Genomic DNA, 110,916 nt, shown 5'->3' with positions numbered 1-110,916 from the left:
TGACTGTAACTCTGTTATCAGTCCCATAAGCAGACCCTATCTACAAAACGTGCTGTTAGCTTCAGAACGTACTGTTATTTTAGCTGAAAGGAAAATTGCTGAAAGAAAGTTTGATTCTGTCTAAAGGTTACACAGAGCAAGCCCTTTAGGCCCTACTTTGAGGCTTACTTTTACTAAACCATCTGGTATCGCTCTCACCCCTCAGGAACCGAGTGATCACTCTGCTCCTTCACTTAATGATTGTGACAGCCAAAGGACTGTCCTGTAAATCTCTGAGGCTTGCGACAAAATACCCCCCTTACAGCCAGGCCTGTATTTCTGCAGCTAAATATTTTGGCAGCCTCTACACTGATGCTTCAACGTCTTTTTGCTTTAAGGCACAAAAGTTTACACAACATGGAATTCATTTGCCTGTACAGTTTGAGCAGTACGTATGAGCAGTTACTTTCCAAAGCACGGTGCTTAGGAAACTGAAAACACGATCTACATTAGACCATTTCATAGGCTCAGGGTGCCGAAACCTTTGCAGCTGCATCTCTGACTACCAGCACTAGGTGTCAGGCAGTTAGCCTGGCTTTTCTGACGAGAACCACCAGATTTTGCCAAAGGAATGACGTGTTGTCGTGCATTTCTGCATAATCAAATGTCACCCCTGTGTAATGGGGCCGTTTGGGCTCCAGCATCTGCTGTTCTGCCTTGGTTGTGGTCTCACAGCAGAAATAGTGCTCTGGGATGTACAGTAATCTGGTGTGGCAATCAGATTATTTTTATACTTTTAAGAACAAGTTTCACTGGTGAGATCAGCACCGTGCTGTTAATCTTGCCCATCTTGCAGGCACTGTAGCACACGCAGGCATCTGTACCACGCGGACGTGTCGGCAGTAAGCAAGCTCCTCCTGTGGTCTTTTCAGCCACTCGTACATTGCAAAATGAGCTCTGCTCTTTACCTCTCACCTTTATAATTGCTCACCTAAACAGGGCGTTGCTGGCCACAGATCACAGCCAGTTACTAGCTTTTTCCAGTTGCGTCCAAGTAGCATACCAGAAAATCAGAAAACGCCTTTTTTAAATTATGTTTTTAATTAGCACCGGTGGTGTGAAGCGCAAAAGGAGCCTGTGTTTGTCTGACAGGCCGTAATTACAGAACAAAACCTATATGAAGTACCCTGATGGGAACTGGAAGGGTAGTGCATTCTGACGAGTATGATTTATTTTCAAGATATTAGTTTCACACGAGAAATCAAAGGAGGAGGGAGAAGCTGTGGAAGAATTGAAAACATATTTGAAACCGTGGTTCCAGCGCATGGTTTGGGGAACCCTTGGTTCAAGTCGTGCCAATAAGCACTATTGTTTTCTCAGAAACAAGAAGCAGCCTGCTGGGGAAAGCCAGGATTAGGAGAAGCAAGAATTCACCGGGCTGCAGACTGCTCTCAAATCGTATTGCAGCTTCTGGCAGGAAGGCGACCGGAAGAAATGGTAGCCTGGATGTACAGATCCAGCCAGGGACCAGATTTCCATGTGGAGACAAATGGGGGTATTTACACAAATAAGACTGTGAAATACAAACAGCAATTTTGTGGGCAAGTAAGAACGCCCCGGGCTCAAAACGAGGAAGGTTCAAGCCAACCTCTGGAGATGGCTTTCTGCTTTTGCCAAAAAAATCTGCAGACCAGGAGAAATTGTCCTAGGAAGAAACAGCTGGGCCAAGGGACAGAATGTGCCTAGTAAGAGACGTAGCATGTACTGAGTGCCCAAAGAAAGCAGCACAAGAAAAAAGGCACCACAAAATGTTCATTTTTCTCTGCAAATTGTTTGCGAGCTGCATCCTGTGACCGGGGTATAACATTTAACACAAATGGGCCATCTGCCTTGAGCTAAAACGTGTTGCCAAAAGAGTTTGGTATTGAAAAGAACAGGAGCCTCTGCAAATAGAAATGAAAATAGACACAAAGAGGAAGCATAAATAAAGGAAATAAGAGATTTACCAAAATGAAAATAAAAATACAGAAATAGCAAAGGGGAAAAAAAGAATCTCAGCAGATAATAGCCCAAGGCCCCCAGCCTGTATTCCGTGTGCCATTGGAAGGAGACTGAGGTAACGATACGCCAGGCGAGGTGGGAGCTGCATGTCACCAACCCCAGAGCAGCCAGAGCGGTCAGACTGTCTCCTGCCTTCCAGACCTTTCCCATCACAAACCTGGCCTCAGGGTTTCTCCTCTGGTTTCTCCTCTCCCTGTTTCTTCCTCCCCCTCCACGTACCAGCCTCTTCACAGAATCACAGAATCAATGAGGTTGGAAGAGCCCTCTGGGCTCATCGAGTCCAACCATTGCCCTGACACCACCATGGCAACTAGACCAGGGCACTAAGTGTCATGTCCAGGCTTTTCTTAAACCCCTCCAGAGATGGTGACTCCACCACCTCCCTGGGCAGCCCCTTCCAATGGCTAATGACCAATGTCTTCCTCACATCAAGCTGTGGTCAAATGAATTGCAACAAACCCTGTTGAGCTGGAGGCTCGTTTACACCAGCGCTGAGCGGAAACCAACTTACTGTAAGAAATGACCCAAATTAGGGGATTTTAGAGAGCTGCTTAAAGCCTCTTTACCTGCCCGTGTGTTCTCATTGTTTATTTTTTTCCTCCTCTTTTGTAGAAGCTGCTCCTGCTTCCTTGCCCCGTGTTAGTGGGGCAATTATACGGCGTTATCCCGATGTGAGGGGCTGTTTCCACCCCGCAGCCCACAAAGCCCAAAGGCCTTTTTGTTTTATTCCCCAAAATCGCAAAGCCAGCAGCAACGGGGAACGTAGGCAGATGGAAGGGCAAAGGCTGACCACAAATGACAGGCTCGCATCAACAGCCAGCCTGGAAAGACAGAGGGACGAATGCCTGTCCCCCGCTCTCCTCCTACTCCCTGAGTGACGTTGGGTACGTGGGGAATGTGCTTAAAATCTGGAGGAAAAGGGACGCTGCTGGAGCCGCGCGGAAGGCGCTGGCTCTTGGGCACCGCTGAAGATGCTCAGGCTTCTTGCAGCAGCTGTAGTACATTTTCCTTCTCCCCTTTAAGCCGGGCCTCTGGCGACACGTGCCCTTCCTTAACCGCTGATGGCTTCAAGATGTGAGGAGCTGGTCTGGAGCGAAGGAGGCGGCGAGGGGGGAAATTCAATCTCTGTCACCAGGGCTTGAGAATCTGCGGTGAATAAGGAGCTTTGCAAGTCAAAGCAGTCTGGGAATGATTTGTTCTTTTTTCACCGAACTTAAGACATTTTTTCTTCCCAATTGGAAAAGATTTCCAAGTGGGTTTTGTATGGTTCTCTAACAGCCTGAGAAGTGCACTGCTCTTCCCAGCTCTCGTTATAAATTATACACACAGAGAAACGAGTAGCTTCGACACCGAGCCATCTTCTTGCCCCATCTCTGTTCCCATGGTGCACCAACGCTTACCTGGTGCCAATCGAGCAAAATCTACATCTCTTCTCCCAACTTCAAGGCTTTGGGAAAACTATAGGGGGCTGCCAGGAAAAAAAAGTTACACTTGTGTCATGGTTTCAGCGAATTTTATGTGCAGAGAGCAGAGTGGTTGCAGCAGAGAGATACGCCGAGTCACGTCAAGTCGGACTGGCTGCTGGTTCCCCAAATCCCAGTCCCCTCCCGTTTGCGGTGGGGGAAACGCTGATGGCCTCCACACGGCTTGGTCTCCAACCTCCTCAGGCACGGCCAGCGTTTGGGACAGGTTCTGAATACCCAGCAGCTCCCTCGTTGCCTTCGCGTGCCATCAGGAGACGCGTTCTGGTTTACACCTCACATTAAACGGCTCGTGTCGCACGCTGGGTCTTCTTTCTGTCCTCTTTGTGGCTTGGTTTTGTCTGTGTCCCCTCTTGCCCTGCTGTTCTGGCCCAGGCGGTCGAGGCGTGCTGCTTCTAGCACACCGTGCCCTCCCACCCGTGGACAACGGCAAGACAAGCCCTTCTCCCGAGCACCAGGGATCGCCCGCAGCATCCTACCGGGGCCAAGCCCGGGCATCCTTGCGCCGTGCCAGGGCTTGCGGGGCAGGAGACAAGCCCTGGGGCAGCACACCGAGCCCACCGTGGTCCCATCCCCATCCCCGTCCCCGCCCCACACGGGGCCCGGCGGGCGGGAGGCGGGCCGGTGCCGAGCCGTGCCGTGCCGTGCCGGGGCGGGGCGGCAGCGCGCTGGCGGCGCCCAGGCGCGGCGGAGCGGAGCCGGTGCCGGTGGCCACGGGCGATGGGCGGCGGGCGGTGGGCGCTGCTCTGGGCGCTGCTGGCGGCCCTGCGCCCGCCCCGCGGAGGGGCCGGTGAGTCCGGGGGGAGCCGGGGGGTGCCGGAGGGCGGCAGGGTCTGGGGGGGCTGGTTGCAGCAGCGGGGAGCGGGTCGTGCTGTCCCGGGACAGCTCGGGCTCCGCAGCGCGATGTGCCTCTGCCCGCCGGGGACATCGCGACAGGCAGGGACCGGAGCCGGCGGCACATCGGCGGGGCTGGGATTTAACCCGAGAGCCGTGAGCCGGCTGCGTGTCGGTGCTGGGAAGGATCACCGGGAAACGCTGCGGCTTGTGGCACAGGGACAGGGTTTGTGGCACAGGGACAGGGTTTGTGGCACAGGGATATGGTTTGTGGCACAGGGACATGGTTCGTGGCACAGGGACACCGTTCGTAGCACAGGGATATGGTTTGTGGCACAGGGACGGGGTTTGTGGCACAGGGACACGGTTTGTGGCACCGGGACACCGTTCATGGCACAGGGGCAGGGTTTGTGGCACAGGGACAGGGTTTGTGGCACAGGGATATGGTTTGTGGCACAGGGACGGGGTTTGTGGCACAGGGACACGGTTTGTGGCACCGGGACACCGTTCATGGCACAGGGACAGGGTTTATGGCACAGGGACACTGTTTGTGGCACAGGGACACAGTTCGTGGCACAGGGACACGGTTTGTGGCACAGGGACAGGGTTCATGGCACTGGGACACGGTTTGTGGCACAGGGACACAGTTCGTGGCACAGGGACACGGTTTGTGGCACAGGGACAGGGTTCATGGCACTGGGACACGGTTTGTGGCACAGGGACAGGGTTCATGGCACGGGGACACCGTTTGTGGCACAGGGATGTGCTCTGCGGTGCTGTCAGTCTGCTGCTTTTCAGCTCCGCGTGCTTAGTTACCTGCACAAAGAAATGCAGCGAGGCAGCAGTCATTTTTGGATGTAAAGCGTGGTGCCACGAGGGCTGCCCGAGGTCTGGCCGCAGGCTGTGAGGTGCCAGGGTTTGCAGCCCCTGCCCAGGGGTGCTGGGGGGTCTCGGAGCCGGTGGGGCTCTGGCGGGGAGAGCAGAAATGTGTTTGCTTTGGGCAGGGAGGAGTTAAAAGTCTTAACGTGGGAACTACAGCGAGGGGAACGCGCTGTGGCTCTCACCAGGAGCCCTGGGCTTTAGTTTTGCTGCCGTCCCAGGTGTTTCCAGGGTGCTTGCAAGTGGATTTATTTCCACGCCAGCTTTTCCCTCGGGCCAAGCTGCGGTTGAGCGAGGGGACCCGCTCCAGCGTGGCAGGCACCCACGCCGGCTTTCAGCTCCTCGGCTCCAGCGTGGGCTTTTAGAGCCAGCCTAAGGCAGTGGCTCTGGACACAGGGGTGTCCTGGCACATGGGAAATGCCGTGAAGATATCCCGAAGAGCTGGGGGTGGAAGGGGTACCCAGGGGCAGCGCGAGAGGGGAGAAATTCCTGTTGTCACATGAGTCAGAAAGGAAAGTATTTAATCCTGGGCCAGCAAACACCTCTCTCTGGTTAATGAGTACAGCAAACGAGGCTAAGATCACCTTGGGTCTTTGCCTTTGAGCTTGAAGCAGCCCAGTGAGCAGAAATCACCCGTGCCAAGGGCCAGCGCTGCAGGCACGCGTCCGTGTCCGCCGCAGCCGGGGGTCCGTGCTGGGGGAGCTGCTCCAGCCAGAGCTCCAAACCTTTGAAATGGAGCATGAAAACAGCAGTTTGAGGTTGGCTTGTGCCAGGCAGCGAGCGGCTCCAGCCTGGGTAACCCCGGGGGAAGAGCAGGGGAGGGAAGGGGATTTGGGGTGGCTCGCTTGTTTGCGTCGGGCAAATCTTTTTGGAGCTGCCTGGCTGTTTAAGAGCTGCTGACCCGTGAGAGTGGGCTGCTTTTGCAGCAGTCACATGGGCTTTGTTTGTGTTGGGGCGGTGGTAAAGCTTAGGAAGCCGGCTGGAAAAGCTTAGGGTCTTTTTTTTTTTAATTTCCTAAAAGGGATACCCATTGTTTTGTGTGAGAGCCTTGCGCTTTCCCCTGCGCCACCAGAACTTAAAATCCCTCCTCAAATATCTGCCTAGAAGTAGCATTTCTCGAGGGTTAAAAATAGGGAGCAACTCAGCAAAGGAGTATATCCAGCCTCAAAATTAGGTTGTGTTTCTTGGCTCTCGGGAAAGCACGCCAGGCTCATGCTCCCTTGCTCACAACAGTGATGACGTAGCTTTAAAAACTTGTCGTTTGAGGGCTAAGACCTGCCTCAAAACACTCAGCTGAGCTCCGGGGTAAATAAAAAGGTTGTGCTTTCTACCTGTGGTATTACCTTTTAAATTGTGAATAGGGCTTTGTGTGTTTTTGTTTTTGAAAGAGGCAAATTAATTTCGCTGAAATTCCTGCCTGGCACGATGCCTTTGCTTGCTGGAGGCAGCAGGGGGGATTTACCACCCTGCTTGGGATTGCTGTGACAGCCTCAGGAAGCTCGGAAAGGGTCTAGCAAAAGCAGCTTGTGGTGTATTCTCTAGATCTCCTCAAAATATACATTTTTTTGGGGGGGGAATTGCTTTACATGGAGCTGCGCTTCGCCTTGCTCGTGTCTGGGGTGGGAGGTGCTGGGAGGGAGGGGGAAAACGCTGTTACAGGGTTGGGGGTGAGGTGATTTGAAGCCCTCCGAAGGAGCTGGTGAACAGCCTTCCCTTGGGAAAACATCTGGGAAGAGACCCCAGAGAGCAACGCCAAACAGGAGCCGGCTCCTCCACGCTGGCTGGAGGCATTTCTGTGTCCGCCTGCGGCTGTTTTCCCCAGAAAAGCAGCTCGGGGGAGGCACTTTGCTCAGCTGAAGCGTTTGTGGTTGACTCAGAGAGCATCTCCCTCTTTGGGAGCAGCTCACCCTGCCCCGGGACGGTGGCAGAGTCACCAGCAAGGAGCCTAGAACCAGAGAAATCCCCGCCGGGGACTCTTTGCTCTGCCCCAGCTGAACGTGCTGGAGATGAGGCCCCCGAAAGGGGTTTACTGGAGTAAAGTCCCAAATTCCTCCTGCCCAGGGATCCTTTTATATGCTGGTCCCGGGGGTGCGATGCAGCAGAAATAGCTCCTGCCTCTCCCCTGCCAAAGAGAAGCAGCCGAGCACTTTCTTCAGCCTGGGCTGCTCCGGTTTGTTTTAAAACCATTTATTTTTTGGAGGTTGTACATGTTCAGTCTTGGGGCAGCTCCCTGCTCCACGTCTCCTCCCCAGGGCTCTTACAAGAGGTCTCAGAGATTTTGGAGCATCTGTAGATGAACTGCCTGTAACTCTTGATGGAGGTGGTGGGGCTTTGCAGGGGTTTGGAAGGGGGCACTCGCCGGCTGGTGGTAGCAAACCCAAGGTCTTCTCTCGCAGGTGCTGCTGACCAAAATGGAGAGCCAAGGCCATACCTCTTGGCCGAGTCCCACCACCCCGAGCGAAGCGTGGCCACCGTTGGTCACTGGCCTCCCCGGACCACCAAGCAGCCCCAGGAGGAGCCCCCAGCCAGCCCTCTAGGACAGATTAAGTTTAACCCCACGGTGCGACACATCGTGATTAACGAGCACAGGGACGTCACGTTTAATTGCTCCATCAAAGTGCCTCAGCAGCTGCTGCGGCCGGACACCCCGGGCATTTCCCTGTGGAAGGACGGGAGGGAGCTGCACGTGCTGGACCGCATTGCCACCAGCCACTTCGAGATCTCCGACGAGGAGGAGGTGGCGATGACCTCCACCTTCAGGTACCCGGTGCCATCCTGCCTGGAGGGGTGCCCTGAGCGTTGGCTCCCAAGGAGAGGTGGGAGGCCAGATGGCTACCAGGGGCTTGGGACTGGGATGATGACGGGCAGATGCTCCCTAGCCCGCAAAGCCTGGCTTTGCAAACCCAGCGTCTGCTCGGTGTGTGCTGTGGGGTGGTTGGTGCTGATTGAACCCCCCCACCCCAGGCTGGCCGTGTCCTCCTGCGGGAGCAAAGCCCTGACGTGGTCCCTCTTCTCTCTGGCAGCATCCTCGCCGCCCAGCGCTCGGACAACGGCTCCTACATCTGCAAACTCAACATCTCCGGCGCGGAGGTGGTGTCGGAGCCGATCTCGGTGCAGCTGGAAGGTGAGCTGGAGGAGGGCATGGCAGAGGTGTGGGGCGTTGTGCCCTGGCTGAGTGACAGCCCTGGGGACTGTGAGATGGGACCTGAGAGCTGTCCTCCAGAAACGGGGAGTCCTGCATGGGAAGGGGCTTCTTGCCAGAGCTGGGCATAGCCCCTGGCAGGACAGTTTGGGGATGTGTTGCTGAGCTCCCTGAAGCTCTTGCTTCTCTGCTTCTGTCCATGCAGGGCTCCCACACTTCATTCGTCAGCCCGAGAAGCTGAACGTCACCAAGAACAGCCCCTTCAACCTCACGTGCCAAGCCGTGGGCCCGCCGGAGCCCGTGGAGATCTACTGGTTTCGCAACAACGTCCAAGTCAACGAGAAGCCCCACATCTCCCCGTCAGTCCTGACCGTGCCAGGTGAGCCATGCAGCATCTCACCATGGCCAGCTGGGACACCTCTGCGTGGCTCCCGGGAAGGGCAGGGTGGAGAGGTGTCTTGGGCCATCTCCCATTGGCCTCGCGCCTCCTGTTAGGCAGGGGCCGTGTTCCTGTGCACTGTCCCAAGGCCGTGGCGTTTCCCAGGAGGTCTGGCATAAAATATGGCCATCAAATTGTATATGGTGGGACGTGGGGCTCCAGCTTTGCAAAAGAGGTACCACAGTGGTACCAGTGGCCTACAGGAGAGCTGGAGAGGGGCTTTTTACGAGGGCAAGTAGTGACAGGACGATGGGGAACGGTTTTAAACTGAAAGAGGGGAGATTGAGATGAGATATTAGGAAGAAATTCTTTGCTGTGAGGGTGGTGAGACCCTGGCCCAGGTTGCCCAGAGAAGCTGTGGCTGCCCCCTCCCTGGCAGTGTTCAAGGCCAGGTTGGATGGGGCTTGGAGCAACCTGGTCTGGTGGAAGGTGTCCCTGCCCATGGCAGGGGGTTGGAACTGGATGGGCTTTAAGGTCCCTTCCAACCCAAACCAGTCTGTGATCTATGATTCTATGAGTACACCGCTGCTCTCACGGGCTGCTTTACTGGTGGTCCTCTCTTAACGTCTGTGGAAGACCTTGGCTTGGCCCCTGTGGCTTGTCTCCATGCCGGCCTGATGGAGCACAGGGGGAGAAGTCCTTCATGTCACATAAAACCCATCACGGTTTTGCTGCAGAGGCAGAACAGAGGAGGGATTTCTTGATTTGCTCGTGAGGAGAAGGCCGCTGGCTCCTCAGCAGCCAGGCTCTGACTGTCCCGTCTCAGCGTCCAAAGGCAGGCTCTAAAAGGCAGCGAAAGCCGGAAAAAGTGACTCATTCCTCTCGGATGCTTTTGTGTCCGGCTGGCACACGCTGGGGCGGGTCATTGGAGCAGTCCCCTCCCGGGCACCGTGACCAGGGCGAGTGCTCCAGCAGCCGCCCGCGCTCGGGTATTTCCAGTGGCCCCCAAAAGCCGTCGTTCCCCGTTATCAGCTGGGAGGTTTGAGCAATCTTGGGAAAGCAATAAGTCATCTGATGGAAGCCGTGGTGGTGGGGGGCTCTTCTGCTTTCTGCCTTTCCCTTTTCGGAGGCAGAACCAGCGCTTCCCCCAGGAGGTTGTGCAACAGCAGCGGCGCACGAAAGGAAGACGCAAGGGTTTTCTGGGAGCAGCGGGTGGAGAATTGGTGGGATTTGGGTGTTCTGTGCAGGTGGGGTGAACAGCTCCTTGCTTTTCCCCGTGCAGGTCTCAATGAATCGGCGCTGTTCAGCTGCGAGGCTCACAACAGCAAAGGGCTGACCGCCTCCAACCCGGGGCAGGTCAACGTCAAAGGTAAGCAGCAACGTGGCGCTTGCTTTACCTGTTGACTACGTGTGTCCAAGCAGGAGATGTCCTGGTCTCCACCCTCCCCAGCAGTCGTTCTACATAGAATCAATGAGGTTGGAAGAGCCCTCTGGGCTCATCGAGTCCAACCATTGCCCTGACACCACCATGGCAACTAGACCAGGGCACTAAGTGCCATGTCCAGGCTTTTCTTCAACCCCTCCAGAGATGGTGACTCCACCACCTCCCTGGGCAGCCCCTTCCAATGGCTAATGACCCTTGCTGAGAAGAAATGCTTCCTAATGGCCAACCTGAACCTCCCCTGGCCAAGCCTGAGGCTGTGTCCTCTTGTCCTATCGCTGGTTGCCTGGGAGAAGAGGCCAACTCCCACTGCGCTACAACCTCCCTTCAGGTAGTTGTAGACTGCTCTAAGGTCACCTCTGAGCCTCCTCTACATGAGCTGAAGGAGATGTTTTCAGGACTCCCATGCTTATTTTTCCTCGTTTTAAACCTATACTTAAAATCAAGCGGGATGCACGTAGTAGCCCGGTCACGCAGTGCGGTTCTGTCATCCCAGTATCGCTGCTGTGGGAGGAAGCACCAGAAAGCCCATTTGAAAGCAGAACCGTCAGCCCCGGAGGAGGTTTCGGAAGGGCTGTATCACTCTTTTCCTTCCTTCACAACCAGGGCAGCACTCATGATTTTCCATAGGAAATGGTGGAAATTCTCCACATTCCTGACGGGGCCGCTCCAGCGATGGGAGGAAGGTGTTCCCCAAAATACCTCATGGCCTCTACGCAGCCCAGAGAGCTCACAACTATAGAACGTATTCAGAGTAGTCCTGAGCACCAGGAGCTGCCTGGGGGAAGCCAGACGTGCCCTCTTTGTGCTCAGGCCTCCAGCTGACCGCCCTTGGCTTCTCCCCGCAGGAATACCGTCCGCACCCACCAGCCTGCGTGTCCTCAACAGGACGGCCCACGGGATCGTGATATCCTGGGTGCCGGGCTTTGACGCCTTCTCTGCCTTGACCAGCTGCAGCGTCCAGGTAAGCATCTGCAATCCCAACTCACGTGGGTGCTCCGAGGGAGGTGGAAATGGGTGTTGTCTGGCGTGAACCGCACGGATTCGACCAGACCGTTGGTTTGGGCAACTGAGGTGGTTCCTGTCCGAACCGAGGTGGACAGGAGGCTTGGAAGGAGCTGCAGGAGGCTAGCTTGGGGTCTCTGCTCACAAAGAGTGACTTTGAGGAGGGGATTCTGCCCCTCTGCTCTCATGAGACCCCCCCTGCAGTGCTGCGTCCAGCTCTGGGGCCCCAACATCAGAAGGACACGGAGCTGTTGGAGCGAGTCCAGAGGAGGCCACGGAGATGCTCAGAGGGCTGGAGCCCCTCTGCTCTGGAGACAGGCTGAGAGAGCTGGGGCTGTTCAGCCTGGAGAAGAGAAGGCTCCGGGGAGACCTTCTAGCACCTTCCAGTGCCTGAAGGGGCTACAGGAAAGCTGGAGAGGGACTTTTTACAAGGGCATGGAGTGACAGGACGAGGGGGAACGGTTTTAAACTGAAAGAGGGGAGATTGAGATGAGATCTGAGGAAGAAATTCTTTACTGTGAGGGTGGTGAGACCCTGGCCCAGGTTGCCCAGAGCAGCTGTGGCTGCCCCCTCCCTGGCAATGTTCAAGGGCAGGTTGGATGGGGCTTGGAGCAACCTGGTCTGGTGGAAGGTGTCCCTGCCCATGGCAGGGGGTTGGAACTAGATTGTCTTTAAGGTCCCTTCCAACCCAAACCAGTCTGTGATTCTGTGATTTGCTCTGCCTGCTGCCAGCGGGGATAGTCGGTGGAAGAGGCCCTGCAGAGGCTGATGCAGGGAGTGTGAAGCAGGCTTTTGTCCTGGGAGCGGGGTGGTTGAGTGGGGGGGCAGAAACAAGGGGCAATGGGAATTGCCCACCTGGAAGGTGGAGTTGCCCACATGGAAGAGCCCAGACGGGCTCGTGCCCGTGCAGCGTGCGGGAGCAAGCTGTGACAATCAACATTGTTCCACACCTTTGTACTACAAAACATCCCTTAGAACTTTCACCAGGGGAGGTTCAGGTTGGACATTAGGAAGCATTTCTTCTCAGCAAGGGTCATTAGCCATTGGAAGGGGCTGCCCAGGGAGGTGGTGGAGTCCCCATCTCTGGAGGGGTTTAAGAAAAGCCTGGACATGGCACTTGGTGCCCTGGTCTAGTTGCCATGGTGGTGTCAGGGCAATGGTTGGACTCGATGAGCCCAGAGGGCTCTTCCAACCTCATTGACTCTGGATAATGCGTGGAGAGAGGCGATGTTTGAAGCCAGGTAAAAGTGAAAGGAGCTACAGGGAGGAAAGGTCCTAATATTAGCAGCACATCCGCTGCTGCCGTCCAGCTGGAGCTCGGGAAGCGGGGTGGAGAGCCAAGGAATTTCCTATGACTTAACGTTCACGGTCTGTCACTAGGAAATAGCCTTTCGGATTGGAAAACAAGACAGGATCTCTGGCAAAAACACAGCTGTGACTCAGCCTTTTTGCTCCTGTCCCCTTTGATAATCCCCTCGCTGGGGGAGCCTGGCCCACCGATGAAGTGACTCATTTCTGAGCGTGCCAGTGCTTAACAGGGAAGCTGGTGCTGTCACACCTGCCGAGGTCAACCTCTTTATGTATTTTTTTTAAAAAATACATTAACGTGGTGGACTCTCTCCAGAAGACAAGCTGAGGATCGAGACAGCTGAGCTGGGCTCGATGCTCAGGAGAACAGCCGGTCCCAGTGGTGCTTTCAGCGGTGCCTTGCGTGTTCCTCTGATCACTGCTCACCTCCCTCAAAGCATCTAGTGACGCTTGGGGACCTTCTCAGCTCACTAGGCTGAAGGCTCTGCTTTTTCCTTTTGGCTGGAAAATACTGCTGGTGGTGATGCTGAGACCATCCAGAGCATCCTGGGCTACCCAGCGGGGTACTCTTGTTGCTTAAGCAGGAGGGCAGGTCTCCTGCCACCCCAAAACCACGCGTGGAGGCTTTTGAGAGGACTGCGTGACTTTCTGCTCGTGGTTCACACTGAAACACGTCCTGTGGGTTGTCTTCTGAGTTAACTGCGACGCTTGCACTGGCGTCCCTTCTTGCTCTTCCCTGTTTCCTCCCACTGTCCCGGCCCAGGCCACTCTCGTGGTCCTTCCCACGGTCCTTCCCGTGCCGGCATTGGGACAGGAGGCAGGGCGAGAGGCAGGCGCTGGGTCCTGTTTACAGAATCAATGACGTTGGAAGAGCCCTCTGGGATCATCGAGTCCAACCATTGCCCTGACACCACCATGGCAACTAGACCAGGGCACTAAGTGCCATGTCCAGGCTTTTCTTAAACCCCTCTAGAGATGGTGACTCCACCACCTCCCTGGGCAGCCCCTTCCAATGGCTAATGACCCTTGCTGAGAAGAAATGCTTCCTAATGTCCAACCTGAACCTCCCCTGGCCAAGCTTGAGGCTATGTCCTGTTTACAGATGTCCCATTCCTGCTGCACGTCTCGCCTGGCAGGTTGTCACCGACTAACCCCTGTTTGTGACCCTGATCTTTCCGTTCAGGTCAAGGAAGCCGTTCCACGAAGCAACGTCTCGCTCCTGCTCTTCAACACCTCGGTGCCTCCCCACGTGTATCACATCCAGCGCCTGGAGCCCATGGCGGACTACAGCATCCACGTCTCCTGTGGGAACGAGGTGGGCCGGTCGCCGTTCAGCGCCTGGGTGACGGCCAGCACCACCGAGGGAGGTAGGAAAGAAGTGGTGAAGGGTTTCCCTGCCTCGCTTTGTGCAGGGCTCTCTGGATGAGCGGGTCCAGAGTCGTGGTTGCTTACGGGGCAGGACATCTCGACTCTGTTGATTGGGGAAGGAACTTTACCCACGGGTGGTCACCTGCTGGAGATATGAAGGGCTGTAGGAAATACCGTGTGCTTTCTGAGCTACACCTCACTTCACCACATCCCTGCACCCATCCACCCAGCTCCCCTCACCTTCCCTCTCTTTGATTCCTGCAGCTCCAACCACCCCACCACTGAACGTCACGGTGTCCTTCAATGAATCCAGCTCCTCCTTGGAGGTCCGATGGGTGAAGCCGCCCCTGGGGAGGATCCACGGGGAGCTGCAGGGCTATCACATCTGGTACAGGTGGCAGAGCTCCAAGGGGCTGGTAAGTCACCGGGGAAATGGGGAAGAAGGGCTAAAGCCTAGGAAAAATCTCAGCAGGCGTCAAGTAGGGACGTCCACTTTGGTCTTGGTGCTTCCACATATTCTTTCTGAGCTTATTTGTCTGCTGTCTTGTGCCTCCATCTGGGATTTTTTAATACAAGTGGTCTCTTGCGTGTTTACGTAAGTCATGGTGATGCCCTAAGTCATTAGTATTGGGAAGAAGCAGTTCTGCTTGAAGGAGACAAGTAGTTTGCTACCACGGCTCCTGTTCTCTAACGTAGAAGTGAGATGCTCTTCCCGGTGTTGACACTCTTTGGTATGGCCGTTGGGGTGGCAGCCAAGGTTTGGCAGCACCTCTTGGCGCTTTCAGCAGTGGGGTCAGTCGTGAGGTGCTTGGGAGGTTCAGGTTGGACATTCAACCTCGCCAGGGGAGGTTCAGGTTGGACATTAGGAAGAATTCTTTTCAGAAAGGGTCATTAGCCATTGGAAGGGGCTGCCCAGGGAGGTGGTGGAGTCACCATCTCTGGAGGGGTTTAAGAAAAGCCTGGCCATGGCACTTAGTGCCCTGGTCTAGTTGCCATGGTGGTGTCAGGGCAATGGTTGGACTCGATGATCCCTGAGGGCTCTTCCAACCTGGTTGATTCTGTGATTCTGTGGGAGAGTTTGCTCCCTGGGTTGTGAGTCGTTCCCTACTCAGACGGGATTTACTCCGTGCATTAACTCACCCACAAGCCCATGGCACAGAGTTTTGTAGCTCGAGGAACATTTTGGGGCTGGGGGGCCTGTCCGTGAGTGTATGAAGTCATCTGGCACAACCTTGCTCGCCTTTCGCAGGATTTGGGAAGTAGCCTTCAGGAATTTGCTGGGGTGAGGTTGCCCTGACCTCTCGGGTGCTCCTGGGTGAAAGAGCACCCTGTCCAGGCTGTGCCAGCGGTCGGGAGCCTCTGGCTGATGGCGCAGATGTGTCCAGCTGTGGTTTGGTCCTTCCTCTGTCCCGGGCTGAGAGCACAGAGAGGCACTGATGGCCTGAACTCGGTGTGGAAAAAGTGACTCACCCCTTATTTTTTGTAGGATGCTGCATTTTCTGTTCTCCTTTTGCGCCTCTGCGTGTGTAGACCCAGACCGAGTGAGGTCAGGGAACGATCGTAGGGTCTTGTGACCATCATGGAAAAAAAAATGCTGACACATTTGTCGTCCCTCGAGCAGAAAGCAAAAACCAGGGCTTGCCCTTTAAGCCCTGGCAGACTCTTGGTGGGTGTTTTTTGGTGTTTTTTATAAATCTCCCCAGTGAAAGCGGCTCAAGCCTGCGCCGTCACCATGGGCTGGTGTGGTGCCAGGTTCTCACCCCGAGGGTCTCCTGGGCCGACAGACAGATGGGCTGAGGGACAACCTGCCTGCTGTTGAGTGAAGCTTTATTTCTCAGAAATAAAGTCACTTTTGGCCCTGGATGGGTTAAATATGAAATATCCCCAAATAACCCCCGACACAGGCGGGGAGCTCCTGGATTCCCGTGTCAGCAGGGCCACCTGCAGGCCTCTGCTTCTCCATGACCAGCTTAAAAACCACTTTAAAAAACTTCCCAAAAGTTGGTTTATTTTATTCTTAAGCCAGCAGTTCTTGTTTGAGCCAAGGCTGCCGGAGCTGGGACGTGGAGAAATTCCTCAAGTACCACAAAACTCATAAAAACCCATCAACTTTGGCAGTTCTGCCCCGCCAGAGCGGCTGCCTGCTTTGACCCACCAGATGTTTTGGACACCGCTGGGCAGCTGTTTTGCAGCTGGGGTCACCAGAGAGCAGCAGCAGCAGCGCTTCCTCAGCTGAAGAAGACCAGGAGATGGCAGGGAATTTGCAGGGAAAGACTCACTTGTGTTTTTACCCAGGAAAAGGAGTCTGTGCCATGGGGCACGCTGTCTTCTGCTGTGCTACCCACCAAGGAAACGTGCCCTTAAAACTGGAAATATTATTATCTTGACACAAAACCACAGTCAGCAAATACCTGCCCTGAGATCTGCTGGCTGTGGCAGGGCACTTGAACCATCAGGTTCGAGCGCTGCGGGTGGACAAGAGGACACAGCCTCAAGCTTGGCCAGGGGAGGGTCAGGTTGGACATTAGGAAGCATTTCTTCTCAGCAAGGGTCATTAGCCATTGGAAGGGGCTGCCCAGGGAGGTGGTGGAGTCACCATCTCTGGAGGGGTTTAAGACAAGACTGGACATGGCACTTAGTGCCCTGGTCTAGTTGCCATGGTGGTGTCAGGGCAATGGTTGGACTCGATCCCAGAGGGCTCTTCCAACCTGATTGACTCTGTGATTCCATGACATAAACCTCCCCAGGTTTCCCTCATGCTGTAGGGACGTGCTGCTGTCTCCCCCAGCTCAGGCTTTTCTCCCTCCCTCTTTCCAGCAGAACGGCTCTGCCGATGCCCAGCACAACGCCAGCGTGGCCGTCCTGCCCGTGCTGGCCACCAACGCCACCTGCTCCGTCCGCGTGGCCGCCGTCACCAAGGGGGGAGCGGGGCCTTTCAGCAGCCCCGTGGAGGTCTTCATCCCCGGCAGTGGTAAGGAGATGCCCGTCCCTGCCCGTGTGGTGTGGGTGCAGGGGGGGTGATGGGGAAGCACTTAGTGCCCTGGTCTAGTTGCCACGGTGGTGTGAGGGCAATGGTTGGACTCGATGATCCCTGAGGGCTCTTCCAACCTCATTGACTCTGGGATTCTGGGTTGGGTTGCAGCCCCTGGGAAATCCTCCCCCAGCCCCGGGTGCTGCAGGCTCACTCTTTCACCCTCTCCATCAATATCTCCTTAGGGTTAATAACCTCGTCCCCCTCTTCGACCCCAGCCGCGGGGAACGCGGACTCCTTCGTCGTAGCCCTGGGCTTCATCTGCGGGACAGTTGCCGTTGGGCTGATCCTCTGCTTGTCCGCCGTCATCCAGAGAAGATGCGTCGAGATGAAATACGGGTGAGGAGAAGGGAAGGGAGCGTGCCGGGCAGGCAGGGTGGGTGGCCAGCGGGGAGAAGGCTCCTGCCACCGGTTCTGGCGTCACACCCACAAATGGCGTTTTTTTATGCCCGGGGTGAGGGACCGAGTGTATTTTTAGTGCAGCGACGGTGCTTCCCCTCCCTCCCTTAGCTCAGCACTTCACCTTCCGCTCGCTATTCCTATTTTGAAAGGGAAGTCAACTTGTGCAACTCGCTGTGGGAGGGTGGCCTGGGCGTTTTGACACGGAGGTGAGAGAGCAGAGACGTATAATGTCCTGTGGCCTGGAGAAACCCCTCCTGCCTCGTCCCACGCCACAGCTGTCCTGGTCCGGTGGCTGAGCGTGGACTGCAGAAGGGGTGTTTTACTGGTGGGGACAAAGGGCTGTTTGCTGCTGCAAGAAGCCAACGCTACTCACTCACCCTGGTGACTTTCCAAGTGGCATTCAGCTGTCCTGCGCTGCTGGTGGTGTTAAGCAGTCGTGGTGCTAGAAGCTTTCCTCACAAGCGCCATCACTTGGGTGTCCACTGCCTGAACTGGAGATGTGATATAACTAACTCCTTGGGAAGAGCATCCTAACTAACTCCTTTGGGAGAACATCCTAACTCCTTGGGAAGAGCATCCTAACTCCTTGGAAGAGCATCCTAACTAACTCCTTGAAAGAGCATCCTAAGTAACTCCTTGGAAGAGCATCCTAAGTAACTCCTTTGGAAGAGCATCCTAACTCCTTGGGAAGAGCATCCTAACTAACTCCTTGGAAGAGCATCCTAACTAACTCCTTTGGAAGAGCATCCTAACTCCTTTGGCAAAGCATCCTAACTCCTTTGGAAGCGCATCCTAACTAACTCCTTGGGAAGAGCATCCTAACTAACTCCTTTGGAAGAGCATCATTTCACTAAGGGAGTTCATTGAGCTGATGAAGGAATCCCACCTACTCTGATCTCCCATGGCATCACCCCCATCCCAGTCTGGAAACTGGTAGGGTGTAAGGATCCCTTTCCTAACTGGTGTAGCACTGTCTCTCTTTCCCTGGGAGCTCTGGGGCATCCGCTGTGGTTTTGTTTCCTGGAGCTGGACCCCGCTGCACAGCATCCCCCAGCAGCATGCTCAGTACCACCGTTTTGGGGCCATGGCGTGAAGCTCCCTTTGGTTTCTTTTTGCCTGAAGGGTGGTGGTTGCACGTGCTAACAGAGAGCATTGACACTTTTCTTCTCAGCAAGGGTCATTAGCCATTGGAAGGGGCTGCCCAGGGAGGTGGTGGAGTCACCATCTCTGGAGGGGTTTAAGAAAAGCCTGGCCATGGCACTTAGTGCCCTGGTCTAGTTGCCATGGTGGTGTCAGGGCAATGGTTGGACTCGATGGTCCCAGAGGGCTCTTCCAACCTCATTGATTCTGTGATTCTGTGATTCTGTGACACGCTGGAGCTGTGCATCAGGCAAGAGCAGAGATTGCTGTAGGAGGTGGTAGATCTGGGCACCCTATTCCTGCCGGTACCGGCTGCTCTCTGATGAGGAAATGAGTATCCCATTTCTTCCCAAAACCCCTCTGTGACTCACGCCCCGACGGATCAGCCTTGTTTATCCCGGGGCTGTTCTGCTGGGACGTTGTGAGCCGTGGCACCGGTCCAGTTAAGAGGGAAATGAAAAAGATGAGGGTGAACGTGCGTTTCCTCCTTCCCTCCCCGTCCCCCGGGAGGAGCAGCCACACGTGGCCCCGCAGCATCTGTTTCTGTCCCACCAGGAACGCTTTCAGCAGGAGTGACTCGGAGCTGGTGGTGAACTACACAGCCAAGAAGTCCTACTGCCGGAGAGCAGTGGAACTCACACGTAAGTGTTGTGTTTTTTATCCCTCTGCAAGGAGGTTGGTGGGGATGTCGCAGCAGGTTGGAGGTGACCTGAGCTCCAGCAGGTTGGAGGTGACCTGAGTTCCCGTTCCCCTCTCCCACAGTGGGCAGCCTGGGCGTCAGCAGCGAGCTCCAGCAGAAGCTGCAGGACGTTGTCGTGGACAGAAGCGCCCTCAGCTTGGGGAAGGTCCTGGGAGAGGGTGAGTGCTGGGGCTGGAGAGCTGGGGATGGACACCTGGGGCTGCCACTGTTACCTACATCATCCCCCAGCTCCAGGCCCAGGGGATGTGGGGGAGATGGTGGGTCAGGATGACCAAGTGCCAGGACCCCTGGGTTCACATCCTCCTCCTGCCACTGATGAGCCACAAGCCTCCCCCGTAACCTTTTGGGGGTGAGGTCTCCATCTCAGAGCATTTGAGATCTTCGAGGACGTTGTGGTGTCCTGAAAGGTGGTGCCTTGGGCTGTGGATAAAGCGCTTGCTTCTCTCCCATGGTGCAGGGGAGTTCGGGTCAGTGGTGGAGGGGCGTCTCAGCCAGCCTGACGGCACCCCGCAGAAGGTGGCTGTGAAGACCATGAAGCGTAAGTCACGCAGAACTTGGCGTTGTTTCTCCTGGGCAGCTCCTGCTGCCCATCTCAGGATGGGCTCTTTGCAGCCTGGCACCCTTCTGTGGGGGTGCTGGCCTCGTGGCCACCGCTCCTGGTGCCAGCCAAGGATGGCAGAGACATCCCAGGGTCCCTTTCCCTGACCCACGCGGGAGATGGCAGCAGTGATGTGGGATGTTAAAGCTCTCGGGGTTTTAAACCTCCTCCTTTTTCTCTGCTTCCCAGTGGACAACTTTTCCCAACGGGAGATAGAAGAGTTCCTGAGCGAAGCAGCGTGCATGAAGGACTTTGACCATCCCAATGTCATCAAGCTCCTAGGTATGGGCTGTCCCTGCCCACCCTCCAGATGGGGTTTGGGCTGGGGACCTGAACTGGAGAGCGCTCGGGTCCCACACAGGTGTCTGCGGGGGGTGCGTGGCGCCTTTGCCCCCAGGGCTGTGCAACCTGTCCGTGTTTTCCAGGCGTGTGCCTCGAGCTGAGCTCCCAGCAGGTCCCCAAGCCCATGGTGATTCTCCCGTTCATGAAGTACGGTGACCTGCACAGCTTCCTGCTCCGCTCGCGGCTGGAGATGGCCCCCCAGGTACGGAGCGCAGGGAGGAGCGAGGTGGGACCGTGCCTCTTCTGGGGACAAACCTGCCTTTGTTTTTTGAGAACATAAGAGCACTCGGTTGTAGTCCTGCTGCCTGCCTTTGTCAGGTGGCAGCAGTGGGATCCAGCTCCACAAAAGCCTGTGGGATTCTTGCCTTGCCTTCTCCAGGCTGGACAAGCCCAGTTATCTCAGCTTCTCCTTGTACACCATCTCCTCCAGCCCCGTCTTAGTGGTCTCCTCTGGGCTTGCTCCAACATGTCTTCCTCCTACTGAGGAGCCCCCAATGGGACACAGCATGTAGACTTCATTAAGGGGAAGAATGGTTTCCCTTGACCTGTCTGAGGGCATTAGCCCGACGGGGATGAGAGAGGCCACGGCGGCTGCTGGTGTGGGCTCCTGGTGCTCTCCAAGGCTGGTGAGACCACTGGGATGTCAGTCGCCAGCCCAGGACAGAGGAGCCTTTCAGGTCAAACCAAATGTGCTTCTCACAGGGCTTGCGCTGTCTAACCCACGCCTTCCCTTCCCAGTTTGTGCCCCTGCAGACGCTGGTGAAGTTCATGGTCGATATCGCCCTGGGGATGGAGTATCTGAGCAGCCGGCACTTTCTCCACAGGGATTTGGCGGCCCGGAACTGCATGTGAGTTTGTTTTCCTCTGCTTCATCCCGGGTGGGCGAACACCAGTGGAAACCCTGTGGTTTCACAGCACAACTTGGCTTCCTTCAATAAAACCTCGCTGGGTCTTGAGAGACGCGGGAGAGGAGCTCAGCCTCAGGCTTCTGTGTCCAGTTGTGGGCCTCGCACTTCAAGAAAGATGTTGAGGTGTTGGAGCGAGTCCAGAGGAGGGCGACCAAGCTGGTGAAGGGTCTGGAGGGTCTGACCTATGAGGAACGGCTGAGGGAGCTGGGGGTGTTTAGCCTGGAGAAGAGGAGGCTCAGAGGTGACCTTAGTGCAGTCTACAACTACCTGAAGGGAGGTTGTAGCGGGGTGGGAGTCGGCCTCTTCTCCCGGGCAACCAGCGACAGGACAAGAGGACACAGCCTCAAGCTTGGCCAGGGGAGGGTCAGGTTGGACATGAGGAAGGATTTCTTCTCAGCAAGGGTCATTAGGGATTGGAAGGGGCTGCCCAGGGAGGTGGTGGAGTCACCATCTCTGGAGGGGTTTGAGAAAAGCCTGGACATGGCACTTAGTGCCCTGGTCTAGTTGCCATGGTGGTGTCAGGGCAATGGTTGGACTTGATGATCCCAGAGGGCTCTTCCAACCTGATGGAGTCTGTGATCCTCGGCACGTCGAGCTTTTCCATCTCATTACCCCCATGTCCCCCTGCCAGGCTGCGGGACGACATGACGGTGTGCGTGGCGGACTTCGGGTTGTCGAAGAAGATTTACAGCGGCGACTACTATCGCCAGGGCCGGATAGCCAAAATGCCCGTGAAGTGGATTGCCATCGAGTCCCTGGCCGACCGCGTCTACACCACCAAGAGCGACGTGGTAGGTCCAGCGTGGCCGGGCGGCGAGGGCTGGGGACCCCCCGATCCCTGGGGACCCATCCTGGCGTTGGGTGGTTGCCATCGCTGTGCTTTGTGGTGGTTGTTCTTGTACCCTGGAGGAGCGGGAGGCTGTTGGCCGTGGGACACGCTGCTTCTTCTGTGCCACTGCTCGTTGTTTCCAGTCTTGGGGGGGGCAGGACCGCAGCGACACTCCTGGCATTGTGCGAGGGCCCAGCAGCGCTGGGCAGTGACCTTTCCCCGTGAAAAGCCTCATTCATTCCCCCTGGAAGCCTCCTCCCAGCGTGCCTTCCCTTTGTCCTCGCAGTGGGCGTTCGGTGTGACCATGTGGGAGATCGCCACCCGCGGGATGACGCCCTACCCGGGGGTGCAGAACCACGAGATCTACGAGTACCTCTTCCATGGGCAGCGCCTCAAGAAGCCCGAGGACTGCTTGGACGAGCTGTGAGTATCGTCACACCGTTCCCACAGAACCACAGAATGGTTAAGGGTGGGAAGGGACCTCTGGAGATCATCCAGCCCAACCTCCTGCCCAAGCAGGGTCACCCAGAGCACGTTGCGCAGGGTCGTGTCCAGGCAGGTTTTGAATATCTCCAGAGAAGGAGAAGGAGGAGGAGACTTCCCACCCTTCCTGGGCATCCTGTGCCAGGGCTCTGCCACCCTCACAGCAAAGAAGTTCCTCCTCGTATTCAGATGGAACTTCCCATGTTTCAGCTTGTGCCCGTTGCCCCTTGTCCTGTCACTGGGCACCACTGAGAAGAGTCTGGCCCCATCCCCTTGACACCCACCCCTGAGGTATTTGTAAGTGTCACCTTGCGCCTCACCGCCTCCACTGAGGGCAGGGGACAGGAGCAGTGCCCTCTGCAGTTCTGGTGAGGAATGAGGCTTTTTAGTGTTTTATTTAATAAGTTTTTTTTTTATTAAGATAGTTTTGACCAGAAGGTCTTGGCTGGTGACGCTCTGCTCTGCCCCACAAAGCTCCCTCTAGTTACTCAGGGCCCTTCAGCGCCTAAAAACTATGAACCTGGAAAGTGAAAATGCAGAATCCCACAATCAATGAGGTTGGAAGAGCCCTCTGGGCTCATCGAGTCCAACCATTGCCCTGACACCACCATGGCAACTAGACCAGGGCACTAAGTGCCATGTCCAGGCTTTTCTTAAACCCCTCCAGAGATGGTGACTCCACCACCTCCCTGGGCAGCCCCTTCCAGTATCTAATGACCCTTGCTGAGAAGAAATGCTTCCTGAAGTCAAAGCTGAGCAGCTCTGCAGGGGTTTTTCTCCTGAGTTCTCTCCCTGAGTTTCTCCAGCGATAACCACGCTCCTCTCCCGATTCCCAGGTACGAAATAATGTCTGCGTGCTGGAGAGCCGACCCCGCCGCCCGCCCCACCTTCTCGCAGCTCAAAGCCCACCTGGAGAAGCTGCTGGAAAACCTACCGGCCGTCAGGGGATGCGGAGACATCATCTACATCAACACCAGCGTGCCCGAGGAGAGCCCGGACTCCACGCAGGACTCGGGCTTCCCCCAAGCGGACTCTGATTTGGAGCCCGGGGACGTGTCCGAGCCCTGCTCCCCCACAGCGCAGGTGGCTGTGGATGTCCACCACGGCCAGCCATGGGGCACGAGGTACGTCCTGGAGCAGCTCCAGGAGCCCTACGTCCCGCTACTGCCCGAGGGGACGGCGTGGAGCCAGGCCAGCACCTTGCCCGCCGGCGGCTCGCTCGTGCCGGGGCCGCCGTGCGCTGAGAGCTGCGTGGAGGACTGCGAAGTGCTGCTGTGAACGGGGTGTGAACAGACCCCTCTCCTCCAGGACAGAGAGGGGGTATTTTAATAAACAGCCGCCTGTTTTATTGCTCCCTGCACGGGTTTCACACCGGAGCTGTGAAACCCAGGAGCTCTTGCCCGGGCTGAAGTCACAGGGGGTTGTAATTAAACGCTGTAACGATTTTTTCTGTATGGGGAGGCTTTGGGATTTGAGCTCCCCACGGCTCAGAGGGAAGGGGCAGCCCCTGACCCCCCCGGGATGGCTGGGATGGACGACGTGGAGGTGTAGGGGTTGGCTTCTCTCCATCCAGGCTGCGCCAGCACCCTACAAGGGTACAGCCCAGCCTCACGTGGCTTTTTTTTCCCCTTTTTCACCATTTCTTGTGGTTTTTGTGATGGTCTGGGCCGCTGCTGCACAGCCCACTGGGGGATTTCACGCTGCGACACATCCCCGTCAAAAATCGGGAGCGGGGCCCAGCCAGGACCAGCGGGGGCTGTGAAATCCCCTGCTCCCAGACAGCGGGTTTCTGTCTGTCCAGGCTGTGCACAAGAAAACCATCACTCCTGTTGCAATGACGGGGAAAACAGGGGTCTGTGAGGGGGTCCTGGGAGGGACGGAGCCACCCTGCCATGGCCTGGCCCTTCCCACCTGCCCCTTCTCCCTTTAGGGGCATTTCTGCTCCTTCCATAGTGGGGACGGCTCAACACCAACTGGCCACCCCGCTGTGCCGGGCAGATGGTGCAGGGACCCTACGCACCGCCCAGCCACCTCTTCTGGGGGGCTGCCAGGGATGGGGAGAGGGTGCTGGGGATGGGAAGGGGTGCAGGGGCTGGGGAGGGGGTGTAAGGGCTGAGGAAGGGGGTGTAGGGGCTGGGGAGAGGGTGCTGGGGCTGGGAAGGGGTGTAGGGGCTGGGGAGGGGGTGTAGGGGCTGGGAAGGGGTATAGGGGCTGAGGAGGGGGTGTAGGGGTTGGGGAAGGGGGTGCAGGGGCTGAGGAGGGGGTGTAGGGGCTGGGGAGAGGGTGCTGGGGCTGGGAAGGGGTGCAGGGGCTGGGGAGGGTGTGTAGGGGCTGGGGAGAGGGTGCTGGGGCTGGGAAGGGGCGTAGGGGCTGGGGAGGGGGTGTAAGGGCTGAGGAAGGGGGTGTAGGGGCTGGGGAGAGGGTGCTGGGGCTGGGAAGGGGGTGTAGGGGCTGGGGAGGGGGTGTAGGGGCTGGGAAAGGGGCTGGGAAGGGGAGTAGGGGCTCAGGAGGGTGTGTAGGGGCTGGGAAGGGGGTGTAGGGGATCGGGAGAGGGTGCTGGGGCTGGGAAGGGGTGTAGGGGCTGGGGAAGGGGGTGCAGGGGCTGGGGAGAGGGTGTAGGGGCTGGGGAGAGGGTGCTGGGGCTGGGAAGGGGTGTAGGGACTGGGGAGTGGGTGTAGGGGCTGGGGTGGGGGTGCAGGGGCTGTGGAGGGGGTGTAGGGGCTGGGGAGAGGGTGCTGGGGCTGGGAAGGGGTGTAGGGGCTGAGGAAGGGCGTATAGGGGCTAGGGAGAGGGTGCTGGGGCTGGGAAGGGGGTGTAGGGGTTGAGGAAGGGGGTGCAGGAGCTGGGGAAGGAATGCTGGGGCTGGGAAGGGGTGTAGGGGCTGGGAAGGGGTGTAGGGGATGGAGAGGGGATGTAGGGGATGGAGAGGGGATGTAGGGGATGGAGAGGGGATGTAGGGGCTGGGGAGAGGGTGCTGGGGCTGGGAAGGGGTGTAGGGGATGGGAAGGGGGTGTAGGGGCTGGGGAAGGGGGTGTAGGGGCTGGGGAAGGGGGTGCAGGGGCTGGGGAGGGGGTGTAGGGGCTGGGGAGAGGGTGTAGGGGCTGAGGAAGGGGGTGCAGGAGCTGGGGAAGAGATGCTGGGGCTGGGAAGGGGGTGTAGGGGCTGGGGAGGGGATGTAGGGGCTGGGGAGGGGGTGCTGGGGTTGGGAAGGGATGCTGGGTCTGGGAAGGGGTGTAGGGGCTGGGGAGGGGGTGTAGGGGCTGAGGAAGGGGGTGCAGGGGCTGGGGAAGAGATGCTGGGGCTGGGAAGGGGTGTAGGGGCTGGGGAGGGGGTGTAGGGGTTGGGGAAGGGGGTGTAGGGGCTGAGGAAGGGGGTGCAGGAGCTGGGGAAGGGATGCTGGGGCTGGGAAGGGGTGCAGGGGCTGAGGAAGGGGGTGCAGGGCCTGGGGAAGGGGGTCCCGTCCCGGCTGGAGCTGCGGGCTGGCGGTGGGCTCCTGCACGGCGCTGGCTTGTCCCGGCAGTGGCAGAAACAGCTTTTCTGCGAAAAAAAATAACCCCAAAGTGCTGCGGGGGAGCGCGGTGCGGGGGTGCTGAGCTCGGGGAGCGCGGTGCGGGGGTGCTGAGCGTTCTCTCGGCGGGGGCTGTGCGGGGCGGGGGGTACCCGGCTCCCCGGGGCGGGGAAGATGAAGGCGGGGGGGGCCCGGACGCCTCGTCCCGCTCCACGGGGGAGCGTGGCCGGCGTGGGAGGGCGAGCTGGGCCGGGGCCGGGGCGGGGAGGGGCGGCTGCCGGGAGCCGTCGCTCGGCGGAGCAGAGCCGTGCCGCCGCCGGACCATGCCGGGGGCTCCGGGCCGCCCCCCGCTCCCGCTGCTGCCGCGGCTCCTGCTCCTGCTGCTGCTGCTCCCGGTGGCACCGGCGGCCCAGGTGAGCACGGGGAGGGGACCGGGGGGACCCTCCGGGGGGTGCGGGGGGGAAGGTGTCCTCTCCCCGTTCCTCCCCGCCCGGTGCCGGGGTGCCCGACAGCGCGGACAGCCCGGCTGTGCCGGCCGCGCTCCTGCCCTGGCAAACAGGTGGGCAAAGCCGGGGGGAGGCTTAAACCGGGCTTAAACCGGGCTTAAACCGGGCTCGGTTCCTTCTGGGCTCTTTTTTCCTTTCGTACCCCACACCTGAAGCCACCACGGAGGGTGAAGAACCCTCCCGGTTTCGAGAGCGGGGGTTCGCCACGGTTCAGCATCCCGCCGGGCGCTCGCGCTGGCCCTTGGAGTTAAAACCAGCCCTAACAAAGAGCTGGTTATTAAAGCGAGACACACGCCAGGCATCGGTTTGCTTTTGCCTCTCGGCGTGGGGCACCCCAGAGCTGTGGGCACAGAGGGGCTCATCCCACGACCCCGCAGACCCGCGCCAGGGAGGCAGAGGACGGCGCGTCGCTCGGGCTGGCTTTGCGTGTGTGAACCCTCCGGTGCGACCTGGAAAGGGGAATAACATCCCCCCTGTGCGGCGGGGCTGGGGGGAACACCAATCCCTCGGGGACGGGTGGCACGGTGCCCCCAGCCCCGCTCCCCGCAGCTCCTTTGCCCCAGCTTCACGCCTCTGTGAATCCCCGCTCTCTAAAACCACCCTGGCTTTGCTCAGCTCTTGCTCTTTTTCTTCGATTTGGGGTAAATTCCTCAGGAAAACCATAATAACGGTGCCCGTCTCCTGCGAGTCAGTCGCTCGGCAGCGATGGGTCCGCAGGCGGGAGCCCCGCCAGCGCTCCTGGCCCCGGCAGCGCTCACAAGACAGCTGTTTTCCTCTGCTTTTGTAATGTGGCAGCGGGACGGGGCTCCGGCCTCGGCGGGATGAACCCTGGGTGATGGCATCTCTCCCAGGGCTAACAGAGATTACAGCCCTGCTCGGAGCGCTGCGTGACCCGGGTAGACGCGGGAGAGCGCGCCTGAGCTAAGGGCTTCTTGCACAGGCTAAAAAACCTCCTGCATCGGGGTCAGCAGGGGGAAAAAATATAAAATCGGGTGTCTCGGGGCCTTTGGTGCCGCAGAGCTCCCGCACGAGCGTCCCAGTTGGGTGCCAACTGGCGTGGCAGCGTGGGGAGCGGAGCGATGTCCCCTCGCTGAGCGGCCGCCCCGGCCCCGCAGAGCTGCCTCGGCAGGCAGCAGCTCCTGGCCGCCATCCGGCAGATGCAGCAGCTGCTGAAGGGGCAGGAGACGCGCTTCGCCGAGGGCCTGCGCCTGATGAAGAGCCGGCTGAGCGCCCTGCACGCCTCCCTGGTCAAGGCCAGCCCGGAGCCGCCGGCTGGTGAGTCCTCCCTGGGTGCCACCGGTTGCTTTTATGGCCTGGGAGGACACTGGGGTGGGCAGGTCACAGAATCACAGAATCCCAGAATCAATGAGGTGGGAAGAGCCCTCTGGGCTCATCGAGTCCAACCATTGCCCTGACACCACCATGGCAACTAGACCAGGGCACTCAGTGCCATGGCCAGGCTTTTCTTAAACCCCTCCAGAGATGGTGACTCCACCACCTCCCTGGGCAGCCCCTTCCAATGGCTAATGACCCTTGCTGAGAAGAAATGCTTCCTCATGTCCAACCTGACCCTCCCCTGGCCAAGCTTGAGGCTGTGTCCTCTTGTCCTAGCGCTGGTTGCCTGGGAGAAGAGGCCGACTCCCACCCAGCTACAACCTCCCTTCAGGTAGTTGTAGACTGCACTAAGGTCACCTCTGAGCCTCCTCTTCTCCAGGCTAAACAACCCCAGCTCCCTCAGCCGTTCCTCGTAGGTCAGACCCTCCAGACCCTTCCCCAGCTTGGTCGCCCTCCTCTGCACTCACTCCAACACCTCCACATCTTTCTCGCAGCCTCCTGCCCTGCCCTACAAGCCCCCGCGGACGGGAGGAAGTTTGGCACCAAGTATTTGGTGGAGCACGAGGTTCACTTCACCTGCGACCCGGGCTTCCAGCTCCTGGGCTCCAGCACGAGGACGTGCCAGGCCAACGGCAGCTGGACGGGGCAGGAGCCCCGCTGTGCAGGTACCGCTCCGTGCCCGTGTCTGCCCGTGGGTGTCCTTTGCAAGAGCGGGGTGCAGTGTGGGTTTACTGGGGTGCACCAGATGGGGAGGGATGGTGGCTGTCCCCGGGATGTGTTCCCCAAACACCCCGAAACAAGATGTGGCCGCTTCCTTCTGCAGAGATCAGCGAGTGCTCGAGCAGCCCGTGCCAGAACGGCGGGACGTGCCTGGAGGGGCTGAACCAGTACAAGTGCCTCTGCCCCCAGCAGTGGACTGGGGCCACCTGCCAGTACCAGGCGCAGACGGGTGGGTGACCCCATCACCAGGGTGGGTAACCCCATCACCAGGGTGGGTGACCCCTCGCCACGGTGGGTGACCCCTCACCGTGGTGGGTGACCCCATCACCACAGTGGGTGACCCCTCGCCACGGTGGGTGACCCCTCACCGCGGTGGGTGACCCCATCACCACGGTGGGTGACCCATCACCACGGTGGGTGACCCCTCGCCACGGTGGGTGACCCCTCGCCGCGGTGGGTGACCCCTCACCATGGTGGGTGACCCCTCGCCACGGTGGGTGACCCGCCACCCTCCAGGCATATTTCAGCACCCCACCTCATCTCAAACCCCCTCCCATGGCCTGCTCCCCCCACAGCTCCCCCAGCCTGGAGCGTCACGGATGACCCGGCGTTCAGCCGCCAGCCCCGCTGCGCCCAGATCGACCGCACCCAGCACTGCAGCTGCGAGCCCGGCTTCCACATGAGCGGCACGGCGGCCAACGGGCTCTGCCAGGGTGAGCCGCGCCAGCAGGGTGGGCAGCGGGGTGGGCGGCGGGGGCTCGGCCGTGCACCCGCTCCCCTCGTCTCTCCGCAGACCTCAACGAGTGTGAGGTGTACAAGCGGGAGGGGGGTCCCCGGCTCTGCGCCCACGCCTGCGTCAACCTCCCCGGCTCCTACCGCTGCGCCTGCCCCGACGGGTACGTCCTCCTGGGCGACGGCAAGAGCTGCGAAGGTGAGCGGGGAGCTGCAGACCGCTTTTGCCCAACTTGCACAATCGCTTTTTTAATTTTTTTCCCCTTTTTTTCCTCCTTGTTTGCGAGCATTTGTGCCCAGGTGGCCAAGCTTCACCAGGGGAGGGTCAGGTTGGACATTAGGAAGCATTTCTTCTCAGCAAGGGTCATTAGACACTGGAAGGGGCTACCCAGGGAGGTGGTGGAGTCACCATCTCTGGAGGGGTTTAAGAAAAGCCTGGACATGGCACTGAGTGCCCTGGTCTAGTTGCCGTGGTGGTGTCAGGGCAACGGTTGGACTCGATGAGCCCAGAGGGCTCTTCCAACCTCATTGAGTCTGGGATTCTGTTTGGTAGCACCCTGTGAAGGTCCAGGCAAATATCTGCACTCCCAGCTCCTGATTGTGTTGCCGGGGGTCTCATGCTGGTGTTCAGTAAATAAAAACTGATGGTGTTTTCAAACAGTTCAGCAGAAAATCAGGGCAATCAGCTGCCCTCCTGCCGTTAACCCCCGCTGCCCCCCCCTGTTTTTGCAGACATCGACGAGTGTGCCCTGGCCCAGGACAACTGCACGAGGGGCACCGCCTGCATCAACACGGGGGGCGGCTTCCAGTGCGTCAGCCCCCAGTGCCCCCCGCCTGCCGGCAACGTCACCTACGTCAGGACGTCACCCTTGTGAGTGCGGGGGGGTGCGAGACCTGCCCCACCTTTGGGTGCTGGGTCCCAAAACCACGTGGACCCCATGCCACCGAGGTGGGGGGGGACACGGACCACGCATCCCTGGGGCTCCCTGAAAACCTCGCCGTTGCCTTTGCAGCCAGTGCGAGCGCAACCCCTGCCCGATGGAGAGCCGGTCGTGCCACCAAGCCCCCAAAACCATCTCCTTCCACTACCTTCCCCTGCCGTCCAACCTGCTGACGCCCACCCCGCTCTTCCGCATGGCCACGGCGGCGGCGCCCGGCCGGCCGGGACCCGACAGCCTCCGCTTCGGCATCGTGGGGGGCAACAACCGCGGCCACTTCGTGATGCAGCGCTCGGACCGGCACACCGGCGAGCTCATCCTGGTGCAGAGCCTCAAGGGGCCCCAGACCATCCAGGTGGACGTGGACATGTCCGAGTACCTGGACCGCGTCTTCCAGGCCAAGCACGTCTCCAAAATCACCGTCTTCGTCTCCGCCTACGAGTTTTAGGGGAGGCAGCAGCCCCGGGGGGCGGCGACGGTCCCTGCTCGGCATCCTCCACCCCGATGCGCTCGCCCCGGAGCGCGGGGAGCTCCGGGGGACACCCCATGCCACAGCCCCTCTGCAGCCAACCACCCTCCCCTCCGCGTTCAGGTTCTTCTGCCCAGGCGGCTTTTACACCCACCTACGTGGTGAGGGGGGGGAAAAAAAGGTGCAAAAGAAACGAGGTGCGGGAGCAGAGGCTCCGGAGGACGGCGTCCCGCACCGTGCATGCATGTTTCTCCGTTACGCTGGTTTTAGTGCAATTAAACGATGCTATAGCCTCCGAGCAGGCGCCGAGCACGGGACCCCATGTGTGTGCAGCCAGGGGGGGTGACGCTGACCCCGGAGCCGTCTGCGGGGGCTCAAGGGCCGTTTAAATTTAAAAATTTTTTATCTTTCTGCCTTTAGCTGCACCCGCTAAAATCCTTCCCACTCCTTGCCCCAAGGAAAGAGGCTTCCCAACAAGAGCAATGGGTGCTGCATCCTTTGGGGGATTGAGCTCACGGAGGTTTTTGGGGTATGGATTTTCTGCAGGAGCTTGGGATGGGGCAGGACCTCTCCCCGCAAGAACAAGGAGGGACATTCAGTGCCTGCTGCCAGCACGGCCCGGGCACGGCGGATGGAGGATGTTTGGGTTGGCGGAGGCTCCGGGGCAGGGAAATGCATCCCAGGGCTGTGCTGGGGGGAGGGAAAAGGAAAACCCAACAGTGCCCGAGTGCTTGGAAAAAAAAAAAAAATTAAAATAAAATGCTTTTCTGAAAGTGTAGCTGCTTTCAAAAGCGGGTGGGGAAGGGGGAAGAAAAACCCACGGAGAAAATTTGGTCCGTGGGACCGCTCCGCCGCGCGCCTGCATCCCAGGATGCCCCCGAGCAGCCGGCGAGGAGGTTTTCCTCAGAGCTCCCCCGGACCCCGGCCAATTCGTGTTTCATCCAGGAAAAGGGAGCAGTGATCCCCCTGAACCCAGCCCGGCGTGTGTTTTAAATTAGCGCCTCAGATAAGAGAGAAGCGCCGCGGAGGCGGCTGGCTGCGTCCTCGTACGCCACCGACAATCACCCCTGGAAAGGAGCCGAGCTGAAACGAGGAGGAATATTTTATTTAATTCATACGACCCGAACTGACAACATTTTCCCAGTTCCCCAGGCCAGGGTGAACTGGTTTCCCCTCTCCGTGCCCGTCTTCCCAGCCGCTTCTCGCCCGCCTCGAGGGCCAGCGCGGAGCCGGGGAGCTCGGCTGTCTCTCCCAGCATGGCCTGGCTGCAGCTCTCCCTTTCAGGCCCAGAAACGTTTAAGGTCGGCTCGCTGGCGCCTGGACTGGGCTGCAAACCTCTGGCCAGCGTCTGAGCTGACTAAAGGAGATTTTTTTTCCTGCTCCAGCATCTCACAGACTTCCCCAGCCTGGAATGTGCAGAGACGGGCTCGTCTGGCCCCGGTAAACACAACTTCTCGTTGGGATAATAATATTTTGGAGCCCCCAAAATAGCTGGGGTGCCTCTGCTGCCCTTGGGCAGGCTGAAGGCAGGGCACAGCTGGCTCCAGATGTGCTCTGCATGCCCCGAGCCCCAAAGCTGAGGAGGTGACCCCCATTTCCTCCTCCTGCTCATCATCCTCCTTCCAAAACACGTTCGAGATACACCCCTGCAAACACAAGAATGACAATTATCTCTTTAACACACAAGAGAAGGTCACGTTTTTTTCAACTGCAGGTTAAAAACCTGAATTTGATGCCCTAGCCAGCGTCCCACACCTGGTGCGTGGCACATCCACCAGCGTTGCCATGTCTCCTCCCACCCCACAAACACACACACGCACCCCAAAACATTTATTAATCCCATTACAGGCTTTAAGGAAGAGTTGAACCGTGACATTTTTATTTGTTGCAGTCACTAGGTACGTTGCTACGCTCTCCACACCGTACCCCAGATCCCAGGACACCACGCTGCACGCATGCTGATGGGACTAATTAGCCTTCATTAGCCCTAATGGCCCTCACCAGCCCCACCTGAGGCCACCACCCACACCCCTGGAGCCCTATTTCAGTCGCTGAGCTGCAGCAGGGCTGGTCTCCAGTTTGGGTTGGTTTCTTGAGCTTGTGTGATGACCTGGACCCTTGGTTGGACATGGCTGGGATCTCCTGCCTTGCTCAGGTACTACCACGGAGAGGTGGCTCTTCTCTCATGGGTGTGAGGCCAGGAGAAAAACACCACTCCAAAATGGGAACTGATGTGGGTGTTCTCTTTTTTCTTTTTAATTTTATGTTTTGCTAGGCTTGCTGGCACTGGAAAAAGAGAGTCATGTGTCCTGAAAAGCCCTGCAAGCCAGGGAGGCTTAGCCTGTAAAGGAAAATAAGTTGATGTAACTTACTTGGGATTCTTCCAGAAAGTTTTGTCAAAGTCCCTCAACAGACAATGTTAGAAGAAATATCGTTAAAGGGGTTGGAGAACAACAAACAAGCTTCTCCTGAGGGACTAGGAATGGCTGAGAGTCAGCAGAACCAGGGCAGGAGTGAGAGGCCAGCTCTCAGCATGTGGAGGTCTAGCAGGTGGGAGATCTCCAGCCTGGTGCCAGGGTGGTTGTAAACCCACACATAAAGTTTGTTGAGCTTTGAGCAACCTGGTCTGGTGGAAGGTGTCCCTGCCTGTGGCAGGGGGTTGGAACTAGATGGCCTTTAAGGTCCCTTCCAACCCAAACCATTCTGTGATTCTAAGTTTATGGAAGAAATGATGAGCAACGAGGTGACAACACTTGCAGCTGATGCTATTTGTTTGAGTTGGACAAGACTGTCCTGAGGTGAAGGTACTTTTTAATAAAAAATAGTGGGTGATGCTAACAAAGGCCTGTCTTCCCTTAATCCCTTATACTTTTGTACAGATTAAGGTTATTGCCTCCTAACCTCCTAAATGCTGTTTTTTATCACACCCTGACCAATCAAGTAGCACCTTTATTACCTATTTTGACTGACGTTCAGGTTTTCTAGGCCCCTCGTTTTAAATGCTTCCCAGTCTGAGGAAGCGTGCAGTGATGTCTTTACCTTGTGAGGAGGACAGGTTTTTGCAACCACACTGGGGAGGGAAACACTTTGTTTTAATTAGAAATGTCAATCCAAAAATGTCAAACCAAGCTGTGCGGTCACCACAGTGGAGGGGAAGGGATGGCATCCAGAGGGACCTGGACAGGCTTGGGAGGTGGGCCTGTGTGAACTGCATAGAGTTCAACAACGCCAAGGGTGAGGTCCTGCATGGTTGGGGCCATCCCAAGTGGAGAATGGATGAGAGCAGCCCTGAGGAGAAGGACTTGGGGGTGATGAGAAGCTCAACAAGACCCGGCAACGTGTGCTGGCAGCCCAGAAAGCCAACGTGTCCTGGGCTGCATCCCCAGCAGCGTGGCCAGCAGGGTGAGGGAGGGGATTCTGCCCCTCTATTCTGCTCTCGTGGAGCTGGGCTGTGTCCAGCTCTGGGGCCCCAACACAAGAAGGACACGGAGCTGTTGGAGCGAGTCCAGAGGAGGCCACGGAGATGCTCAGAGGGCTGGAGCCCCTCTGCTCTGGAGACAGGCTGAGAGAGCTGGGGCTGTTCAGCCTGGAGAAGAGAAGGCTCCGGGGAGACCTTCTAGCACCTTCCAGTACCTGAAGGGGCTACAGGAAAGCGGGAGAGGGGCTTTTTACAAGTGCATGGAGTGACAGGATGAGGGGGAACGGTTTTAAACTGGAAGAGGGGAGATTGAGATGAGATATTAGGAAGAAATTCTTTGCTGTGAGGGTGGTGAGACCGTGGCCCAGGTTGCCCAGAGCAGCTGTGGCTGCCCCCTCCCTGGCAGTGTTCAAGGCCAGGTTGGATGGGGCTGGGAGCAACCTGGTCTGGTGGAAGGTGTCCCTGCCCGTGGCGGAGGGTTGGAACTAGATGATCTTTAAGGTCCCTCCCAACCCAAACCAGTCTGTGGTTCTGCGAGCTCAGAGCTAATCGATCCCCGGGGGGGCCCAGGGCGCGTAGGCGGCCCGGCCCCGGCGCTCGGCTCTCGCGAGGCGGCGCGAGGCGGAAGCGCCCTGACGGGCCCCGGCCGCCATCACCGGCCGCCATCACGGGCGGCGCGCCGCGCACGTGACGCCAGCCCGCACGCGGCGGGGCCCCGCCCCTTCGCCCCCCGCCGGCACGCGCGCGCGCGCGCGCACACGTCGCCGGCGCGGGGCGGCGGGGGAGGAGGGCGGGGCCCCGCCGCGCTCGCGTGACGTCACGGCGGCGTGACGGGCGGCGCGTCCGCCGCCAATGAGCGGCCTGGCCGGCGCGGTGACGCGGGGCGGAGGCAGCCAACGGCGCGGCGCGGTGGGCGGGGCGGCGGGGGAGGAGGAGGAGGAGGAGCGTGATCGCGATCGCGGGCGGCGGCGGCGGCGGCCAGCGCGAGGCGACGCCATCGCGGCCCCGGCGGGCGCGGAAGACGCTGTGGTGGTGGTGGCGGCGGCGCGGTGCTGGGCCGCGGCCGCGGAGCGAGCTGGGGGCGAGCGCCGGGGGTCGCTGCTGCTGCCGCCGCTGCCGCCCTTCTCCTCCTCCTCCTCCTCCGCCGCTGCCGCCGCCGCCATTTTGTGAGAGTGCCTCGAGCGGGCGCCATGTTTGTAAGGAAGAAATAGGGCAGCCATCTCCGGCCACCAGCACCTCCCTTCCCCCGTGTGTGTGTCCTCTCGTTCTCCTGTGCCCCGGGCCTGCTCCTCCGAGCCGCCGCCGCTGCTGCCTCCTCCTCCTCCTGCCCGCGCGGGGCGGCCGGGCTCAGCCTGTGCAGCCTCGCCCTGCACTGAGTGCCCGTTAGTGTCTCACTAGGTAACCGTGAGTGAAACCTTCATCATCTCTCCTCACTGAGGGACCCGACCCTCCTCCTCACCGAGCCGCCCCCAGAGCGGCTGTGCGCGCCGCCGCCGCCGCCACCTCCTCTTCCTCCCTCCGCACCACGGGCAGCGGCAGTGTCCTGCCTTCCTCCACCTCCCTCCTCCTCACCACACCACAGCCAGCACAATGGCCTTTGAAAGCCTGTTCTCCAAACCCCCAAACCCAGTTCTTGACCCAAACATGCCCGACTCTGACAGGCAACATGCAGGGGACGAAAGGTCGAGTAACATTCTTCTCTCTCCGCTTCTCATAATGGTGATACTAGTGGGGTGATGATGATGCTGATAATGATGATGATGATGCTGCTGTGTGTTAATGTGCCTCGGGGGTTAACGATGTTTTTGTGGGGGCAGGTCACCTTCAGGCTGGAAGGAGCGGGGTGAGGACTGGGGTGGTGGTGGGGGAATGCAAGGAGGGGAGGGGGGGGTGTCACTGAATTAGAAGTGCATTATTAGCAGGGTTTTATTTTTTGCAATGCATGCGTTTTACATCTTCCTTTATTTATTCTGGCTGGGAAGGGGGACTGTTTTCCATTTCTTTCCATAAATTGCACTTTCCAGCGGGTGTCTGTTGAATGTCACCATTGTTCTTTTTCTCCCTTGCCCTGGTGCTGCTAGTCAGGTAGGAAAGGGTGCTTTGAGTTGTTTTTTTTTTTTGCTGGTTGTTTTTGCTCATACAAGAATCTCTCACTAGATCCATTTTTAACGTCATTTTCTTGCCAGATTCCACCTTACACGTTTAACTGGATCTTTTTTTATGCAGATTAAGGTCTGACTGACGTTATCTTTGCCACCTCTCAGTCCCCATGCGCAGAAAACCAGAGTCCTGTTCCTGGTGAAAGGACCTCTGTTCCTCCCTCCCTTTCTCTCCTGCAGCTGCTGGAAATTCAAATCCTTTCTCCAGGCAGCCCTGGCCTTCCTAACTAGTTCCAAAAATACTATGCCAGGGTGACAGCAACCAGTCCTTCCGTTTAAATCTACTCAGAGCGTTTGTGACACAACTGCAGGAGTTAAAAATGCTGGTTTATGACAGCCTGTCCTCCCCACACAGCTCCACAACTGTGCTTGGTACTTGCTTCAGAGGACTGAAAAACAGTGAAAAAAAAAAAAGAAGGCTTGTGAGTGAATGGAACTGTTTGCTCACTGGATGAAGAGTAACTAATTCTTTGTTACAAATTGGGAAGTGGAGGGCCAACGAGCTGGCTGACTGGTCCCAAAATGGTACTGGGGTTTAGCGACAGGTTCAGGGCAGACCCCAGCGCTGCTGAGTCTTATTTTCACCTTCCTGCTTTTAATTGTGAAATAGTGTAAGTTGTGTCAAAAAGAGTGCTGTGTAAAAAGCAAGCGAGTAATCCAGTGGGATTGCTGAAGACAGGGCATAACTACTTACTAAAACTGTGCAGCAGGAGCAGGCAAAGTGTTTTAGAGTTCCTGGAGTTAGTGAGTCTGTGACTTGTTACTGTTTTGGGGATTGAAAATGCTTTGTGTGTTAAAGTCCTCCTTGAGGACAAGCCCAAGTTACTCACTGTTGTGCTGGAAGCATGGTTTTTCTGACTTGGAGTTACTCATGCGATGTTGACGAGTGAGAGTTCCTCTAACCAGCTGTTCTCACCAGTACGCCTGTTGTTACACTGGTAAATTATGAAATAGAATAAGTATTACCTCATAGTCTAATATACTTTTAATCCAGGTTAATTTATAAACATTGCTTTGTATCATTTTAATTTCAGAAGAGCAGGCAATTCTAACAATAAACACATTTACCTGTTCAATAATACTTGTTGTAAACAAGGCTTTTATAAAACTTCTGCTCCCCTCTGATCTGAGACGTGTGTAGTGAAGTGTACTCTTAACACACCCAGAGCACTGTTAAAAAAAAAGCCCCAACTATAAGTCTTTGTGTTATATTAGGTGTGCAGATGTAATCCTGTCAAAAAGTAATATTTTAACTTTCTGCAGTTTAGATTTCCCCGCCAGCGGGTGGCTGGGAAGGCCGACAGAGAAGCAGGGTCTCTCCCGTCCCCAGAAAACATGGCTGGCTCGCAGGAGGAGGGGCAGCACGGCTTTAACTGGGAAGGATTTTAGTGCTCACTTGGTTTTGTCCAGTATCCCTCATCGTCAGCTGAAAAGCCAGTTCCAAGTTCTATAGGAAAGACGCAAGTACCTGATACACTCGTGTGCTGGGTTACCTTGGGTTGGAGGCAGACTAGTAATACTAGTTTGGTAGAATTAACATGTCTAGTTTCAATATTATTTATTTTGCAATCCATTTTTTCCCTGCGTTGGTGGCTTGGTTACTGTAGGTACAGCCCAGAATAGGAAGCTGCTAAAATCATTTAACAGATCGATTTGTGCAGTATAAATTAAGAGCATTTCTGTTAACATTTAGCTTGGTTTTGAACTGATCTGTATAATTACAAGGGAGTTGGTTAGTGGTTTTGAGCAGTAGAAAATAGGGAAAACCTTGTCTGTCCACACTTTGAATATCCTAAAATGGGAGATTGTTTTAATCCAGAGCCTTTGTTTTCTTCGTTTATTGATGGGGCACCTGATTAAGGGAGGAAGGCTCCTCATTCTTTAAATATTTTTAATTAACTCATTGTGGAGACATTCTCTGACAAAGTATTTGAGACTTTCTGTACATACAGATAACGGGTGTCTTTTTCAGGTTGTCCCTGGAAGGTGAGGTTTTGTTCAGGATTGCTGGTTACGTAGGTGATCTTTGACTCTTGTCTCAAGATCTATTTTGTAGACATTGTCCCAGCTATGCAACATGCTGTAGGTGGCTGTAAATGCCTAAGAGAGGAACTAAACACTTGTCACAAATATAAAATAATTCAGTGCTTCTGTGGACTTTGATTTTCTGACTAGTACAGGCGTGAGAAGGGCTTGTTTGCTGCAGTTGGTTCTGCGTTTGAAAGGGGTGCCAAGAACTTCAGAAAATAACTTGGAGTTCATTTATTTTTTAAAACTTAAGACGTTAGCTTGGTACTGATACTTTCTGTTGGCTGCCTCTGCTTTGCTGTCATTTAATCTCCAGACTTGGAGGCTTCTTATGCCATTATCTGCTGTAAAAATAGCAGTGACCTAACTTTAGGTCTGAACATTGAGATGCTAACTCACAGATTGCAGAGGTGCAAGTAGTGCTTTTGTAGCCAGCGTGGTCTTATGAGTTGCAAGTGTAAGTATCAGCCCCCTTTTTACATGCTCATGGTACAGTAAATGAAATTCCTCATTAGAGGCAGCTCTCCAACAGACAGCCGAGTGGCCTGAGCAAAGCTGCTGTAGAAAATTGTCCTGATTTTTGCAGAGGGCGTTTGGAAATGCCACTCCAAAGCTGGGCTTGCCTGTTGCATTTCAGGTTCCTTTTCCCCAGAACCATGCTAATCCCTATTGTACACTTTTTCATTGCGTATTTGACACAATTTTTACAGCTTAAGAGGAAGTTGATACTTTCTTACTCAAGATAAACTGATTTGAGTTTTATGATCAAGCGTTTTGGGTGAGGCTGCCCAGTTCTAGCTGTGGTGCTGCTCTAAAGCCTCTCTTTCACCAGCTATGTGAGCCAGGTGAATAGAGATTCCACCCAGCCACCCCTGTGGGTTTATTTTATTTGCCCAGTTTTCTCTTCCAGCTGTCTCCTGCTCCCTCTCCATGTACCAGTTCTGCAGCCCTGTCCTCCGCGAGCGTGATTTACGCTCTGCTGCTCTAACAGGTCTGTCTGGTTCGCCCTGATGGAGACCTGCTCTGCTAAATTACAGCCCGTGGCCAGAAAAGGGAAAAATGCAAGTGGTGGGTCGTAACCAAGATGAGTAACAGCAAATTGAGATCTGTATTGTGTACATTAGTTGTGTGTTACTGCTTAGTCAGCCTCGTATTGCCAACGGGTTTGGTCTGGTCCGCAGCGTTACAGATCAGGGAAGAGTTTGTGGAGCAGAAGGGCTAAAGTTCTCTAATCCTCAGCTGCTATTGTCCAGCCTGACTGCTCTCCCTTCCCACAAGGCTTCTACCCATCTTTAGTTAAACCTGACAACCTAAAGGTGTCTCTTTTAGTCTACCTGGTGCTTTAATACCCTCTGTGCATAGTTTGGTTTGAAAACATTTACTTATAGCTGCTCTTAGAGATTATTTTTTCCAGCAATAATCACTAAACAATGTGTTCACATTAAGTTGAAGTTGTTTGTGATCTCTGAATGCAGCCTCGTAGTGATGTCTTGTTTTCCAGCACGATTTCAAAACTGGCTTTGACATTAGGAAACTAAGAAGTGGAGGGATAATCACTCCCAAATACGCCCTGGGGGCAAACGAGGCTTGTTTGCCATCAGCAAACATTGCAGCAGTGGCAAAAGCGCAGCTGGCTGACATAGCTCCTGCTCCTCATCCTCCTGGGGAGGAGGAGGAGGTGGTCTGTGTGAATTTCTGTAATTTCTCCTGCAGTAATGAACCCTGGAGGTGGTTAGACGGCAGGGTGAGAAGGTGGGCTTTCCAGAAGCTGCTCGTTGGCCTCCAGTGCCACCACAGGACGCTGGTTTTTGGCATGCCCCACCGCTGTCTTTCTCACTTCCCCCATTTCATGGGAACGTGGTATCTGTTACAGCCAGCCCTGGGGGCGAAGGCAAAACGGAGGGTAAAAAACCCAAGCAATCTGGGCTGTAACTTTTCATGATGCAAATTCACTGCCTGGCTGTAGATTAAAATAACTTCCCACTTGCAGAGTGGTCAAAACTAAAAGTGCCATCAGTGACCTGCATAACATTGTCAAGGGAGCCAGTGCTGATTACTTGGTGGAGGCCAGCTTGTTCCTTTAACTGCAACAGCACCTTCTAGTTTTGTCGTTATTTTCCTTATTAATTCATAAATTCTTTAGCGGTGTGTGAGGACAAATTAATTTTGTGTTAATTTTAGCCCTCTAAGGTCTTAATTTATCTAGTCTTGGTGATGCTTTTGGAAAGTCTTGGCTGTTAATATTCTCTTTAAGGCTTATTCTAATAAATAAAGTGATATTATAAAACAAAATGTAATTCTTTTTAAATAAGACCTTTCCTTATCTATGAATCAAACCTACCAAAAATGGATTTAACAGAAAATAATGTTTGATGGCCTTTTATTTTTCTTGAAGTATTTCAGAGCTGCGATTATCTGTATACTGAGAAAATGCCTCTTGTTTTTGTATTTTGAACTTGAGGAGCTTGAGTTGTAAATCTTTGAATGTAAAGAGTGCATTTTTTAAAAATGACTTGGACTGAGGGCAAGAAAGGTACGTTAAAGCTGAGTTTGGATGTTAGAAATTAAACTGTAAACACTAGAGTAACGGTGAGTTAAGTGTGGATTTTTATTTTCCCTAACCAAATATTTGCATAACTACTTTCAGTGATTTCACCAGACTGATTCTCCCTGACAAATAATTTGGCTTCTGTGCCTTTCTAATCCATTTTGAAGATGCTCTAGAAATACACTTGGGACAGCAGAAGCGCTTTATGGTTTTGTTTTCACACATCCATCAAGCTCCGAGTACTGGAGATGGCAGGAGAGGGAGTGATCCATCAGTGATTCTTGTTCTTTCTCTCACTTTTGGAGATGAACCACATTTTTTTGTGTGTACCTAGTCCTTGTACAGGGGCTGCCTGTTGTTGAGTTGGGGTTTGTTTAGCTCGTGGAGTCTGGGTGATGTTACTTAATGTTGCATTAAGCCCAGAATATTCTGTAAGCAAGAAGCTGTCCTTTGCAGAACAGAAGTTCACATTGTCTCCTGTTAGATGAGCATTGTGATTTGTTCGCTGTAGATATCTGCCAAAGGGAGAGCAACCTAAGAGTCGGACCCATTTCCTAGAAAATAATCCTCTAGCTGTGTTTTTTCCAGGCCACATCTGCTTGTTGACTTGTATTACTCATCGTGGCAGAGGAGGTAGTCTTGGTTCACATGGCCAAAAGCCCTTCCCGAGGCTGCTTGCCATGGCCAAGTCTGGGGAATCAATTTAGGGAGTGAAGTTCTAAAAGGGGTGGGTTCTGCACTCGCTTTCTAGCTCCAGTGTGGATTTTAAATGGGGAAAAAAACCCCTATAAAACGGGAGGTAATTTCTGCCCTATCACTTCCTTTAAGCTTTCTTTGAAGTATAATTAAATTATTTCCAAGAAATTATATGTTTTTGACCATTATCTTTTCAAGTCATATTTATCCAGATTGTTTTTTTTTTTTTTTTTAACATTCTTGAAGTTCAGTGCTTGGAAAATTCTAGGATGTTGTCAAAAGAATTTAGGCATTTGAAGATTAGGGGGCTTTTGTAATTTTACCTTCAAAATCCAATCCAGAGGGTAGGATCACTGAGATTCTGCCCGATTGTTTTACCTAGAAAGTTATTCGAGTCCTGGATGCAACCCAGGGTGTAAATATATGACAGCAGTTCTCGGAGGAACTGGTAATTGGTAAATACCTTATTTCCCAAAGAGCATTTTCAGGAGGCATTTTACTTAAGAGGATGTTTTAATTGAGTAGACATCCTCCAGAGAGTGAGTTTAGCTCGTTTTGTGAAAACATGAAATATTGTTTCTTCTGCAGGTGTTTCATAAATATTTGTGTTTCAGTTTCATTAGGGACACTTTATTATTCAGGTATCTCCTGGGAAGATGTGACACTTGGTTTCTTGGGATGTTGTGTGATGTACTTCAGAATTTGCCAGGGAATGCTGGAGATAATGACCCTGTGGTGGTTGAAGACAGGATTTGTTTTATGCTTGGGGTATATGTTCTGAAGAGCCTTTATCTCTTAAGTATGGGAGTATCTGTAGCAGAATCTTTTATTCAGTTTAAATCTGTTTTTTTTTATGCCTACTTCTTAATATTTTGACATTTGAAGTCAAAATATTCCTTCTTTGGGTTGCTTCTAACTTCTTAACCGCTGTTTTTTTACTGTGGAGGCTCAGGTCTCATTTCTGGGCGAGTTCTTCTCTCCTACTGTTTGCAGTCCCTTGAAGTAGAGTGGATCATCAGGTTAGCTACTGCATTGTGCATACAGGACTGAGGTGGACAAATTATTAAGCAATTTAATATAGCCTAATTACTACTTCTGTCCTAATAGCTTCTACTGCCCACAGCACAGTTTGATCTTGGTTTAGTTGTAGGGTTATTTTTTTAATATAGTTTTCTAGCATCAACTTCTCCCCTTGCTGTCCCCACCAGCTGCTGAAGCAGAGTAAAGCAGAGTTTGTAGAGTATTTGTAGAGTAAAGGTTTCAGACACCACAAGACTGGTGGCATTTTCAAACAGTCTCTATGTAAAACTTCAGGACTGAGTTTCTCTAAGGTTCCAGGATGCCTGCAAAGGCTGAATTCCTTATATTCCATAGAAATAATTATCTAGAGCCAATTATAAACGTTTAAAAGCAGTAAATTCTTCCACCAAAAAACTACAGCAAATACCAAATAGTAGAAAGGGAGTTGAGATTGCTCCAGCAGTACGTCTGAAGTAGGGGTGAGAAATAGGTGAGCTGGTGTTTTGTCAAAATGTTTCTTTCAGGGCAAAATATTTGCAGGGTTGTTACAGTTTGGGTGAGTTTTATGTAATCATAGACCCTTTTTTTTCCTACTGATGGAGATAAGCACAAGCATTTTTGGTGTTTAGTCTACAAGTGTTACATTTTGTGTTAGTATTTTTTTTTTAATCATCTGGTGTTACTCCACTTTGAAGACTTTTGAGTCTTTCCTGCAGTGCCCAACCGCTTGTTTTCATTATTTCTACCCTTTATGGTTTTCAGAGAGTTTTAATTGCCTTTAATTTTGGCCACGTCTGTTCTGCAAATACAGCAACATAAAGGCGTGTAGTTGTAGTAGAAGCATTTCTAGAAATGCTTAAAACACCTCTTCAGTTTGAAATGTGTTTAGGGGCAGCAGAGTGCTTTATGTTAAAGCAGGTTTTTTTTTTATATAGGTTGGAGAAAAGTATGTAAGAAGAGAAGACCTTTGTTCTGAGAAGTAAAAAAAATACCTAGTTTTTAAACTTTTTAATTTTACAGTACAATTTAAGGCTGTTTAATGGCTTGCATTCCATTTTTCTTTAACTATATAAGGAAATTCTAAAATCCTAACAGTTCTTGGGGTGTTACATGTATTAAAATGTGTATCACAGGTATACAAATGTAACTGGTGGGAAGGAATACTGGCTGTGTTGTTTTACTGTGCTGTTGGACAGATGTGATGGATAATAACGTGTAATTTTGTTGTTTTGATATTTTTCCTCCTACAGAGAAGATGGAGAGCTAGAAGATGGTGAAATAGATGATGCAGCGTATGAAGATGTGAAAGAACATGGTACAAAAGGTGATGATAAACAGAAAAATGAGAAAGGACACAGAAAATCACGGAAGAAACGCAAAAAAGAAAAAGAAAAGAAAAAATCCAAAAGGAGAAGACGGGATAAGCATAAGGTGAGGAAATGCAAACCAAAATATTGGAGGGGCTTATCTTAGTTCCAGGTTTTTCCAGGTGTAGACAAGGATCGAGGGAATCAGAAGAAATCTAAAATGGTTTTATTGCTCTTGAGGCAGTCTGAGTGCAATTTTTGAGATTTGTATCTTGTCCATACATTTCAATATTAAAGAATTTGTTTAAATAGACTTTCAACACGTGGAAGTGCATATTCACACATTTCAGCGACAGTTTATGTGGGGTAAGAGACAATAAATCATTAAATAAGCCAGCCATAGCACATTCCAAATGATAGTTTGGAAACTTGCTTGTTAGCTTTGCCTAAATGCATTTGCATAAACGTGGTTTTAATCTGTTTATAGTTAAATACAAAATCAGACTGGGGGTGTAACTGTGTTATTTGTGAGATACATCTGTGCCAATTATCATATTTATGGAAGGATTTCAGGTGAGTTAAGTGAATTCTTCAGCAAAGTTCATTAAGATAATGTGTCTAATGTATATTTTAATCGACTTAAATGCAAGAGAATCACAAAATTTTATCCCAGAAGATTAAACCTGATAATCCTTTCCTAAAAGTCACAGAAATACAGTATTCTTGTATGGTTCCTCTCTAAATTTTCTGCAAAACAACACATCTTAATAAAACACTTGTAATACAGTAACGCTGAGTTTTTTTCCCTGCAGAAATGACAGGGTGCTAATCATTTCTCTGGTCATATGCAAGTTCCTAGCCATGTCCCAGATTTGTTAGCCTTCCAGCAGCATCCCTGCTATGTCACAAAGCAGCAGGGCTCAGAGAGACCCGTAGGAAGCTGATAGAACCCAGAGAAACCACATAGCCCTCAATGTTTACGTTCAGAAGCCTCATCAGATCAGATCTCTCTGATAAAAAGAGTAGGTCATCAGAGGGTGCTTTGAGAGCTTCCCCCAGCAGCAGAAGTTTGGGAGAATTAAGAATATATTTTCATTTGTTGGGCTAATGCTTCCTTTAAGTTCACATACAGCACACCAGTTAGGGAGGGAATTCTATAACAGTGTTTGAGTGTGCTATTTTCTTCTCTTTTTCAGCATAACTCCCCTTCCAGTGATGACAGTTCAGACTACAGCCATGACTCTGACATTGAGCGTACAGAAAGATCCCATAAAAAGAGCAGCAGCTCTTCATACAGAGATTACGACTCTTCCTTCAGTCAGGTAGTATTTTTTAAAGCTGATTTCTCATGTCTTTCTTTAGGTGTAATTTAAAAAAGGCAACTGTAAATGATGCGGTTTTTGAAGGCTGACTTGATCACAGTGCCCATCCTCCCAGCTTTCAGGAAGCACATCTAGTTCTCATCTCCTTGGGTAGATTTCCAAATGTAAAACATTATCTGTGCCATGAATGTAGGTGGTGTAAACAAGCCTCATACTATTTTTTCCTCCACCAGGCAAGAATGAAGATATCTTTATTATTGCCTGCATTGGATTTACACTGTACTAAGAGGAAACAGCTCTTGAAAAGCCACCTTTAAATATGTAGAGTTGATTTTGCTTTCTGATAGTTCAATTTGTCCTGGCTTTTCTCAGCCTGTGCAGCTCGATAGCCCTCCTGAGACCAGAGTGAAATCAAATGCATTCTCTAAAGCTGTGGTAGAGCAGCTAGAGCCTTGATGAGACTCGGGGACTTCAGAGGAGCAGAGACTTTTCCTTTTAGCCTGAAACCACTCCAGAAAGCTCTAAGCCAGCTGAATTTATTAACAAACTGAAGATCCTGCCTGCAGAAATGGCAGAAGGGACAGTGCTGGCTTAGGAGTGGCCATAAGCAATATTTCATCCTCACTGACAGAGACAGGACAGGTTGTTTCATCTGTGTCCAAGATCGTCAGGATTGGAGATCATGAATGGAAAAAATTTATTTTAATCCTAGTTCATCTAAGTATCACTTAGAATGGTTAGAACTGCATGTGTTAAATGCTTTGTCAGCCCCACTGAAAAGTTTTCTGGATTGTAGGTGCTGATGCTGTTCTTTTTAATCCTTTTTCCTATTTTGATGCATTCAGAATCAAAAGTACTGATTTTTATTTAATAACTGATTTTCACTGTCTATTAGTCATGCTTGTTTGTGCTAATCTGGTAGACAGCATGCCAATAAAACAGGGTGAGAACAATTAGAGCAGTTTGGAGGGGTGTTTTTTGAAATACTGAGTTGCTTCTGAACAGTGCAATCCCTTTCATGCAGCACGGACACGTGTCAGGAAATTACATGAGTTCACAGAAAATGCAACATAAAAAAAATGTAAAAAGCAAGGAGTATGATGACTACAGTCATTACAGTGATGAAAACTACGGTAATTATAATGAGGAAGAAAAGGATGAAGATTTTGCTGATCAGCTTAAACAATACAGGCAAGCTAAAGAGACCTCCAGCGCTGATTTAGGACCGCCGTTCCCAAAAGAACCCATGAAGAAGCAGGGGATGAAAGGGATCCAGAAAGGTAAGATAATTGGAGTCATTAACTGCAATAATAGATGGTGGCAGCAGTTGTGCTGTGCGTTATTTCAGGATTGGTCTTGAGAGCTGAATGAAGCAAGCTGCCAGTGGTGGCTTTCCTATCAGCTTGCAGTGTCCCATCAGTAGGTGATAACGCTGTTCATCCTGAAGGGGTGGTATCATATGGTTGCTCTGATGCACATACTGAAGAAAAAGATTAAGTGTTGGGTCATGTACGTAATAAATAAAGAAATAAAACCCTGTTAAAAAGCCACAATCTTTGTTGTGTGGCTGCTTGAGTAAGAAATCTTAGGGTTGTAAAGTGACTTTCTGGTGTAGTTTATGAAAGGCTGAAATGGGACTTGATTGGGGGGAGGAATGTAAATATGTCAATTCTAAAATCTAAATAAGCCCCTCACGAAAAAAATGAAGTACCTGGAAATTTTGATAGGTGCCTAAATACAGAATCACAGACTCAATGAGGTTGGAAGAGCCCTCTGGGCTCATCGAGTCCAACCATTGCCCTGACACCACCATGGCAACTAGACCAGGGCACTAAGTGCCATGTCCAGTCTTGTCTTAAACACATCTTAAATACTTTTATTACTATGCCCCAGAAGTGTGCTAGTACCCTTTTATTTTTCTTCTCATAACTTTTCTTGCATTCAAAGCTGGGCTGATGAAAATGTATTCCTCTTAAGCAACGTGTTCCTGAAAGAGTCCTGCTGCCCTTATTTATATTATTTATATTATTTATATTATTATTTATATTATTTATATTATTTATATTGGCTTACCTACGTAAGCCAAGTTATGCGAGTGTTCCTGTTGCACCTTTCATTTGGTGTCTGATCATTTCCTTTACCACAGACAAGATTTATTGCCTTCTGGTTTGGTTCACAATAAAATGACTTGGTAAAAGATTGGCAGAATCTTTTTAGCTGAGGCAAAAATGGCTTTTCACGTGCTGCTTGGTAATGCTGCTTCAAAAGCTCTGTCTGCAAGTCATCTGCAAGATAACCATTTTTCTTTACTTTCTGAGGTCATTTAAAGAGGTTGATGCTGTTTTTCAGGGATTTCTCAGAGAGGTAATAATTACAATGTTGGTCGAGGGCGTGGGATGCAGAAGAAATTGAAGCGTAAAGATCGTGGAAGGGGAAGAGGGGGCAATAAAGGATCTGATGGCTTTCATGAGGTACGTGGAATTAAAGTCCAATTCCTAATGCAGTTGTTTCACATGACTGGATGCTTTGCTTTAACAGAAGGGTATTTAAAAGTACATATCTTTAAACTTTTTCCTCTTATCTAGAAAATTACTAGACTTTTCCAACACTTGATGTACAAAGTATAATTGATAACTTAAGCTACTACATAATTTTCTTGTTTTTCTTGGAAATATGAAAAACTAGCAGAACTTTATGAGTTTTGGGTTTGAATCTTGCATGAACTTCAATGTTAACTGTATCTGAAATAAGAGGTTTTGCTACTACCAGTCCACCTCAGATTTTTCAGCAAAGAAATGGACAGCTTTTTCCAATTTCCATCTGAATTGTGAAGAATTCTCCTTTGCTTTCCATAGCTGTGTGGAAATAGAAATATACACAGCCTTGATTTTCATGTAGTAATTCTTTGCACAGGAATTGGAGAAAACATAGTGTTCAATATTGCCACGGTATTTGTAAGTTTCTCACTCCAGTCTTCATTTAAATGAAAAACAATACAAAATTGATGATTGATGGATCAAATCCATTCATGGCTGAAAAACATTTAAGCCAAATCATATTTAAGTCTGTATACTGCAACTAAAACTGATATTTGCACTTGAAGAGGATCAATTATTAGATTCAAAGCTGCTTTTGTTTGAAGCAGCTGAGATTCTCTGGAGTTAATGTGTTCAGAGTAGAAAATGGATCTGGGCTGATGCAGGAGTGGCATTTCTACCTTGAAGAATTCAGGTTCTCAATGTCAACAAAATCCACTAGTGTCTGTTGTGTTGTAAGAAGTTTTTGGTTTGGTTGCATTTATAAAAAAGACTCTGTATTAATGCAGATGAGAAAAAGTCTGTGTATTTACCTTTACTTCGAGCTGTGGGTATAATAATTTTAAGAGCTTAAATCATGGTGTAGTTAATCACATTTTGGGGTAACTAGCACACCAAATATGCTGTAATATTTTTCCAACTGCACTTAATAAGTAAGTTGGATGTTAATTTTTCTTACAGGACGGCAAACCAATGAAGAAGTGGGTGAATATGAGTCAGGAGTTCATAAATCAGCATACAGTGGAACACAAAGGCAAACAAATCTGTAAATATTTCCTTGAAGGGAGGTGTATTAAGGTAATTATGTGCTGTGTCTGTCTTTGGGGTGAGGAAGGGGGGAAGATGCTTTGTCCTTTTTTACTTTAGCTGATGCAAAGGGAACTTGTACGTTGAAACTCAGTGTTGTGATTTCTAATGTTTGTGTATTTATAGATAAATGCCAGCAGAAGTACTTGTGAAAAACACCCACTTCTGTTACATATTTTGAATTATAACAAATTCTGTTGAAAAAGATTGTGTTTGCTTATTAGTACATACAGTAAAAACATCTGTGATAGTGTCATAAACTTACACTGACAGTGTATCATGTAAATATGCAAATCTTACAAGTGTGGAATCTGTAAACAGGCAATGTTTTCTGAATGTCTTAGATTATTTCTCTTTTATGTGCTACTGCTGATGTTGAAACATTGAAGGAATTGCTTAATTATGCTAAATTATTTCTCTCTCTAAAAGTATAATAGTAGTAATAGTTCCCCTCGTGAAGAATCATCTTCCTTCAGGCAGCAAGTGGAAGGCAGCAGAAAGAAGAGAGTGCTCTTCAGAGCAGTCAGCTGTCAAGCAAAAGCCCTAGCAAGACAGTCTCTTATTACATTAAAAAAACATGCTATTGCTTAATTTTGAAGCTTATGCTGCTGTGGAGTTGAGTCCTCTGATGTGAGACTAGTTCAGTCAGTTGTAAAACCCACTTAAGAAAAGCTGCGTGCTTCTTGAATAAGTGAGTGAGTCATTTATGTTTGGTTCCTCTGTGTAGTTAGAGATAGAACAGTTTCTTTTCCAAATGGTCAAAGTAAAGGTGGAAGTTGACTGCTTTTTTCCCAACCCAGAGCAATGCATTTGTTGCTGCCTTTATATATTTATTTATATATATATTTATATATATAGTATGCCATGCTCAGCAAGATGAGTATTTACTGCCACCTTCAGTTTTAAACCAAGTGGCTGAAAGAGCACTTAGACTATTTTTCATGAAAATAAATACAAAATCAGGCAAAAAAACCTCTCCAGCAAAGTAATCCTAATGTACGGCGTGATATGGTTGAGACAAGCTTGATGTTATTTGCACTCTATTTTTCCTGTTTTTTAGGGACGTGCTTATAATGCAGTGCTGTGTTATTAAAGATAAAAGGTTTAAATACAGCTAAGGAGGATGTTTTTCTTTAAATATAAAATGGAATTACTCAGCATTTCAGCTTGATATTTTTTTCCCTGTTTTTTTATTTATAGGGAGAGCAGTGTAAATTCGATCACGATGCAGAGATTGAAAAGAAGAAGGAAATCTGCAAGTTTTACATCCAGGGTTACTGCACCAAAGGAGAGAACTGCATTTATTTGCACAATATCCTTTAAAAAAAAAATACTTGAATGAAACTGAAAGTTTATATTTACTCTTAATGGATGTAAGTGATTTTTAAGGGTTGTTGTAATGGACTTGTGTTTTCTTCTGGAATTGAGACCTTCATCTTTATAGTGACAATTTTAGAATCAAGTCAAAAATAATGTTAAGGCCACAGTAATGTAATTAAGAGTAGAATGGATGGAACTAGGAGGTGAGTTGGTTGTTAGCTTTCAAAATTCTTAACATGTTGCTTTGGAAAGATGAAGTACTGGTGAAGAATTGAAGGAGAGTTGGCAGCTGAATTTCATAAACTTGACAAACAGAGCAAAGTAGAAATCAGCCTTTGTTAGGGGTCCTTAACACACTGCTTACATGAATTCCCGTGCAAGTTCTACCACACAGGAGCCAAATGCTATCAAGGAGATAAGTGCAAATTCTCTCACGCTCCCCTGACTGCAGAAACAAAAGAGCTGTTGGATAAGGTGAGCAAGTCGTAGTCTGTAAAGACAAGGTTTGTTGCTAGAAATTTCTGTGGGATTCTCAGGGACTGTGGTGCTGAACAGTAGTGATGTTCAGCTTCCCTGTTGCTCTGCAGGTAGGTCTGCAACCAGATTCAGTACCAGGAATTCTCCTTGTCTGAGATTTTTCAGCCGTATCACTTGTTCATTTCCACAACTCAAGTTTCTGCCCATGAACTTTCTTTTGCATCCCTTTCTGTGGGAACCTTCATGTCCTCTGTAGTGTGGCTTTTATGTTGTCTACCTTTAGCTGCCTGGAAGTTAGATATCATCTGACTGACTTCTGCACTGAGGGTGGAAAAAGGAACGAGGTGCCTCCTCTGAATGATTCATGAAAACTTGACCTTTGTGTTGAGTAGGATATTCCTGTTTCTCTCCAGTTACTACACAACAGGCCTTAACAGGAAAGTGGCCTGAATAATCCCTCTGAGTTTGATGTCAATATGTAGTAGTAGTGTAGCAGTTAATCATATTTAAATGGAAAGCACAAGACTAAATTTTGCATATGCTACAAAATTAACGACGTGTTTGCTACATTGCTTTGTTCTAGGTTTTGAATAATGAGGAGGAACCACAAAATGAAGATGAGAAAGAACTGGAGGAGCTCAGAAAGCGTGGCATAGTTCCTCTCCCAAAGCCACCACCAGGTGTTGGACTTCTGCCAACCCCACCAGAGCAATACGCCTTTTCTGAGTCGGATATAGAAAATTACCAAGATCCTTCAGGAGACTATAAGAAGATCCCGTCTCTCTTTGAAATAGTTGTGAAGCCTACTGTGGATCTAGCACACAAAATTGGGAAAAAGTAGGTTGTAGAATTTTGTGTAGAACTCTCCTTAAAACATGGCTGCATTTAAATGATTCTCTTCATCTCTGTCAGGAGTGTGTCCTTCTGAGTATGTTGCTAAGTTAATGATGTCAGCTATTTGCTATCATAATTATTTACTTAATGCTTTCCATAGAAGAGAACTTACTGAGCCTTGACCTTCCAGAAAGTCACTGCGTTGGCTCTTGTTTTGGCTCCGTGCCTACCTTGCCTGTCTCCATTTGCAGGTTGAGCAAAGTTCATTCTCTTCCAAACTCTTTTTATAGAAAAAAAAAAATAAAGTCTTTTTTTCTTGACTGAAGCCAGTCGACACTCCTGATGGAGACTGTTGGCCTGGGGATGTGTAAAACTCTTAGTTGCAGCAAGTGTCCAGTTCTGCATGTGTTAATATTGGCAAAATGTTCTCCTTCCAGACAAGCTCTGTGGGTTACTCTCTTTGAAAATTATTTAGCTTCTTTCAGATTTTTATCTAACTTGAGATCAAATAAGTACAAAGAGACATCTGTAAGAGCGAGGAGGGGGAGGAGATAGCTAATAGGCTGTTTATCTTTGTAGGTGCAAAATTTGATTCATTAATTTTCTTTTGCCTACAGGCCACCAACCTTCTACAACAGCGCGTCACCACCAAGACCACCCTTTCAGGGCAACGACCCACATTCTCAGCATATGTATAACCCAGGTTCAAGTCCAGGGCCAGGACCTGGCATGTCACAAGGACATAACGGGCCGCCAATGCACCCAGGATCTCCTGGACATCATCCATGTGGAGGGCCTCAAGGCCCAGGCATGCCGCAGAGCCCTCCCATGCAGGGTGTTCCCCCAGGCTTCCTGGGGCCACAGAACCAGACTGGTATGCCTATGCAAGGGCAGCAGGGTGGCCCGCCGCTCACACCGCCGGGGCTCGGCGGGTCTTACAACGCCCCAGGGGTTCAAGGACATATGGTGAATATGCAGAGAGAGAATCACTGTCCTCCGGGGCCACAGTACCAGCAGATGCCGGGTGAACGGCAGCCGAACATGAATTATGAGCCTATTCAGAACCCAGCTGACTTCTATGACAATTACTATTCTCATCAGGCCGTGCATAACTTCCAGCCAGCTAACAACTCTGGTGGTAAGGACATCTAAAAATTGTTCTCCCTTTGCAGTTGGGCGGTGTTAAAACATCACGGCTCCAAAGCTGAGTAGCTGAAAGGATGTTAGATAGAGAGAAAACCTCCTGGAATATCTTCAGCATATAGACTTTTGAAGCTGGTGCTTTCCAGTCGTGTGCTATCGCAGAATCAATGAGGTTGGAAGAGCCCTCTGGGATCATCGAGTCCAACCATTGCCCTGACACCACCATGGCAACTAGACCAGGGCACTAAGTGCCATGTCCAGTCTTGTCTTAAACCCCTCCAGAGATGGTGACTCCACCACCTCCCTGGGCAGCCCCTTCCAGTGTCTAATGACCCTTGCTGAGAAGAAATGCTTCCTAATGTCCAACCTGACCCTCCCCTGGCCAAGCTTGAGGCTGTGTCCTCTTGTCCTAGCGCTGGTTGCCTGGGAGAAGAGGCCGACTCCCACTGCGCTACAACCTCCCTTCAGGTAGTTGTAGACTGCACTAAGGTCACCTCTGAGCCTCCTCTTCTCCAGGCTAAACACCCCCAGCTCCCTCAGCCGCTCCTAGTAGGTCAGACCCTCCAGACCCTTCACCAGCTTGGTCGCCCTCCTCTGGAGGAGTCACATTGGTTTTGATTGTGTCTTATGTTTTCTCTCCTCTGCTGTGAAAGCTTGTATAGGATAGCTGCTAACTGTTTTTTTTTGTGCTGCAGATGGATCATGGCACGGAGAATTTACAGATCACCAGGCTCACCTCATGGCTCAAGAGTCACACCAGGGTGGCAGCGAGTCCGACTGCATGAGTAGCCATATGGGCCATAAATCAGCCATGAACGTACCAGATTTTCTCCCAGCCATGCAGAAGGCCCTTTATGCAAGACTTAGTCAAAAGCATCAAAGAGATGGAGACTCTGTCAGCAGCCAGGGTCAGAGGGCAATGAGCAAAGATGAAGGTAAAGATAATGTTGGAGTTATAAACACACTTGTGGACCAGGTATTAGCCTGGAGCAAATCTATTGACTTGGATTTTCATCACAGTTATCGTGAATGTGCAAGTACCAACTCAAATAATATTTTCAGCTGAATTTTCCTTCCCAGCTTGTTCCAGGATTTTAGTACAGGCTTAGCTGCTGCATTCCAGTTCCAAGTAGAAAGATCTGTGGTCATTTTTGGATATAGTTTGCACTTCTAAAAGGTGCTATTGTTGATAATTACTTCTCAAAAGCCCTGATTGAAACAGAAAGGTCATTATTTATAACTGCCAGTACTGCAAGTGCATCTTAGATTCTGTTTATTCAGTTGTGCCTTCATTTCTCAGCTGATTGAGGAGGAATAGACCACTAGAGTCTCCTTCAGCGAGTAGGTGAGTTGAGGATGTGGACCTGAGCACACGGCTGTGGTGATAAGGCTTTCCAGTAAATTGCAGAAGGTAGTTGAGAATTTATCCTTTAAAATTAAATATTCTTATTTCTTCCCTTCCTGAATCTTGACCTCTCGCCAAAACCTTGTGATTTGGATTCTAATAAGGCAGCAAATTCCCCATTTGTAATTTGTCTGGTTTTATGTAAGGTAGAATCATAGAATCATAGAATCACAGACTGGTTTGGGTTGGGAGGGACCTTAAAGCCCATCCAGTCCCAACCCCCTGCCACGGACAGGGACACCTTCCACCAGACCAGGTTGCTCCCAGCCCCATCCAACCTGGCCTTGAACACTGCCAGGGAGGGGGCAGCCACAGCTTCTCTGGGCAACCTGGGCCAGGGTCTCACCACCCTCACAGCAAAGAATTTCTTCCTAAGGTGCCATTTTACTTTTCATTCTGCCATCCCACAGTGAAGGTAATTTTCATCAAGACTCAGATTTTAGATGTTTGGGTTTTTTTTACTCATAAAGGTAGAAATAATTGTTTGAAAGCAGGTTATTTTCCCAGATTAATATTGACAGATATGCAGGCAGAATGCAGCGCAGTATGGGACTGTCTCAGCTAGCTACAGTTTTTTTGTTATGTTCTTCATTGAAATTGATTTTTGTCACTTTCAGTTATGGTTGTTATAATGCAGGGAGTGGTGATTTAATATCAGGTCTTTTCAGTTGGATTTTACTGAGAAGTTACCCTTTATATGAGTAAATGTGGTGTATTCCCTTTGAATTGAATAATCGTTGTTGGTTTTTTTTAGATGACAATGTCAACTGGTACTCCAGCAGTGAAGAGGAGGAGGGGAGCAGCGTTAAATCCATACTAAAAACCTTAAAGAAACAAAGTGAAAATTTTAGGAATCGGCAACAACATTCCACGGAGCAGCACATGCTGGGTGTTCCCACTGACCCGAGGCTGGCGAAAGAGAAGGGTGCAGGGCCTCAGGCTGCCGACCCGAGGCTGCGGGCCTCCCCGAGGTCCAACCCCAGGAAGCCTTCGGAGTCCACGGCCCTGGACCCCCGGCTCGTGCGGGATCCCCGGATGCACAAGGTGAGCGAGGGCGGCCACGCCAGCTCGTCCCTCGGGGGAGCGAAGCTGGACCTGCACCACGCCCACGCTGGTGTTAAAGTCAAGCAGAAAGGGCTGGATGATGATGAAGAGGACTCGGAAAGAGAGCTGAGAGAACGAGCTTTCCTGATACCCCTGGAACCCTTGCCGGGTGTGACGTTAAGGGATCCCCGCTCTCAGCTGAGGCAGTTCAGCCACATTAAAATGGATGTCACCCTGATGAAGCCAAACTTTGCCAAGCATATTGTGTGGGCCCCCGAAGATTTGCTCCCAGTACCTCTGCCTAAGCCTGACCCCGTCTCTTCAATCAATTTACCCCTTCCCCCGCTCATTGCTGACCAGAGACTGAACAAGCTGCGCAGTTTGAAGAACGATCCCCACCCGAACGCGATGCCTGCTGACCCGCGACTGGCTGCCAAGGCGAAAAACAACCTAACAGGCAGGAGCAGCTACCTGGATCCCTCTGCAGACTCGCACGCCAGCAGCTCGAGCAAATTGGGAGACCCTCGCTTGCAAAAGAACGTCGACCCCAGGCTCCACAGACTGAGTGCAGACACGCACCACGGAGTCGCCAAGGACTCGCACCCTCCCAAGTTCGACCCCCGCCTCGCCAGATCCGCTGCCGGCTCCTCGCAGCCCGCGGAGGCTGCGGCTCCTAAAGCTGACGCGGATGCTCTGCCGCCGTACGCCCCCAAGTTGTCCTCGAGCGGCGGGAGGCTGGGAGCTGCGGGCTCCATACTGGGAGGTATTAGTCTGTATGATCCAAGAGATCACAGCTCGGCGTTGGACACCGCTCCGGCTAGTTCGGGAGAGAACGGGGAGAACCAGAAAAAAAGCATTTTGAAAAATTCTGGTAAAAACGAACCCACTCTCTCAGAAGACGCGTCGCTGCAGAAGGCTGCCTCCAGCGTGGAAAAAACCACCGAAGGATCAGCAGAAGCTGCTTCAGAGAAAGCAAACAGCACCAGTAAACCTCAGGCGAAACACTCCAGCGCTGCGCCCGCCGTGCACAATCTTCCCATCCAAGCTCTGTCGGGGTTAATCAGACCGCAGTACAGCGACCCGCGGCAGGTCAGGCAGCCCGGACAGGTAACTCAGACCCAGGATAACGACCCCAACGGGGAGTCAGATGATAAGTCTTTAAAAGATGTTTTCAAGACTTTCGATCCCACCGCTTCGCCGTTTTGTTAGCAATTGATTTCAAGTCTTTTTACTGTTGTGAATATTGCAGTTTTGTAACTGGTTTACCTCCTTTGCTTTATTTATTTTTAAATTATAATTATCAACACTTTTCAGCTGCTAATCTCAGAACCACACGCAGTTATACAGTATGCTCTAGTGTTTGCAAAGCTGTGGTATTTTCTATATAATACTTTTCCAATTTCAGGGAGACTAATAATTGACATGTAGAAAAAAAAAAAAACAAACCCACACCCCCCATGTATCGTGTTAGAGCTGATAAAAGCACTTTCATTGTAAATAAGTCATTAAGTCCGAAGACCTGTATATGTGTGAGCTGTCTCTTTCATAAACATTTAGATATGATTGCCCCGTTTGTATGATTGTATAGATCCAAGCAATATTATGTACATTACTGTGAGAGACGCCGTTCGACGAGGATTGCCCCGACGCATCAAGCCAAACCTGCTAACTGACAGCAAGGATTTAAAAGGCAAACGTTGCTCCTCCTTTTCAGATGAGTTGATGTAAGACATTGACAGTTTTTATTCATGCAGTCGATATTCTTGGTGTAAAAGAGACCTATATCGCATATTGAGGATTAAAAATGTCATATCTTTTAAAAGTATTTTATTCTATGCTGTATATAGAAGAAATTGTGAAGTACATAACTAGAGGAAAGTTACTGTTAAAAGTGGAGAATACCTAAGTTGTCTAATACAAAAAAAAAAAAAAAGGTTTTTATTTAATTTTTTCACGCATACACAATTCTGGTTAGTGCTCTAAGTTACATTGTGGTGTTCATGTATTTCAATGTATTTTTGTATTCAGCTGCTTAATTTGTATTGCTTTTTTTGTATTGATGTAACTGCAGTACTTGTATCCATGGTGTCTTTATGACATTTTTAACAAAAAAATTAAAAAGGGTACAGTTAAAGTCTGGTGACGGCTGTGGTGTTGGCATGTTGGCAGCTAGCTGGCGTGTCTGAAGGACGGAGGTGGCTCAGCCTGGTGGTGGTGCAGTCGCTCTACACTCAGGTGGTCCCAGGTTTAAACTAGCCTTGTGCTGAATCCAGATGGAGTTTGCCTGCTGCGTGGTTCTGAGGTTTGGAGACTGGGATTTATCACAAATTCTGTACGTTTGTTTTTTTGTGCTTGTGGCAGAGGAGACATCGCTGAAGGCAGGAATGGTTTTGATTCGCCTTGCTCATTTCCCAGAGTATAAATTGTATTAATTTGATATTTTGAATCATGCTCACTCAAAATAATTGAAAACCAGACAACAGACGTGAAACTTTGGTGTTATTTTGGAGTAATCTACTAGCCCTACGTATTTACTTCTGGTGACCAGTTTGGCTGTTCAAGTATTTCATAAAAAAACCAAGCCAGCAGAATTGGACAGAAGGGAAAAATAGAAATTGTTTGGAAATACATGGGTTGAGAGAGGAACAAAGAGAACAAGTGACAGTGTTGAAGCCAAACGCGTGGTTTCACCTTTAGATGTGGAAAGTTACTTCTAGGATGCGCAGCTCTAACCTGCAAGTTGCAACTTCTCGTAGTGTGGTGGTGATGTTGTCGCTGAATTGGATTCTCTGTGGTTTTGCTGAAAGTACTGGAAAAATAGGAGTAAAAGAAAAAGCTTTGATCCCAAAAGGGTATGAGATGGTTGAAGGATCTCGGGTGGTTTGCCGTTGGTGTGGTTGTAGACCCGTTTTGGAGTTGCAGGGTGTGTTCTGGTGAGGGACGCAGAGTGTTGGCTTCTAACCTTGGAGATCTGCCATCTCAGTGTCTTTAACACAATACGGTCTTCACCTTGGACAAGAGGGGACAAAGTCAGGAGGAAATGTCGTTTGGAAGGGGCTGGCTAGTCCTTGCAGCCTGTTGTCTTCATGTGTAACTGCCTCCTTTCTTCCCAGCTCCAGCCATGCCCGACCAGCAGGTCTCTGAGGGCCTCCCCAGCTAGGACACGGTGCTGCTCAGCTCCTCCACCCACCTCGTGGTTTGTTCATGGCAGATTCCTTCCCCGAGCCTACGCCTGCTCTGATGTGCTCACTGCGCTCTCGAAACGTGGAGGAGAGTCATCACTACAGGTACTAAACTACCTGATAGGGGGAGGGTGCTGGGGGTGTCGTGCCACACCAAGGTGGGCTGGAACCCACCACGCAAGTCAAGTCTGATCTTGGGTGTGTGTTTTGCAGGGGCGGCTCGTTTCTGTCCCTTCTGTACGCTGGCACAGAGCAGCGTTTCCCTCAGACACTCGCCCCTCGTGCCCCTGAGGCTGTGAGGTGACAGGAGCAGCCGGTGTCGTTGGTCCTGGATGCTCTGGAAGCTGCAGCCACGAGGTGGGTGATCATCAACATTGAATGTTTTACTCTGGGTAATAGGAAGTCTCATTTCTCTGCAGGTTCTGCTGAGTCGGGGGCAGCAGGTGAGACAAAACGCTTCCCACTTCTGGAGGTGTGGAGGAGTAAAATGTTTTTCTCCATCTTGTCTGCTCCCTGTGCTTCAGAAGGACTGAGCATTGCTAAATCACCACCTGGGGTTTGCTGCTCCATGATAAAAATACTTGTAGGATATTTTTAGGACAGTCCTTTAATAGGTTTTGGATGGTTGGAGGGTGTGCTTGGCCTGAGGTGATTGTTCTTGCACCAGAGCCGTCAGGGTGGGTTCAGCCCTTGCCCGAGTCTTGCGGAGGCCTAATTCATCCCTGTCTGAGTTTAAGGACTCCTTGGCTCTGTGCCACAACAGTTTTTTTCTCCACTGCCTGCAAAAAGCAGCTACTTCTTCTTCTTCAGAGTCAGGCAGAGGCTGTCGCAAACCCTGTTAGGAGGAGACAGAATGTGCTTGTTATACATTAACTCGTTTAAAATATCTTAAATGGTGTAAAAGTCTGAATGTATCAATGTGTGTGTGGCCGATGTGGCATCTCTATCTGTTAATGCTTAAAAAAAATGCTTAAAAACAGAGAGATAAAAGGAATGGAGTGTAGTTAGTTTATTGATAAGCAGGGAAATGGACATATATAGTATGTTTTTACGGGCAATTAACCACAGGAGGAGCTTCTCCATCCAACAGGATTCTAATCAAAACTGTGTCTCTTTCAAAAAGCTGTGCTGGAGCTCAGCAAAAGTTGTAGGGTTACGTAGGAGGCTAAGGCACACGATGAACAACTGTGTCGGGGGGAGTCTGCTTGTACTTGCACTTGTTTTCCCAAGTGCTTTCAAATAATTCTGCTCTCACAACCTATGGACATTGGGTCAACCAGCCGTGGGTGGCAGCTGCAGGGGAAGCTCTTGGGAGATGTGATCAAAGCTCATCTTGAGACAACACAAAGGCTAAGGCTGATGTGGGCTATTTCCAAATAAAGGCCTCCGAGGAGATGCTGCTGCTCTCCTGTCCAAGATGAAATGGGAAAGGGACCAGCAAAAGATGACTTCAGAGTTGGTAGTGGTGGCAGAGCAGTTGGAAAGGTGTTGTGGGCTTTGGAAATGAGACAGAAAGGCATAAAATAAACAACATTGTAAGAATCTTTACCCCCAGCTGGAGCTGATGGGTCCCATAGCAGCCAGCTCCCACCTCCCATACCCAGGCTTGGCTGCAGGAGCTCCCTGCAGCACGGACCCACCTTGCAAAGCCTATTTGGTGTCACCAGCGTTGACTTACTTTGACACACGCTGCCTCGGCCGCCTTCAGGAGGTGCAGAACCGCCTGGATTAGGTTCCTCGCGTTGCTCACGAGCAGCTCCGAAGAGGACTTGCTCTCTGCAGTGACTGCTTTTACCCTTGAAAGACATTTTAAAGGATTTTACTTCCTGGTGTGCCCAGTACTTAGTTACTCCAAAAGCAGAAGATTGTCCCCTACGCTGTCAGAGCAGGTTTCCCTCTGCATCTCCTTGAGAAAGGGGCCACCAGCCTCAGGACAGATTGTCCTTGACCCCCCAGCTCACCTGGCCACGATGCCGAGCTGGCTGCTGATGGTGTGGGTCTGCTGGGTGGCACACAGCAGCTCTGTGGAGCATCTCTTGTCCAGGCAGTGCTTGGCGATGATCTGGCCAAACTTCACCAGCTCCTGCCCGTCGGCAGCGATCTGCCTCGCGCAGGCGACGAGCTGGTCCTTGCTCTGAAACAAAATAGAAATAAGTGTGTTTGGGGAGAGAAGGAGAAATAAAGAACCACTTCTGCAAGAGGGGAGCATCCAGGAAATCCAGATATATTCTGAAACAAGGAACACCAGGTTCACATCTAATCAGGAGGAAGTAATTTGTAGTGCTTTGCTGGTGCCACTCTGTTAAAGTGCTGGGGTGGAGGGGTGAAACGCTCCATACCATGATGGGGCCCTTCTTCCTCAGGAACTGAGTCATGTGAAGCATCCTTGTTGCCATGTCCTTGGTGACCTGGGACATCTTGCTGGGGCCACCCTGCCACGTGTCACTGTCTTTTCTCTCCTGCTTCGCAGGGCCGCTGGCAAGGGAGATGCTGGGAGGCCCGTTGTGGTGCTGTCGAGACAATAACCGAACAGATGTGAGGTCTGGAGCGTGCATGATGCTGAGAAGTCTCCGCCTGCGTGTTCCTGAAGCAGTTTTTGGTGAGTAAAGGAGATGGGAGAGCTACCTGCCATCTCACTGGGTCTGCTCTGCCCTCCCAACCAGCCCTTCGCCCACAGAGGGACTATCAAATCCCAGTTGTTGTGGGAGTGGAGTGCTGGTGGGGAGCAGCTGAGCAGGGGCAGGGAGTGTTTCAGGGGAGGGAGAGCAGTACAGCCCTCTGCTGCTCAGAAACAGCATTGTGGAGATGGGTTTATTTATGCAAGAGTGTCCCTCAGATCAGGTAGACAGAACTCAGCTGGACAGGGCAGCCAGCAACCTGATCTAACTGAAGGTGGCCAAGGGGCTTGGACTGTTGACCTGCAAAGGCCCCTGCCAACATCCGTCACCTCAGTGACGTGCTCTGTGGTGTGGGTAACGGCGCTGCCCGACAGCCCTGACCATCACCTGGAGCGGGAGCTGATGGGGGAAAAAGCTACTGTACCATTTCAGGTGCCTTGGGCAAGCTGCTCGGGCAAGTTGCTGCTGACTTGGCGTGGCTCAGGGCATCGAGCTCTCGGGCTGGGAGGAGCTCGGCTGTGCTGTTGCGTTGTCTCGGTGAGCGCTGGTCCCCCGTGTTCTGCAGGCGTTGTCTGATGAGGAGCAGGACGTGTCCACTGATGCCCTGGACAGCCTGGAGCTGTGTGAGGAGGTAGTGTGCCTTTGCTGACCAGTGCCAGATGATACTTTCTAGGTGGAGGTGCCCTTTGTCCCAGCGGCTCTGGAAGAGCTGGCTGGCGCTGCCCACCGCGTCAGATGTGAGGGCCAGGAGGTGGTCTGCGACGGAGAGCAGGTCCGCCTGTGACTGCAGTTGAGTGCTGGCCTCCAGAACGTCTTGGAGGGTGGTTTTGACCCACTGAACATTGGCCAGTAGCCGAGTTGCCTTCTCTTCAAAGGCCTCTCTTCTCCTCTCCCTGTCCTCCTGAGAGAGGGGGGACAGGGCTGGTCTGAGGACATCTCGGATGACCCGCAGGTGTTCGGTGTTGACCTTCTCCAGGTGGAGCAGTAACGCCTTGGCCCTGAGGGCCAAGTCTCTCTGCAGGAGCTCAAAGCGAATGCCCAAGCTGGCAGTAGACAGTGGGGAGACCGAGAGGGTGTTGGAGGCATCCAGCAGCGCTTCCATTAGCACCTTCATCTCCTCCCTGAGCGCTAGGATTTCACTGCCACCACGGCCTGCAGGGCAGGACAAGTGAGAGAGCCGGGCGGCCTCCTGCAGCCTCAGGGAGTTCTCGGACACCGCAGCCAAGAGGCTCCGCGAGCAAAGCCTGTTCTTCACGGCGCTCCTCAGCTCGCTCAGGCCCAGGACGTCCCTGCCTACGAACCCATCCATGGCGCCCAGCAGGACGTGCATGCTGACAGCCCAGTGCACGCAGTGCAGCTCCAGGCCGGCCTTCCCCACCCTGCAGGAGCCCTCGAAGGATGCTGCTTTCTCAAGTAACACTTTGGTGTTCATCCGAGCACGGGAAAACTTGGCTTGGACATGTAGAAAGCTCTCCCAGGCATCAGGGCGAATGGGATTCCCCTTACTACAGGGCATGCTTGCAATGTCTCCTGCTAACTGAACCGCTCCTGCTAAACCCATCATGGTCTCATCCAGGGCCTGTTTGGCGCTGAGGAAGTCAGCAGCCAAGATAAAGCCAAACACTTGCTGAGACAGACTGTACCAAGGGCCTGCCACGGCTGCCAGGCACTCCTTGGTCTCACAGATCCTTTCTGAGAGCGTGAGTGCCGTTTGAAGAAGCCTGCTCGGACGATGAAGCTGCCCTGGGGCTGTTTCCCTGGCCAGGCTAATAACACACGGTGTCAGTAACACAATCTTCTGGTACTGCCCCAGCGTCTCCTTCTGGGGAGAGTCGGCCACGGGCAGCGCTTCCTTCGCTGCGTCGACGCAGCCGTCGGAGAGTTCGAGCAAGGCGGAGCAAGCAGTGCTGACAGCTGCTGTGTCACCAGCTCTCGTCGCTGCCAGGAGAGCCATAACGACAGGGTGAGTAGCTCCTCTCCTTGGAACATCTGGGTGTAAGTTACCTGCTCGTGGAGATGGGCAACTTGAGGTGTCTTCTTGCAACGCAGCCTCCTGCTCAGTTTTTAGCCCGGTGTGCGACGGGCTGAGTTCAAGCCCCTTCACAACATCGGTGCTTCGCACTCGTTCCCGGAGAGGGCTGAGGATATCGGGGTGGTTGGAGCCATCCAGCCCCTCTTGGACCTGCTGAGCAGCATCCATCAGGCAGCTCGCTGCCTTTGAGAAGACATCCCTGGTTTGGAGGCAGGAGAGTCCCTCTGGGTAAAGGGCTGTGGCTGCTTTCAGCTCACGGATGGACTTGCCCAGTTGCTCAACCCAAACCAGTAAGCCATTCCTGAAAACGGGGTCGGTGGCTCTGTCCACGTACCTGGTGGTAGCTCCTACCACCCACCGAGCCCAGCTGGCGAGGCGAGCTGCGTGCCACGAGAGCCTCTGGGCGTCCTGTCTCTGCAGGGCCCTTTCACAGCACGCCCTGTGCTTGGCCATGTCCTGCACGGACAGCTGAAGGAATTCATGTGTGCTGATGATCTCCTCACAACAACACAGGAGGCTTTCTGTTGTCCCAGCCCACGTGTGGTACAAGGACTGCAGTCGCTCCGCAGGGCTCCTCTGCCCTGTGCTGCTGCCCATTTCTGCCAGCAGCGGAGGGAGGCTGGCGAGGAGTCTCTTCAAATACTCTACCCCCTCTTCGATTTCTCGAGCGGTTTGCGTTGTGGTGCACCTGGCCAGGACAAAGTCTGCTGCTCTGAGCATCTGCTGGGCGTGTGTGAAGAAGGTGGCAATGAGGGGCTGAAGCTGCTTTAAAAATCCTCCTTGTCCTGCTGGAAAACACCCTGTAGCAGCCAGGCTAAGGGCATCTTCAACTAACTGCCTCAGGGGCTCCTGACCCTCAAAGAAGGTGTCGAGGATTTGGCACAGAGTAGCTCTGAGCACTGCCTGGTCCAGAGTCTCCACCTCTTCTCTCATGGTGTGACATTCCTTCTCCAGGTTGCTCTCACTTTGCCCTGACCATCCCTCCTGCTGCCTTACGTGGCTGCAGATGCTCTTCCTCAGCCGTAGGAGAATGCAGCAACGTTTTACCAGGTCCAGCTTCAGGTCTGGCCTGGACGAGTCCGCTAGGAGCACGCAGTAGAACACAACCGCTTCCACGTGAGCGCTGAACTGGCCGTCGGAGAGGAGCACAGGGTCTGGGCGAGAGAGGAGAGCCAGCAGCCTGCCCACGTGCTGGGAGAAGGTCCCATTCCTGTCCCGTGGCTCCCTGCCACCCGTATTGTCGCTGAGCAGGGAGGTGAGCTCGTGGATGGTCCTCTCCATCAGCTGGAAAGCGTAGTCTTTGGAGAGGTTGACTTGCCGATCCCAGGGGTGTTTCAGATCGCTGTGCTTGGCTGCGTGCAGCAAAGGAACACACTTCTGAAGGAGCTGCAGGGCTTGGGCCAAGCTCTTCTGTCGAGGACAGTCTCCGAGTTCCTCGAGGCGCTTTGCTGTCAGGTTGCTCAGCAGAAGCAAGGCCTCGGAGAAGGCCCGGAAAGCAGCCAGCAGTCCTGGCACGTCCCCTGCGTCCCGCAGCACGCTCAGGCACTCCAAAAGCCAGCTGGCAGCCTGCAGTATCCTCCTCGTCCCAGCAGCGTCTTCGATCTGAAGGATCTAACCAGAAAAAAACGGTCAGAGTGGCTGAGGCTCAAGCATCCTTGTGCAGCCCAGATGACACCGCAGCCCTTGCAGGGAAGGGAAGAGGTGCATTTGGCTCGCCAGACCTGCCCTAGTGAGCACGTGGTGAAGAAACTAACCCAGCTAGAGCTTGGGGGAGGCTGGTGGGCAGCTCTTGTCCCTCCTCCAGCTGCACCCTTACCCACCTCCCCCTCCACCCTTACCTTGGCTGTCTCTGTTAAGACCCTCTGTGCCGCCGCAGCCAGCTCCTCGCTGTGGCTAGGGTGGGCCGGCTGTGCCTGGAGCTTGTGGGCCGCCAGCAGCACGCACCTCCCTGCCAGGACGAGGGCCTCGCCCGCAGGACCCGTCTCCTCCTTGAACACCTCGTCGCTGGACTCCTGGGCCAGCCTGGAAGGGAAGCACTGGGCTCAGCTCTTGGCCATCCTGTGAGTACCAGCCTGGGCACACGCCTGTCTCGGGCTTTACCACAACAATTAGCCAGGCCAGACTTTAACTGGGCTTGGACTGATTGTAGGTGTCTTTGCAGACTGGTTGAGAACCTTTTGCAGCAGCTGTGATTCACTTTAAGGTGGGGTGTCTGGTATCTACCAGGCCCCAGCTGTAACAGCAAAATAACCCAGTGGCCAGGATTTGGGCTCCAGTTTATGGGAGCGTTCAGTGAATTGTCTGTCCTGGTTTCGTAGGGATAAAATTATAGAATCCCTTTTCTGTTTCAGTGTGTGCCCAGCTGTGGGCTGGTGATCGAGGCCATCAGCAGCTAAACCCAGGGCAGCTGCCCCAGGCTGGCCCAGGTGTGTGCAGTAACACTGACCTCAGGTCACTATAAATGGGGAAGCTGCTGGGGCTCTTTGTTCTCCTCTCTTCTCCTCAACGGTTGTGATCCCAGGAGGAACTTGCCACCACTCCATGGGCTGAGTATAACTTTGTGTCTTTTGTATTAGCATTGCTATTGGTTTTCTTATTTTATTAAATCTGTTTAAATTTTAACCCCTGAGTCTCCCTCCTTTTCCCCATTCCCTCTCTCAGTCGGGGAGGGGACATTGGGTGAGAGAACAACTGGTTGTTGTTGAGCCCTGGGTGTGGGCTGAACAGAGACACTATTATTTTAAGATGTGTTTAGCTTAAACGTTGCCTGTTGGGGTATTGTTGGGGTGTTGCTTACTTTGCTGTGTCCCATCTCTCCTTTTCCCTTCCTAATCCTATTCCTCCCCTCACATTCCCCATCCCTTCTCCTCGTGTTCCCACCTCCCCAGGGGGGTGCAGGCAGGGAGCACCAGGCAGGAGAGGCAGGTTCCCAGCCCCCAAATCTGCCTGGGGGCCACCCCGCAAACTCACCTGCTTGCAACAGAAGCGAGTTCTTCTGTGCCTTTGGCTAATTGTTCTGCGTTCTCCCCTAAATTGGGAAAGGCCTGACAAACCCCACCTTCCCATTCCAGGGAGAGGATGAGATGGCAGAGCTGTGCAGCCATGGGGCTGAGGATCCTTCCAATAGCTTTGTTTTCTGTCAGGAGCCCGAGGTCGTAGAGATAAAAAGGCTCCATTGTGTCCTGCCTGGAAAAGGGAAACAAAACCAGGGATTATTTGGGATCCTTTTGCAGTCTGTAACCGTTACCAGTTTTACCAGCAGCCTTGGATTTGGGTGGCAGCTCCTGGCTTTGGGAATGCTGCCATGTCTCTGGGGTACCCCAGACCCATCCCATGGACCCGAATTTATGGCTCCTGTCTTTATGCAAGCCCAGGTCTTGCCTTACCCAGGTGGGGACGGTTCTGTGGCCGAGCGCTGGGGTTGTGGGCCGTTCCCAGCAGCGAAACCCCTTGGTGGTGACGGTGACGTTCCCTCCTAGCAAGTGGCTTTCAGCGGGGGGACAGGGCTGGCCGTGCCACCGCCAGCCTGTGCGCACGCACACAGCGATACGCACCCACGGCGGGGGGGTGGGGGGGATTAATTACACCTTGATTACCATAACTCGGCTGCTGTTGTGGACAGGGTGGGAAGGCGAAGGTGGAAGGCAAGCGTCTGCTGCCGGCCTGTGTGGGCAGAGCGGGGCTGGCGGCCCTGGGCCTCTCTCCTGCTCTTTCGAGAGCGTTTCTGGGGCGCTGGGGGTGCCCCCCCGGGGCTGGGGGTGGGCGCTGGGCAGGGGGTGGCTGTGAGTAGGCCGCGGCGAGCGGCAGCGTCGCCATGGAGACGGCGGGGGGGGTGCTGGCGCAGGGCGGTGACGTCATCGCGCGGCGCCGCGCGCGGGGCACGCCGGGAGCTGCAGTGCGGCCTCCCGTGAGGGAGGCCCGGGCCGCCGCCATCCCGCCCGGCTCCGTGGGGCGGGGGGGCGGCGTGTGGGGACACGCACCGCTGTTGCCCTGCGGGGATAAGCGGCTGTGTGAGCAGCAAAGGCACCCAGCAGGGGCCCGGCTCACACCAGGCCGGCCCGAGGCCCAGCTCCCCCTTCAGGCCTTGCCAGCCAGCGCCCCGCACGGGGCCGCGGCCCTCGGGCCTTTAGTTGGGGAGCGAGGCTGGTGCAGCTCTACCGGGTGAAAAAAAGAGTGATTTCTATTTTCTTGCTCCCTTTCTCCTGTGCAATCCTTCTAGCACCTTCCAGTGCCTGAAGGGGCTACAGGAAAGCTGGAGAGGGGCTTTTGACAAGGGCATGGAGTGACAGGATGAGGGGGAACGGTTTTAAACTGAAAGAGGGGAGATTGATGAGATCTGAGGAAGAAATTCTTTGCTGTGAGGGTGGTGAGAGCCTGGCCCAGGTTGCCCAGAGCAGCTGTGGCTGCCCCCTCCCTGGCAGTGTTCAAGGCCAGGTTGGATGGGGCTTGGAGCAACCTGGTCTGGTGGAAGGTGTCCCTGCCCATGGCAGGGGGTTGGGACTGGATGGGCTTTAAGGTCCCTCCCAACCCGAACCAGTCTGGGGTTCTGTGATTCAGCCCGTGTGAGGTTTGTAAGCCTTGTTAAATAAGGAGGGACTCATCTGTGTGCTCAGATAATGGGGGGAGGTAGGACACAAACACAAACAAGACAGAAAGCAGCACATTTTCTGCCCTTTCTCCTGACTTTTTCTGTACCCTTTCCCTTTGTGCTCAGTATCCACCAGAATCAACGACCCTGCTCCCAGGAGCTAAAGCTTCAGCTCCACCTCCTGCATTGAAGTGGAAGCGGATCGTGCACCGGGCAACATAAGTTGTGCATCATGCGACAACACGCAACACACACCGCGCATCACGCAACCGGATCACGCGCCCCGCCCCCGCCGGTGCAGCGGAGGAGGAGGAGGAGGCAGGAGGGCGGCCGCGATGGACAGCACGGGCAAGGAGCGGGAGGCCGTGCAGCTGATGGCGGAGGCGGAGAAGCGGGTGAAGGGCTCCCACTCCTTCCTGCGGGGGCTCTTCGGGTGAGTGGGGGGCAAAGGGGGGGTGCCCGGCGTGTGAAGGGGGAGGGGGGTGCAAGCAGGGTGCGAAGGGAGGGATTGAAAATGGGGGGGGGGGTGTGTGAAGGGAGCTGGTGCCTGCAGGGGGCCCCCCCCCCAGCTCCCTCCCTCCCCCGCCTGGGTGCTGTGCCCCCCACCGCAGCGTGGGCGAGGGTTTCCCTTCGCCTCTGCAGCGGGTGGGCTGCGTTAGGGTGTGGGGGAGAGAAAGCACAGCCCCGCCGTAGCACAGCGGGGCTCCAGCAGCCCCCCCTTCCCGCACCGTGCCCCCCCTCTCCCGGTGCTGCCTCTCCCGCAGCTGGCCATGGGCACAGCGGTGTGATGAGCCCGCTCGGCCTCTGCAGCTCAGGGCACCTGCCTGTGCCCCCCCCCTCCCTGTGTTCCACCCACCCTGGGGGGGGGTCCCCGGGTCTGCCCTTGCTCATCCCAGCTTTCTCCTGGTGGGGACTCCCCCCAGTAATCCTCCCACAGCCACCACGAGGGCTGGCCTCTCCCCTGGTCCTGGGGGGCATCTGCCCCCCACCAGGCTGCTGCGAGCAGTGCTGGGGCGAGGCTCAGAGCCCCCCATCCCCCTTGAGGCCTTTTGCAGCTCCAGGGGGGGGGGACTGGGCCAGGCTTGGGGTTTTACAGCTGATTTTGGGTCCGTTTGCAGCACCGAGCCCTCGGCTCACAGCACGGAGACCCTCCGTGGAGGGAGGGGGCTGCGGGGGGAGCGATACCCCCAGAAAACAGCAGAGGTGCCTTTTCCCTGGGTCTGTTTGTGCACAGGTGCCTGGAACCAGCAGTTTTGGCCACCTCAGTCTTGGCTTTGTTAAGATTTTATTTCTAAGAGAAGAGCATTTACGGAGGGACGCTCCCACGGAGGCCTTCGTGTTTCTAAACAACAGCCTGGAAAAATGTAAACGCAGCTCTAAAGGGCAGAAGTTTTATAAATAAATTCCTCCCTGGCCTGCAGCAGATTAATCAGGCAGGGCATGCTCCAGGGGCGTAATCTGGGTGGTGAATTGCTGAAAATCCTTGAGGTGAACAGGCAGAGATTTTGAGGCAAATCTCTTGTTTTCTTGGGCTAAAAATAGACGTGAGAAAAATTGCTTTTAAAATGGACGAAGAGGTGGTGGGTGACTGTGCTCTCAGCACCCTCCTGGTGATGGGGTGCCTGGCCAAGAGCGTTGCTGACGCCGGGCTGGTTCCTCAAGAGCACCATTAAGTTGCACAAGTGCTTTTTAATTTTTCATTTGAGACTAAAAGGCTGGAAACTGCCCAGATTTGGACGCCGTGGGGGGGGGTAGCGGTGCCTTTGGCTTTAGTTCATGCACAAGGCAGCTTTCAAGAGCTGAGGTGTGGTTGCCAGAAGGAAGGAGAGGGAAAAAAAAGGGTAAAAATAAATGTTTTTACCTCCTGCACTTCACCCTGCTCTGGGGTCAGCAGGACTGTGCACCACAGAGTAAGTCCATGGAGAAATCTGCATTTAATTAACAAAAATATTTGACTTCTCTCTCTCAAAATAAACTAATCTTTAAGGGTCTGGTTTGGGGAGCGGAGTTATGCAACAGAAGCCCATCAGCTGGCCTCGTGTCGAGTCGTCCCTGCGCAGCAGGTCTCTGAATTGTCACTTTGCCCCCGCAAAAGCTGCAGTTGTGGTGCCAGAGTCTGCTCCGTGCAGGTGTTTTTGCTGAGTGTCCCATGAGCCAACTGCTCCTGCCCAGCGAAGGAGGGAGCCCAGCCAGAGAGCAGGAGGGGGCTTGCCAGGCCCCAAACTCCTCAGGGATGGGCCAAACCCCCGAGCTGCCGCTGCAGGAGGTTTCCCTCTGCTTTCCTGCCCCTGCTTTATGCAGTGCTCTGCCTCCCCTCTCTGGCAGGGGCCTGGTGATTTGGTGCTGCCAGCTCCGCCTGCTCCCTCTTTGTGGGGGATCCTGAGTTCCTGCCCACCTCCACCATGCGCTGGGAACGAGCTGGCACCTCCTGGAAGAGGGTCTGGTGAGGGCAGGGGGCCACTGGCCCCCTAAATCCAGCTTCCCCCTCTCTGAGCAGCGTGATGCTCACCCTGTGTTTTCAAATGAGGGTGATCAGACTGGTCTGGCTGGCGTTTCGTTGCGGCACGGCCTCAGGGGCTTCTCTCACTGCCTTTCAGGGGCAACACCAGGGTGGAGGAAGCCTGTGAGATGTACACCAGGGCTGCCAACATGTTCAAGATCGCCAAAAACTGGAGTGGTGAGTAGGGGGGGGTGACACCAGGGTGACCCACGAGCATCTTGCTGCGAATTATCCCTGGGCTGTTTGCACGGGGATGGTCCCTACGGTGATGCAGTTCTGCTCTGCGAGGGTTTAAATACTGGGAGGGTGGGCAAAGGGGGTGACCTGAAGGATGAGCAGCACCCAGACACAAACAATTTGGGGTTTTGCACCTCTGAGCCTCTCTGGGTGCTGGGAATCAGCGCGTGCTTCACCGTTGGGCGGCGGTCCCGCTCGTCACCAGGCCGGAGGGGTCCATGGGGTCGGTGTGTGCTTCTCTCCAGCCGCAGGGAACGCGTTCTGTCAGGCAGCCAAGCTGCACATGCAGCTGCAGAGCAAGCACGACTCGGCCACCAGCTTCGTGGACGCCGGGAACGCCTACAAGAAGGCAGACCCGCAAGGTAAGGGGGCAGAATCTGGGGGGGTTCCTTGGCTACTTGAAAGCCGTCCTGCCTCCTGTGCCTCTGCTTCTGCAGAGCACCCTTCGTGGGTCGGCACACGTAGGAAAGGGCTGCCCAGGGAGGTGGTGGAGTCCCCATCTCTGGAGGGGTTTAAGAAAAGCCTGGACATGGCCCTTAGTGCCCTGGTCTAGTTGCCATGGTGGTGTCAGGGCAATGGTTGGACTCGAGGAGCCCAGAGGGCTCTTCCAACCTCATTGACTCTGGGATTCTGTAGGTGGTCTCTGGCGGGTTGGCTCAGGCTGCAGCACGGTGGTCGGGAAGCGCTGCCCCTCGGTACCTTCCTTCCTGGTTTAGCACGACTTTGGAGACTTACTTAAGGAATAAAGGCAGGTCTCGGGTCTGGATCGCAGTGGGATCCCTGCCCTTGGCCCCAGCCGCCTTCCCAGGGGTGTCTCCAGGGCAGAGGTGAGGTGGGAAGAACACAGACCAGCCTTTGAGTCCAGAGGAGGCCATGGAGATGCTCAGAGGGCTGGAGCCCCTCTGCTCTGGAGACAGGCTGAGAGAGCTGGGGCTGTTCAGCCTGGAGAAGAGAAGGCTCCGGGGAGACCTTCTAGCACCTTCCAGTGCCTGAAGGGGCTACAGGAAAGCGGGAGAGGGGCTTTTTACAAGGGCGTGGAGTGACAGGACGAGGGGGAACGGTTTTAAACTGAAAGAGGGGAGATTGAGATGAGATATTGGGAAGAAATTCTTTGCTGTGAGGGTGGTGGGACCCTGGCCCAGGTTGCCCAGAGCAGCTGTGGCTGCCCCCTCCCTGGCAGTGTTCAAGGCCAGGTTGGATGGGGCTGGGAGCAACCTGGTCTGGTGGAAGGTGTCCCTGCCCGTGACAGGGGGTTGGGACTGGGTGGGCTTTAAGGTCCTTAGCTGAGGGCTTGTAAACAACCAGCCACCGCAGCGGCATTACCCACGCTCTCCCATGCCAGAGGGCTGAGGAGGCCACTTCAGGGCTGACAACACCGCGTTGTAATTGTAAAACCCCCCATTTCCCACCAAATGGCACGTCTGTGAGAGGGGCATTTTGAGTTTTACTCTGAGGATGCAGCCTGACAACCCCGGGGTCGGAGTCGTTTGTATTTTACCCATCCAGTTCTGTAGGTCTTAGGGGCTCAAAATGTTGTGTCTGTTGTTCCAGTTACACATAAACGTGTGAGTAGATAGATACTTAACTGAGAAGCTGGCGTGTGGTGTGATGATGAGGATGTTACTGAGCTGTGATTTCTGGAGGGGGGAGGTCCTGGGCTGGGGAGTGTGACGCTTGGCTGACCTTGTTGTTTTCCCTGCCCGCTCACGCTGCAGAGGCCATCAACTGCTTAAACGCAGCTATCGATATCTACACCGACATGGTAAGGGGCTGCTGGCAGCTCGTGGAGCGAGAGGTGCAGCTGGGTGCCTGCTGGGTGGAGGGGGAGCCCCCCGCCTCACCGCAGCCTCTTCCCTTCCCCAGGGGCGCTTCACCATCGCCGCCAAGCACCACATCACCATCGCGGAGATCTACGAGGCCGAGCTGGTGGACATCGAGAAGGTGAGGAGGGCAGTGCCCAGCTCAGCGGGGGTGATAGCACCCGGCTTCTTGGCGTAGGTGCAAGTTGTTTGTAACTCAATAGTAGTGTTCTCAGGGTGGGCAATGGTTTTCCCAGCGCAGGGCAATGCCCACTCGTGTGTGTGCCACCCTGCACAGCGGGGCTGCCAGAAACACCCAGCTGAGAAACCACCTTGCCTGGAGGGGTGTAAAAAGCGCCCGGGGAAGGTTGTGGGGCAGTTTTGTCGCTGTTCTATGTCTTATCATAGAACCACAGACTGGGTTGGGTTGGGAGGGACCTTAAAGCCCATCCAGTCCCACCCCCTGCCACGGGCAGGGACACCTTCCACCAGACCAGGTTGCTCCAAGCCCCATCCAACCTGGCCTTGAACACTGCCAGGGAGGGGGCAGCCACAGCTGCTCTGGGCAACCCGGGCCAGGGTCTCACCACCCTCACACCAAAGAATTTCTTCCTAATATCTCATCTAACTCTCCCCTCTCTCAGTTTAAAACCGTTCCCCCTCGTCCTGTCCCTCCATGCCCTTGTAAAAAGCCCCTCTCCAGCTTTCCTGTAGCCCTGCTCAAATCAAGCCCTGCCGTGTCAGGGCTGTTCAGCGGTTGGTTCTGTGGTGCCAAACCTGCCACGCTGTGATTGTGAGTGTGTGTGGTCAGTACCTCGAGTAGCACCACCCGTATCCAACCCACACTGGAGCTTGGGGCTCTTAATGAGTTCACAGTCCCATTGCCAAGGGCAGCCTCGTGTTCTGAGGGCTGCGTGGCAGCGCCTGGCCCCCCCAGAATGGAAAAGCTTTTGTGAAGGTGGTCACTGTCCACTGGTCCGTGAGGGGCAGCGTTCAAACTGGTGTCTCTGTCCCCAGGCCATCGCACACTACGAGCAGGCTGCCGACTACTACAAAGGAGAGGAGTCCAACAGGCAAGTGGTCGTTGTGGGAGAGGCGAGAGGGAAGGGTGGGGATGGCGGGTTGTCCATGCTGAGCTCAAGGGCTTCCTGCCCTTCTAATTTAGTCTGTTAAGAAAATCCCCCTAATTTGCAGCTTTTGGGTCCCACTTGTACAGTACAGGTAGTGCTCGGAGGGCCCGGGGTGTGGATTTGTTTTTCCCCAGGACGCACTTACTCACTGTAACACTCTTGGTTGTAGCTCGGCCAACAAGTGTCTGCTGAAGGTGGCTGCCTACGCCGCGCAGCTGGAGCAGTACCCCAAGGCCATCGAGATCTACGAGCAGGTGAGGCTGCCGCTTCATCCAGTGGGGCAGGAGGGTTAATATCAGAGCAGGTTTTCACCGAGCCAACTCTCTTTCCCCTTTCTCCATCAGACAGGAGAGGCTGAGGTACCAGCATGGTACCCCCGTCCCTGGGAGGATGGGCTGGGAGTCTCTGACTTCACTTGGGATGAGTTAAAAATCCACCTGGCTTCCCAGGAGCTTTTTGTTGACCTTTTTTCCATGGTCTTTATTCACAGACAGCCATGTGGTGCTGCATACAATTAATTGTAATCAGCTGTCCTGGTTTTAATTCAGTTCTTAACTCTTACTGGCACCTCTCTGTGCCCAGGTGGGGACCAGCACCATGGATAACCCTTTGCTCAAGTACAGCGCGAAGGAGTATTTCTTCAAAGCCGCTCTGTGCCACTTCATCGTGGACGAGCTGAACGCCAAGGTCAGTTGTCCCAGACTCTCTGCCTCTGTCTTGGCCGCCCTGTGTTCACAGAATCACAGAGTCAGTGAGGTTGGAAGAGCCCTCTGGGCTCATCGAGTCCAACCATTGCCCTGACACCACCATGGCAACTAGACCAGGGCACTAAGTGCCATGGCCAGTCTTGTCTTAAACCCCTCCAGAGATGGTGACTCCACCACCTCCCTGGGCAGCCCCTTCCAATGGCTAATGACCCTTGCTGAGAAGAAATGCTTCCTCATGTCCAACCTGACCCTCCCCTGGCCAAGCTTGAGGCTGTGTCCTCTTGTCCTAGCGCTGGTTGCCTGGGAGAAGAGGCCAACTCCCACTCCCTACCCTCCCTTCAGGTAGTTGTAGGCTGTGTGCAGGGGGATTTGCACAGACTGAAGCGTGAAGCACCGAATTGGGTTCACCCTGGATGCTTTCCCAAGTGCTCTGGGCACTTTTAGTACTAGAAGGCAAAAACTGAAATAAAACCCAAGTAGTTTTGTGTGAAATGAGCATAAGGGTTGTCTTCTCTCTTCCAGCTCGCACTTGAGAAGTACGAGGAGATGTTCCCTGCGTTCACAGACTCACGGGAGTGCAAGCTATTGAAGGTGAGGAAAGGGGAGGGTTACAGTGGAAGATGTGTCCTGCCCCTTCCTTTGTGCCTCTGCACCTTGCCATGGGTGGGGGCATTTACTGGAACATTCTAGGGGACAGCGAAGTCACTTTGCCTTGGGTTTACACCAGAAGCAGCAGCAAAAGGCTCATTCTGGCTAACTTAGAACCACCCCAAACTATTTTTGTGTTTGCAGCAGGTGGTTTGAACCTGTGTTCAAGTGTGTGTATGTGTGTGTGTGTGTTCTAATTTTTAACGGTGTTTTCCTAGAAACTGCTGGAAGCCCACGAGGAGCAGAACTGCGAGGCGTACACCGAGGCGGTGAGTAGCCCCAAACCACCTCAGGTGTGCTCAGGGGTGGTCGCTTGAGCCTTTTTTATCTTATTTTTGGAGGCGTGTGCTGTTAAATGGGGGGTTACTGGTTGCCTGAGCTCTGGGTGCTGCGGGGTGCTTCGCTGCGTGCCCATCCTGCGAGGAAACAGCCTGGGGGAGAGACGGGCGGGAGCAAAACCACTTCCAGCCCAAACTCAGGACTTTAAAATGAGTAGTTTATTGTTGAGAGCAGAGTAAAGCTCCTGCCTGCTCTCACAGAATCAATCAGGTTGGAAGAGACCTCTGGGATCATCGAGTCCAACTCACTGCAGCTCCTTTGGGTGTTTGACAGTGGCGTAAAGTGTGGTTTTAGATAGATGGATACCTTTTTTAATTGAATTTAATTATTTTTTTGTCTGTGAAGGAGTTTTAAGAGATTATACGTCAAGAATGCTGCTTTTGCAGCAGGCTCCTTGGCTTCCTCACATCTTAATTTGATTTCTTTTTCCTAATAGGTTAAAGAATTCGACTCGATATCGCGGCTGGATCAGTGGCTCACCACCATGCTGCTTCGCATCAAGAAGTCGATCCAAGGCGAAGGGGACGGGGACCTGAAGTGACGCGCTGGAGGCCCGCCGTGGGCCCCACACCAGAGCTAGCTTGGTGTCCTTGCTTCCCTACCCCGTGGCGTGCGTGTTGCTGTCGTGTCCTGCTCGGTGTCGTGGGAAGCGCCGCGCTGGGTCTCACGGCGAGATCTTGGGGCAGAAACCCGTGGTGGCTGTTAGCTGTGAACCCAAACTCGGCGCTTCCATTCTCCTGCTGCTCTGTCCTACGGCTCAGCACCCCCATCGATTCCAGCATGTAAATATTTTGTCCGTGCCAGTACAGTACAAATACTTGTTTCTGTGTTGTTGCCGCTTTCTGTTACACCGGGACCTCGTGGGGTTTGAGCTGAGCTGCTGAGGTTGGTGCCAGGCGTCGCACATCGCCCTAGTTACTGCTGTATTTTGTATTTCAGAGCTAAATATAACACGTAAAATTCTTCTCTATTTTCTTGCATCTATTTTTCCACTTCCTTTCTGTTGTGGCGCATCCCACCCCTCGATGATGAGCTGAGTAATCATCTTATTTTTCTAACTAACACCCTTTAGCTCATGCCCTCTGCCTCCTCCTGAGCCTTGTGTGACTTGTCTGGTGCCCAGAGGAGTCGGGCTCGCTTTGAAAAGTGATAAATTTTTAAACGTTTAAAAATCCCTGCGGTATTTTTAGAAATGTGGTGCAAAATATCTGCCCCCGAGGCTTTTCCGTGTTTACCTAGAGGTGATTAAGCTGCCTAATTATTTCACGTCTGTATTACGGAGGACGTGGGAGCCTGTGCAATGCAGCAGTGGGAGTTGTCACTCGTGTTTCTCTGCAGTGAAGTGATTTTAGCTGCGCTACCGCCATGGAAAGAATGGAAGAAGTAGTTAATTAATGGCTTAATTTGGCACGAGTGCCCTCTGCCCTGGCCAGAGCAGGTTCTGGTGGTGCAGCCATTGTCTCTGCTAATGCTCTGGCTTTCACACAGCTCCTCAGTTTGTTTTTAATCTTGATATTTGAGTCGAACACACTTTGGCTTATTGGTCTGAGGGGTTTAGTTCTCTTCTAGTACTTTATCTCTACCACTGGCTTAGGAAAAAGAAACCCAAAGCCCCCTCCTCCATGCCAAATTACTATTTTTTTGTTTGTTTTCCTGATTTCCCCAGTCACTTATTTTCTGTAGCCTGGTCTGTGCCTCCCACCTTGACAGACAGGAGCCAGGAGCTGTGCAGGACGTGTTGGAAAAGCCTGGACAGATGCTGCACCTTCATCACTCCCCAGATGTTTTAAGGCCACTGCTCATGATCAGCCTCTGGGTAGTGTGTGGGCCTGGTCTGCATCCCCTGGTGACACCGAGACGGGGGCACCCCTCTGCTCGTAGACCCGAGGAGCCACGGGCGTTCCCGCAGCGGCGTGGTAGGTAGGTGGTCTTGCTGCTGAAGCTCCATCAGCTTTGCTCTGCCCTTGGACAAGCTGTCACTTACCTGTGGTGAACAGAAGGGGCTGGAAGAGCTCGTGTTTCACTCACATCTCATTTTCCTAGCGAGCACTTAGGCCTTTGTGTCCCCTTTTCCAGTTGTCAGTATTACACACAGTTGGGCTACGATGCACGTGGGGTTGTGTGGTCTGTGAGTGAGCTCTGGAGTAACACCATTAAACTACAACCCTTAGGTTTGTAGTAGGCCACGGCACGTCCTCTGCTGTACCCATGGTGAGCTGTGACAGCTGTAAAATGACAACCTGCCACGCTGCTGTCTCGTCCCCACCGTACTGATGACATGGCCTTAGTGAGAGTACAATGTTGTGTGTGAATCTGTACAGTAATAAAGTGATAATCATTAATATCATGATTAACTGCTTGTTGCTTAGGACTTACCCCAGGCTTAGCACAGTCACAGCGACGGGGTCTGCATGCAAAAACCTTGGAGACTGTCATCAAGTCACTGCAAGGGTCAGGCTTAAGGTTTAAAAGTATTTTAATAAGAACAGTTCATAGGAGTAACTCGCTGCCGTACATTCATGGAGTACAAAAGTTCCCCTGCCTACAGGTACTAACGCTCAGGCTTTAAATATATCTACAACCTCTTTACACTGGTCCTCGGGAACGCTGAGCTTCAACAGGAACATGGTGCTTGAATAAATATTTCAAATATAACCTCTGGGAAATGTTACTTAAAAAAAAAATTCCCTTTCTCTAGATTAATTTATGAGTCCACGCTAACACAGGAGACATCCCTTTAAGGTTCAAAAATAGCTCTGTGCCACAGGGGGGGTCGTTAGTGCTTTTAGAAAGGGCCCTAACGAGGCGGGATTGTGCTTGCCTTTACGCTAACAAGCTTTCAGAAAGCTTTGCTCACAGCTTTTCTGGGGAAATACTACATTAATAGTGAAATAAAGCAAAATGGAAAAGAAAAATTAATTAGAAAAGCTCCAGCTCTTTTACATAGTGATTCTACTACACTTTAGCAGGGGAAACTCATCAGTTAAAGCCTTGAAATGCTGAGTTTAGTCATCACTGCTGCTCTTAAGGCCTCCCTCTTACCACCTCACTGGGGACAGACACCAGCCTAAAACTGCCCAGCGTCGTCCTGCAGCCACAGCACTCACCACCTGGGAAACAGAGGCCTAAATCCCCCCAACAGGCCACTAATATTTCACTTATTTGCATCTTTTTATGCCATTAGTCAAATAAACCCCGACCGCCTCCTGTTTGTAACTGGCTTTACCTCTGGGGACTCCAGCACTGCTGGAATTAGCTGTAGCAGCTCCACAGCAAAACGGTAATTAACTCCCACCTTCTTCATGACCCATCTGAACGGGGGCACTTATGAGAGCAAACAGCTGAACTAGAACCTTCTCAGCAAGGGTCATTAGACACTAGAAGGGGCTGCCCAGGGAGGTGGTGGAGTCACCATCTCTGGAGGGGTTTGAGAAAAGCCTGGCCATGGCACTTAGTGCCCTGGTCTAGTTGCCATGGTGGTGTCAGGGCAATGGTTGGACTCGATGAGCCCAGAGGGCTCTGCCAACCTCATTGATTCTGGGATTCTGTAACTACACCCTTCTACTCATAGGGTGTAGACACGTTGGGCCTCCTCCTTCCCCTCGTTCCCTCAGCAGGGTATTGGCAAAGGATTACACAAAGGGTGCGGCTCAAACTGGATTTGTAAATACCAAATTATTCCATGTTCACCAGAGCGTGAAGCTGGGGCTGGACAGAGTCTGTCTGGGTGTGCAGCACCGTCAGCTCGCTTAAAGTGGTGGCTGTGAGGGGTCCCGGGGTCCCGTCCGACTTACAGTCTGCTCCCGTGGCCGAGCCGCTGGCGTGCAGCGTGGTCACGCTCCCAGGGACAGTAGTCACACTCCCAGGGACAGTAGTCACACTCTGATAGTGGCCGTTCTCAGAGAAAGACAGCAGCTTCTCAGGTATCTTAGGTGACACCTCATAGTCTTCATCAGGAAGCTCCGTTTTGTGACCTTCGTCGTTCTTAGATGCTCCTTCAACAACGACGAGGAAGGACTTCCAGGGTGTGTTTTTATCGTGTATCTGAAAAAAAACCAGGAGGTTAAACACATGATGGCTGTACAGGAGGGAGAAGCTTGGATCCAGATCGTACTTGATGCTGGTAGAAAAGCTCTTGTTATCCCACCTAACTATCCCCAAACTAGGTCAGTGTCGATCTAGGTGCTCATCTCCATCCCTGGCAAGCCCCCTGTTCTCATAAAGCATCTAAAGCAGAAAGCCCAACCCAGAATCAATGAGGTTGGAAGAGCCCTCTGGGATCATCGAGTCCAGCCACTGCCCTGACACCACCATGGCAAGTAGACCAGGGCACTAAGTGCCACGTCCAGGCTTTTCTTAAACACCTCCAGAGATGGTGACTCCACCACCTCCCTGGGCAGCCCCTTCCAATGCCTAATGACCCTTGCTGAGAAGAAATGCTTCCTAATGGCCAACCTGACCCTCCCCTGGAGAAGCCTGAGGCTGTGTCCTCTTGTCCTGTCACTAGGATGCCAGGTCCTTACCGACGTGTGCCGGCGCAGGGTGGACTTGTCGGTGAAGGTGCGCCCGCAGGCGTTGCACATGAAGGGCTTCTCCCCGGTGTGGATGCGGTGGTGCCGCTGCAGCGCGTTGAGCTGGGTGAACTGCTTCCCGCACTGGTCACAGCAGTAGGGCCGCTCACCTGAGGGCAGAGCACAGGGGTGTCAACCACGAGGGTCCCTCCAAATACATCATAAACTGCAGTCACTGTATTAAGTGGTGAGAGTAACGTGGGTGTTTGCAACCTGCTGAGTAACGTGGACTTTGAGAGTGGATGAGAAAGAAGAGAAAACACGTCTAAGATTCTATGAGGGATGAAATTTAGAGGTAGCACTGGGCAGAAACCAGAGTGCTGCCCCTCTAAAGAGGCAGCTAAGAGAATGTAAAATGGAGAGAAATGCTAAGCTGAAGAGTGAGACTGACTGTTCTCTTGTCCTTTCCACTGACCCAAAGCCTAGGGGACACCGGCAGCACCATCTGAAGTATCACTGCACCTACGGTCACTGCTTTCTACTCAAAAAACCCAGGCAGGTGGGAATAAACCAGACACAGAGCAGAAAATCCAGTCAGGTGAGAATGCAAACATGAAGGGTGGGCAGACAGGAATGAGATCAGTGCTCTGCTCAGGGCTGCAATGGACATGGCTCTTCAGTCACTAATAGTCCTGGCAGAATTATTACCAAAATAATATTATTGGTAATATTAGGAAGTATTTCAGAGTTGCTGTAACTCAGTGGGAGCACAGGGAGTACCAGGAGAAGGGATGAAACACAACGCATCAACAATCCAAAGGTGCAGCAGGGAGGAATTAAAGCACTGGGAAATCCTAGTTGAGAAATCCCTCGTCTGAATTATACATCTTTAAATCGTGGTGGTCTCCTTCAAACCAGAAAGAACCCCCCCTACCTGTGTGCACTTTGATGTGCTGGTAGAGCGAGTTCCTCTGGGCGAACGTCCTGAAGCAGACCTCACACTTGAAGGGTTTGGATCCAGTGTGGATCCTGTTGTGGTGCTTCAGGTACTCCTTGGAGGCAAAGCTCTTCCCGCACGTTTCACACATAAAAGGCCTCTCCCCTACAGCCAGGGTGAGAAGGAGAATTAAACCATGGGCTTGGAATTACACTTTAATTCATTGTCACTTAATGTTTCTGCACTTAGTTACCCTGAGAAGGCAGAAAGCATTTAACCATTTTAACTGTTCCAGACTTGGAGAGAAATAATTCATCTCATAAGAATCCAACGAGACTTTTTATGGATGAGAGACCTTGGGACACTGAAGACTACCCAAAGCAGGCTCAGCCCACGCTCCAGCTGTCACATCCCAGCCACATGGGCACTCCCTTCCTCTCTAATCAACTCTTTTACTCCCTCCACTCTCTGCCTAACCCACCTATAGGACCCCTTGTCAGTAAAATTACGTCTCGGGATGAGCAAATTATTTTATATAAAAAAAACAACCAAAGCAGCGTTTTCTGAACAAAAATCAGATGTGGTCTCCTGGAAAGGAACACCTTACCTGTGTGACACCGTTTGTGGTAGATCAGCATGTGATTCTGAGTGAACCTGGCCCCACACTCATCACAGACAAAGGGTTTTTCACCAGTATGGATCCTGAAATGAGAAAGCAACATGAGAGCACCGAGGTGTATCTCTTTGCAGCACAAGTCGTCTTCACTTGGTGGCTGCTCTCTCCAGAGTGACTGTGTCTGCACAAGATTTTAGTGTCTTTTAAATAAAACACCTTCAGCTGGGCCAAATTCTGCGTGGTGGTTTCTGCAGTGCTGCTTTTATTGCTCGATCACACGTGTGCTGCACGATCAAGGCCCAGATCCAGAAACTTCAGGGTAAAAACAACATTTCAAAGGTAAAAATTAAGTCAGGTTTAGAAAACTTGTATCCACATGGACAGGCTGAAAGGTGACTCGCTTGGGATTGAAGCAGAGGGTCACTGGCTACTCTGGCACCTGAGGGTTGGAATAAAGATGCCACTTTTATTCAGTGTTCTGGCCTGCAGTGGGATGTCCTGGGGAAGGCTGTGTGCAGGGGAAGGGCAGCTTACAGACCTGCTGCCTGGGCCAGTGTGGTTTCAATTTGCAGCTCGTGCACACACGAGGGCACTTTTGAACAGTGTTGCAGGAACACGGCCACCACGGGCCACTCTTCGTGGCAACACATCGACGGGAGGAGCTTGGATGTGAAAATGTACACAAAAAGGTGAGGAATTCCCACCACAGACTGTCACCATACACAAATTAGGACAGCATCGAGTTTCCAGCTTACTGAGGAGTCATAATGCTACACAAACTCCAACTTATGCCAAAACCTGATTTTTTAAGCAGCACAAAGCAGTTACTTGGGGTTAGGAAAGGACACAGGATGAAAGGGAGATGCCACACAGCTGCATCAGCAGGAACATCACAGCAGCACTGAAAAAGTTTGCTTCCAGATGTGCTTTCTACCCTGGGGAGCAAGCCCACCGCCTTCAAAAGGGGCAGTGAAACAAACTGGCTAACGAACCCTCCTGGTTAATGAACCCTCCTGGTTAATGAACCCTCCTGCCTCGGAGGAAATGCCACCTAGGAACACGCTGACACCGCTGCTGTCTCTTTTTGGATCTGAGTGGTAGCACTTCAGGGTATTTCTTCCATCCCTCCCTCTGCACACTTACTCCCTGGCTACACCCTGAAGTTGGGCAGACTGATCAAAGCAGGCTAAAGCTCTTAACATCTGGAATTTTTGCTTGATAAAAATGTCTCTGCACCTTCACCTCTGAGTCTCACTGCAACTGATTTCATCAGCTCTGCGTGGTGCCTTCGGTGCTTCACTCAGCTCCAGACTGTTTCTAGTCTGTTTCTAGCCATGGATCAGTTGGTTTTCTATGCCAAGCACACAAATCTGGTGTCCTTCAATTTAATACATGGCCAAATCTTCTTACAATATCCCAGAATCAATGAGGTTGGAGGAGCCCTCTGGGCTCATCGAGTCCAACCATTGCCCTCACACCACCATGGCACTAATATTTTCACACTTATTACATAACATTCTTCTATTGACTATAAGGAGGCATCAAATTAGCTGAAATAATTATAGCCCTAATCCTACAGAGGATTCAGCGTGGCTGTTGCCTTTCTCACGTGAAATGTCCCGTTGGCTCTTTAATAGGTCTACTCCCATGAGAAAAGTTAACTGTGCACTTCAGCAGCAGGATTCAGCCCACGCACCTCTACTTTATCTTAAAGAAAATAACAGCAACTCCCTCAACCTGAAAAAAAAAAAGCTGTGAAAAAAGGAAATACGGGCACTTTCCAGTCAGTCACTTTACACCCCCACTTCGCTCGAAGGCTCAAGGTGTGTTCCAGGGGACTCTGCTTCTCCCCCCAGAATCTAACAAGGCCAGTGAAGTCTGTTCATACCTCATGTGTGTTTTAAGTGCAGAAGGCTGAGAAAATTTAGCCTCACACTCTGTGCACCCATAAGGCTTGTCGCCTGTATGCGTCCTTTCATGGAGCCTCAAGGCAGTTTTGGAGCTCAACCCCTTTCCACACTGCTGGCACTGATGACGCTCCCCACCACCCTCATGAACCTGGAGAATGTGCCTCTTGACGTCCTTCTTCCTCTTGAACTTCTTACCGCAGAGCTCACAAGGGAAGTGGCGCTCGCTGCTGTGCACGTGCCGCTGGTGGCTTTTGAGGTTGCACCGGTTGGCGAAGGTCTGCCCGCAGGTTTCGCACCGGTACACGATCTCGGCCGCCACGCCGTGGCTGTGCTTTATGTGCTTGAGGAAACTCTTCTCGTACAGGAACTCCTTCTCGCACGTGCTGCACTTGAAGCTGCTGCCTCGCTTCTTCTTGTCCTCCTCGGGTTTTTTCACGTTTTCTCCCGGTTCAAAGCCGCCTTCGCGCTCTTCGCTCTCAGGTTTGACGTTGGCCTCTGCCTGCTCCTCCTCCCTCTCCACATCACACACAAGCTGGTCTTGAGGGCGTTTGTTTTCTTCAACCTCCGCGTTCTTCTGCTGCTCCCTCAGCCGCCTCGTGTATTTCTTCTTCGGGATTTCCACAAAGACCTTCCTCCCAGCCAGTCTCCCGCTTGCCCTTCTGATTTTGGCATAAGGAGGCTTCATCACTTCCTTCTTTTTGTCCATTTTCTCTTTTGGTTTGGTTGCCAGCACCTCAGGAGACGCCCTGTCCGCTGGGGAGTCGGGAGGAGCCAGAGGAGAGTCTCCCTGCTCAGCTTCTGCCACAGCAGCTGCTTTGGACTCGGCCAGAACGCTCGGCTGAGTGGAGCTCTCTTCCTCGGAGTTCTGCGATTCAGAGAAGTTCTGCAACTCCAGCAGCACCGATTCAAGCATCTGCTTCTTTAATTGAAAGCAGGTTTCCGAGAGGTCCAAGCACTTCAGCTTTTCAGCCATTTCCAGCATACGCTGCACTCTGTCTTCTTCCACCTCCACCTTTGCCGTGTAGACAAACTCAAGGAACGAAGCAAAATCAGCGACCTGGACCTCGTTCAGGAACACGTTGGTCCTGGGGCCGTCCATGCCTTTCTCGTTCAGGAACACCTCCTTGAAAAACTTGCTCGTCGCCGCCAGCACAGCCTTGTGAGCCACAAACTCTGCCCTGACGCCTTGGTACTCCACGCTGACCGTCACGTCGCAGAGGTGGCCCAGGAGCCGCAGCTGGTGCATTTCATTCAGCAGGTTGATGGGAGAGGACTTGGATTCCAGTAAAACAGCATTACTTTCCATCTTTCTTCTCTCTGCAAAAAGCTGTTAACGACACTGCACGTTAGCTGGCACAACCCAAAGATTTCGGCAGCCAAAAGCCACGTCCAGACTCTCAAGAGTGCTTCACTTCAGACTGAAGCACTTAAGATGCTTGAGCTTCAAAGGAGCGTTGTGAAAAGTCTGGCTAGAAGCACAGTGCCACCCTAAGTGGTCATATATCTAAAAACATGCTGCCAGTCACACACAGAGATTTCTCTGAAGTTAATTTGAGTTTAAATCTCAACCATAAACTTACCCAAAACACTAGAGACAATGAGAACCTGTAACAGGGACAAAGCAGAGGAAGATCAAAGGAAACGTTCTCATTAAGGCATGTGGAGTTAAGAATTATTCTCCCTCCTAATCAGGCAGTAAGATTAACTAAAAGCTAACTGCAACCCTAAATAAACACTTCCTTAGACAGGCTTTCCAGATAAGCCTTTTTACCTTTTAAAAGGTAACTAAGGTTTCTTTTCTCTGTACAAGCTCAGGTACTTGCAGCCTTTTACACACAGGACACTAGAAATCCTGCTCAGAAAGATAAATAAAAAAACAGTGTACAAATGGAACAGAATTTGTATTAATATAACAGGAAGGAAGCCATATGACAATCCACCACGGGCATGCAAACCCCTACCTGAGATTCTACAGGACAAGATTATCCTCAGAACTAAACCCTTCCTATTTCCTACCTTTGAATCTCCAGCTCAGCGAACTTGTAATATTAAAATTTAAATAATTCCATTCCCATTATTCTAACAAATACCTAAAACCCACTGTTACCCAGTCACACTTGCTCCACCTGACACAAAGACCCAGGAGGGGGACAAAGACTCGCCTGTGCCAGCTCAGGGCCCAACAAGCATCTCAAAACAAGGCTGACTCTTATTTATAAGCATAAAAGATGACGTTTAAACTTTGCTTCCCCTTCTCCATAGTCACTCTGCAATTTCTTTCTTCCTAATTATCTGACACGCCGGCACTCCAAGTATTTGAGGATCAATTAAGCAAAGACTCACTGAAGGCTTTACCTGAAATAATCAATGATGTAAAAACATCACTTTTTGCCCCCCCAATACAACTATTTTTGAACTTATCGTGTCACACACCATGAATGTGTCCCCATCCAGAGGCAAAACGAGCTGAAAAGAGGTAAGAGCCAGCCAGATTTAGCAGGTTGTGAGCCCATAAGCTTGTCTCTTCTTCTGCACCAACAATTCCACGCAGCCTAATAAGAGACTTTACTGCTACGCACCGACCTGCCTCATTTCTGACTGCTCCAACTCCTGAAGCTACAAGAATGGTACCACCACAACAGGCACAGTCTGCAGGGCTGAAGCAGAAGTTAAACCTACGAAGCAAAGGACAGCACCCCCTCCTGAGGCCCCTTCCAGCCCTAACCATGTCGCTCTGGGACAGCACCCTGCAGCAAACACACAGCCCGGGGTTTAGGTGACAGGCTAGAGCACCCCACGAAGAGCAGCTCCTGTGAACGAGCAGGGGCACCCAGAGATGTGTGCTGAGACTCCAGGACACTCCTGCACGGAAGGAGGACGGGGCATCGCCACACGTTTCCCCACAGCTCACGGGACAAGGTCAGCCGCCCTCCTCCTCCTCGGCAGGCTTCTTCCTCGGCCTCCCCTGCTTGCCACAGCAGCCTGAAGAAGATGCCCCCAGGGACAGGCTGCAGCCCACACACACGACTCTCCCCGGCCAAAAGAGGGGGCAGCAGCCCCCGAAGGGTAACGGGGGGAGGACGCCCCGCTGGCTGCCCGCACCGAGGGCAGGCGACGAGGCTGCAGGCCTGCTGCTGAGGGGAGGTCCCCCCTACGCCTCCCTTCCCCTTCGGCAAGGGCCGCGGATCGCACGGGACCACGTCCCGCTACCTCCCCACGGCGGGGGCAGCGCGGAGCGCAGCTCCGAGGGCAGAGGGCCACGGCGGCCACCGGCTGTGAGAGGAACGGTAGCGGCCGCCGGCCCAGGGAGGCGGCAGGGCCGCCGGCGACAGACCCACCACCGCTCCCCGCCTCCGGCGGCCCGCGAAGGGGAGCGGCCCCGCCGCCGCCGCACTCACCGGGCAGCCCCGCACCGGGCCGGGCCGGGCCGGGCCGCGCCGCTCCCCCCCGCACAGCCTCCGGGCGGCGGCCGCGCCACTGCCCCGCCCCGCGCCCTCCCAGCGGCCCGCGGCGGCGCACGGCGCAGGCGCGACGCGCAGGAAGTGACGTCAGGCGCTGCGACGGGCGTTGCTAGGCAACGCGGCCTAGCGCCGCGGCGGGCCTAGCACTGCACCCGCGTTTGTCTCTTACCAAATTAACTAGTCAAATTAACAGTCAAATCTATGCAAAACGGATGGGCACCGACACTATGAGCGCGTCTTTATTAAAAAAACCACAGCAGTGATTTACAGCGACAGCACCACCCCCGTGCCTGCACACCCCACCAGGCCTGTGTGCGCTCTCACAGGGAGACACTCCCTGGTGTGTTCAAAATAAAACTCTACGGCTCCAAAATCTAACCAGCATAAATACCGTAGGGAAGAATTACGAACCCCTCCTCTGCCGGCGTTATAAGCAGAACAGGGAGCGATCGGTGTCCTCAGCGTCGCTAACACTAGATGGCACATGTGCTACTTTTCTCAGGACGAAGCTTTCTGGTTTGTAAAGTTTACCTTGGTCAACTGACCAAATTTCTGGCGCTGACTCTTCACCCGTACACGCTTCCGAGAATGTTTCTATTTTGGACCAGTTGTGGTCTTTTTTGGTTGTAAGATCTATTAAGAAACTTCTCCAGTGAGCATTCCGGTCATGAATCTAGAAAAAAAAAAGGGGGGGGGGGAAACAATTAACAGCTGAATTTTTTCTAACAGTAACTTTACTAATTGAAGATTTAATCCGGTGCAAAATCAAACAGGATCAGGGTTAACTCTGTGATACTGTGGTCAAATGCAAGAGGTGTTTTGCCAACTCTGCTCTGATTTTCTGGCTCCACTGTCAGGGAACGCTTCCAAAAGAAGCTGGAGTTTTAACATACAGGCAAAACATTAACTTAAGAATTTGTAATTGGAAAGAAACCTTATGTTCTGTCTCAGCAGCCACTTCAAGGACCCGGAATTCTCTGAAAACAGCTAAGCTCAGCATATCACAACGCTGGAAATGTGTAAAATCACATTCATGCAACACGAAGATGTTATAAACCATCGTGTTACGGCCTCTGCGTAAGAGGCTTAAAGCAGAGACTGTAGTAATACAAAATTCCATTCCTTTTTTAAAATGATTCAATCAGTAATAAGCTTTTTAGATAACCACTGTGATTATATTTTCCCTTTAAAGACAACACAGCTACTAGTTGGGAGATGTCTGGTTTGACAGCCAGCAGTGGGAGCTGCTGTGCCGTTGGGAGGAAAACTCTGCACGCTTCAGAAATATATTTTTAAAAGCTGCCTGGAGAAGGCAGATCAATCCCCCAACCCTAATATTCATCACACTCGTTAAGGGTAATTAAACGTGGGCAGCGTACCGACACGTGTCTGCGCAGGGTGGACATGTCGGTGAAGGTCCTCTCGCAGGCTCGGCACTTGTAGGGCCTCTCGCCGGTGTGGATGCGCTGGTGGCGCCGCAGGGCACCCTGCTGGGTGAACGTTTTCCCGCACTGCTCACAGGAGTAGGGACGGGTCTCTGCAACCAGAAAAGCCCAGGAAGTGCAGAGTTAGAAGGCAGGTTCTTTGGGCCCTGATTTCAGCAGGCAAAAAGCATAAAAAGTCTTTAAAAAATCAGTATTGATAAAGCGGTGTACATAGAGATACGTGCTTGAGGCCCTGGTTTTTAAGGTTATGTGATAGATGTTTCCTGGCTGTATCCCCAGCAGGGCGAGGGAGGGGATTCTGCCCCTCTGCTCCACTCTCCTGAGACCCCCCTGCAGTGCTGCGTCCAGCTCTGGGGCACCAACAGGAGGACACGGAGCTGTTGGAGCGAGTCCAGAGGAGGCCACGGAGATGCTCAGAGGGCTGGAGCCCCTCTGCTCTGGAGACAGGCTGAGAGCTGGGGCTGTTCAGCCTGGAGAAGAGAAGGCTCCGGGGAGACCTTCTAGCACCTTCCAGTGCCTGAAGGGTCTACAGGAAAGCTGGAGAGGGGCTTTTTACAAGGGCAAGTAGTGACAGGACAACGGGGAATGGTTTTAAACTGAAAGAGGGGAGATTGAGATATTAGGAAGAAATTCTTTGCTGTGAGGGTGGTGAGACCCTGGCCCAGGTTGCCCAGAGAAGCTGTGGCTGCCCCCTCCCTGGCAGTGTTCAAGGGCAGGTTGGATGGGGCTTGGAGCAACCTGGTCTGGTGGAAGGTGCCCCTGCCCATGGCAGGGGGTTGGGACTGGATGGGCTTTAAGGTCCCTCCCAACCCAGACCAGTCTGGGATTCTATGATTCTACAACAGCTCCCTGATCCTGCAAAGGGAATAGCAGCAGCTACAGCTGGTCTCTGCTCCGACATCCTTCAGCAGCACAAAACAGGCCTCAGCTTTCTGAGCAAGCATCATCAAGATGATATCATGCCCTGTTTAACAAGCCAGGATCAGCATGAGCCCTGCTTCTCCTCACCACCTAATTCAAGGAGCTTATAAAAGTGGTTGTGGAATAAAATGTCACCATTCAAACTGGGAAGTACTTCAGACCAAGCTTCCAGTGCCATTTATCTTCCCATCCCCGACGAGTTTGTTTCCTTACCTGCATGGACGTTACTGTGCTGGGCTAGTGATGCTCTCAGTCCAAAGGTCTTCCCACACACCTCGCACTTGTAGGGCTTCGCGCCCATGTGGCATCGTTTGTGGCACTTTAAATATTCATTGGTGGCAAAATGTTTTCCACACACGTCGCATTTAAACAGGCGTTCTCCTGAGTGAAGGGAAAAAGACACTGTGAATTCTTTCAGCACAATTCAAAGTTGGCTTCCAAACGTCTTTCTACCCCTAGTAGTTCCTTCCTGGTACTCGAAGTCTCTTCTGTGAGGCACAACTCATGCACCTTCTTCAAATCCCAACTAGAAATTTCCAGCAGTAAAGGGAGGCACTGGGAGGACCCAGATGGAAGGAACGAAGTGTTTAACACCTACCTGTGTGGGTCCTTTTGTGGCCAGTGAGTTTGCCTTTGTCAGCAAAGCAAGCCCCGCAGTCCTCACAAATATACGGCTTTTCCCCTGTATGGGACCTAAATGAGGTGAAACACAAATGACTATTAATTAGTTCTTCTAGTGCATTATTAAAATATTGTGTTTGAAATGATGTTCTACACACTACAGGCAGCATACTTCGTTATTTAAATGAAGTGAGAACAAAGCACATTCTGCTCACTCGGGAAATAGAGCGTTTAAGCACTAAAACTCCCACTTAAGGGTTACCTTTTCCTCACTACAAAATCCACCTTCCTGTCACAAGTTACAGCTCGAGCGTAAGCACGGGAAGGGAGAAAGCAGGGAAGATGACAAGCTGCTGCTGTGCCAGAGACTGAAAATGCATCCAGACACAACGCCAGCAGCAGATCTCTTGGGACGCTGTGGGCCACGTTCTTGGCTTCCACAACCCCTCTGCCTCACGTCCCCTGGCCTGAAAACTTTAACTGGGGGGATATTCCCACTTGTAAGACAAAAGGCACTGAGGGAAGTCAGGCAAGCAGGGTTTCTGAACACCTGATTTCAAACTAGCTCAAATCAGAGAAAGTCTGAGCCTAAAGTTTGGTCTGAACACTGTGCTAGGCTCCCTGTTCGGAGAAAGATGGGAAATTCCACGGGATGATTCACCCTCTCCTGGGAAACGACACATTTAACAGCCACCTCCAGAGAGCAATTCATCCAGTCTAGCTCCAGTGACTACAGAGGGAACCCAGATGAGAAGTCCAGCTTTTGTATTGCGTACAAGAAGTGAAACCCCACACTGAATGACTGGCTCAGAGCGATGAAGGGCTCAGCATCGGGGTCCCCGAGGTCCCTGACTAACTCTTCAGCCTACGCTCCGTTTCATGGGTGAAGGCCATCATCTTATTTTGAAGACTGTCTCAAATGACTGTCTTTTGCTTACGAGTCTGGACAGGGCATCTGTTTCAAAACCCCCACCAAAACTGATGCAACGACCAGATGCAAAGCCTTTACGTAAAAGAATTAATCACAGATATTACAGAACAAACTCGATCCCAGTGTTCCCGTTACAAGGAGAATGACTCAAAACTGGGAAGTCAAAGAGGAGAAAGAAGTACACTGGGCATGCAGGGATTGGTAACGGGAGAAGCAACACTGTAGGCTGACCTGGTGTGGATCTTCAGCCGTGATGGCTGAGCAAATCTGGAATGACAAACGCCACATTCATAAGGTTTTTCTCCTGTGTGCGTCCGCATGTGGAACACCAGCGCTGTGCGGGAGCTGAGGATCTTCCCGCAGACAGAGCACAGCGGGCGTTTGACCCGGCCTTCGTGCTTCCGCATGTAATGTGTCCTCACGTCCCTCTTTCTTTTGAAGGTAGCGCTGCAGAGGGTGCAGGCAAACTGCCTTTCTTCGGTGTGGACGCACGCCCGGTGCTCCTTCCAGCTGTTGTAGCTAGCAAAGGACTTGCTGCAGACGTCGCACTGGTAGACCTTCCCAGGCAAGCTCTGATGGACGTCTCGGCAGTGATCCACGTACTTCTTCCGGGCAACAAACTGCTCGTTACACTTATCACACCTTATCACATAGGCAGATTTCTTGTTCACCCCGCTTGTATTTACCTTCTTGATTTTAAACTCTTCATCTGATTCATGTTCCTCACCATCCTTCTCATTAGAGGAGTCATCATCCTCACCATCCTCCTCAGTGCAGACCTCCTCATTATCTCTACTATCTTCAGCTTCGTAATCTACCTCCTCCTCGCCCTTTGTGCTCAGTTCACCTTCATCTTCACTCCCTCCTTTGCTTATTTTTTCACTTCTTGCTTCATCTTCCTTATATTTCTGCTTCCCTTGTTCTTGCTCATTGCTACAGTCTGCCTCAGTAACAGCTGAAGCCCTGGGTCCTCCCTCACAACTCGTGGCCTCTTTGTGCCTCGCACCCTTCCGTCGTTCAGCCTCCGACGCCCCATCCCACGTCTCTCTGGCTGCGTTTGCTCTACGTGCAGGAGGAACTACCATCCAATAGACAGGCGTGAGCTTCCTCCCTTGCCCAGCCTCATGGATTTTTCTGTTAAAACAAACAACAAGAGCACAACTTCAATAGGTTTAATTGTTTCAGCTCAGGCATGTTTGCCTCGGAGGAAGAAGCGTTTCCTTCTAATTGTTCTTCGCACCATTTAAGAAATTACCAGCGTGTTTTGAGAGCCAAACAACAGGGAAATTGTGTGTAGAGTTGGAGCAGATAATTAAAGAAAATTAAAAGGCCTCAGCTCATCAAGGATGGAGCCTCTCAAGCACACATCTGACTAGTAACAGAGGATGGACTGTAAATTTTCCCCCGAGGGCACGGTGGACAGGATAAGACATTATGGACTTAAAACAAGGGAAATATAGATTAAATGCTTATATGGAAAAACAAAACAGATCCCCTTGTAAGCCCTCAATTGTGGCAGTTAACTCTACTCATCACTCCTCGGTGCGTGGAACAAGCATAAGTGACACATCTGGAATGTTTTTTCTGCTGCTGGGCTAAACAACAAACACATTTTGACATTTTTTACAAGGGAAGCTGGGATCCAGTAGAAAATCACCATCTCCTGCACCACACAGGCAGGGCATGGAGACGTTTGATGTGTGCAGTGGCTTCTGCAGCTCTGGAAACTACTGCACAATTTCAACATCATCTTTCCAGTCAGGCAGTGCTTAATAAGCCTATCTGGAAGCTCACGCTGCCCAGCAAGGATATTGGGCCCATAAAAAAAACACTAAAAAGCATCACACTGCCCTGACGTTTAAATGGGCGTTTCCTTGTGCATTTTAAGCAGATGCTGATTCTTTTCAGGCTCCTATTTAAAAACCCAGACCCGAGGCTTCCAAAATCACCTCACAGATCCGGTTGCACAATGGAACATTTCAATGGGGAATGTTTATATAAATTCCCAGTCTAGGAGACCTCAACCCTCTAGGACTGAGAGCTTGATGAGGCCAACAGAAAAAATCCATGCTGATTTCAACACACTGATTAGATCCAAGGAATTCTGGAACTAAAGCAGTGAGGGCTTCAGGAAAGAAAACACCTTTTCCTACGGACACACACACGCAGAGACCATGCTGTACCTCACGTGGGTGTTGTAAGCAGACCTCTGGGCAAAGCTGGCGGCGCAGAGCTCGCACCGATAAGGTTTCTCCCCCGTGTGCGTCCGGACGTGGACTGTGAGGCCACACTTGGAGCTGACGACCTTGTCGCAGTAGGGGCAGGCCTGGGGCTCCCGCTGCTTCTCGTGCACCCTGCGGACGTGGTCGTTTGTGTCCTTCTGGCGCTTGAACCTCTTGTGGCAGAACAGGCAGGAGAAGCCCCGCTCGCCGCTGTGGACGGCGAGGCGGTGCTGGCGGAGGTGCTGGGGGGTGGGGAAGAGCTGCTCACACGCGTTGCAGCTGTGCTGGACGGCCAGGTTAACGTCGTGCTCGAGCTCCACGTGCGCCTGGTACTGCTGGATAACGCGGAACGATGCGTTGCACTTCTCACACACGATCTGCGGCGGGACCTTGGCCACGCGCCGCGGTGATTTCCTGTGCTCTGTCTTAGTGGCAAATCTGGAAATTAAACTGTTTTCATCCTCCCACTGCTCAGGCGTGTTCCCAATTACCACACAGCCTTCCTTTGCCTCGCTCTGACTTAGGAGAGAACGACTATTCTTATTTTCCATGCTGAATCCATTTCTGGTACCTGTCTTGTTACGTTTCGGTAGCTTTGCTGGCCTGGATTTTGGCTCTGGAAAAGCAGTGCTCTCTTGCCCCAGGCTTGCTGGTTGGCCTTCGACGAGTTCATAGCCAGCCAGCAACTTTTTATGCTTCTGCCTGTCCCAAAGCTTCCTCTGCATTGCCACAGCGTGGGAAGAGTTACTCACTTTGTGGTTCTCCTCTTGCTGGATGTGACTCCACTGTGGCCCACCGTTTTCACACAGCTGGCCTGTCAGGTGGAGGCTCAGATCTAACCCCTTCCTGCCCTCGGCTTTCACTTCTTCACAAATGTCAAGCAAATCCTTGCACTCAAGTCTTTCAGCTATTTCTTTCATCCGTTGCAGTTTTTCCGCTTCAATCTCCACTTCTGCAGTGTAAACAAACTCCAGAAAGGAGGTGAACTCCTCCGTGTAAATGTCCTGCAGAGTCACTGTGCAATTCTTGGTATCCAGCATCTCATCGTGCAGGAAAAGCCCCTTGAAATAATTGCTGGAAGCTGCCAAGACAGCTTTGTGAACGAGAAACTCCTCCTGGATTCCCAGATGCTGTGTGTGAACTGTCACGTCGCAGAGGTGACCGAACTGGTACAGAGAGTGCAGTGCCCTCAGGAGGTTAGGAGCAGCAACCTTGGATTTCATTCGAATTTTCTTTTTCTCCATCCTGCCAGAAAAACAGACAAATGTTTGAGTGCTTGCTCTCCCTCCTCCCTGAGCTATTTTTTCATTCATGTATGACATAAATCACTTAAGAAAAAGCTCAGTGGAGATCCACGTCTTACTACGTCTTGTAAATTAGGAATTAAAGACCTCAAGGTTACTTCTATCAACGCAACCATCGTCAGCACACACACTTGATTTACTACAGTCACGTAGATTTACACTCTATGATAACCCCTCAGAGGGAATATTCTGTAGTACAGACAGTAACATGAGTAACGTGATTGGCCCAGCTTAACAATAAACCACTCTTCATACAAGCACTTTTCAACAACAGAGGTCACAACAATTTTTTTCCCCATCTAAACAATCATTAAGGGGTTAACAAAGTTAGGAAGCTTCTATTGTATCTGGCCACTTAATATACAGGGACAAACGACATATCTACAAATTTTTTGAGGAAGTAATAGTGTTTTATTTGAAAAGTATTTCAAAACTGCTCCTTCTCAATCAACAGAGGGGTCAGAAGTTTTTTGCCATTTTCAGAATGAACAATTTGCATTTCCCCACCAGCTCCAGACAGACACTAGCTGTTGTTACAGTAAATCCCATGCCCCAGAACGCTGTGGCTTTCCTGTCTCAACCCCCATATGGAACAAGAAGTCTCACTTACCCTTGCCCATAAAGCACAACAATGGTGCTGTCAACCTCACTGATGCTCTGATCTGATCCTCTCAGCTGATATTCCCGACCTAGCAGAGTTTTTAAATGTCTGTTATTCAGCACATGCTTACAAAGAGCTTTGTAACCAAGGGAAGAACATCAGGCCAAAATAAACAGACTGTTATTGCTTAAAGGCTCCGTTCAAGCTTGGCTTGCTGTGCTTCCCTCTCACAGTAATAATGCCTGGCAGAAAATGACACCAAACTGTACTCTCACTCCTCATCTAAATTACGTTTGACATTATATTAAATACATTCCTGGCAGACATAAACTGTCTGATTAAGAAGATAAATGTGTCTTCAACATAAAGCGCCCGGAAGTCAAATACAATACAGAGCCTGGAGTGAAGAGGTTTGAATAGCAAGCTGAAGAGAGAGCTTGGAGAATTCTCTTCCCATTACAGAGGATAATCATCTTCTAATCTGCAAGGCATTAAGTCATCCAACGCTTGTGACACCCCAAATAATGTTTTAAAAAGGTTTCAACTGATTTTCTAACGACCCCATTAAGTGCCACTGGAACGTGTACAGCTACATGCGCAGGAAACAGACGAGATATAAAATGTCTGTAAATTTGAGTTATGCAGAACCTCAAATATTTGTACTTAATTGGGAGGTTGACCCTGAGTACTCCAGGAGCTCCTGCACGAAGTCCCGTCCCAATCCATTGGGATCTCAGCCTTCTCACCTAGCTGGTGCAGAACCTCCTCACTGCTAGCAAGTTCCCAGATGATTACTCAGAGAAAAGAAAACAAAAATATTACTACAGGAAAAATACTTAGGGAAAATTAACTAGAAGAAAAAGACAAAGTATGTGTTGAAACATCTCACAGAAGCAAGAAATTGAGAGGGGGGGATGTGGAAAACAGCATTATCTAAATTCTATCAGAAAAGGACCGCTCACATCCAGGCTCCTACAGATGTACAATAATTATGACAGTCTCTGCCTTACGAAGTCTGGCCAGCAGGCATCTTCAAAACCAACTCAACATCTGCCACCTCTTCACTACCAATGATCACCAGCTCCTACAGCAGGCTGCGGGAAGCAGCGCAGATCTGGAGGTTAACACCAAATTCAGCCCACAAATTCACAAAAGCTTCCCCTTAATCTGTCCCCTGGCTCGCCCTTAATGGTTTCCAGCAGGATATCCTTCTGCGTGTCTGTGCAGAGCTGACCCCAGGGCTGGGAAGCTCACTGATCAGTAGTGCTTAAAGAAATCAATGAGCAGAGCATGTGCTAATTTCCTCCTCCTCCTCCTTTTCAAGATCCCCATCTGCGATAAATTCTCAATACACGCTCCCATGTGAGCTCTACTAACACCAATATCTGATACTAAACCAAATGCAGAAGCACATTCCAACATCATCTCTTTAGTTTGGCTGGTTCTACATTAAAACAGCCCAGAAATGCTTTACTGAAATGTCTTTTCAATTAAAAATGCCAGAAATTAATCAAGTCTCACGATTTTTTTCTCCAGAAAAAACGAGGCTGTGCTTTTTGTTACCATTTAGAGAGGAAATTGATCTTCAGTTTTCTGAAGGGGCATTGAATATAGTTTGTTTTCATACATTTTACAGTTTCACAAGGTTGAGTTTCAGTGTTTCAGGGGTATAAAGCAGTATGTAAGATTATTCTTTTTTTCCCCCCCAAAAAAGTTCAGTTAATAGAAGATTTCCAAGTATTATGGTTTATTTTTGGGGTAAGGAAGCAGCTTCTTATCCCCAACAGATTAAGAAAGCTATGTTCTCCTTACTTTCCACACTTCATTAACACTTAACGACAGAGAGAAGACTCTTGAGGAATTCCCAACCATGGCAATAGCTGTTTTATGGGTTTGTTTGTAACTTCTTTCAGCTTTTTGCCTGGTAATAAATGAATAAATACTTTAAAGAAATTGCACGTACACAAAATTTACAAAAAATATAATTAATCTAACAGAACCACTGCAAAAGCCAAAACATATTTCAATACAACTACAGTTCCTAATGAGGCCGCTGGAATAAGTACAACTGGTTTAAAAAATAAAGCCAAACATTGGCTTCCAATCTCCAAGAAGAGATTTATATTTGCTCTGTGCTATAGCGCTTCTTTTTTAAATGATGCAACAACATAGTCAATAGCAGCTCTTTAATTCAGGATAATTAACACAGTAAACGAAGATGTTTGTAGGAAGGACAGTAAATATTTCTAAAACATCACCATTTCTTGGACTTTCACTGTTCACACCTACTTTGCAATTTCTGTGGGCCAGAGCCTGGTGTGGTACAACATAACCCTTCTGAGTGCAGACAGTGAAGGTACACTGATTTATACACCAAGCATCTGGGGGAAAAACCCCAAAGGTCAAAGAAATTGAACTGCAAACCACCCTACGTAAAGGGCAATAAGACTCATTGCCACAGGGGTGTAAGATCTATCTTCAGTCCTCAAACACACAACACCCATGATATTTTTTCTGATTTTTGCTTTGTTTTTCCCCCTGTAAAATCAGCTAACACTTGCCTGTCTTAAAGATGGATTGTGATGATAAAAATCCATTAATAGCAGTGAGATAATAAGCTAACACTGGTGAAAAAGAGCATTACAAGCACATAAGCAACAGCTGGAGTTACTCAACTGTATTAATCATCTGGAAACTTAAGCTTATTCACGTAAATTCCCACATGACGCAGACACAGGACACCGAGCAAATAGTAACAACAAATGCACCTCTCCTGCCCCAGTTTCTGGCCTGTTTGTGCACTGCTGGAGAAGAGGAATTGCCATCCAGAGCTTCCCAATTTATCCTCCAGCATACCACCAAATTCCTCCAAGAGTCATTTAAAGGTGTTTGGTTCTTTTTTTAAAAAAAAACGTACAGAACTTTGGTTTCTGCCTTGCTAAAAAACATTACCTTCGAGACACAACTAGAAACGCTCCGCACGTGAGAAAATCGAGGCTGACCACACTTTCCAGGTGCTATCTGAAAGATACCGCCCCGTGTTATTCCTTACACCCCTGACAAAACACAGCTGCGATTTCTTTCTGGTTTTTACCGCTTAGGTTGCGCGGACAACGTGTTTCTACACGCGTAAAGGCCTGCAGCGCGTACGTGTCCCCCCGAGCCCTGCAAGGAAACGACAAACCAAAGACGTTTTGACAACTGCGTGAGTCTCCTCACTGCATGTTGGAGACCTGACTGGAAAGCAAAGCACCGAAACAAACCCCACGGCAGCGGGAGATATGGAGCAGGTTGGCCGCCACCCGCCACCCGCACAGGGGACAGGTCAACCCCAGGCCGCCGCTCCCGGGTGAGGCCTCGCCGCCATGCCTGCTCGCGAGGCGTCAAGGCCCGGCCTGCGCCCCGAGGGCGGCGGTCACGCTCCCGCCGAGCAGGGCGGTGGTGGTGACGCTAGCGGCGGCCGCAGCAGTCGCCGCCGGGCCCCCTCCGCGCCCTCCCGGGGGTGCCTCCCCGCCGCCCCCGAGGGCCGCCGCCCGCCCTTACCCTGCCCCGCTCCCGCCTCAGCCGCGCCCGCCGCGCTCCTCCCCCGGGAGAAACCACCGCTCCCTCCGCTCCCCCCCCCATGCAGCGGAATGGTACGGCGCGGGGAAGGCCCGCCTGGCAGCGCCCTGCTGCCCGAAAGCAACATGGCCGCTCCGGCTTCTCCCTATCGGCCGCCTGGCTTTGGCGGCCATCTTGAGTGAGGGAGGCGGCGGGCCGCCATGTTGGGTGTTCCCGCGCTCCGTGAGGGGAGGCGGCGGGCCAGGGGCGGGCCGCCATGTTGGGTGTTCCGCGCTCCGTGAGGGGAGGCGGCTGGCCAGGGGCTCCGGCCAAAACCCTCAGAATCCCTCAAGGCTGCAGGCAGGGGTCTGTTGTACCCCACTGCTTGGAGTGCCTCCCGCTATAGTGTTAATTATTTTCTCTCAAGAAACTGCAGCATCGCCCCCTGCAAGCGGTGGCCCAGAGCGAGGGGTACCCACAGGGTGCCAAGGCCTCGCTTGTGCCTATTCACAATATATTTAAATATATTGTGACTATATTGTACATATAAATAGATTTTGCAGAGGGTACCCACCTCAGGCAGAAGAAAAAAATCTCAGATCTCTGTGCAAGCTGTTTAACAAGGGCTTTCGCTGTGAGAAGGCAAGCCAGCTTTGCTCCTGTCTCACAGCAGATTAGGTTTCAGGGCCCCAGACCTGAAAAGAGATTCAACTTGTTTACCAGGCGACCTGAAAACAGATTCAACCTGGCTGCCAGGGCTCCCTTCACTCTGGTACAGTGCAGTACCGTCTTTCTAAGTCTCCAGGCCGGACTACAATAAAATTAACTGTTTCTGTGAGGACTTCATTTTTCCAGTGATCAATCCACATCTTCACTAGGAAGAGCTGATTGAAAATCCATAAATTTTCATAGCTTGTGCTTAGCAGTTTCCACAAAACTGAAAAAAATTCCAATAGAGTTAAAACAATTAGTTTTCACATTTGCAAAGCGCAGTGTTTAATCAGGTTTAATCAGGCCCAGTTTGCTCTGCCAGCTAGATCAGCTCTTCACCTTCTCCCAGTATCGGTACCAGCAGATTATTTCCAGTGTTAAGAGAAAGATTATAGAACTAACTTAAGGGTCTGAACTTTGGTGGGGTAAACCTGGGCTTAGGAGAAGCACAAACGGGGTCTCGCATCTCCCAGAACCGCTGTTCCTGCAGGACAAGCCGCTGTTTCCCCCCAGTGACCCCCTAATGCTGTCATTTATCACTTTAAATTATTTTAAACAGCTGACAGATGTGACAAGTCACTCTGTGAGCTGCCAAGTACTTCAGCACACAAATCTTGTTTCCAAGACAAATCACAGATAAATTCCTCCTTGGAAGCTTTTTTTTTTTTTACTTAAGTGCAGGTTTTAATCTTCAAATTTTAACAGCTTGTAAAAATGTTGGATGATGATTGTAATTCCTCGAGGTAATGTAAAATAAATTCTTCCATTAAAAAAACAACAGGAAGAGGCAGACATCACTGACAGTTATTATGCTATTTACCTTTCTTTTCTATACTTCTGTCACACAAATTTGATAATTATCAGGCCGCTGGCCAGATATTAGAAAAAGTTCACACTTTTATGTGAAAACGAGAGCACCGTAGGAAAGACAGAATAAAAATATTTAGAATAAAAATAACTTGCTTAGACTTGTACAGGCCAAGAGGCAAATCTAGCCTGACAGATATCTCCCACCGAGGAGTGCGTGCTTCTACCATGAATTTGGTTTTCAACCCTGATTATTTTGTTTGTATTCAGGGAATGTTTCTATTGTCAAGACACAGCTCTAGGAGCGGAGAGAACGAGCAGCAATATGAGTGATCCATGCTAAAATGTCAGGATAATATTCCTGTATCTTAGCACAAGGGAATGGTGTTTGCTTTTACTTTATCGGAAACCTGGTCTGCTCAACAGTTCTCACCCAGAGGAGTTGGGAGAGAAGATGAAGTGCGAGCTCCTGTCCAATTTAGTCTTGCTTTCATAAGGATTGAGTGAATTGCTGCAGAAGTTGGCAGGGTCGTATTGGCGTGTCAATCTTTGCGGAGCTGCCCGGGAGGGATTCTCCTGATGCTCCTTCAGCACGCTGGCGGCTGCGTGCCTCCAGGCTGGATTTCACACTACCCCCAGTCTTATTTCTCAGGCCGGAGGAGATGAACTTGGTTCTCCAAACGTCCTGGGTGCTCCGATGCACTTCAAGGGTGAACGTTACCCTGTGGCTTCCTAGAGCAGAAGATTGGGCCCCATCTCCCTCATCCCTGATTGCTAGGGGGGAGAGGGAAGGAAGGGCGTCTTATTCTTTCTCTCTGAATCATTAATTTTCTACACAGTTTCAACAGAAGGGATGAAGCAGCTGGGAGGTGGCCCAGAGGTGTCTGAATCCTCTCAGGCTGAGGAAGACGCCGAACCCAGGTGCCCCACGCGTGAGGCAAGCGCTCCAGACACAGGGCTGTTGTAATAAAACAGGGTGCAACAACCCATTTTGCCCTTTCGGCCACAACACAGCAAAGTCTAGGAAAGAACTGCAGCCTGGGAACCCAGATTTTATCAGAGTACTTCCTTCACCCGGAAGCAAAGGCTTTGGGCTTTGATCGTGGTGACTAAGACCAGGAAAGGGGGAGAAGTTGGGAAGCATTTCTACCAGCCAGGTGACTCCGCTGCGAGTACAGGTTCTGCTCCCACGGCACTGAACCATCAGGAATTTGCAGACCCAAGGTGAGCCAGTGTAGTGAAGGAATGGGAACGTTGTCCCCAAATGCCAGGCTGATTGCTGGGCTGGCTCTCCCTCCATGGAGCACAGCAGGTAGCTCCCTGGGCACAGCATCACCTGGTCGGCATGAGGGTGTTTGCAATGATTAGAGATGAGCAAAACTGGGATATGTTTTTAGAGGCCCCAAACCCTTCCCTGGCAATGCAAGAGGAAACCTCCTGGCGCCTCTCCCCTGGACAGCCATCCTTTCCTTGCGGCTCCGCCAGAGGATGCTGCAGACTTTGGAAAGAGCAGCCCGGACTGCAGCCCTGCTCATCCTTTCCAGCATCCAGAGATCTGCCTCCAGTTGCTCGCTGACATAACCTTGGCCTCCCTCACAAGACAAACCTCCAAGACAAACCAACTTCAACGCACGTGCAATCAGAGAAGATAACCCCGCAGCTTTGCTTGGGATCACCAAGGGGATCCTTACATGATATCCTCACACCAGGAGCCCAGTCTGGGCTGGACTTACCCTTGGCCCGGGAGAAAGGAAAAAGGCGAGTTAAGTAGTTAAGGAGCCTGAAGTGAAAATATTCTGTGAAGGACAGCAAAAGGCCCATTTGAATATTATTTTCCCTTGGTGGACAAATTCATCCCCCATGCTGTTCAACTGACCTTTACATCAGGAGGAATCTAACCACGCGTCTGCAGAGCCTTTGAGGAGGAGAGGGCTTCAAAAATGCATTTTTTTTTTTCAAAGTTTGGGGCTGATGAAACTGAAGCTCTCCTGAACAGGAGCCAAGCCACCACTCAGCAAACCTTAGCGTTGTCCCCAAAGCAGAGACAGAGCTTTCAGCATAGTCTAAAAAATGCAAATTCCAGACAAAATCCTAATGAAAAGCAAACAGCAGGCTCTTGGTCTGTGTGTCAGCGGTGCGTACTGGTTAGCCTCTCGTGCTATTCTGCATAATACATCTTGGCATATGATTTTGCTACACATCAAACATACCATATATACTCCCCCCTTATGCTGCTTCCTCAAGAAGCAGGAGTTATATATATTCCAGCAAAAAATTCCAGGATCTTGGTGTCACTTGGAAAACACATGAATTGATAAACGTTCTTATGCATTTTTTGTCTTGAAAAGGAGATATTACGATACCAAAGAGAAGCAAAATTTAATTCTCAGCGAGGTACAACTTGTTTCACCAGAGCAAACCAAAGGAAAATCATCACTTCTGCATCTCCTGATGGTTTCAAGCGCCCTTCCAGAGGGAAAGCTTTGGTTACTGCACTCAGTAACTGGGTAACACTGAATGGCTGGTGGTAGATGAGATCAGACCAGATGGACTAGCAGCCCCTCCTGGCTTTAAAAAACATAATTTATACATTTATAATGTATATAATATGTAGATTGTGTAAGGTCTGTGATGTTCTCCAAGCCTATGCTACATGAGTCGGTTCAACTGGGTGGTTGAAGTCATGATCCCTTCCTACCTGATCCCTTCCACCGTGAGAACTCGGGGCTTTACAAAGCCAATGACCTTAACGTCTGCCTTCGTCTGGTACCAAGATGATGAATAATCATTTGTTAAGTCATCATGTGGAAAACATAAGTGTTTGTCACCTCTCTGATACTGGACTATCAGGTAGTTTGGTGCATGTTCCTGCCACGGGGCTTACTTTGACCAGTGCAGTGAACAATTTTGGGTGCTGCTGCATAGGAAGGAAAAAAGCCTACTAAACCATCCCTGGTTTTGTGCAGGGGTTGTGAAGAGAGGACTGGTGGGGAAAGCTCTTTTGATCTCTTCTTGTTCCCTTGTGCTGTTGAGCCAACAGGTTTGATATTAACTTCATGTTACTGATGTAGGGACACATCCAAAGCCTATAAAAGCCACTGGAAGGGCTCCCAACGAGGCCAAGGGCCACAGGCAAGACCATTCTTTGAGAAGGTCTCAGAAACGAGCTTGGCTCCAGGTCAGCATCACCTGATTGGCATTAGGGCACCTGATTTTGGCTCCCTCCTGTGAATTACTGATGCACAGCAGCACTTTTCAGACCTCATTTTCCTTTGTAGCTCACTCCTGCGTTGAAGCATTTGCAATAGGCCGTATTCCCTCAGCTCCGGGGGGACTGCTTTTGAGTTACTTCCCTACAGTCCCGACACCACGCTCTTGACAAGTGGCCTGTTAAGTCGATGGAAAACAAAATGTAAGAGGCACATCAGCAGATGATTTCCCTTTGTTACCAAATAAATCCCCTGCGCAGCTCGTTTGTTACGTGCCCTTGTTTATTACACACATTTAAGGCGTTGGCACATTGTAAACTTCTGTTTCTCCCTGTACCTTCCAGAGAAGCAAAATATTTTAACCTGTGCTAAACTATAGGCATCAAAACCAGCAATTGCCTCTGGAAGCCCATGATTTTCTGTCACGTCCCAAGCAATGGGACCATGATGTTGCTCTGGAGAGCTCAGGCAAGCTTTCCCTCTGTATGCAAACCTCTTTTTTTAACTCCATAACTCTTCACATTTCCAGTCAAGCCCATATTCAAATAGTTTGCTGAGTCTGGGGGTTTGTGAGAGACTATAAAGATCTTGTTTCTCTGTCAAGAATCTGGAAAGCAGGTGGATGATGTTTAGTCCCTGGCTAACAGACACTGCTGATAGCTGCAGGATGCTTTCTCCTCTTGGAAACAAACTGCCTCCTCTTCAGTTACAGGCACTTATATTTTTTTTAAAAAAGAGCAATCAGCAGAGCAGAAAAAAAGCATTTTTTTCTCTCCTACATAAGGCCAAATGGTTTGCAGGGGATCACAGAGAATAAATTAATATTAGCACCTTGCTCCAAGCCAAAAGAAATAAAGCAAAAAACCCCAAAGTTACTCTTAATGGCAAGAAAATAGCAATTTCTTGCCAGATTTACAATCCCAGCCTTCACTAATGTTATCATCCTTTATTTTGACCAAGACTTCCATTAAAATAGCTGCTGGTTTGATGAGGGTGATGCCAGACAAACCCCACCTGATCCCAGCTGTCGACTGATGAGAATTTTAAAGAAGTAATTCCAAATACATCGGACTAGGGCTCTTTTGCAATGACTGGCTCTATCTTCTCTGGATACCCAGGAGGAAGCATAGCCTTGCAAGGCCCCAAACTGGCCAAAATCAGTGCAAAAACCCTCCTGTGAAGCCCAGTCAAGCAGCAAAGCATCCCTGGGTGCCTGCAGGCTACACCTGGCAAAAAAATGCCTGCTGTGCACCAACGTGGATCCCTCGAAGCTTGTCTGCTCCCTGGGACCAGGTGATTGAGGGACAAGCCAAGACCTATGGACACCTTCCTGCAGCGCTTCCTCCACCAAGCTTTTTCTACTGTAAAAAAAAGAAAACAACTGTGCCTCTTTCCTTGCCTCTGACCAGTATTGTGATGATAACATGGCCAGTAATTTAGCCAAGGACTTGATTCCTGTTCCCATACCCATCTCAGCCCTGGCACGAGGGTCTGCCCTCTCCATATCATCTTAAAGAATCCCCTTGACTTTTAGACACCTGAATTAGCCTGTACATTTTTTTAATACATCTCCTGTCTTCACAGCAATATTATATTTTTTCCTCACAGTGATTATTTTCCTTAGTGATGGGCCTCAACATGATCTGAGAATCCAAATTATTTGGAAAAAGATGAGAATTTCGGGTTGCATCTGGTCGCTGTCTCTGGAGGGGGGGACTGATGTCCTGGATCTGAGTGTCTTCAGGGAGCTGTGATCTGGCTCTGAACATTTTGCTGCGGCTGTATTCGTACCTCCAACTGCTACTGCTTGTTCCCTGCCTCTGATGAGAAAATGCCCTTTTTATCACCAGATTGGGCCTGGAGTCTTTGCCTGCGATGAGTAAACATGCAAAAAGGCAGCTGCCTGGAGGAATAAACACCTGGCAAAATATTTTTGGAGACTGCAGGATTAGTCATTGTCTGCGTGTTTGTGAAGGTCAGACCCCAGCTGCGCAGCTTGGGTCACAAGGAACATTCCTGGGGGCTGCAGGTTTTGTACCTTGGCCTAGCCTTGGTTTTCCAGCACAGCTGCTGGTCTAAAGACACCCCTTTCCTCCACCAGTTGGTGGTAGCTTTGGGGAACAAATCAATCCAAGAAACACCTTGGTTAGAGCTGATGGACTGACTCTACAGGCTTTGCCCAGCCACACGCCAGCAAGACGCAGCCTGAAAGCCCCAATTTTTGTTGGCACGAGAGATCTTTGAATCAGATCTGTCACCTCACAGCTGCAACTGGAGAGCAGAAACATTTGCTGTCAGACACAGAGGATGCTCTTCATGCTTGTAAACCTGCAGATGAACGTGTTCTCACATCGCTTCTTGCTTCAGAGAGACAGCAGCACTGCAAAGAGGGCAACGGGAACGCTTGGCAACAGATTGCTGTTTCATGCAGTGGCTGCTCACGAAGCACGTCGTGTTTACCAGCACCAGCCTGGGAGCAAAGCCTGCCTTTTAAATACGTGATTCACATCAACACCACGCAGCAATACCTGTTTTTGTTTTCAACAATTCATCACGTTATCTGTCAAGTCTGACTCCAGAGGTTTCGTAATTTGCAGTGTCTCCTCTGATAGTACCAAGGGCTCTCACTGCAGCATTGGGCGTGATTATCTACCAGATATCAAACAGAAAAGAGACATGAAAACTTCTTTAGGCTATTTAAATAATATTGGCCTTTTGTTTCCTGTAGGGGCAATTAGATAGCAGACTAATATAAATGGAAGCATTTAATCTACCTGCAATACTTCGCTAGCGTGAAAACCTGGCTCAGGTTTCCTGGATGCAGAATCAGCCTGATGCAGTTTTCTCATCTGCCTTCACCTTTTATTCCATCTTTGTGTGCTCCTCTCAGCTGTCCTGCCTGGAGAAGGGCCGTGCTGAGGTTTGTCCTTGTCACCACCAACAGAAAACGCCGATGGAACATCGTGATCTCTGCGCGGTCCGCAGCGAGCTGCAGTTTCTGTGCGAGTAGAATGTTCGAGCTCATTAAAAACACAATTAATCCTCTTTTGTCCATCAGTAGTCGTTCCCAGCATGGTCATTAAACACAGAAAAGGAGGAGGGAAGTTTTGTGCTGGAAGCTAACAAACTGGTTATTTTTGGACTCCTCCCAGACAGTTTTGCTTTTCCCTTAAGCCCTCCTTGCCCTCTCCCAGTCCCCAAGGCTCCATGTTTGGATGGGAAATAATTCATTATTTCACTCCTAGAATAACAGCAAAGAGGAGTAAAGGAAATAAATGAGAGTGTTGTTCTGCTTGCCGAGGAGGTGGGTCCAGCTCTCCTGGGAGGGGAGGAACGGGCAGACCTGGTCCTTTGCTGCAGCCGTGGTGGAGCTGCGGTGATGCCCCACTCCTGCAGATATTAATTATGCTAAAACCCAGAGCAACACTGCTATTACCATCTATTCCTGAATTGCAAGAAAAGCTTAAAAACCTCCTTAATGCAGAGTCTTAGGGCTCTGATGGCGCAACTGGGAACCCATTTGTAGCTCAGGGTTGTACGAGGGAGTTGGCGAGCGCACCTCTGGCTCTCTGAGTCCATGGTTGGACTCGATGATCCCAGAGGTCTCTTCCAACCTGATGGATTGATTCTGAGCTCTTTCATTTTGCTCTTTCCCCGTTGTTTTTATAGCTCGTGTCCTTGGCTATGGAACTGCTGATCTTCCAGGTCAGCAAAGGGCGCTTGCCTCGCCAAGGGCTTGCTCTGCGTTAGCCCCGCTTGCCATTTGTCCCCAGGGTCGCAGAGCCTGAGCATATGAATAATTAATAAAAAGGAGGATTGATCCGTGTAAGGAGATTAACGATGGGTCAGTGAAACACAGTGTCGTCTCTGTAGGAGTTAACAGGCTGAACAGCTTGAACTGAAAAACGGGTTTTACATCTGGTTTTGTCAAGATACATCTTGCTTTGTAAATCCTGAAAGTCAAAATTAATCCACATCTAAGGCGAGGGGCTTTATTAACTCCAACTGAAGGGGGAGGAGAAGGGCCACAGAGTTTTTCCACTAAGGTCACAATAATTTACCAAGCTTTGTGCTTATTTCAAGTAATTATGTGGTGCTAAACCTCAGGGACATTTTTCATTGCTGGAAGTGGGACCAAGCGTCAGCTCGGCTGAGACCTGCTCTTCTCCCCTGCAGAACGATGGCCGCTTTGCTCTTCAAATATACAAAATATACAGAAATGTTTCCAGACAAATAACTGATATTTTCTGAAAGAATGTTTCCCCAACTACCATAAAAAATGAATATTCCTAAATAGTGATAGGGCAATAAGAGGCCATACACCCTTCGGTGTAACAACTCTGACTTTGGTTCAGGCCATAAGCTCTTTGTTAAAAGCATCTGCTTTTACTTCAGGATATTTAATGGTTGCAGAGCGCCAGAAACGCACAAATTCAAGAGCTGTAGAAACGCCAGAGCGGAGAAAGTAAAAATACTCCTTCGGGTGGAGTCGGAGTTTACAAAGTTTTACTTCACCTTAATTAAAATCCCAGGACACGGCGCACTGATGGGCTTTTGCATTCTTGTTCCATTACCCTTTGTAGGATTATAACCTCATATTGCAGAGAAATGAGAAAACAAATGAGAAAACATGCAGGAACTGCAACGTAAGCCTGAATCTTTTGTACCCGAAGGAAGAATTGTGCCTAAAGGTGTGGATCTGAGCTCTCCTACACCGAGCACCACCCTTCCATCTCCCTCACCCGGGATAAAACACGCTCGTAGGGAAAAAGCAATTTCTCTGAGCATGAATATAAGCAAAGCAACCCCGTTTTGTGTGCACAGACTTGCTGAGCAACTGGCAACGCTGCAGCCGGCGTGGCTTGCTTGCTTAATCCCACATATCGATACAAAAAGATGTAAATTCAGTCAGTCCCTGGCTGGAAACTGTAAACAAATGGAGGGGAGACAATGTCAGACAAGGGTGCGAGTGATGCTGCGACGCACCGGAGGCGGCACTGCGGGCACGGGGTGTTGCAGGGAAAGTGTTGAAATGCATACAGAGATACAGCTATCACTTCATTAGTCTGCAGAATCCCAGAATCAATGAGGTTGGAAGAGCCCTCTGGGATCATCGAGTCCAACCATTGCCCTGACACCACCATGGCAACTAGACCAGGGCACTAAGTGCCATGGCCAGTCTTGTCTTCAACCCCTCCAGAGATGGTGACTCCACCACCTCCCTGGGCAGCCCCTTCCAATGCCTAATGACCCTTGCTGAGAAGAAATGCTTCCTCATGTCCAACCTGACCCTCCCCTGGCCAAGCTTGAGGCTGTGTCCTCTTGTCCTATGATGACATAAAAGGCAGGTGGCATTTTGTACATCTATTTTTGCAGCTCAGAAATTAGAGCACTCAACTTCAGAGGAGCACGTGGGGTCGCGAGGGTTTCCAGCAGCCAGAGACCCGGCCCCACGTACCCGGGTCAAGATGGAAAGAGAGACCTGCGAGACACTGCCGTGGCCTCCACGAACGATGAACCTCTCCTGGAGCTGGCTGCTCTTATTCCAGGAGGCTCTCCAAGCATGTGAAACAGCACGTTTTTATTCAGAGGAAGAAAATTTTTTCACGCATCGCACTGAAATATAACGAAGATTAATTAGGTCATGGTTGCAAAGCCCTCGTCAGCGCCAGGTGCCTACTGCTAATGTAATTATATTTATTATGGATGCGCCAGAGCATCCCAACTGTTGGCACATGGAGAGCCCGGTGGCAGATTTATGGAGCGCTGCGTATGCCAGCAGAGCATCCCAAAATCACTCACAGCCTATCAAAGCCACGATGGGTGAGGAAGGAGAGGAAGCTCCGTCACCCTCCTCCACCAGCAGCCGCTTGCCCTTTCCAAGCCCACCGCTGTTTTACCGGGGGGCTCCGAGGTCAGCTGGGAGCCACCAGATTCGGGGGGTCCCAGCGAGGAGGCAGCAGGACGAGGGCGTTGTGCAAGACAGCCGGGGCAGGAGGAAGGGCAGGGCGTGCTGGCCGTGCGTGCCAGCCGTGCCGCAGCCTTCCTGCACCACCCCGGGCCGGGCGGCCGCGTCCCCGCTCCCGCGCAGGATGCGGTCCTCATCAAAGGCTGTCCTGAACATCCCGTGTTTCCTCTCTTTCTCCTCAGGAGACATTTACAACCAGCTCCCCACCCCAGGCTTAGACTGGAAGCAAAGCACGGCTTGCTCTGCTGACCCCACAGCAACCCTGCCTTTCTGATCATGTCGGTGGGTAACAAACATATCTCCTCACAGAATCACTGAGGTTGGAAGAGCCCTCTGGGCTCATCGAGTCCAACCATTGCCCTGACACCACCATGGCAACTAGACCAGGGCACTAAGTGCCATGTCCAGGCTTTTCTCAAACCCCTCCAGAGATGGTGACTCCACCAAATACAATGGGTCTGTATTTTTAAACCCTGCCTCGCAGACACAAAACCCCATCCTTAAAAAAAAGGTCAACAACAGGGTATAACCTTAAAGCGTCAGAGAAAAATCTGTCAGAGACCCAAATGCCTTGGCAAGGCTCAGAAGCCAAAAGGAAGTGAAAAAAGATCCAAGCCTACTTTTTAAGCAGATCTCATGAGTTACTGCAGCTCTGAGGGCACATCTTGCCGCAGCACATTGAAAGGCCAAGTGTCCCAGTTCCTCCTCAGCACGTGCTGGTGGCACAGTAGAGCAGAGGGAAGTCGGAGGCCACCAAAAGCCAGCAGAAGTGACTGTCCCCCCCCACGCTTTCTGCATTTGTTCACAGTCCTGCAGGGCTGAGCGTCTCTAGACTTCAACCACTTACTGCCAGCAATGATTACACACCAGCTTCCCTACAGAGCAAAATATTCTCCCCACATCACCCGATTTCTCACTGGAAAGTGTCACCGTGGTGGCACGCGCTGCTCCAACACACTCAGGGTAGAGGTGCTGCCCTTGGAGCACACCAGGTGCTTTCCCTACTCTGTTAAAGACTTTACAGCCTCGGGCAAATCACTTAAAGCTCCCTCAACATCAGCCTTTCATTTTTAAGTCCATCTCACCTGGATGGACCCCTTGGCTCCAGGGCCAAGGAGCAGACCTTTCCTCACCCCGTGTTGCCAGGGGAGGCACAACATGACATTTAAATCTTCCCAAGGGAACTGTGTGCTTGCCAGCAGAGGTTGTGGAAAAGTTTATGAGTGGATCCGTGTGAGCGTGGCTCCGCAAAGAGCACTTTCCTCTCCAGAACAAGAGGTTGGGAGTTCAAGACACACACCTAGAACCGAGATAGGAGCAAACAGCCATTTACAAGCCCAGAAATCTCACGTCAGTAAATGCCAACTGTTGGGCTGCACAGAAGTTTCCTGCCTTTTTTCCGGTGCTAACCGGCCCATGAGACCCATCAGCAGCAGGACAAGGTGCACAAAGTCACACCAGACCCGTCACGGGTTTAGCCGTGAGGAGCAGGGTGGGAATTGTGTTCCTCTGGAAAGTGTTAGTGCGTGGGAAGGAACATCCCATCCTCAACACCTCACCCTGGTGCACCACGACGTCGAGCAGCTGGGTGTCTGACTTGTGATGGCTTGGCATGCTCTGCTCCCCTCCTCTGCCCAACGCACACCCTGCACACTGGTCTGTGCTGGTGCCCTCGGCCAGCGAGCCAAGAGAAGCAGATGCCGACAGAGAGGCAGGGGAAAGGAGGATGAGGAGGTGCAGAGGGGTCCAGTGTGTGGCAAGGTACAGGAGAGGAGTCTCCGTGTAAGAGGGGCAGCGAGAAGAGGCATCCCTTGTCTTTGCTGCCAGCCCTTGGGGTCCAGGGCGTTACCAGTTTATGCCTAAGGGATGCTTTCACTGACTTAAACACACATTTAGCTTTAAACACATAACAAGTCCCCCAAACGCTCATCCCTTCACACCATAAGGCTCCCCACACCCCACGGCAGTGACCCCCTGGTCACAGAGGTGCCCACAGAGCTGCTCCCATTGACTCATCCCAATGGGTTTCCCACCTGGGCAGCCCTGGGAGGGTCCAGACAGGGTGTCCCTTCCTCCCAGCTGCCTTTGTCTCTGAGCTCCTTTGTGCAGAGCAGCTTTGATCACAGAAACCTAGGGCGGTGCAGCTCTATTTGCCATCCCATTAACCAAACCAGACCTGTCCTGGCCAGGTTTGAGGCTGGAGAAGATGGGAGCTCCTTGGGAAGGCAGGCAAACCACGGGTGACCCCGAGCAGCTCCGCTGATGTCAACCCAGAGCTCATCGCCATGGCAACAGAGCGAGGACCACAACATGTATTTTTCCAGCGTGATCTCAGCAGCTCCCGATTCCTCCCAGAGAGCCTGTTCTCACGGGGCTGCGGGGCTTTGTGCTCTCCCCTTTGGCTGTTCCTGACTTTGCTACTCGGGGAAAGCTGGATGTCACCAGGAGCAGCGTTACGCCGTCACCCCACAACTTTGCTGCTCTCGGTGCCATCCTTTAATAGTAAAAATGATGAAGCTTGAGGAATAGGGCAGGGAAGAGCTCCAAAGGAAGAGGAGG

At 51.7% G+C, this 110,916-nt stretch overlaps 6 protein-coding genes across 13 annotated transcripts; 4 read left to right on the top strand and 2 right to left on the bottom strand.

The window, feature by feature from the left end:
• Window positions 1-4,232: 4,232 nt before the first annotated feature.
• On the top strand, window positions 4,233-23,743 carry MERTK (MER proto-oncogene, tyrosine kinase). 3 transcript variants are annotated; one of them, XM_068401929.1, is made up of 19 exons: window positions 4,233-4,311; window positions 7,631-7,994; window positions 8,258-8,358; window positions 8,582-8,755; window positions 10,038-10,124; window positions 11,045-11,160; window positions 13,693-13,876; window positions 14,142-14,293; window positions 16,698-16,848; window positions 17,094-17,247; window positions 19,006-19,091; window positions 19,213-19,308; window positions 19,608-19,688; window positions 19,938-20,030; window positions 20,174-20,292; window positions 20,829-20,938; window positions 21,630-21,789; window positions 22,114-22,250; window positions 23,147-23,743. In XM_068401929.1, exons 1-19 carry the CDS (start codon window positions 4,242-4,244, stop codon window positions 23,586-23,588), a joined length of 2,877 nt encoding a protein of 958 aa, XP_068258030.1. In that variant the 5' UTR covers window positions 4,233-4,241; the 3' UTR covers window positions 23,589-23,743. The 3 variants fall into 3 exon arrangements, with proteins under 3 accessions (XP_068258030.1, XP_068258025.1, XP_068258037.1); XM_068401924.1 differs by having other exon boundaries at window positions 16,695-16,848; XM_068401936.1 differs by lacking the exon at window positions 19,608-19,688 and having other exon boundaries at window positions 16,695-16,848.
• Window positions 23,744-26,140: 2,397 nt separating this feature from the next.
• Window positions 26,141-31,237, top strand: FBLN7 (fibulin 7). The gene is made up of 8 exons (XM_068408015.1): window positions 26,141-26,231; window positions 27,440-27,599; window positions 28,154-28,324; window positions 28,483-28,608; window positions 28,955-29,092; window positions 29,173-29,310; window positions 29,844-29,982; window positions 30,125-31,237. The coding sequence occupies exons 1-8, from the start codon at window positions 26,142-26,144 to the stop codon at window positions 30,495-30,497; spliced, it is 1,335 nt and encodes a 444-aa protein (XP_068264116.1). The 5' UTR covers window position 26,141; the 3' UTR covers window positions 30,498-31,237.
• Window positions 31,238-34,940: 3,703 nt separating this feature from the next.
• Window positions 34,941-56,996, top strand: ZC3H6 (zinc finger CCCH-type containing 6). The gene is made up of 12 exons (XM_068411562.1): window positions 34,941-35,618; window positions 43,638-43,818; window positions 44,891-45,016; window positions 46,041-46,296; window positions 47,366-47,487; window positions 48,514-48,630; window positions 49,840-49,953; window positions 50,326-50,433; window positions 51,020-51,273; window positions 51,888-52,408; window positions 53,109-53,348; window positions 54,573-56,996. Exons 1-12 carry the CDS (start codon window positions 35,527-35,529, stop codon window positions 56,069-56,071), a joined length of 3,630 nt encoding a protein of 1,209 aa, XP_068267663.1. The 5' UTR covers window positions 34,941-35,526; the 3' UTR covers window positions 56,072-56,996.
• A 1,108-nt stretch (window positions 56,997-58,104) lies between these two features.
• NAPB (NSF attachment protein beta) lies at window positions 58,105-77,389 on the top strand. 4 transcript variants are annotated; one of them, XM_068414930.1, is made up of 14 exons: window positions 58,105-58,149; window positions 58,258-58,401; window positions 60,515-60,643; window positions 67,409-67,715; window positions 69,880-69,959; window positions 70,265-70,381; window positions 71,735-71,781; window positions 71,883-71,960; window positions 72,836-72,891; window positions 73,118-73,202; window positions 73,531-73,635; window positions 74,178-74,246; window positions 74,522-74,572; window positions 75,079-75,612. In XM_068414930.1, the coding sequence occupies exons 4-14, from the start codon at window positions 67,618-67,620 to the stop codon at window positions 75,181-75,183; spliced, it is 891 nt and encodes a 296-aa protein (XP_068271031.1). In that variant the 5' UTR covers window positions 58,105-58,149; window positions 58,258-58,401; window positions 60,515-60,643; window positions 67,409-67,617; the 3' UTR covers window positions 75,184-75,612. The 4 variants fall into 4 exon arrangements, 3 of the variants coding, with proteins under 3 accessions (XP_068271031.1, XP_068271021.1, XP_068271041.1); XR_011049418.1 differs by lacking the exons at window positions 58,105-58,149; window positions 58,258-58,401; window positions 60,515-60,643 and adding exons at window positions 66,612-66,855; window positions 76,309-77,389 and having other exon boundaries at window positions 75,079-75,424; XM_068414920.1 differs by lacking the exons at window positions 58,105-58,149; window positions 58,258-58,401; window positions 60,515-60,643 and adding an exon at window positions 66,612-66,855.
• On the bottom strand, window positions 77,101-86,077 carry LOC137671387 (GDNF-inducible zinc finger protein 1-like). The gene is made up of 6 exons (XM_068414906.1): window positions 86,015-86,077; window positions 82,595-83,943; window positions 80,698-80,792; window positions 80,088-80,255; window positions 79,166-79,323; window positions 77,101-78,686 (listed from the first exon to the last, which is right to left on the bottom strand). The coding sequence occupies exons 2-6, from the start codon at window positions 83,920-83,922 to the stop codon at window positions 78,318-78,320; spliced, it is 2,118 nt and encodes a 705-aa protein (XP_068271007.1). The 5' UTR covers window positions 83,923-83,943; window positions 86,015-86,077; the 3' UTR covers window positions 77,101-78,317.
• A 227-nt stretch (window positions 86,078-86,304) lies between these two features.
• Window positions 86,305-97,699, bottom strand: LOC137671369 (GDNF-inducible zinc finger protein 1-like). 3 transcript variants are annotated; one of them, XM_068414884.1, is made up of 7 exons: window positions 97,666-97,699; window positions 92,179-93,462; window positions 90,227-91,129; window positions 89,042-89,136; window positions 88,657-88,824; window positions 87,457-87,614; window positions 86,305-86,750 (listed from the first exon to the last, which is right to left on the bottom strand). In XM_068414884.1, exons 2-7 carry the CDS (start codon window positions 93,459-93,461, stop codon window positions 86,505-86,507), a joined length of 2,853 nt encoding a protein of 950 aa, XP_068270985.1. In that variant the 5' UTR covers window position 93,462; window positions 97,666-97,699; the 3' UTR covers window positions 86,305-86,504. The 3 variants fall into 3 exon arrangements, with proteins under 3 accessions (XP_068270985.1, XP_068270993.1, XP_068270978.1); XM_068414892.1 differs by lacking the exon at window positions 97,666-97,699 and adding an exon at window positions 97,386-97,491; XM_068414877.1 differs by lacking the exon at window positions 97,666-97,699 and adding an exon at window positions 97,075-97,331.
• Between the last annotated feature and the right edge of the window lie 13,217 nt (window positions 97,700-110,916).

This window comes from Nyctibius grandis, chromosome 1 (assembly GCF_013368605.1).
Source record: "Nyctibius grandis isolate bNycGra1 chromosome 1, bNycGra1.pri, whole genome shotgun sequence".
NCBI classification, from domain to species: domain Eukaryota; kingdom Metazoa; phylum Chordata; class Aves; order Nyctibiiformes; family Nyctibiidae; genus Nyctibius; species Nyctibius grandis.
Note: the sequence above shows the minus strand (reverse complement) of the source record. Positions and strands in the feature narration are given on the sequence as shown.

What these genes read in the sequence shown, in the direction of transcription:
- LOC137671369 (XM_068414884.1), bottom strand. Translation starts at nt 93,461, where the DNA reads ATGGAGAAAAAGAAAATTCGAATGAAATCCAAGGTTGCTGCTCCTAAC. An exon ending in CGGCTGAAGATCCACACCAG is followed by an intron (nt 89,137 to 90,226) that starts GTCAGCCTACAG and finishes CACCTCATTTAG; the next exon opens with GTCCCATACAGGGGAAAAGC. An exon ending in CCCTGCGCAGACACGTGTCG is followed by an intron (nt 86,751 to 87,456) that starts GTACGCTGCCCA and finishes TTTTTTTTCTAG; the next exon opens with ATTCATGACCGGAATGCTCA.
- LOC137671387 (XM_068414906.1), bottom strand. Translation starts at nt 83,922, where the DNA reads ATGGAAAGTAATGCTGTTTTACTGGAATCCAAGTCCTCTCCCATCAAC. An exon ending in GCACTTAAAACACACATGAG is followed by an intron (nt 80,793 to 82,594) that starts GTATGAACAGAC and finishes TTCTCATTTCAG; the next exon opens with GATCCATACTGGTGAAAAAC. An exon ending in GCACATCAAAGTGCACACAG is followed by an intron (nt 79,324 to 80,087) that starts GTAGGGGGGGTT and finishes CTCTGCCCTCAG; the next exon opens with GTGAGCGGCCCTACTGCTGT.
- FBLN7 (XM_068408015.1), top strand. Translation starts at nt 26,142, where the DNA reads ATGCCGGGGGCTCCGGGCCGCCCCCCGCTCCCGCTGCTGCCGCGGCTC. An exon ending in CAGCCCGGAGCCGCCGGCTG is followed by an intron (nt 27,600 to 28,153) that starts GTGAGTCCTCCC and finishes TCTTTCTCGCAG; the next exon opens with CCTCCTGCCCTGCCCTACAA. An exon ending in CGACGGCAAGAGCTGCGAAG is followed by an intron (nt 29,311 to 29,843) that starts GTGAGCGGGGAG and finishes CTGTTTTTGCAG; the next exon opens with ACATCGACGAGTGTGCCCTG.
- MERTK (XM_068401924.1), top strand. Translation starts at nt 4,242, where the DNA reads ATGGGCGGCGGGCGGTGGGCGCTGCTCTGGGCGCTGCTGGCGGCCCTG. An exon ending in GGCAGAGCTCCAAGGGGCTG is followed by an intron (nt 14,294 to 16,694) that starts GTAAGTCACCGG and finishes CCCTCTTTCCAG; the next exon opens with CAGAACGGCTCTGCCGATGC. An exon ending in GAGGACTGCTTGGACGAGCT is followed by an intron (nt 22,251 to 23,146) that starts GTGAGTATCGTC and finishes CCCGATTCCCAG; the next exon opens with GTACGAAATAATGTCTGCGT.
- ZC3H6 (XM_068411562.1), top strand. Translation starts at nt 35,527, where the DNA reads ATGGCCTTTGAAAGCCTGTTCTCCAAACCCCCAAACCCAGTTCTTGAC. An exon ending in ACGACTCTTCCTTCAGTCAG is followed by an intron (nt 45,017 to 46,040) that starts GTAGTATTTTTT and finishes CCTTTCATGCAG; the next exon opens with CACGGACACGTGTCAGGAAA. An exon ending in GATGAAAGGGATCCAGAAAG is followed by an intron (nt 46,297 to 47,365) that starts GTAAGATAATTG and finishes GCTGTTTTTCAG; the next exon opens with GGATTTCTCAGAGAGGTAAT.
- NAPB (XM_068414930.1), top strand. Translation starts at nt 67,618, where the DNA reads ATGGACAGCACGGGCAAGGAGCGGGAGGCCGTGCAGCTGATGGCGGAG. An exon ending in TTCCTGCGGGGGCTCTTCGG is followed by an intron (nt 67,716 to 69,879) that starts GTGAGTGGGGGG and finishes ACTGCCTTTCAG; the next exon opens with GGGCAACACCAGGGTGGAGG. An exon ending in AAAGGAGAGGAGTCCAACAG is followed by an intron (nt 72,892 to 73,117) that starts GCAAGTGGTCGT and finishes TCTTGGTTGTAG; the next exon opens with CTCGGCCAACAAGTGTCTGC.